At 43.4% G+C, this 144,179-nt stretch overlaps 1 protein-coding gene across 2 annotated transcripts; it reads right to left on the minus strand.

Moving 5' to 3' along the window:
* Positions 1-14,730: 14,730 nt before the first annotated feature.
* Positions 14,731-112,728, minus strand: TRANK1 (tetratricopeptide repeat and ankyrin repeat containing 1). 2 transcript variants are annotated; one of them, XM_058554827.1, is made up of 25 exons: positions 112,463-112,728; positions 86,704-86,835; positions 82,131-82,257; positions 78,081-78,231; positions 77,079-77,171; positions 76,644-76,762; positions 74,371-74,454; positions 73,996-74,134; positions 71,999-72,130; positions 63,769-63,939; positions 55,822-55,983; positions 52,657-52,911; positions 50,869-51,045; positions 47,274-50,186; positions 42,078-42,277; positions 41,638-41,775; positions 37,119-37,265; positions 35,775-35,931; positions 33,094-33,182; positions 29,133-29,236; positions 28,889-29,021; positions 24,138-24,283; positions 18,381-21,424; positions 17,436-17,534; positions 14,731-16,278 (listed from the first exon to the last, which is right to left on the minus strand). In XM_058554827.1, exons 1-25 carry the CDS (start codon positions 112,546-112,548, stop codon positions 16,178-16,180), a joined length of 9,099 nt encoding a protein of 3,032 aa, XP_058410810.1. In that variant the 5' UTR covers positions 112,549-112,728; the 3' UTR covers positions 14,731-16,177. The 2 variants fall into 2 exon arrangements, with proteins under 2 accessions (XP_058410810.1, XP_058410818.1); XM_058554835.1 differs by lacking the exon at positions 77,079-77,171.
* Between the last annotated feature and the right edge of the window lie 31,451 nt (positions 112,729-144,179).

A 144,179-nucleotide genomic window follows, 5' to 3' on the forward strand; every position in this document is an offset into this window, starting at 1 on the left:
CCAAGAGGGGCAGTGTCAAGGTGTTTTAACCATATATCCTTGGATGAGGTATAGCGAGGCCAGAAGCAGATTAAGAGAGAGAAATTGGAAAGATTTTTCAGCTTTGTTAATCACAGTTCCTTGGGAGAACACAGGGACTCTCAGGACACCATGCAGGGCCACTCAGGGAGGCACCAGTGTTGGTCATGAGGCAGAGAGAGAATGGTGAACTGTGGGCAAGAGCCTTTACTGTGGTTTCCAAGGAAAGGAACAGGCAAAGCAGGGTGAGCATGTTTGAATAGGCTAGTTTGAATAATTTCTGGGGTATAGGAGCTGTCCTTACTTGTCTAGTACCTCGCCCTGGGGCATTAGGGCAGGTGTATAGTGGCCCTGAATGTGAAATCCTAATAGAGGAGGTAGGAATGTATGAACTTAATTGACTGCTCAACAAGTAGAATTTACCAAACTCTAGCCAGGACTTCAAAACTGGATCAAGACAGTATTTTAAAAAACTACAATGCACAAGGTCATAGTCCCTTGGTCTTATGGACTTTATCCTACATGGCATGTACTAAGCAGCAGCCAGAGGCAGGAGTCCTGAGGGGAGAAAATCAGAAAAGGGATGCATCCATTGTTATTAATTATCAGGACTGAAAGTCCATTGGGGGTGTTCCAGTTACTATGGCTGCATAACAAGCTACCCCAAAACATAGTGGCTTAAAACAACATTTGTTTTGCTTGCAGATCAGGAATTTGGGTAGTTCTCAGCGAGCATAGCCTGCTCTACTCCATTTGGCGTTATATGAGGCAGCTTGAGGGCTAGGAGCTAGACTCATCTGAAGGCTAGCTAGTGGTTGATGCTGGCTGAGACCGTAGCTGCGGCTGTCGGCTAAAATACCTACCCGGGACCTCTCCATATGGTTGCTTGGGCTGCCTTACAACATGGTGGCTGGATTCTCCAAGAGAGAGCCAGGCAGAAGCCATATCACTTTTTATGACCTAGCCTTGGAAAGAATGCAGTTTTCATTCTGCTATATTCTGTTCCTTAAGGTCCCACCTTAACTAACAAAGTCCCACCCAGTTCCGGGGCGGGGGAAATAGACTCTATCTCTTGAGAAGTCTCGAAGTGCTGGTAGAGCATATGGGATTAGAAATATTGCTGTGCCAATTTTTGGAAAACACAATCTGCCACAAGGGATGGGGGAAGAAAAGTTGAAGACAATAAGGGAGCTCAGGAGAGATGAGGTAGGAGGTGTCTCTTAGGGGAGACAGTGAGTAGAGGCATGATTAATCTTGGCTGCAAAGAGCCTGAGAGAAGAAGCGAGCAATCGATGCCCTGCCTGTGGTGGAGACCCAGCTGGGAGGCGGTGGTAGGCAAAGGAGCTTTCATGTCCCGCCTGACAGTTGTCATCTCTCCTTAGAGACATCTGTGCTGGGTGCTGCTTAGGGCTGATGATTCTGGGGTGTGGCGGGACAGGTTAAGGGTTTAACTGGAGTTGTGGGAGTCAGTGATACCTGATGCTGCATCAGGTCCCAGATGGGTGCACTGGCTCAGTCTTGGCTGGCAAGAGGGGCAAATCTGAGAGCACTCATGGATATGATGGGGGCAGCAAATAACACCCCTCATTTGTATACTGTGCTAGTGAGGGGTAGAGCAGTGCACCGAGAGGTGAAGGGGGAAAGGCACAGGCAGGCAGCTTAACCTCTTTGCACCTCAGTTTCTACATCTGTAAAATGGGCACTGCCTGCTTTTCAAGGTTACCAGGAACACTAAGAGCAATGATATCCGTGAGATACTTGGTTCCAAATGCTTGTTAGTGGGTGCCCCACACGGAGGCCATGATTGCTATGCTTGGATAACACACGAACATTCTTAAAGGAAAAAGAACTAAGTGCCAATTCTTTGACCAGGAATAGATTGAGTCCTGGGTGTCAAAATCACCTTGTGATATTAATACCTGGGAGCGTTTACGGGGAAGGCAACCGAGTTTAACAGGGAAGAAGATCCACTTCTTGATTTGAGCCTGACAGAGCTCAGAGCCTCCCACTCACAGCCGGAGGACCTGCAGACTGGGTTTCCCAGAGAAACCAGCTCGCTGTCGCTGCAAGGGAGGTGCCTCTGTTTGAAGCTAAAACTGACACACAGCCCCAGGTTCAGGCTGGAAAAAGGCCAGGAGGGTCGTTCTGCCCTCTCTGCACAGGCGTCCCCACATTTTCCTAATTTCCTCGTGTCCCCTCCCTGAAGCTCTGCTCAGGGTGGCCTGGCCCCTCGGCGAGCCCACCTGGCTGGCTGGCAGGGCAAGGCAGCGCAGTGGAACAGGGAACAAAGGAGGCAGCGCGCAAACATTCTGACAGTCTCAGCCGCACCCACTCAAGTGCACACTCTTGGCCCTGATTCTGTGTTACGCTGTAATCCAAAAATGTGTCTCATCTAGACGGGAAAATGTGTCTAGAATAGCAATTGTCTGCACCTCTACACACACCCTACCAGCCCCACCATATTTGGGGGCTATGCATTAGGTCTGCAAGTGGTAGATGTTCAGCTCCCGGACACTCTCTTCCTTTTTCCCGGTCCCTCTGCTCCTCAGGGGCAGCAGTCAGTTCACTTTGGACGACTGCAAAGCTGGTTCAAGGGCACCAAAGATTCTTTTTTTTTTTTTTTGTGATGGTCCTCTGGTTCTCTTACTCCCTCCAAAACACATGTCCAATTCAATTCAACAAACATTTATTGAGCGCCTACTATGGGCCAAGCCCCGCGCTTACTTGCAGGACAGGCATCCAGAAGCTCTCTATCAGAGAGCAGCACTGTCCAGTAGAACTTTTTGTGGCAGTGGAAATGTCCTATACCTGTGCTGTCCGATGCAGAACCACTAGCCACGCGTAGCTACAGAGCACTTAAAATGTGGCTGGTGTGACTAAGGAACTGAATTTTCAGTTATATTTAATTTTAACTAATTTTAATCTATATCACCATGAGGCCAGTGACTGCTATACTGGACCATGCAGACTAGAAGGAGACAGGCATGTGCACAAAAGCTCTACTCCACCTTCTGCTCTAAAGGGCTGTAATACGGGCATGAAGATCATACACTTGGGAGCAGAGTATCAGCCCCCACCTCAAAAACAGAGTCAATTTCCACGTGGGGATTAGGGAAGGCTTCCTGGAGGTGGTGGTCTGGGAGCAGAGAAATAAAGGAGAGAAAGGATTTCAACAGGTGAATCTGGATGGGAAAGGGACTTCCAGGCAGAACCTAGCACTGTGCAAAAGTGCAGAAGCTGGAAAGTGCAGTATACATTCAGGGGATAATTAGGTAAGAGGGAGGCTGGGACATCAGTTCCTTGGGGGCAGAGGAGGGGAAGTGGGATATAAGGCTGGACAAGTGGGCTGGTGGGAGCTTGATCGGCAGGCTAGGCGCCTGGGGTGTCCACATGCCTCTGAGCAACAGAACCACATCACCAACACGGGCTTTGAGAAGCAGACAGCCATGGCTAAAACACAAATGAGGGGAAAGTTGAGCAGCCCTGGGAGGTGGGTGCCATGGTCCAGATGAGGGGAAACGAAGACCTCAGTCAGGATAGAGGGAAGTGTCGGAGGGAAGGTGAGTGCGAGCTTGTCCTTGGATACCACTCTGGCATCTCCTATTGTCTTATATCCCTAAAACCCAGCTAAGTTTCAGTTGATAAAAGGGGGTCAAAGCACATAGTAGGTGCCCAGTAAATGCTTGCAGGAAGGATGGATGAAATTGAGCAGTCTCTCAGGCTTGGTGATTGATTAGAAATTAGCCATAGGGATAAAACTGGGTTAGAGATTCATTCCCTCCATCTCCAGGTAGCTATTGGGTGTCTGCTAAGGGCTGCACACGTAGGCATGGGGGACGCAGCAGTAAACCAACCCAAGTCCTGCCCTCGGGGAGATCACTGTCTCGTTGAGGAATGCAACCAGCTTCTTCTGAGGCTCGTGATTGAGGGATGATGGCCTTTGTGAAAATCGAAACATCGGGAAGGAAAGCTGGCCCAAGGAGCAGAGCATTTTGTTTGGGGCACACTGAGTTTAGTGTACCAGTGAGACATCAGGATGGAGAAGCCCAGTAGGCCCTGGGAAGAGGTATTGGGGCAGGAAGACTTGATTGTGAAGTCACGAGCACACCAGGGAAACTGAGGCTGCAGGAGTGATGGAGACGTCCAGCAAGTAGGATCAGAAAAGACAAGAGGGAGGCAGAAGACAGAGCTTAAAGAACAGTCTTACTCCCCTCCCACCCCCCAATAGCCAGCCAGTTGTCCAAACTCCACGAGTACCTGCAGCATTCTAGTCAACCAGATGACATAGATCCTTTGGTCCCCTTCGCTCAACCAAAACTTCACCACCACAGGCTCGCTCTCTGTGATTTGACAACTGGGACTAATGGATTTAACCAAATTCATTCTTCCTCAAGAGTTGCTCAGAAAAGCTGATGCCTTTACCTGTTATGGGCTGCGTGTGTCCTCCAAAAATTCATATGCTAAAGTCTTAACCACCCCCAACCTCAGATACCTCCTGTATTTGGGGGTAGGTCCTTTAAAGAGATAATTAAGTTAAAATGAGGTTATTAGAGTGGGCCCAAATCCAATATGACTGGTGTCCTTATAAGAAGAGGAAATTTGGGCACAGACACACACAGAGGGAAGACCATGGGAAGATACTGGGAGAAGGGGGCTTTCTACAAGCCAAGGAGACAGGCCTCAGGAAAAACCAACTCTGCTGACACCTTGGTCTTGGACTTCTAGCCTCCAGAATTGTGAGAAAATACATTTCTGTTATTTAAGCCCCCCAGTCTGCAGTACTTTGTTATGGCAGCCCTAGCTGACTAAGAGACCTGGTTATCGTTAGTAGATGACAGCCTAGTCAAGAGGCCTCTAGTTCTCCTCTCCTTAGGCCAAATAGGCAGCCCCCTCCCCACTGCACAGAGCTCTCCCTGCCCCTCCCTGCACAACCTACCCCCCCCACACACACACCTACTCCAATCAGTATGGGATGAGAAAATGATTTGTAGACTCTTTCAGATTGCCGGCTTCCATTTTATTTTTTAAAATATCTCCTGTAAAAAGGGTAGACAAAACAGTGCTCGTCCCTTGGCAAAGACTCCTTCTCAGATTTATTTGCAGATTGCAGTTCACTTGGACTAGACTGCGGTGGCTTAATTCCACCTGGACACCCCCGGGCAGCCTGTGCATTTTTTTCCTTTGAATTAAATGCAAAGAAGGAACAGAAGGGATGAGAAATTCAGCCACTCGCACCCTCTTCCTCCACGCCCCAGTCCCCCTACACACACACAAACACACACACACACACACACATGCATACATACCATTCCCTTCTCCAGGCAAGCGTCCTGCCTACTCACAAACTGTACCCTTGGGGCCCAGGCCACATTTCCCCTCCTCCAGCACAGGCAGCCTGACAGTCCAGTATCTCCAGAGTCTACTTGTATTCTAACAGGATGTCTGCCTCTAAAATTTTTATTTAAAACCTCGTGATAGGAGGAAGACTAGAGTTTTCCAGGAAAGTACCTCAGTTGCAAACCCAGGTCTCCCTAAAAACTCTAACCCAACTTGAGTTCTTAAGACCTAAGTTTTGATGAGCCAAGAGAATTGATGATCAAGGTCAGCAACACTGTGGTTGGTTCCAAGGACTCAGATGTTTGGCAGTAGGTAAAGTCCAGGACCAGTGTGACCAATTGCATCTTCTGCCTTTTGTCCAGTGGTTCCTACATCTCACAGCCCCAGTGGAAGGGATGAAGTGTTTTCTCCCATGCTCTGACCCAGAAGCTCTGAGTCGAGTTGAAAAGTCACCAACCTGGTCTGTTCTGTTTCCTCCCTTGTGAAAACAGGAACATGCCGTGTGAGAGACTCTTTTCCTTCCTTGGATGTGGCTGAGCCCTGTATTGTCCCAGGGGTCCCACTCCTAGGCTGACAAGACCAGCGACATGGTGGGAAAGAAACTCTGACGTTGGGTTCACCATTGTAGCTGTCACTCAGGAAGATGGACTTCATGAGCTGCAACAAAAAACAGATGCTCCCACCTCCTTCCCACTGCCAAATTAGCACCTGCGAAGTCAGCAGTCAAAATAGCCAAAGGACTCCAGAAAATTGGGAACATGCTGACATCTGCTTGAAGGAAAACTGAAGGGAGAAGGAAATTCATGGAGTAAAAGATGGAAAAAAAGTATTTTTATTCTCAAGAAAACTTCCACTCTCTCGCTATAGTTCAAATAATCTTCCTAGTGATCCTCATCTAGGCTGGAGGAAGCAGTTCTGAGGGACATGGCTAGATAGAGCCTCAGTTTCCATCTGTATAATGGGTGTAATCACTACATCTCTCTCACAGGGTTGTTGTGAGTATTCACTAGGGTAGTGCCTGTATGAGCCAGTACCGAAGTACTCATTCACTAAAAGATAGCTGCTGTTATTATTGTTGCTATGTGCATTGTCTCAAGCCCATAGCTAGATGAGTGTATCTTTATAGCTTAGGAAAGAAGCCAGGGAAGGTAGCAGGAGGATATCATCAGTGAGACTCAAGGGCAAGAATGCCCTCAGGGATTAAGATAGAAGATCTAGAGCCAAGACTACTAAGAACAGGATGTACAAGGATCAGGTGATAAAGTTCAATGTGTAACTGATGGACAAGCTTAGAAGCTGTGGTGCACTCTTATTTACTGCTGGCTGCAGATGCACACCAGTTGGATGGGGGTCTGTTGGATGAGAAGCACAGGACTGAGCTAGACCTGTGTGGGACCTCAGGGGGTGTCTAGAAGAGCATCTTTTCCTACTGGATTACCATGGCCATGAAACACACAACATTACGTCTTAATATCACTTTGTAAACACCTGAGTAGGTGGAGCACATTCTTTTCTGACCACCTCTTCAAGCAACAAATATTTGCCCACTTGCATCTCTCCATTTTTATTTCTAAACATATCTTTATTGTTTTTTGTGACCACAAATGTACTGCAATCTATTTTTAAACATCTGGCTCTCACAGAGTACTCAAAGTCACCACCAATAACAATTGAAATTCAATTTTTATTCATTTTTACAAAGGTGGATTGAACAACAGAGCCTCCTCTTTAGCTTGAGTTTCCAGTGAGCAATTGATCTTTGCCATATTTCTACGCCAGCACATTTCAATCTTTCTAAAAACTGAACCATATTCATGGTATTCAGCCATGCCCCTGCTAATACTTGAGTTGTCTCCAATTTTGCACTCTCCCAGACACTCCTGAAGTAAACGTTTATTTGGGCATCTGTAGGAATGTTTCTCTAACATAAATCCCTAAAAGTAGGAATGCTGAGACTATATATACAATGAAATATTATTCAGCCTTAAAAAGGAATGAAATTCTCACACATTCTACAACATGGATGAACCTTGAGGACATTATGCTAAGTGATATTAGCTAGTCACAAAAAGACAAATACCATATAAAGCCACTTATGTGAGGTACCTAGAGTAGTCAAATCATAGAGACAGAAAGCAGAATGGTGTTGGCCAGGAAATGGGGATTTGTTCAATGGGTAGAGTTTCAGTTTTCTAAGACAAAAAAGTTCTAGAGATTGGTTGCACAACAACATGAATGTACTTAAAACTACTGATCTGTATGAGTAAAAATGGTTAAGATGGTAAATTGTATGTTGTGTGTATTTTACCACTATTAAAAATAAGAATAATATAAAGTGGGATGCTGGGTCCAAAGGCGAGTCCATTTTTAATTTTAATAGATATTGCCGAAGCGCCCTCCAGAAAGGCTGCCCTGGTTTTGTTCCCCTTGCCATGTGAGAGTGCCTTTCTCCCACAGCCCCTCCAACGCAGGCATTGTCAATCTTTCTCCATCGCGATTTGGTGATGGCAAATGGGGACAGAAACAGGGCAGAAATTGACATTCAATTTGGAGCGTAACAAAAGAATGCTCATCAGCTCGGCCCCTCCAGACACTCAAGAGTGGCCCAAAGTAAATTTGGGTTGCAGTCTTCTGCAGGGTACTTGTAGATCTCTGTGGATGCCTCCAGAAACTCGTGTTATTCTAGTTCTCTTCCCCCATCCCACTCCTTAACCTTAAAATGATGACTCCAAATATCACAGACTGGCCTACATATTTCCCTGAAACAGCCGTCCTGCAGAATCACTAAAACTTGGGTTAAAAATAGCCTGTCTCTAAAAGAAGTTTGGGTCCCTGGGAACAAAGCCCTCTTAGAAATGTCCCCACCTCCGTAAAGGGCACACAAAAGCTGACCCAGCTTTGTCCCCAGAGTTCGTCATTGCTCGTGACCACCGCTCCCTGCCCTGGAACAGATCCCTGCCTGAAAGCTTTACACATTCTTGGTCCGTCTATGGAAGGGAGGCAGGGAAGGAGGGAGGATAATGCAATTACAACCAAGCTACAAGCTTGTGTCATTATTCCCATTTTATAAATGCCCAAATGGGCTGAGATTTTAAATAACATTTCTGAATTCTCACAGCCAGTATAAGAAGCCAAATTTCAGTCTTACGGCTCACTTCAAAGAAACTGTAGTGACGGTACTGTTTCCTCAACGCAACTCATCCCCCAAAAGTCCCATCAGATATTCAGGTCACATTACCACTGAGGAGGATAAGATGACGTGTCTTCAGCAGAGAACATCAAATTCTGAATAGAGTTAGAATTCTGCAGCAGCAGGAGACAGGTTTCTAAACAACAACCCACCTAAAGAACGCCTGGTACCTTGCTGACGGCTTTTCCCTCCCCCTTAGGAAGCAGAGAGACATGTTTTTCTGGGAAGGGGGTGGGAGTGAGGATCAGCTGCCCACTGTTGTAGTAATGCTGTGGTAAGAAACGCAGGTCTATCAAGTTAAACAGGAAGGCTTCCCATGAACTCTTAACCTTTGTGCTGTTGAGGGGTGTTGCTGGGTGGGGAGCTGTCTCCTCATGCCGCTCGCCTGGCCTTGTGTCCTACAGTCAGAATCTCCAAATCATATTTAGAGTGACAAGATCAAGTAAATCCAGTCTCAATTGCTTAGGAAAGATATTTGTGGCAGAAGAGAGTGCAGCTACCTGCTGCATTGATTTAACCATCCTCTGGATCATGATCTTAAGGATGACCCCAGGGACACAGATTTTCGGTAATTTGTGGTATTGATCTAGGAACATATTTAAGGCATCCCAGACACCAGATCAACCTGCTAGAGAAGGCCAGGGAGAAGTGTGTGTGTGTGTGTGTGTGTCTGTGACAGAGAGAGAGAGATTGAGATGTTAGGCATTGAGAAGATTAAGATGGTATCATGGAGAATCTGTGAATGCCGGCTTCCTGTCCTGCAGGGACCCTGAAGGAGGTGCATGAGGATAAAGTGACCAAGAAGAGTGGCAAAATGCTGTGTTATTAGCTAAATATTGTGCCCCAAACCTGCAAAAAGACTTCATATCCATGTCCCCTCGAGATCACATTCCAGTATTCAGGAGTGCCCTGCTCAAATAGCTCTGAGCCTTTCCCCACTGATGTGCAGGGTCCAAGGGGTGGCCAATGGTGACTATTTGGAGAGGAGGGGGTACAGATATGTAATGAGCTTGGGTGTGTGGCTGGAATGTTCACATACATGCAAGGGAGGCCCTTCATGGTGCAGGATGAAGCAAAGAGTGGAAAGAGAAGGGATGGGGGGAGAAGTCTCTCTTTGTATTCTAACCCCAGGCCCCAAAAATGTTAGGGGCAGGCCTGCCCTTATGTGCCAGCCAGCAGCGCTGGCTGCTAGTGTCCCAAGGGAACCAGAATCCAGGAGCTGATTGGAGAGAATCCTGTAACCTGGTCAGAGTAATTCCTCTTGCAGGTTGCCCTAGCAACCAAGTCTCAGCTACTGATGAAGCCCTGCACGGCTAGCTAGATGTCAGGGTCTGGAGGGGAGGTAGCTTAGATGACAAATGCTTAGTTCCAAGGATGCATTCTAGAATCTCTCAGGTTACTAGAATACTACATAATGGGGTACTAGGATCTCCACTAGGCTGGGGAAACAGGTGGATGAAGTCCTTTCCTTCCAATGGCAGACTGTAATAACATGGGATCCCATAGGGAGCTATGCTCACTGACCTCAGAAAAACTCCTCACTTTACACATAGTATATTAATTAGTAATTATCACTCTATATTTTGGAGAGTTATTGTAAGATTTAGAGATCACAGATGCAACGTGCCTAATAGTACCTGACACATAGTAGGCCCTCATTTCAGGTATCTATTGCTGCGTAACAAACTGCCCCAAAATTTAGTAGTTCAAAACAATACGTTTTACTAATTCTTATGATTCTGGGGCTCATAAATTCGGGCAGGTATCAGCTGGTGGTGGTTCTGCTTCCTGTGGCATCAGCTAGGGTCACTGACTTGGCCTCATTCAGTGGACACCTGGGCTGAAACATCCAAGAAGGCTTCACTCATATGAATGGTGCCTGGGTGCCCCTTCATGTGGCCTCTCCACCTAGCTAGCTTGGGCTTCTTCCCAGCATGGTGGTCTCAGGGTGGTCAAATTCTTGCAGCTAGATTACCCTGATGAAAAGCAGAAGCTGCCACGCCTCTTAAAGGCCAGACTCAGAATCAGAATCAGCACAATGTCACTTTTGCTGCATTCTGTTGGCCAAAGCAAGTTATAAAGGGAGTGGAAACAGATTCCACCTCTCCATATGTGGAGTGACACACACATACAGGGATGGGAAGGGATAGTGGCCATCTTTGAGGTGTACCTACCATAGCCCTCAACTCTTTATTGAGCTATGAATTTGTGATTTTCTTTTTCTATTTTCCTCTCCCTTTTCCAATGAAGTAGCTAGGACTTTAGGCTCCCTCAGTTCAGGGGTGAGGCAGGGACCAAGGGATGTCATGACCAATAAAGACCTGAACTCACCCTCACGGCAATGCAATGGGGAGGTAGGAAAACATCAAGGGCAATGGCTCAGTGGTTCATCTACAGAGGCTGGACCAGACGCCCCAGGGCTCCCAGCCTCGCCAAGCTCAGCTCAGGAGAAAAGCTGCTCATCTCCTCTAACACCCTGGCAGCTCGGACAAAGAATGTCAGTGGTGGCCATGATGAACTGAAGGAGAGAGGGCCTCCCTCATTTTACCCACACCACATAAGCCTCTTAAGACTTAAGAGACCCCAAGGAAGTAGAGGGTTCCCCAGTAATGACTTGGATTGAATTTTCCCACCTAAGAGAGCTCAGAGTAGGATTTGAATTAATTTAAATAAAATGTGACATTTCTTGTACAACTGAGATTCGTGTGTATTGCACTATTGTTAGACCATTAAACCCCAGGATTATCAAAGTCATACTGAAATCAGATGGAAACATAGGAAGCTCATGTTCAATGCTATTAACATTTAAAAATAAAAATGAAATACCTCATATGTGTATTGGGTAAAACCTGGAAGTTGCTTTGTTGGGATTTTAACATTGGGTGTTTATAGCCTTGGTCATTTTCCTGGACCAGGGGAGTGATTCCCCTATCTGGGCCTGGAGAGCCCCTTCTGTGAGCTCCAGAGGGTGGAGTACAAGCCTCATCCCTTTCCTGACCTCACCCTTCTCACATCCCCATGAGCCATGTGCCCACCCTGCAGCATGGATCACCCCTTGGGAGGAGCCTGGAAGAGCCCATTCCATGGCACTAGAGAAATTAAGAGCTGATGCACTCTGGCCAGCGGGAGACCTTGGTGACAGCCAGGAGCTTTGAGCACTAATATTCCCTTTCCATGCTGAGAGCAGGTGTAACATACACTGTAAGTTACACAGAGCTCCACGAGCAGGTGCTCTTGCGGTGGTCAGTGCTGAGCAGGATGCCCAGCACACCTGGGGCTCATTTTGAGCTGCAAGTGACCACTCTGGGGAAACTGAGGAAGGCTGGCTGGGAAAGGTGAATGCAATATCTCCAGCCCTAGATTTGGAGGTAGGGGAGCAGGGAATGGGATCCCTGTGTGTGAACCACAGTACTCAGGGTGGAGGGTGAGGGCACTAAGGAGAGAGCAATACCAGCAGTTTTGGGAGCTGCTGTGCTGTGCTGTGCTATCCACTGGAAATGACTTGGGGCAGCTACCTTGTCCTGTCCTTGGGGGTCAGAGGCTAGGCTGCCCCAAACGAGTGACAGGGGAACACAATTAGTTTCCTTGCCAGGCGTTCCACTTTCCTATAGGAGAACACTATTGCCAAAAAGCTGTGAGAAGTTGAAGGGGGTGAGCTCTGTAAATGCCCAGGGGCTGGTCAGCTCACTTTATGCACTGTTACTGGACAGGGGTGATGGGCTCCAAAAAGAATTGCTGGCATTTGCTGTTGACCTCGGTGTCTGAGTCCTCAGTGGAAAGAGTGCTGGCTGGCATCAGAAAACCCAGATCCAGGTCTCAGCCCTGCCCCAGACTGGCCCTGCAATCTAGAGTAAGAAAGAGCATCTAGACCTCAGTTTCCCCACCAGTGATTTGGTAAGGCACTGAGGTGCCAGCAGAGATCTGGGGATGCTGTGAGCTCCCATGTCAGTGTCCTTCCTTGCTTCAGTTGCTGGAAGACTGGACTCTTGTCCCCAGAGAGAATTTGAGGAGAACAAGGGCTCTTGGCCAAGAAGCTAAGAAAAGGCAGGCCAAGGCATGGGTGCGTTAGTGGGAGGAGGGGAGGAAACCGCCCCCATAGGCATCAGGCCCCTTCCCTTTCCCCAGCAGACCTCAAGGGACCCAAACAGCATTCTGAATGGTTAACACTGGCTGCAAAGAAGTGGAGTCAATGTCTGAGGCAGTTAGAAAAATAGTTGATTCTTCATGATGGGTTGTTTTTGTTTTTGTTTTTGTGAGGAAGATCGGCCCTGAGCTAACATCTGCCAATCCTCTTCTTTTTGCTGAGGAAGACTGGCCCTGGGCTAACATCCATGCCCATCTTCCTCCACTTTATATGGGACGCCGCCACAGCATGGCCTGACAAGCAGTGCATCGGTGCGCGCCCAGGATACGAACCGGGGAACCCCGGGCCGCCGCAGCAGAGCGCACACACAACCACTTGCACCACCGGGTCGGCCCCCATGATGGGTTTTCAGAAGATGAACTGTCCCTGAAAATTCATTCCCTTGACTGGGGAGATAGACAGTTGGTATGTACGTGCTCATCCAGCAGCTGGATACACAGGGGCGCCCAGAAGGCAAGCTAGCAGGATGATCAGGACAGAGCCCCAACTTGGGGGAACTCCCCTGTGCAGGAAAGAGTTAACACAGCAGGCCTGACTGCCATCTTTTGAAAGGTCTGCTTACGAGGTTGGCCCTTGGCTGGTGCCCGGAAACTTGGTTTTCAGGAAGGTTTCCACCATTCCCAGAAATTATAAGAGTGGCTCACAGTGCCTAAACTGTATAAACAATCTGGTTTATGCTGAATTCCTGTTTTCCTTCTGAAACTCTGGGACTTTGATATGTGCTAGGCAGAAGATGCCTACATGACCAGCCCCCAGTAAAAACCCTGAGCAGCGAATCTCTAATAAGCTACTCTGATTAACAACATTTCACACATTTGCCATAATTAATTGCTGGGGGAATTAAGCGTGTCCTGTGTGACTCCCCTGGGAAAGGACCCTTAGAAGCTCACACCTGGTACGCCCCAGACTCCACCCATGTGTCTTCTCCCTTTGCAGACAGTGCTTGGTATGCTTTTGCTGTAATAAGTCAAGAGCCATGGATACAACTACATGCTGAGTCCTGTGAGCCCCCCTAGTGAATTACTGAACCTGAGCGTGCTCTTGGGGACCCCTGCCAATACCCCCATCCTGGACTTCCAGGCAAGGCCTGGGACACCAAAGCCCCTGCTTCTGGACTGGGCCTCAGGATTCAGGTCAACAATGGGAATTACTGATTCTGCTGCTTAATTCCATTCTCCTCATCACAACCTCCACACCCACACTCTGAGGACTCTTACGAGTTGAGGTGGATTCTCGGGAGCAGTTCTCTAGACGTAGTTCTATTAGCCAGTGCTGATAGAGAAGGTAGCAGGATCGAACATCTATCCCAGTTCTGAGCCTCCTGGACCTTAAAGCATAGGATCGGAGGACACCTTGCTTTCTAAAACTCAGCGGTCCTGCTCACTCAATACAGGCAAACACCAAGATCACCGAATCCTGAGGGTGTTCAAACCCATGGCAACAGCCTACAGAACCATCTCTGTAAGGGCAGGAAAAAATCTTAGACCATTTAATTTCCCAAAAGGAGAAACTGAGGCCCAGCTGCGTTATGTTAATGCTGCTACCACCCCATGCGATACATATTTCTATCGCTGCTGTTTCTCCATCTCTCCATCTCTCTCCTACACCAGATCATGAATCCCCCAAGGGTGGTGCCACTCAGGGAGTACTGAACGGATCTAACTCACCCCAGGTTACACACCTCATTAGGGGAAGGATGAGGATTCAATGCCGGGTCTCCTGCCCCCAGGGTCATGTTCTTATTAGGGGGCAGTCCCAACAGACAGCACTGACAAAACCCCTTACAGTCCACACCCTGTGTGCTCAGGAGCATCCAAACGGTAAAGAACTGGTATAGGCAGGCCCTCGAGAGCCCCTGCAACCAGCTAGGCGGCCCTGGGCTGAGCTTCATTTCTCTGTCCCTGGATGTCTTCATTTCAGAAGGCACAGCAAGCTTCTACCCTGGGTCAGCATCACAAGCTGACCAGAAAGAAGCAGCTCCGAGATTGACCCCTTTACTCTCTGAGCATAAACTGGAAATAAACAAAAGGACAGCTTCATGTAAGAGAAATGATTTAACTTTATAAAAATGTGATAATACAGCAAGATTTGATTGGGATTTTTTTCCTTTTTTTCTCCTGGCAAGTGAAGTTTATTAAAAACACCTGGAATAAAAATTAGAAACATAACCTAATAAAAATTAGAAGCATAAACATTTCAAGGAAATAGAGTCATTTAGAAAGACAATAAAGAGGAAACAACAAGTAGCAAAAGCAGCGGCAACACGGGGAGAAGGTTGGTTCTGTTGTGATGACACGACAATGAAGGACCAATATGAACCTGACCTTTGGCACCAGGCTGAGCTGAGGGGCAGGGAAATGGTGGGCAATAATCATGAGAGGCATGAAGGCTTCCTGAATGGGACCAGTTGAGTAGGGGGAACAATGGCCTCCTCAAAACAGGCCCAAGTCCCCGCTCCTCTTACATGGCCTACCAGCCACGGGGCAGTGATTCACAGCCAAATCCCTATGGATTGGCACTGTAAGGCTGGCTTCCTCCTCTGTCCACTTGTCCCTAACCTGTAGCTCTGCAGGTCACTGTCCCACCCTGGTGAGCTCAGCAGGAGGAAACTCATCAGAATGTCAACCTAAGCTAAGATGGCAAACTTGCCAGGGAGAACGAAGAAAACTAGACATATAGGGCAACATACAAAACACTTTTTGGAATGTCTGCACCATAGCCAAGGCAGAGTTAGGACCACCTTGGAGAGGCTGGCTAGGAACCCCCAGCAATACTCCCCAGCCTTCCCTTCTTGGGGGAAGGTCCTGAGGCTGGACACTGGGGGAATTCTAGACTACATTCTGAGGTAGTCTAACCATGACTTGCACAGCTGGCTGAGAATGGTCACAAAAAAATGGTGGCAAGAAGCATAGAAAAGTTGCCACAAAGAGAAAAGGCTAAAATATATAATGGAAGGAACCACGCTACAAGTAGGCTCAGAGAGGGCCAGAGTGTGGCCTGGGGTCAGGGGTAGCCAGAGTAGGGCCCACATGGGCCCTGGGCACACACAGCTTTCGTACTACTCGAGGTCACAGCCACGGGCAAGGAGATGAGTGAATCAGCAGAGGGATTTCCCGGCCCAGGGCAGCAGCAACTCTGAGGTGAGGGGTGTCCCTGCTACTGACTCACGTCATGATGATGATGAGCCAGAGAACCAAAGGAGTCCTAAGGTTCCCTTCAGCCATGACTCCTCTCATCTGAACAAGTCTTAGGGGGAACTGTTGCTGCTAGACTTGAACTCGGAAAACACTTAAGAGGTCCCTGCAGTGAGGGAGCAAGGAGACCCTTAACCACCACTGAAAGAGAAATAGGAACAAAGAGCAAAGGATTGTAGACTCCTCCACTATTTTATGCTAACTGACATTCTTTTTCTCTTCTGCTCCAGCACACAGAATTCTAAGTCAGGATGGAATGTTCTGAAGGTTTAGAAGGCAGCAGCTATGTGGACATTAGTATCTTCTCCGCTTTCCACATTTCCACAGACGCCTTCTGGGACGGAGCTCAACAAAGTCTTCAACCTCATTTTCATAATCATCTTCCTGAACAACACCTGTTTAAAAAGCAAAAACCAGAAACAAAGTGCAGAATGGTGATTTTTTTCACTCCATTGCAAAATATAACATCCTAGTAAAACCTAATGTCTCTGTAATCATTGCTATCAATTAAAGAAAAAAAAAAGCCTTCCACCAGGGTGCCAGAGAGAAAGGATGTTTCCTTGAGTACTGATATTGTTTTATAGGCTGAGCCACAGCCAATGTAAACACTCTTCTCCAGAATTAAGTTCTTTTACAGGCTGGTTCCTCTGGCCTTATGTTAGAGACCCTTTAAGTGGCAAAGAAATCAAACAAGACCTAAACTCAACCATAGACTTGAGTTGGAATACCAGTTATCTTCCTTCTGAAACAATCACAAAAATCAAAGTCCCAGCAGGGACTATATTCTAAAGATTTTTTATTGGCATAGACATTTGTGCCAAGGCCCTTCAGGTTTTCCCCAGCTCCGGGGTCTGGATTTTCCAGTAGCATCCGGATCAGGAGGATTCACAGAAGGGCAATCTGGGGCAGGTGAAACAGTTGGAGCAAGAGGAAATGAGGTCCAGCCAAGAGGGGGCAGTAGTTGGAATGGGCAAGAGGGAGGACTTTCCAGATCATACAGAACTTGGCAAGGTAATTCTGACATCGGGAGAGAAACCTGACTCACTCTGCACAAGCCTTTAACCCTCTGGAGGAAGACGCATGCAAGTTTCCCCAGTGATTTTGTTTGTCCACAAATTTGTTTGTTTTATATCCCCAGGCCCAGAACAGTGCTGATACATACTAGACACTCAATAAATATTCAGACTTACATGAATGGTTGACACAGGCAAACATATTTATCAAGAGATGGCTTTGTAATACCTTGTCTATCCTTGGGAGTCACTGTATTGAGCGTGCGTAGTGACTGACTGTCATTGACAACAGCTCATGAGTGGCAAAGCGGTGTTTTGAAAGAGCAACTAACATGAGCCCAGATTGACGGCCCTCACAGTCAAATGGGGAAACTCAGATACCACGTTGCTAACAATTTGACTCACTGGGGGCAATGCTCCTAGACAGTGAATGGCCTCTACTGACATCATAGGCAGCCCCACTTCAAACTGACCTGGGAGTCAGCAGAACCAAGAACCACAAGACCCAGAGCATCACCCTGGGACAAAGGACTCCTTACCTTCCTCCTTTGAGTGGAGTTCTGCTTTCCTCAGCCACTCCCGCGCATCTCTGACTGACAGGGTCAGAACACTGACCAGCCGAGTCATGACCTCCTCCGCTACAGGAACCAAAGAACAAGCGCTCTGAGTGAAGGGGTCGCTGTAGGGACTTGGACACCTAGGACTAGAGCCAAAGCCCCCACCTCCCAAGAGCTTGTCTCTGTGCCTCCCCTGAGGAGAACAACACAGTAAGGACCCACAGCCACCTTCTGCCGCCACAAACATAAACTACAATGAAATGCTAGCCTGACGCCATTACTGCGTGTCTGTAGAGACTGCCAATAGCAAATCTTTCAAGGAAGCTTTTGTTCAAAATGTTATTAAACCTTAAACTAGAGTGTCTGAATCATAGAATTACCTTAAATTATGTAATTTTACACATAACATACTTCCACTCAGTGTTGCTAAGAAGTAGCTAATAAAGAAATTAAAGGAAATTTGATTCAAAGACTACATAAGAATTATTATTATTAAAGGCTCACACTGGGTATGGTTTAGGGACCCTCCTAAAAGGATGAGAACAGCTACACATCTCCAGATCTTAGTTAAGGGCTCAGCACAAAGTAGGTGCTCAAGAAATGATCACTGAATGACTGAATCAGAAGCTTAAAGAGTTTCCTCAAGATCCTCTCCATAGAATTAGCTAGAAAGCCCTTTTTTTGTCTGTAGTGCCAGAGGAAACCATCCCGGCCCAAGATAATCACAGTTTTAATTGGGGGAGGGGTGGTCCAAACAATGAGGTTTTGCTGTAACTTGAGGACACACAGTCCTCACTTGTATTTCTGCTAATGCCAAGTTCTATCATCCCCAGGTGAGACATCACCACAAAGGACTTGACTCTGACATGTGTTCTCAAAGTCCGGGTTCTAACATTACCTAGGCCCCCATTTCTGAGGGCCCCTTACCATCAGCCCAGGTCTTGCGTCTGTAGAGGTCCTCCACCGTATCCAAAACCTTCTTGATGTTCTCCTGGACCTTCCTCTGCAGCATGCGGCTGTGCTCTTTGGAGCCCGGGTGACTGGGGATCCACACGCTCTGCTCAATGTCCTGTACTACAAGCTTGCCTTCCTCAATGGCTGGGTCCACCTTCTCACAGAAAAATTCAGAGTATTTCCGGTAGGCCACTTGCTGCCTCTGGTGGCCTTCTAGGCGAATGTGCTGCTCATAAGACTCGCTGTTCCTCTCCCAACATTCCTTGTCTTCCAGCTCAGCCTTGGAAAGGGCCAGAGCCTCTAAATCCGCTCCCTCAAGTGCTTTGTCGGGGGTGAAATAGTTCTCAGGACAGTGGGTGAACTTCACTCCACACAGGTCACACTGGGTCCTGTCAACATCGGCCTTTTTGAAGTTCCCAGCCCTGGGCTCCCTGGTCTCCTCCCTGAAGCACTCCTTCTGGGCACTCACCCTTCTCCTCCAGCGGATGTACAAGAACACCACCAGGCACACTATTCTCAACTTCTGCTGCCTGGAAGCCTTCTGCTGCTTCTGGGAAAGGATGGCGGCAAGGAAGTAGTCTCGGTCTTCTGATGCCAGCTCATTCATCTCATCCTGACCAAACTCATACGGTGTTTCGGCAGAGTAGTCCACGGCGTCCACACAGAGCAGGCGGTTTAGTTTGACCTCCTCGTGATAGAGGCCACGGATCCCTTTGGTGTGCCCGCTGTCCCACCTCCAGTAGCAGTCCATCAAGTACTCTTCATCCCGCTCAAAGAGCAGGTCCTGCAGTGCCTCAGCCACCGACTTTTCATTGACCGCCATCAACACCCGGTTCACCACTTTCAGGAGCCTCTCGGGCACCAGGTGCCGGCAGTCCATGCTCATCTGCTGCAGCCTCTTGTCGATCTCCTGGAAGTGGTGGTACAAAAGAGGCTTGCAGTTTGGCTGCAGAACCTCCTTGGCATTCACCAGCATCACCAAGCACAGCACCAGGGTCCGCTCTGCCTCACCGGAAACTACATAGTCTATTTCACTGAAGGCATCGAGCAGAACGTTGAAGTTCTCATTCTCCTCACCGCATAGCACCTTGACAAGGTAGGAGAGGTGGTACCGGAAATTCTGAATGGCCCTTGTCACGTCCTTAGGTTTGTATTCCTGAATGATGGAGAACACGTGCCCGAGCTCCTTGTTCTTCTTGCTGAACAGGAACTCCCAGTAGTGCAAGAGCGCAATGTAGCTCTTGGGGAGGCACAGGATGGTCTTCTTCCCGAGGCAGGCCAGGACTGCCCCACAGTGAATGAACTGGAACTCCAACATGGCCACTGTGTTTCCAATGCTGGGGATGAGTGGTTCCTTGCACCTCTTGACAAGGACATTCATGAAACGGAAAAAGAGCCTCTTGCAGTTTTCTGGGTTCCTGTGAACGTAGAGCTGGTCGATGCAATTCTCCAGCAGCCGCATGAAGCACAGGTAGGTCTTCTCGGTATTTTCATCATCCTTGTCGGGCGCCAGCATGCCGAATTTCCCTTCTATTCCTTTCATCTTGCTGCCTCGCCCCCTGCCCCTTTCCTCTTTTTCAGACTCCAGAGCTTTGAGCTCCCTATTGTAGTTGTCCTCCTCCCGGTGGAGCTGCTTCTCAAACTCCTCAGGGTAGTTAGAAGAGAGAAGGAAAGCCTGCATGGCACTCAGCCACAGGTCTGTAGACTCCCGGCGGCTTCGTGCACTTGCATTTTGAAACAGAAAACGGATGTACTCTTCTAGAGCAAACTTGTAGAATCTGAAGAATTTGTAATTCGGTTTGAGGATTTCTTTGCATGCCATGAGGTTTTCTGACAACACTCTCTGATGGAAATGCTTAGGGAAGAGGACATTCAGGAAGGATTCGCAAAGGCCCTTCACATCTGTAGACAAAATACGATCGATTTTTTCAAGTTCTTGAGCTAAAATTTTAGGGAATACCTTTTTGGCTTCCAAAAGCAGTCCATTGATTGCCACCAGCTGCATTTTTGACTGAACCAAACACTTGGCCTCACAGCGCCGCAAAGGCCTGTGGAAATCTCCACAGTTTTCATTCTCACATTTTAAGCCTACAATAAACCACATGCAGACCCCGGGGTAGGTCTTCCCAAGCAGGCTCTGCGTGATCTGACACAGCCTGCTCAAAAGGTGTTTGTTTAGGGCTAATTTCACTTGGTCAGTCATTATCAAGAAATGGTCTTTTGTTTTCTTCTCTCTCAAGTTCAAATCTAGGTCAAAAATTATTTTTAATATGGGTCCAGGGTCATTCTGAGCTATCTGACAATACTCGGAATCCACCTGAGAAATCCCAAAAAACTCAAAACAAGACTTGACCATTTCCTTCTCAGCATTGTTGGTCACTTTTTTGAGAGCCCTGACCAGATTGAGGAGGACTTCCAAGCCCCCCGGAGCCAGGGCCAGGACCTTCTCGGGCTCGGCCTCACACAGGCTGGTGGCTTTGTAAAGCGCTTCCACCACTCCAGCCGAGTGGTTGAGTCTGTGAAACTTGAAGAAGGCATCCTTGAGCTTCTGAAAGTCTCTCAGGATTACCCCCTGCAGGAAGACGGCCTCAGCAATGCCGGACAACTGATGGGTTTGACGGCAGAGATCAAGGGCTTCTTTCAGAATGGCCTTGGTATGTTCTACATCTGAATCCCTGGCCACATTGAGGCGGGCAGCCTCCAGCAGACATGAGGCCTGGAAGTCCTTGTCAGCAGTGAGCCTGGCAGCCTCCAAGAGGGAGCCATGTTGCTTCATCAGCAAGGCAGCCTCTTCTCTCTGACCTTCCCTGTTGAGCAGGTCTGCAGCTTCTGCTAGCCGTTTCCGAGACTTCAGGAACACCAGCTGGTCTTCTGTGTCTAGCTTCGAGAGGACAGCCATCATCTCCTTGATCTTATTTGCACTCAGGTACTTTGCTGCAGCCTCCAAGTAAAACTGACTGGCAGAATAGGAGAGCTTGGATATTGGAAGGGTCTTGGCCCTTACCATTTCTTCATACCTGCAATGATAGACAACACAAATGTCAACTCATTATCACCCAATAGAAAACTTCTTCCAAAATACAGCACAGAGCAACTTAAATAAAATTCTCACATGTAGATATAAATTACAAAATAGGACCTCAACTTATCCAGCATCTTTACAAATGCTTCATTTTACACTGATAAAATTAATTCTTTATTCTCCAAAGAAACCAAGCATTAGTATGTTTAATTAATGAAATATAGTGGAGTTGCAATCTCAGCAAGTAAAAGTTAAATTTGAAAGTCAATCTGTAGGGCAAAAATTACGCATAGTCAAAATTATCCTTGAAAACAAAAATCCCTTAAACTCTCATAAAAGCATGACAATCATTTTGGGTATACAACACTGTTCAGTTTGCTATGTGATTAATGAGAAAGGATGAATATGGAGTCTGCACACACACCAGCGAGTGTATTAGTCTTCCCCCTCTTACCCAACCTGTGATTTTTCTCTTTTGCCAGGTATGCATGTGCTTGAGTCAGCGTGAATTAATGAAGCTCGGAAGGGCTCCTCTTTACTCTGCTGATCAAAGTCAGTATATTCCACACTACCAATTTTCAAGGCATTGGAACAATCCAATAAAACATGCTTACTTTTGAACTCTCACAGGACAAAATACATTTCCTCACAAACACAGAAGTGCCCAGGGCCCTTATGACGCCCCAGAGTTATCCTACAAACATCAGATTTCCTAGTATAACAGGCTCTCTGTGAAAAGGTGTAAATAAAGCTGAAGGAAGGGAATATACTTCTCATGTGAGTACTGGCTGATGGAGTGGGGAGTATTTTTAGCAAGTTTAAGGAACTAGTTACATATTTTCTTTTCAAATCTAAAATGTTCTCAATGCATTTTGAGTCAGGCCAGTTAGCAATTGAATTCTACATCCAGTATGCACAGCATTCAAAAGACACTCAGATACATCTAGTGTGAGGCTCCCGTTAATACTCAGACTACACTTAGATCTCAACTCAACACTTCACTAAAAACTCTCAGTTGTATGCCTCAATAAAGCTGAAAAAAATTAAAATAGTAAAGAAAGACCAAAAAAAATGTTTCTGGGAAGATCTATGATTATTCAATACTCTTCTGGCAAAGTGAGAACAGCAGGTTCAATAAATAATTGAAAGTATTAAAAAAACAACTCTCAGTCAGTTTTGTCATATGAACTCACGAGGGAATTGGCCTGGTCAATTACTCACAACACCACTACATAGCACCCAGCTGACTGGGTACCCAATAAATGTCACAGCTGGCACCCTGTATGGATTGACAGTTTGTGCCCCCTAAAATTCATATATTGAAGCCCTAAGGCCAAGTGTGGGTGTATTTGGAGATGGGGCCCCTAAGGAAGTAATTAAAGTTAAATGAGGTCATGAGGGTGGAGCCTTGATCCAATAGGATTAGTGTCTTTATAAGAAGAGACACCAGAGTGAGCACACGCTCTCTTACCAAATATAAGCACCCAGGAAAGGCCACATGAGGACATAGCGAGAAGGCAGCCATCTGCAAGCCAGGAAGAGAGCTCTCGCCAGTAACCCAGTTGGCCGGAGCCTTGATCTTGGACTTCTAGCCTCCAAAACTAAGAGAAAATAAATTTCTGTTGTTTAAGCCACCCAATCTGTGGCATTTGTTATGGCAGCCTGAGCTGACTAGCACACAGTCATTGTGTATATCATACACATGACGGTACCCAAGACCTGGATAAAAGAATATGCTCAATTACCAACCATGGTACTGGACATCCACTTTGCCATTTCCAAAAATAAAACTCAATTTCTTTATCTAGGTGCTGGTTACACAAGTGTATTTACTTTGTGAAAATTATGTGCACTTTTTTGAATAGATGTTATACTTTAATAAAAGCTAACTTCAAAATAAAAATCTCAAATTTGAACATGTAGGTCAATTACGTTCGTTTTGTCACATGTATTAGTTGGTAGAAAGCAAAGAAAATATAGAACCAACCCATAGCCTACTTTTCCAGGAGCTGAGAGCACACCCAAACCCCTGTTGAGTAGAAATGCAGACAGCAGACTCTGCCATTCTCGCTATCTCATACCACCAGGAAGATCTAGGGGCATCAACCACAGGCTGTTTCTAGATTCCTTGCCAACCATTAACTCCACCCATCTCCACTTCACCTGTGGAATATCAGCTGGGCTAAAAGTTCAAGGAGGCCTCCACAGGTCATGTATAAAACTTATGTGTCCTAGAACTGAGGGTATGTGTACATACATATCATAAATATACATATAAGTGTAGGGCTGAGCATCTGCCAGAAGATAATGATGAAGCAAAATCCTGACTGCCCACTAGTGCTCTTAGCTTCATCCATCCACACATCAGCGAGATTGTCAACTCAGCAGGTAAAGGTGGAGAGGACAGAACCGTCATTAAGCACAAAATTGCCATGCATGTTATATATACACTCGTAACACACCTTTCATCTTTTTCTGTCCCTTCCCTTCATGACATTGTGTCAAAGCTCATAGAGAGAGTGGAAAACACAGAGTCCTGCTCTCAAGGAGCTCTTGACCCAGCACCGAGGCCACCACTCAAGTGGAAGGTAGGTGACATGGTCAAGCAACTTCAGAAGAGCAGGATGACACCACCCAGGGCAGGTTGTCCCCATTGAGCAGAGGGAGGGATGGAGAGGAAGGGGAAGGGAGAGAATAAAATCACCTACTTTTCCATTGCAATAGCAGCTTCTTCGAAAAGCTCCTCTTGGCAGTACATTTTGAGTGCTAGATCAAATTCCTGAATCTGCTCAAAGCATCGGAAAGCATCTTTGTAGCACTGGCTTCGCTTATAGAAATAGGCGGCATCTTTTATCTAGGATGGAGTGTGAAAAACACTAAAATGTAGGTAATATTAGGAAAACTAATTCTTTATAGGAAGAAAATAAAGGTAAATCCCAACTTCACACTATACACAAAGGTAAGCTCCAGATGGATTAAAGATCTAAATGTGAAAGCTATTGGAGGAAAATGTATGAGAAAATCTTTGTGACCTTGAGGTAAAGAAAGTCTTCAACAAAACCCAAAACGCACAAACTTCAGGGGAGAAATTGATGGATTTGATTACATCAAATAGTTCAACAAAGGAGACATGAAATAAAGTTAACAGAGAGAAGACAAACATTAACATCTATACCAGCACTGTCAAAAAGACCTTTCTGTGAGGATGGAGATGTTCTATATCTATGCTATCCAATATGGTAGCCACTAGCCACATGTGAATACTGAGCACACGAAATGTGGGTAGCGCTACTGAGGAAATGAATTTCTAATTTAACTTAATTTTAATTTTAATTTCCACATATGGCTACTCGACTAGACTGGGCGGGTGTAGAACATAAAATGGATTCTTGCAACCACAAGAAAACTTTCCTGAAAATACAACAGAAACTAGGCAAAGGATATAAACTGGCAGTTTGCAGTGGGGGAAACTTGAATGACTAATAAATAAATAAAGATGCTCAATCTCACTAACAAACAGAGAAATGCAAATTAATATCACAGAGAGATACATCCATCAGTTTGCAAAAATTAGAAAATCAGATTCCACTGAACGTGGTCAAGAATGTAGAACATGGAACCCTCATGCACAAAGTGGTACAGCTGTTGTGAAAAGCAAAATGGCTTTCACTTTCACTTAGTAAGTACAAGCACACCCTGGGGCCAGCAAGCAATACACCTCCCAGATCTCACACAGGAAGGAGGGAGACGCATTGTACCACAGTACTGTGTGCGACAGCCAGGAGGTGGTGGCAACTTGGACGTTCACCACTAGGGAAATGGATAAGTCAAATGCAGTGGATGCCCACTCTGGAATACTACCAGCAGTCAGAAACCTGGCCAGACTGTAACACTACAGCAGGGGGTGGAAAAAGTGAAAAACAGAACAAGATGCTATTTAGATAAGCTTAAAATATATATGTACAGAAAATACTACTATCTATTCTTCTATTATGTATGCATAAGGGGACATATATTAAATGCATTGGAATGGCTGCCAGTGAGAAGAGAATGGGAATGGGGACTGGCCATGAAGAGGAAGAGAATGAATAAAATAAAACCAATGGTAGGTTTGCTATGAACCCAAGAGTGTATCCCACTCCTCTTCCTCTCACACTTTCCATCCAGCCCATCAGTTAATCCTGTCTGTTTGGCTCTCCCAACATTTCCGAGATATGACCCCTTGCCAGCACCTCCACCACCATCGTGGCAATCCAGGCCACCATCACCTCAGCCTAAGCCACTGCTAGGCTTTCCTGACTGGTCTTTCTGCTTTGACTCTTGCTGCCTACAGACCTCTCCACAGAGCATCCAAATAATTAGTTTCACATCACTCCTCCAATCAAAACCTTCCACTGGTTCCCCATCACACCGGAACAAAATCTAGTCCCTGCCATGGACAATGAGGCCCCACATGATTTTTTTCCCCCGCCATCTTCTATTGCTCACTTTATCATTTCCGCCCCACTCACTCTGCTCCAACCAAACTGGTTTCCTTGCTGTTCTTCAAACTTGCCCACACACTCCCACCTTGGGGTTTCTGCCTGCAAGTTTCCTCAGCCTGTGATGCCCTCCAGCAGCTGTTCTCAGAGTCTCTGCTCAAAAGTCAGCTCCCTGACACCCCCACCCCTGTCTAAAATAGCAACATCTGACACCCTCTCTCCCCTTACCTAGCCCTCATCACCGCTGACATCTTCTGTACCACTGGCTTGTCTAGCATCTCTCTCCCACACTAGAAAGGGAAGCTCAGCAGAGGCAGAGACCCCTGCTTTGTTGCCTGCTGTCACCGAGCACCCACAGTGCCTGACACACAGTAGGGGGTCCATCTATTTGTTGAATATTTAATCTCATAACTCTACTTGCTGCACTTGAGGTCTAAAGAGAAACCAGAAATAAAATCAAAATGAAACAAAACAAACTACATATGCCAGGCCCTCTAATAAATCTTAGCTGGGTTTTATTCAATGAGACAAGCTATACAAAATGCCAAAATATAAACAAGATTCAGGTGTGAGGTTCTTCTATATCCACAGACATCATAGACCAGGGAGCTACTAGACCCATCCTGCCACATCAATAAAACCCCATAAACAGAACATCTAACCACCCCGTCTCTTTTCCTCTCCTCGTCAATGCTGATTACTCAGAAGAAAAATCTCTCAGAGTGAATGCAGGTGCCAAGTGTGCGCCCAATTGGAGAGACAGAAGAGAGGGCTGGCTCTAAGCTGCAGCTCCCCACTCCAGCCTGCTCTGCTCCATGAGGAGGTCCCCACCTGCCATCCAGAGCAAGGGTTGAGAGGTTTCCAGGGAAACCAATCTTGTTCTCTGGAGAAGGCAGGAAGCAGGCAAGGCAGAGGAATCCCTGAAAGGCAATCGTACACTCCCACAGCCCTCTCATGAACATTTCTTCCCAGAGGTAGCACACATTTGGGGGCTGGGAACAGGGAAGTGATTTGACTTAAGGATTTTGACAAAGGCTACTGCCAAGCTGGTCAATTTGAACAATGCCGGTTAGTTTGGTGGAATGACCACAAGAGGTCTGAAGCTGGCTGAGGGTTAAACACCCTTCCAGGGAGGGACCTAAGCAAAGAAAAGGACCAGACTCTTCCCTGAGTGGGGCTTGGGACTGCTAGAAGGTACTGGTGAGAGAAAGTGGAAGAAGCTGCCACCAGTGGTCAAGCTTGTGGCAGCGGAAGAACAGAGGGGGGCTATACCTCCAGGAGCAGGGTGGCCTCCACATTTTGAAGGCACTAAAGTCTTGGAGAAGGGAACGCGGGCTGTACTTATGGCCTGCTGTCCCCCCACAACTTTCAGAGGCAGAGCTTGGTAGGCTGGGGGACGCAAGGCGAGCAGACAACGAAGGAGTCTCTGGCTCAGTCATGGCAGGCACTGGTAGGCAAAAAGGAAAGTGGTAGGCTCAGGCCTGTCCCCTGTAGTTGTCACTGTTTAGGTTCCAAGGTGGTGGCAGTGGAGATTGGAGGGTGGGGGGGCTAAGGAACATGGAGAGGTTGGAAACTATTCTAGTTCTTGGAATCTTAGGACCCAAACTCCCACCCTCTCTGAAATCTCTACTCCATCCTCATCTCCTACCATCCTAATAAGTCACATCCCATAACAAACATGAGGCAGGGCAGGCAGCATCCAGACGCCTTATTCTTTGACATTGACTTGGGGCCACACTTCAAACTTCCCAGTAGGTCCCACCCCCACCTTGCCCAACACCACGGGAGCTCTGAGGATCCAGGAGTTACTATATTTCACATACAGATGTGGAAACCCACCTTATTATTGGAGGGTCATAAAGCCTGATACAGGGGGAAATGCAAAAGCCACACCAGGGTGGGTGCTCTAGAGCACAGCTTCTCAAACTACCTGTGGTGAAGGACCAGATGGTTTTATATGTCCAATCTATCACAACTGGTACGTTAAAAATGAATCACGTTAACGTACAGCATGGTGACTACAGTCAATAATACTGTATTGTATATATGAAAGTTGCTAACAGAGTAGATCTTAAAAGTTCTCATCACAAGAAAAAAATTTTTTTGTAACTATGTGTGGTGATGGGTTAACTAAACTTACTGTGGTGATCATTTCTCAATACATATATATATGGAATCATTATGATGTATATCTAAAACTAATATAATGTTATATGCCAATTATATCTCAACTTTAAAAAAAGGAGAAAAATGAATCCCTAAGAAAATCCTCACCACTTGGAAGTTACAGCAATGCCAGATTGCTATAAAGACTCTAACTGCTGACTCTCATCTTCTGTGTCAATCTTGTCACAGACAAATAACTGTTTGTGGCCTGCCAGCAGCCTGCTGACCACTCTGTGAGTGGCTGTGTTCTAGACTAGCAGCTCTGTCCAATAGAGCTTTCTAGAATGATGGAAATGTTCTATAACAAGGAGCACTTGAAATGTGGCTAGTGAGACTGTGGAACTGAATTTTTAATTTTATTACATTTTAATTAACTTAAAATTTAAATTAAAAAGCCACATGTGGCTAGTGGCTGCCAGATTTGTTGGTGCAGATCTAGAGTAATTAACTGGGAACATAGAAAAATTGCCAGGCCATTCGCCCAGGCAGACTCCAGACTGAACATAGAGAAAGAGAAGGCAGGAATATTCTAAAACCCATCTTTCCTTTGATTCGAACATTTGGCCTCCCTGTGGTTAATATCAGGTCTCAAACATTCCCACAGACATGTACGCACACACGTTTTTGAAGCCATCTAAACGCTTGAGCAAGGGGAGAAAGAAGGGCCACCCTAGAGTCAACAGGGCCAATCTCTCCCTCTTCGGAGGACTGGGGCCCTTTTCTGACACAGCAGAGGCTGAGGGCCACCCCTCAATCTGCCCAAGTGAAGCCCAGTTCTCCCAGGAGCAGCCGCGGGCTGGGGCCGTACGTACCTTTCCCAGCCTCTCGCACAGCTGGGCGGAGAGCTGGAACTCCTTGGCGTAGCTCAGACACTTCAGGGACAGCTTTGGCTCCTTGCACTCCAAATAGGTCTTTGCCAGTTCCAAATACTCTACCTGCTTTTTCCTGGGAGGAGGGAAACAAAACAGAGCTTCCACGGAATGTTGATCTAACACCACTAGATTTAACCCGCTGCTCTCCTCAGAGCAAACCTAAAATGACCCCCGAGACTCTTACTTGGGGCTGACTTTCTTTGATTTCATGCTCAGGGCGGTGTGGTGGGCCAGCACCAGCTTCTCCTTCTCAAACGCACCGCCTTTTTGGTAACACTTGGCTGCAACCTGGAAGAAGCACAGGTTTCTATTCTCAGTAAAGTCACGGAGGTGACACCCAGACCAAGAGCTACAGTGTGCACTCCACGTCTGCACTGACAAAGCATGGAGTCTTACCCCTCTTAGCGGATCTGAGAGGGAGGAGCAGGAAGGTGCCGACAAGCTAAAGAAAATGGCCTCAAACAAAGCCCAGTCGTGTTACCAGCTAACACTTCACGCTCGAGGTTCCTTTTGGAAGTACCCAGAAGCCATGGAAAAGGCATACAATACATATTTTACAGGCCACCATAATAACACCCTCATTCAATCTTCAACAGCCCTGTGGGAGAAGTTTCATCCTTCTCATGGTATACAGCAGCACCCTCAGGTCAGAGACATGCGGCCACTGGCCCAAAGTCACCCAGTGGCTTCTCTGGGCTCAACACAGGTTCTCTCTAGTTGGTAACTACCAAGGCTAACTGGCGGTGTTGGTGGAACAGCCGCAGTACACCTACTGTGGGTAGAAATGGGGATAGAGATGGCGTCACGACACATCCCAAAAGATAACTGACCAGATCTTTGGGACATGCACATCTGTGTTAACCAAATAGAAGGTGGGCAGACAAGTGTCACAGGGGAGTCAGCCTGCATCCCGATCTCTGCCAGCAGAAAGCTGCTTTTCTAAAACAGGAATGCCAACACCATGTCTCAAAGCACAGGCTACAGGGCAGTGTGGGCAAGGGACGGATTAAGTGGCACTTGCTGATAAAGTGGATAGCATGGCATCTCTACCCCTCAGGCTCTTTGCCCCAGCCTCCCGGCCCCACGGGCCTCCTTTTATTCCCACGACCTGTGCCATGCTCCTTTCAGCCACAGGGCCTTTGCACACACTGTTCCCTCTGACTGCAATGCTCTTCCATCCCTCCTCTGCCTGGTTAACTTCATTCATCCTATAGGTCTCGGCTCTCTTACTCAGAGCAGGCTTCCCTGGCCTCCCTGTCTAGGAGAGGTGGTTCTGGGGGCAGCCGGTCTCTCATATATGACATCTGCATCAGCTGGAACTGTGCACTCTTCTGCAGGCCTGTCTTGCTCACCATCATGTCCCCACCTCCTTAAACACATGCTTGGCCCATGGCTCAACAGGAATCTGTTGAATGAATGAATCTCAAGTGGTTTCCATTCATATGGTGGTTCTGAAACATTCACTGACATGCAGCCAAAAAGTCAATAAACCACTTGAGTCCTGAAGTCCTTTAGTGGGGACAAAATGCAGTCAGGTGAGGAGAAGGCTTTTTATACCATTCTCATCTGTGCCAGCTCCCCTAAAAAGATTTTAGATTCAAACGTTCAAAAGGTATTTTTAAAGGGATAAAGAATTGGAAATCCATGGGCAACACGTCTAGGTGACACCAACAGTGTTCTGAAGGGAATCAAGGGAAGGACTTTATATAGTTTTCCAATCCACACCCGTACCTGCTGCCCATGTTACCCTCCCTTCCCTCTCACTCTCCAGAAAAAGAATTCTTGGTTTTATAATAACGGCCAAGTGCTCCATATTTCCTTCCAGTTATAAGAAGGATGGGCAGTGAATAAAGTTTTGGGACTCTGTCAACTTCTACAGCTAAATACTCCAAATTTATGGAAATACTTTCCAGACACACCCAAACACACAATAGTGCAAATTCTGTTTTCTGACCCTTATGATTGATTGCAAGGGTGGCCACAGTCCTTCACTCCTCCTTGTACCCATCCACGTGCCTTTACAGTGTAACTCTGCAGCTTCTCCCATCAAGAGTACTGCCCATTTCCCCTCCCTTCAGATCTGGGCTGTGACTTGATTTGGCCAACAGAAGGCAGCAGAAGCAACAACGGCCCAGCTCCAGGGCCAGGCCTCAAGAGGCCTTGTGTGTTTCTGTTATTCTCTTTGAACCCTGCTCAGGCATCATGTGAACAAGCCCTGGCTAGCCTGCTGGAGGATGACGGGCACATGATCCAGGAACCCCATTCATACCCATCACCTGAGCCAAGAGCCAGCCAACCCCCAGAAGCAGACCTGCTTGCTTATTGGCAGCTGAGTTCAGATGTATGTCACCCAGCTGAGACTAGAAGAACTACTCAGCTGAACTCAGCTTTGCCAACCCACAGAACTGTGAGCTACATTAGTGACTTGTTTTAAGCCACAAAATTTTGGGGTTGTTTGTTATGTAGCAAAAAGTAACAGATAAGCTCCAGATGTGAGTTACTTGCTGTAGACTTAAAACCATTTTCCCAGCCACAGCAGACAAAACTCTCCTAAGAAGTGGGAATAAGAAAACTCTGGGAATGCCTTTTCCCAGGCACGTCAGATGGAAGACTCCTCAAATGGCCGCTTCCATTAAGTTCTGACTTGCAGCTTCACTACACTCATCACTTTCCAGTACCTTCACTGGGGTCCAACTCTATGAAACGCCAATGAAAAGACAGATTATTAAAGCAGCATGACAAGCCCTTTGGAGAAATCACTGTCTCAAAACATTTGTTCAGAAGTGGCAAGAGAAACTGCAGACACTTTTCCTGTAATGTTTGAGGAGTTGGACCTATGTCTAACAAAACCTCGAAGTCTAACATGAGCTCTGGGGCATGGAAAGGAAAGAAAGTGATCTGCCCAAAACTCAGCTCCAGTTCTTCACTCAGGAAGCACTGCCTACAGCTGCAGGTGTGGAGCGCTTCAGGTGCGTGGGAGAATCAAAACGTGCATTTTTGTGTAGTCCTGCCGGCGGTGGCAGATACCGTTGGTTAGTTACCAACATTCCCTCCTCCCTTTCTCTCCTAATGGCAGAACCTGCCTCCCATGAAGGGCCATAATTGCTAGTGGGCTTGCTCTCCCAGACTCCCTTGCAGCCAGGAATGGGCACGTGACCTAGTAGTGACCAATAAGATGTAGGGAGAAACCCACAGGGGACTTCATGATAAAAAAAGAGACTGTGAGAAGAAAGTGCCTGCCCTTCATTCCTGCTTGGGATGCTGCTGAGGGGAATGGGCGCTTGACACTGCTGTTGTCATTATGCAACCACGAGGCCACATCTCTGATAAGCTGGAGATGACGCACGGAAGAGATGGAATGAGACTGGGCCCATGTTGACTGTTGAGCTGCAGAACCAACCCTGAGACCAGACTTCTTGTTACTGGATGAAAAACACCACCACCACTCTTTTCACAGGGTATTTGTGACCTGCAGGTGAAGACACCATTACCACTACATCATGGGAGACACACATGCCATGGTGCCCCACCTGAGACCATGGGACTCATAGGGATGCTGACTGTGGGGAAAGGGACGGGGCTCTTTAAGCTGGTTTCAATATTTCAAGAGGACTAACAGAGATAACATTTCCCAGAAGAAGACTGCTCAGGCTCACTAAGATGGCTTGTGGCTAGAAATCGGTCAGCTCGGTCTAGTGATAAAGCTTAACCTATGCCCACCAGACTCAGATTGGCAGTCAAGGCTATGTCTGATCAATTTAAAAAACAAATGAGGGGACCAATCCGTCATTGTTTTAAAATGCAGTATGATGACAGCAAAAGCTTTTAAGCATAGAGTACAGGAGGGAAAGAAAATAAACAGAGGGATTCTTTGGTGGGGCAGAGGCCATGAGCCTGCATTTGCCTATCTGCACATGCAGACACTTGGCCAAAATGAAGGTTGTCATGCCTGCATTGGGAAAGGAGCAGGACAGGGAGCTCTCCTCATCATGGGGTGACCTGATGTTTCAGAAGAAGTGGCATAAGCGCCATTACCCTCATGCTGTCTTGGTGACAAAAGCCATGGTGAGAAACCTGCCTGTGAGGCCTGATGGGGCCACTGGTCACAAAGACCTCACGCCCTAGATTCTGGTCCAGCCCCTTACCTTCCAGTACTGGTGTTTAGCATAGTAATCTCCTTGTGCGATCCACTCCGTACAGGTTGAGGTCTTAACAAACATGCTATTATCCAAGTCTAGAACGAAAAAGAAAAGTGGGTTTGCCTCTCTGGGCATTCATTCACTTAAACCTCTGTTATGGGCAGAATTTTGTCCCCCCACCCCAAAATTCATATGTTGAAGCCCTAACACCCACTACCTCAGAATGTGACTGTATTTGGAGATAAAGCCTTAAAGAGATGATTAAGTTAAAATGTGCTGTTATGGTTGGCCCTAACCCAATGTGACTGATGTCCTTACAAGAAAAGGATATTAACACACACAGAGAGACACCAGGGGCTTGCACCAAGGAAAGGCCATCTACAAACCAAGGAGAGAGGCCTCAGAAGAAACCAAACCTGCCAACAGCTTGATCTTGCACTTGTAGCCCTCAGGACTGTGAGACAATAAATTTCTGTTATGTAAGCCCACTGGTCTGTGGTATTTTGTTATGGCAGCTCTAGCAAATAAATACACCTGTGTTGTCTTTCTCGTATTTATTTAAGATATATTTTAGCTTACCAAGCCAGGTTGTTATGAGTTTTGGAAGGAGGAAGTGGGGGTGAGAAAGGATGTTGTTGAGTTTTTAAACTTTGGTCTACCTTGCTTTTCTACGGCTATGAAATAGAAGACAGAGAGTAATTTCTAATTCCTCCTTGAAAATCCAAAGCCATGTAGCTCTTAGCAAACTCCCATGCTGGCGCCTTAGCAAGGGACAAGATGACAGGATTTTACAGTATTTTCAAATGTGCAGACTTTGCCCTCATCATAGTAAGCAATCTGACACATTCCCACTGGTGGATACAGACTATTGCAATCACCTGCTGTCAGACCCGTCTGTTATCCTCACTAGTCTGCTGGCGACTGTATCACCACCCCGCTCAGTGGCCCCCTGAGCATCACCAGCAGTGGGCAACACTCCCTGCAGGTCTGAGCCACAGCTTCATCAAGCACACAAAAGACAGTGACTACCAGGACAATGCTGACAGCCAGATCTGAAAAGGTCAGAGATACTCAGGCCAATGGATATCAATCAGGGGAGCAGGGCAGATGTGCCAGCTTTGTTTAGAAGGTGCAAAAACACACGTTGACCCCTCCCTGCTGGCCCTCTGTCATGCCCTCCAGCACTGTGTGCAAAGATGACTTCGCAGTGTCTTGTCCTGACTCTGTGTGCACTATCAGTGCCCTGGTGACATTTTATTCTCATAGCAAAGTCCCACAGTATCTCCGCATAAGGCCAGTGAACTCTACCAGCACCACGTTGAAGAAACTCAAACTGCGTAGTCACTACACTCATCCCAAGCTCCCTTGCACAGCAGAAACAGATGTTCTCAAAGACTTTACCCATGAGCAACCTGTAACACAATTAAGACTATACTTTTCTTACACTTTTAATGCTACCAAAACATTAAATAAATTGTAATTATTTTTCATTTTGAATTTTTAAATTAAAAAAAATTGCCTGTCTTGATGATCTAAGAATATATTTTGAGAATAAAAGGAGTATGAGCTGCAGGAAAGATTAAGAACGACCACAGTAGGCCAACCCACGCGTTTTCCTTTTAGTTGAGAAAGTGAAGGCTCGGGAGAGAAAGTGGGACCTGAACAGGGTCATGTGGCTACACAGGTGGAAAGTTCTAATGAGAAGCTAGGTTAACTCCCAGCCTTGGACTTTTCCCATTACACCACAACAGTCAGGTAGCAGGAATAGAACATCTAATCCTGGTCCCCATTGGAGCAATTGGCTGTAACCAGAAATAGCCTCCATAAAACTGGCTGTGAAATGCCCAGGAAACCAGCAGACCTCTGTACAGCAGCCTGGCCCTGAGCTGTCCCTTGTCCTTACAGAAATTAACCATGGCCTGGAGGAGCCGACTCAACAGCTAACCCACAAGAAAGACAACAATTTTCTCCTTCATGAAGAGCTGATTATTTCTCTCCTAGTTATCCTATCAGGAGACCTCTACTCTATTTTTTAATTAACTAGTCTCATAAATTATGAAAACAATACATGATAATGGTTTTTCTTAAAACACTGCAAACAGCACAGAAGGGTCTAAAGGTGGAAAGTAAAAGGTGTCCATATCTACTCAACAGCCCCACGCCCACCAGTTCCAGCAGAGGAGCCACTATAAACAGTTTCCCATTGGTGGCTACTTAGGTCGTTTTTAGTTTCTTATAATTATAAACAGGGCTGTGAAGAACACTCTTATGCATGTATCTTTGAGATTTTATACAAGAATATTTCTAGGATAGATTTCTAGAAGTGGAATTACTGTGTCAAAAGGTCTGAGCATTCTTTATTTTGACAGATATTGCCAATCAGCTGTCCAAAAGCCCACAGCAATTTGTATCCTCCCAACAGAGCCTATTTCCTCTAACTCTTGCCCATGACCACCACTTTTAAAGGACAAATAAAAGATCTTGCCTGAAGGAGTTAACTCTCCCAATCCCATTACAACCACTTTCCCACACACCTTAGCAATAAATACGAACTCGCATCTCTCAGAAGAATGCGGAAAGGAAAGAAAGTGCTTTCAAAAAACTATACCATTTGTAACCGACCATAAGAACAGCTGAGGGTGACATGCTTCCTATCCAACAGCGAGAATATTTTAATGAGATCTTACCTTTATTTTCATCTGTCTTCACAACTTGCACAAAATTTCGTCTAATGAAATATTTGAAAGCAGGAGCCCGCTTCTCCGGGTTTTCGTCAAAGATCCAGAGGTTGACCCGAGCCCGTGTGATGGCAGTGTACAGCTGCTTCAGCTCTCCATTGAGGAGCTAAAGACAAGATTGAGGACAAGACGATGAGTCTTTTGTCTATACCTACAACGTGATATACTTCAACGGGCTTACTCTGATTTTGGAGAAATACAAAAAGTAAATTTTAGAGAAGTTATAGCACAGGTGTGAGCAGGACATGAGGAGCTCAGAGTGGCCACAGCACAGACAAGCAAATCTCTAACAAGGGAGCACACCATTAGTATAGGACCGCCCTTGAATCTGCTGTCATTTTATATTTTGAAATAATTATAGATTCATAGGAAGTTACAAACATAGTTCACAGAGGTCCCATGCACCTTTCACTCACTTTATCCTAATGGTTACATCTTACACAATTACTGTAACTTATTTTTAAAAATTCAACCACTCATACGCTTCTATTATAACTATCATTAGTACTGAATTACTCATGACCTCCTCCATGACTGAGGACTGTGGGTATAAGGGGATAGGACTTGGACATGGGGAGGACCTACTTGATTAAATAATGTACATTTCAAAATAACAACCAATTTGTGGCTACCTAGAGGTTGGCAATGATTTAACTTCTATATCTGTGGAACCTTCTAGGCATTTACAGAAATAACCTGATAACTGCTATTCTGTTTATTTGTTTTATACTTTGTATGAGACATAAAACTAGGACAGTAGTTTCTCCCAAAGTCTTTGGTTTTGCTGGTTCAATTTCCCATGATGTTGCCCTCACCTCTTGAGGCCCCCATCAACCTCCCTCAGTTAAGAACTCTGCAGAACTTCTTAGCTTTGGCCTCCTTCTTAGTGACGTAGCTGGGATACGAAAGGAAAGGGAAACCAGGTCCCTCAATGGTCAAGGCTGGTATACAACAGTCTCCACTAACTGTAGTCCTGGACTTCACTTGTGAGTTCCTCGTCAGCAATGTCAAAATTTCTGAATAGAGCTGAGTTCCAGAGGTGAATAGAAGGTACAACCCTCCCGCTTCTACTTTCAGGCAGTGGCTCACCCATCAAGCCTAGCTCTCTGCTGAGAAAAGGGAGCTGGCCAACACTGAGATTTCTGCCACTCCCTTTCCCATCCTCCTCTCCAATGCTGATGCACAGGAAAACCAGCCAAGTACAAGGCTCCATCTTTAATCTCATCTTCTCGTCCAAGCCTTGTTTACTGGCACCCTGTCAAATAAGCCTGTGGACAAACAGCGGGAAATCACCTTGTGCATTTCTGGATTCACTGCAAGAGGCCGACCCTCCGAGGAGCTGGGGTTTTCCAGGGGCACTTCAATCAGTGGCTGGTTTTCCTTTCTGGAGTCAGATGATGAAGGTGTAAATGAGGAAATGATCTTCCATTCCTTGTAGGCCTGAACAACAATGACAAATTAAAGACCAACAGAATACACTTTTGAACTGTACACACAGCCTCCCTGGGCCTCATGGAGAATTGAGCCCCCCTTTTCCTGGCCTGGGGGTCAGGCCTTCAGCCCCAGCTGTGAGGATGGGGCCATCCCATGGCCTCAGAGTTGGGGGTGGGGGCTCAGGTTGCGCAGGCAAGGATCAGGGAAACTACCACGAAAACTCCCCCGGACATGTGGCCAAGACAGCTGAGAAGCCTGGCACATGTGCGCTCACTTCCAGGAGGAAGGTGAAGGGCCCAGAAGCTCTTCTGCTTGAAAGACTTGCGACAAGCAGTACGGAGAAGGGAATTCAGCGTTCTCACCCCGTTTCATAACGTGTTTAAGAAATGCCACTTAGGGCTAGCCATTAAGACACATGTGACAAATCTTTCTAACTAAATTATTCAACCAAGGATGGAAAATTTAGGAGGTGTGGGGTACACTGTGCAAGGTAAACCAAGGTCAGACAGAACAAATTTACATCTTAGTTCTTCCACTTATTAGCTATGTGACCTTGGACAAATTGTTTGTCTCTTCTAGGTCTCATTTTCCTGCACTGTAAAATGGGGATGATAGAACTACCCAAGTTTGTGGGGAAAATAAAAGGAGATAATCAATGTCAAGTGTCTAATGCAATGCTTGATAAATAGTTGATATTTTAACCATTTTTCTCTTTACCCGAACTCAAACCACAAAACCATGGTGCCTGTGTACATCAGGGGTCAGCAAATTTCTTCTCTAAAGGGGCAGAAAATAAGTATTTTTGGCTTTGTGGGCTATGCAGTCTCTCTCACAACTACTCAACTCTGCTATTATAGAGCAAAAGCAGCCATAATCAATATGTAAATGAATGGGCAGTGTGTGTTCCAATAAAACATTATTTTTTGACACTGAAATTGAATTTCATATAATTTTCATGTGCCATGGAATATTATTTTCCTTTTGATTGTTTTTAACCATTTAAAAACATAAAAACCATTCTTAACCCACGGGCCATACAAAAGTAGGCAATGAGCTGGATTTGGCCCCCAGGTCATGGTTTGCACACCCCAGTGAAGCCAAAGTGCCCAGATACAAGCACTATTTAGAGCCCAGAATTCCTATGAAATTTCAGATTTCAGACGCACTGTGTCTTGAGAGTGGGCATTCAACTCTCCTAGCCTTTACCTTTTGATTTATAAAATAGGCTACTTGCCACTTATGTATCTTTTCAAGGATGATGAAAACATGGAGTGAATACAGTCATGACCTCCTTGAAGTTACTCCATAACTTAAACCATATAAATATTAGGTTAAATGCTTTAAACACTATCTAGTAAATAAAAATGGTTATGCTACTAACCAATTATGGAATTAATCATCATGTTCTGAAAAGAGATGTGAATCATGTAAACATTTAAGTAACTGGAAGTTAAAACAAATCTTCAGGACATATTTATGACTGTCCTCTTTCTAAAGCTGTTTACGCAGCTGAATTGTTTGCCAAGGAAAGCAGGCAAAGACACAAGTGTTTGACATATGAGAGGCTCTCCTGGCAGACGGCAGAGGTGCAGACCGGCTGGCCTTGGAAGGGCTAGGGAAGTACAATGTATTTCAAAACTGCTGAATGAGAAGCAAAAGCTGCTCATATGGCACACACATGACTAACATGTTTCCATGAACAAAACACATTTTACTTTCAAGACAGAGACTTTTAGGAGTGAGAACATGTATTTGTGGCAAGAATATAGGCCTGCAGTACTTTGGGCAATAAAGGAAGACGTATTTAAAAGTTCTCCAGCGTCTTCTACTGGAATTAATAATTGTGAAGGAAAAGGGCTTGGATTCTGCTAGGAAGCCTACCTTTGTGGGGCGTGTTATCTAAGTTAGAGCAACCCATAAAAACCCAGGAGGGTTTTCAAAGTCCCTCCTGTACTATTCACAAACGATGTGAAGGAAAGGACTCCCCACTGGGGCAGGAGAGTCCCCAGAGGAGGAGAGTTTAGGGGTGACTGGGAGAATGACTGCCCCTCTCTCCAAAAGGAGGCAAAATCCTATAAGAGAAGGACTTGGTATAACCATTTCTTGGCTCCTTCCCCATCTCAGAAGATGGCCCTGGTGACCATGTGGTTGAACAGGTAACAATAAATCCTCCGGAGAAAAGAATCACAAACCAAAGCAACGAGAACTCCCCTACACACACACACACACACACACACACGCATGCACGCACACAGGCGCACACACACGCACACAAAGAGAGTACCTGCTAGAACATAAATGGGGTGGAAGAAGAGGCAAGAGATGGAGAGAGGAGCTCGCCACAGTTCCCCCACGTCAAACAGCAATTACTATTGAGCAGCCTTCTGCCAGTCACCCTGAAAGAAACCCCACATGAGCAGCCAGACCACAGGTGACTGGGGACTTATGTGATCTGTGTCTTTCCTCTCTGATTAAAGCATTTCCTCTCACTTGCTGACACTTTTTGGTCTTGTGGTTGTAAATGATAAAACGAGGGTATACTTTGTCCCAGTGAATGCATAATTACATTCCCTGGTAATTGGGAAGCACAACATCATAAGTCTTTTTAGAAGTCTTATTGTGTACATAGGATGAAGTGAATGTTACCAAAAGATTCAATTTGTGATTGTTTTAATTTTGTGCAACTCACTGAGTCATTGGAGAGGGCATAGGGTCAAAATATCCACACCTTTGTCATTTCCAGGGTCAAGGTTAGACAGAATAACTGGGTTTTTCTTTCACAGAGTCAACCACAAGTTATGATCCATAAGTCCAGAGCTCCTTGAGCTTCTTACTAGCACAAGCATACAACTGGCACTTAATAAAGGACAGGAATAACAAAGTCTTACCCTTTCCTCTTTTAGGAGAGTCTCAGTCCAACCATGACCAATGGATGTATTATGAGAAAAAAAAGTTAGTCCTCAGAGATTAAAAATGGTTCCAGGGTTACTGAGAGTACATCTGATTTTACCAGCAAAAGTCAATAGAAAAGGAATGCACTTAAGGTGTGGCAATGAAATACTCATTGTGGAAGCTTCTGGAAGTCAATTTGCATGCGGGGCTTTAAAAGGAAGAGCGTACAGTGGAAAGTTTATGAGATTTAGAACTCAGAGCATCAGAGTTCATCTCTGGGCTCTGCCACCTATATTAGCACTGTGGGCAATATACTCAATTTCCATGACCCTTGGCTTTATCTATAGAATGAGGGTAATCAAAATACACACAACCCAAGAGGGCTGGTGGATTATGCGGTGAGACAATACATTCAAAAAGTACTTTATAAACTATAAAGCACCCATAGTAGTATTAGTCATAGGTATTATCAAGGCAAATGTGACATTTAAAAATAAAAAAAAAATAAAAAAGACCAGAAAGAAAAAATAAGGACTCCATTTAAAGGGTCAGTTCTGGGGCAGATTTTAAGGTGTTAACGCTAACAGTGCTCCTGACTTGGGTATGAAAAACAGCTCCTTCAAGCATGCACCATTTACAGTGGGAAGTCTGCAACAGGGATCAGGACACAGCCAGCTAAGTCCCCAAAGGAGACCCCACAATGCAGTCAGCAGCCAGTCTGAGCCCCCACCAAAAGACGGTGGTGAAGAGAAACCAGTGGCTAGAAAACCAAGGTCAATGGCCTTGAATTGGTAGCTCTATCCATAATGCACTGAGCTTGGGAAGAAAGACCATCACAAGGACTCAGGGGCCAAGTCAAAGCAATGGGCTGGCACAGAGGTCACTGGGGGTCAATCTGGGGACTCTTTTACCGCCACCAGCTGCAAGAGCGGCAAGCAGTGGTGGTGAAGCTATGCCAGAAGGGAGCTCCCAGGCAGGGCAGCTGTTCTCGTCCCCCGCATTACCTGATCCAGTGGGCAGGAACCAAGCCTCATTTGTCTTCCTGGAGTTGTCTCTTTCTATGAATGACCTTGCCCAGTTCTGTGCTCATAGGGTGGACACTGCTAACCTTGCCTTCATTTGTAAGGATCTCCTTAGAGCTTGCTCCAACTTGAGCATCCTTGGGAGTCAAGGATAACAGCAGCTAGTGAAACCCGGAAGCTGGCACTCAGGTACCAAGCATTGAGAAGAGATGAATACAAGAGAGCATGGAAGGGTGGGGCACAGGGAGAACCAGCCCATGACATACTATGAAACAATCCACAGCCATTGCCAAAACCCACATCCAAACACGCAAAGCCCCACACCAAATGGATGATACTCCAAAACAGAAACAGGCACCAGTGACAAACTCTTCTCTACTCAACCCCAAATTTTCTCTCCTGGAGTGGAAGTGTAGCTCATACGTAATACATGTGTTGTGTGAAAAGAATTCAGTATGACATACCTCAGAATCAGTAAAAAAGTTGTAAAGGAGGACATCATCAAATTCTAAGCCTTTTGCTTCATAAACTGTTAGCACAAGTGCTAACCCCAGCTCTTCTGGAATTTTCTCCTTTGCCGTTTCATTGGCTACAAGGATTACCTGGAAAAAAAAAAAAAAGGAGAGAGACAGAGAAAAAAACATCAAATTCCACAAAGAGAAATCTGGTAAACTCAGTCTATTTCTATGGGAGGCATATAACGTCTTTAAAGAGAAGCAGTCAGCAGAGACTTGGTCAGCCAGGCTAGTGGAAATACTAACAACAATCACTCACTCACCCATCTCTGAAACTTACCCATTCTGGGATAGGGGCTATTGACTTCTACCTTGTGGAATAATTCAGCATCTCAAACCTTTTTTCAATTGCAAACTGCCTTCAAAACACACAATCCCAAGAAGCTCACCTGGTGGGCTCCAAATTCAATGGGCTGGGTTTTCCTTTTGTTCCCTCGAAGCAAAATTGCCAAGTCGCTTACACTACAAGACTCCAGGACAGTTGGTTTGGGACCACCAAAGAGGCCAGAATCTCTTGGAAGGCGGTCAAAAGATTCTGGGAAATAGAACTGAAGTAAATCTACCACTCCAGATGCCAGACTGAGGATTCCTGGGATAAAACAGAAAACACATCAGATATTGCACAGCATGACAACATGCCTGGGTTTTGGGGGTTTGTTTTTTTATTTTGGTTGTTTTTTTCCTGAGAAGTAGTATTGGCCCTGATAGTACATACAATTGCAAGCCAATTTCCAGTTCCCATTGGATTACCACTTGGGCTCTGAGCCATATTACTCTGGGTCCAGTGGATGAAGGCAGAGATGTGTTGTTGTGCTAAGGTTTTTGTAGGATCTCATTCCCAACCTATACTTATATTAGAGAAAATTACCTCCTAGAGTCAAGGCAGAAATATAATCCAAACAATTAGAGCTGTTATAATGCTAATAGAAGGGGCTAGTATAGATGGTAACGAAATAAGAATTATCCTCTCCCCTCTCACTGAGATTAGAGCACTGGAGACAGTGTTACCATGGTAACATGGTAACAGCAGTGCTGGATGTTAGCTGGGGGCAGCAACCACAGCCTCCATTGCCCTTTTCCATCAGGTTTATACCCAGCTGAGAGAGGACTATACTAAGAAAAATTGTTAGAGCCAGAGAAATGATTTTCCAAAGAGCTTTCTCCCTGAGTCCCATTTTTGTCTCAGCTCTGAAGTAACACTGACAGTGATGCTGACTGAATACTACCATATAACAGGGATCTGCATAAAAATCATCCCATTTAATCCTCACAACAGCCCAGTGAGACAGACCAGACAATCTCGCTTTTACAAACAGGGACGCTGAGGTCCGAAAAGTTAGTAAACACCTCCAAGTGACAGGATTTGAAGTTGGATTGAACACAGTTGGATTCTCCACTATTCTTAGGGGCCACCTGCCCTTTGCCTAAGACCAGAGAGAATACTATCTTCTTGGTAGAACCCCATGAAATTGGCATACGTGTCCCCATTGCTCTTACCAAATAGTAAAGGGAAATCTTACTATCCAATACTACTATTATTAAAAGTATACAATATAAATCACGAGCACAGGTGGAAACTGCTGAATCTAAGCAAATCAGCTGCTGCTGTGGTTCCCTCCCCATTAAGAGCTGACAAGGGCCAGAGATTTACGTTAATGGGAGAATCAGAAAAGGGCACAAAAGTGTTGATTGCAGTGAAAAACTGGAATCCACTTAATGTCCTTCTAGGGAACAAGGTAAATAATTTTTATATGAACATACTCAAAGAATAAAAGACAGTTGTGCCATTATAAGGAATGAAGTACTGATACACGCTACAACATGGATGAGCCTTGAAAACATTAAGCTAAATGAAAGAAGCCAGATACAAAAGGCCACATATTGTAGGATTCTATTTACATGAAATGTCCAGAATAGGCAAATCCACAGAGACAGAAAGATTAGTAGTTCCCAGTGGGGAGAGGGAGAGAGGATGAGGAGCGACTGCTAATGGTTATGAGGTTTCTTTTTGGGGTGATGAAAATGTTCTGCAATTAGATAATGGTAATGGTTGCATAACCTTGTGAAAATATTAAAAAAACCACTAAATTGCACATTTTAAACAGATGAATGTTTAAAATGTTAATATAAAAATGTTAAAAAATTAAACAGATGAATCTCAATTTAAAAAAAGATTAAAAGATAGGGGAAAATGTTCACTAAGCATAGTATATATTCACTACATAATCAATAAATACATATGTATGATAAACACATATAATGTATATAAAGAAAAAAGATCATAAGGAAACGAAACAAAATGCTAGTAGTGAGCAGCTTTATGCTTGTAAGTTTGTAATTTTTTTTATGTGTTTTCTAAAGTCTCTAAAATCTAGTACATATTCTAAAGTTTCTAAAATCTAGTACATATTATTTGGGTTTTTTCTGGTTATATATACAGAAACATATACACACAGTTTTCCCTCTATCTCAAGAGAGGAGGTGGGAGATGGGATTTATGTAGTAACCATCTGAATGGGTTACTTAGCGAAAAACATAATAATCTGTTCACAGGAATAACTCCCTTTGCCATGTTCTGTCTTGCTGATCAAAAAGGCTGCTGGCCCCAGATCAGTGGTGCTAAACCAGGGGTATACATCAGAATGAGGGGCTCATTCAACTCCTCATGCCAAATCCTCTGTACTGGATCCAACAATGGAAGAAAAGGGAGTGCCATGAGAGCCACTCTCTGAGGACAGAGAAACGTGAGCTATGTATCTGGGTCACCCAGCCCCCACATAGTGCCAGGCAGCGTAGAAGCTCTAAATGTCTCCTGAATGGATGAAGGAAGAGATGGGCTAATATTTCCTTTTAAGAGTATAAATTACTTTGCACCAGTTCTTCTCACAAAGCACAAGTCCCAGGTATAAGACCATGGAAGAACAAGAAGTTGAGCTGCTTAGAACCAGCAAGATCTTCTGATTCACAGGCAGCATTAGTGAGGACTTCGAGAGCCCCAGAAAGCTGGGCTGAGTTGTTTGGTGTAATGCTACATTCTGGGAGCCCATTTGGCTTCTAATCATTTTCTGATTCCTTGGCTAAACAATTCAGAACTTTAATCTAATTTTATGTGTGTGTGTGTAAGTGTATGAGTGTGTATGTGTATGTATCTGTATAAATGTGCGTGTGTGCATGTGTATGAGTGTGTATGTATACGTATCTGTATAAATGTGTATGTGTTCATATGAGTGTATGAATATATATGTATGTATATGTGTGTGTGGTATGTATGTGTTTTCTCGTTCCACCAAACCATATCCTGCCTGAAATGCATCTTAAAAAAGAGCATCAATTAAAAACCTACAATAAACATCAGACTTAAATGGTAAAATGTTAGAAATATTCACATTAATTTCAGAAATAACACACAGATGCCTGTTATCACTTCTATTTAAGGTCATAACCAATGAAATATGACAGGAAAAAGAAATGAAAAGTATAGGAAAGAAGATTAAAAACTGCCCTTATCTGCAGAAAAATGCCAAAATCTAAAAGTTAGAATGTTCAGCAAGATTGTTAGATACCAGATCAACATACAAGAACCAACAGCATTCCTCCACACCAGTAATAACTGATTAGAAGATGTAAAAAAAGAAAAAAAGGGCAGCCATGATGCTAACAAAAAGTATAAGGTCCCTAGGACAAATCTAACAGCTGAATAAAATGTCTGGGGAAAATTAGAAAACAGTATTGAAGGCAGTAAAAGAAGACCTGAATAAAGAAACATACCAACGTCACAGTTCAGAAATCCCAATAATGTAAAGATGTGAATTCTTCCCAAAGAGCGACAAATTCAATGGAATTCCAACTGAGATTTCAAAGAGTTCTTGTTGAAGTTTGATAACTATCATAAATACGTGAATATAGCACAAGAAGAGACAAATAAGACAAATCAAATAAAATAGTGAGCCCAAAAAGAGACTTACAGATTTATGAAAAAAGCAGCTTTACAAATCAGAGGAAAGGATGGACTATGAGTAAATGGCGGCAGCACAACTGATTATCCACAGGGAAAAAAGTAAAATTAGATCACAGAAGGGTTATTCCAATAAAGACATGTCACACCACATATATATTTTAGACAGATTAAATTTAATTAATTAAATTTACCCAAATTTAAATATGTGCCTAAATAGAAAAAGCAAAATTTAAAACCATCAGAAGACTATATAGGAGAATATCTTAATAACTCCAGATCGGAAGAATTTCTTAAGACACGAGAAAGCAAATCTTAAAAGAAAAGATTCATAAGTTAAAATTTAAAGTATCCACCTACTAAAGAGCACCCTTAATTGTATACCTTTAAAAGACAATCCACATAATTGGGAAAATACACATAATCAACAAAGGATGTGAAGGCAAAATCCATAGAGAATTCTCAACAAATCAATGAGAAAAACAACTCATTAAAAAAGGAGGCAAAGAAGAGCAGGCAATTCACAGAATACAGAACGGCCAGGAAACACGTGAAAAGATGCCACACTGCAGAAAAATGGAAATTCAAATCACAGCAGATGCCATTTCACACCCACCAGGAGAGCAAAGCAAGAGGATATAACAGATAACAGAGACCCAAAGAGATTTGCTCAGGAAGGTTCAGTCCAGGATTGCATGCCACAGTAAAAAACTGACAGGAACCTAATGTCCATCGCTGGAAAGTGGATAAGAGATTGTGGTATAGTCATAAAATGGAAAACTAACAGTAGTTAGAAATGCATGGACTAGAGCTCCACATTATCAACACGCAGAAATCCCAAAACATAACATTAAGTAAAAATACGTAGTTGTTGAAAGATATGTCTGGCATGATCCCATTAAGTAAAGTTTCTAAACGTGTAAAATAATCGTCTATATTGTTCATGGACACACGTAGGACACAGAAGGTGAATTTGTGAGCATTCTATAAACCATAAAGGAAATATTCTGGCATTGGTGTCCTGTTATTTAAACCCTCTGTGCCTCACTTTCCTCCTTTGTAAAATGGGAACAATGCCTATCTCGTGGTGGTGCTGTGAGGATTAAGCACAGGTACTATACGTAAACTGCTTAGCATCATGCCGGGCATAGGGAAGGGGCACAACTGAGGTACACAGTAAAAGCACTTGAGTGTATGTAATCTCCCACCATCTCCCACCCCTCACTTTTTTGCTTCTCCTTGGGACAAAAGCTGCTTTAAGGATTAACGACTTGTAACTGGCGTATTACTTTACATTGCACAAGCAGGTGCTTCCAAAGTGCTTTAACAAAAGTTTTCACGCAGTTTAAATGTTCCCCTGAAATGTTCTCATGTCGTGGCAAACTTCCTAAGATGTAATTACTTAAAGGTCCACTTCCACTCAACCACAGCTTGAATTATCAACCTAAGAATGAGTAGTGGCAGAAATCACAAGACCTCATGTTCATGAGTGTTATTTACTAACAAACTCTGAAATACTATCCTTACTTCAGCTACAAAAGCCTGACAAAAGGGAGGCCGCAGCTTCAAAAGTAGCTCAAGGTCAGGGTCCAACCACCTCCCTGTATGCGAGCCCAAGACCCAGACGTACCCGAATGGGACCTGTAATTCTGGTACAGCTGGTGGATCTTCTTGGGCTTCCGGACGGCACACTGCTTGTCTAGGGTGTTTTTGCTGGCATAGTGGAACAGAGAGCGCAGATCACTGAAGCGGAAGGCCACGCCCTTCATGATGCTCTGGGCTGTGTCCCCAGTGAGGAACATGGCATTGGGGTCATTGATGCATTTCATCAGCAGCGCTAGCTCGGCTTGAGTGAAGTCCTGAATCTCATCGCCATAGAGCTCATGGATGGACCACGGGAGCACCTTGAGCTTTGAGAGCCTCCGGGACAGGTTGTACAGAACATCCTCTTCGTCAAAATAACCTTTCTGAGACCTGATCTGCTGATACAGGCAAAAGAGACTGTAGATCTCACTTCGGTCTTCTTTGAAATTGGGGGACCGCTTCCTCCCTAATTTCTTATACCCTTCTTCCGTGAGTATTCCCTGGGGGGAGCTGAGGGCCTCAAAAGATCCCTTCAGAAAAGATTTTATTTCTTTCCAAATCAGTGCAGGGTTGTAGGAGGTTTTCCCTTTGATCATTTTGGGCCATATTTCATTAGCGAACACCTCAAATGTCACATACACCCGGGGGTCACTCTCACTCACATGCGTTTCCGCAGCTTTATCCTCCTCACTGTAGTCCCCGTCCACCTCAGCCTCCTCCTCATCCTCCTGCCAGTTGAAGATGGTTAACTCTTCCTGCGTGGACCATCCTATGATGGTTCTTTTCAAGCTGCCATCTTCATTTCTCAGAAAAAATGGATTGGGCATAGAAGCATCAAGCAAGAGGAGCAGCTGCTTGGAAGTGACAAACAGAGGAAAGTTCTCGTCCCTCAAGTCCTGGAGTTTGTGAACATTAGGTTCCAATGGTTTGTAGTGACTGGTGGCCTTGGTAGACTTGGAAAGCTCAATGAAATTCCTCTGCACCTCCTGGCACAGGACATGGTTCTTGGTCACGAAGACCTGATGTAAATGCTCCAGCTGGTGAGGATGTTCCGGGGCACATACTTCTGCTGTTTGGCCAGGCCCCTCTGGCTCCCCAGTGGCCCCCCCTGCACAGGCTTCACTCTCCTGCTCCTCATCGCCATCTATGCTGTCCCCTGTTTCCACTTCAATGGAACTTTCCTCTTCCTCCTCCTCCTCCTCCTCCTCCTCCTCTTCCTCCTCACCTGGACCCTCCTTTCCAGCTTCCACTTCCAGTCTTCTCTTCCGCCAGATCTGCTTGGCCAGCAGTGGGCTTCCCGCTTGCTTGGCTTTTTCCCAGTAAACGTGGAATTTCTTCCACAGCCTGTACAAGCAACAAGTTGTCTTCCCGGTTCCACTCCGACCAATGAGGATGATGGGCTCCAGCGGCCTGGGGTTAAGATTGATCACGGCGTACTCGAGCTCGCCCACCCGGAAGGGGTACTCCACCGTTGCTGTCATTTCATTGAGGATGTTGAAGGCCATGTTGGTGCTGAAGCTGTGGAACTTCATGATGTTATATTCTGTCTCCAGCGCGCTGGCCGGGGGGAAGTACTCGGGATCCACGTGCTCCCTGCTTTTCTCAGCCTCTGTGTCCTCCACATAGCAGCGGGGTATCCGATTTTGGATTTTCATGTTGGCTGACACCTGGCCTTTGTTGATACCCTTCAGTTTCTTCCGCAGGACGCAGGACAAGCCTCGGTTGTAGGCGCTGCAGATGGCCCTGATGGAGTCCGACAGTTTGCTGTGATCTAAGACAATGTCCCAGATCCGGATGATTTCCGTGTAGACCTGCCCTGACTTCTCCATGGAGTGTGAGTTCCGCTCTGTGGCGATGATCTTCTCTGGGTTCTCGCTGCATCGAGGGGAAAAGTCGATGGCAAGCTCCCACAGCATCCGGGCTCCTTTGTCCAGCTTGGCCTCGAAGAGCTGGATGCTTCCTTTCAGGTGCTTCAGCCGCTTCTGCAGGCCCTGGGTCCACTCGCCATTCCCCAGCTGCTGGATGGCTAGGATGATTTTCTTCTTCATGACCTTAGACATTACCTTACTGGACAGCTTCTTCAGCATTTCCGAAGTGCACTCGATCTCCCATGTCATGTTCTCGAAGTCCTGGATGCAGGCCTCGACCTCCTGCACACTCCAGTTGTCCTGATCTTCGCTGCCCTCTTTCCCTCTGTGACCAGCAGGAATGAGCTGCGAGGCCCCAAGGCCTGTCTGAGCATGTCCTTCCCCTGCCTCATGGATGGCAGGGTTGTCCCCAATATAGTCAGAGCCCCCCGCCCCTAGGGCTCGCTGGACCTCATCTTTCTTCACTTCTGTGCCAGCTCCTGTCTCCTGAGTCTTGGAGTCCTGAGGACAGTCCTCTTGGAGGGACGTATCCAATTCAACCTGCTGAATCAAAACTGTGAGGTCCTGCACAAGGCGGTCTCTCAGAGAGCAAGGCCTGACAGCTCCAGGCTCCTGCCTTGTCACCTGGGCATCCATAGGAGTCTCCAAGCTGTCAGGGACCCCGGCTCCTTTGGGCAGAGTTCTGGCAGTGATGCTGCCTGGCACCAACTTGGATGAAGCCTGGGACTTCAGGTTAGACGTTTGAGCAGGGACAACGGCCTTCGGGAGCTTTGGGTGAGCAGCAGGGTCCTGCCGGTTCCTCCGCTTGCTCTCTGTTAGAGCTTTTTTCCAGGCCAAGAGCAGAGGATCGTTCTTCTTAATCCGGTGCCGTGCATCTTTGCCTTCTTTGTTCTTCAGGTTCAAGTTGATGTCAAACTTCACGAGCAGATCTATCAGCTTCTTCACACGCTTCATCATGCCCTTCTGGAAGAGGATGTGCATCAGTGTGTTCCCATTGCTGTCCTGGGCGTTGGGATTGAGGTAGGAAAATTCACGGCAGTTGGATGAGAACAGATCCAACAGGTGGCTAAGGAAGTTAAAACCAACGTCAGCTGAAAGACACAAACAAAACCCCATGAGTGCTGAGCCACTCTTCTCAGGGAACAGAGACCCCTGGATCTAAGAGAAATGCCAGCCAGGGGCATCTCAGAACACTGAACTTCCCCAAGTATTTGATAACCTAGTGATTCTCAACCAGGGACGATTTTCTCCCCAGGGGACATCTGGCAATGTCTGCAAACATTTTTGATTGTTACAATTTGGGAGGTGCTATTGGCTTCTAGTGGGTGGAGGCCAGGGATGCTGCTAAACATCCTACAATGCACAAGACAGCCCACCCCAGCAAAGAATTATCCAGGCCAAACGTCAGTAGTGCCAAGGTTAAGAAACCCTGAAATAACCTTATAATATTCCGATAAGATCCTTTATGTCAGGACCCTTGAAAATGGTGTAAATAAATGTAAAGTATTTGTCAGGTATGGATGGCCAACTTTGAAACTTAAGTATCCTCTTCAATCAACTCACCCTGACCATTCACACCGTGATGGTCACTCCTTCCCATCAGCTACGGGTGAAGGGCCAGATATGGGCAGGCCTGGCCAAGAAATGTGACTTTTGGTTTTCCAAAACCAGACTGTTGGTTTTCCCAGTAGGAAAGACCAAAAAGCATAGCATCAGTTCTAATATCCAGCTTCCTCCTCAAGGAAAAGACTGCTTAAAAAAATAAAGGCTTACTTTTGGTATCTAAAAAGATGTGGAGCGCTGCATGCAAAGGAGTATCGCCTTCTGTGAGAGAAATATCACGGGGGTCTGCACCCTTGGTCAAGAGAAGAAAAGCCAATTCGAAGTCCTCATGTTTCAGGCACACGACCAGCGGCTTCTCCCGGCTGTCCTGGAGACCCTCGGGCAAGGCTGGAGGAGGCAGAGGAGAACAGCACTGTGAGTTGCAGCCCTGTCACAGGGTACAGACTGGCTCACCTAAGGAGGATGGGACTGCTTCTGCCATTTATTCCAAGGGAAGAGCTGATGCTGACTGACTTCCGAGGCCCTCCTACCACTACCCTTTCTGGGAGGCAGAGCTTCCCAGTGCCCTCTGAGTGGAAGCCCAACTCCTTCAAGTGTCCAAGGACCTTGCCTCTCCTGCCTCTCCAGCTCCCCGTCTCGTCCCAGCACAGGACAACAGCCCCACCATTAGCACCGCCCTGGAATGAGGACAGGGCCGGCAAACAGAAGAAAACCCAGTGCTTGCCAAACACCGAACCTGATACGTAGTCGGTGATCAGACATGAGCACTGCTTCCTACAGCCTTTGCTTCTGTGAAGCTTCTTCCCGAGATGCCTGTCTACCCTCAACTGCCATCTTCCCTGACACCCCTCACCCCACATCATCTTCCTTTTAGCTCCACCCATGCCTCCCCTCTGTACTGCAGGCTCCCTGACCTCCACCCACTGCAGATCGGCAGCCACCCTGCACATGCCTCCAGCAGTCAGGCATTCACTCTCTGTCCTTAGTCTCTCACACCTGATTCCAGGGAGGTGCTCCATAAGTGCTTGTTGAATCAGGAATAAAACAGGAATTCCATGACAGCCATAGTTTCTGGGCAAAAGTAATAACACTTGATGCAAGGAATGGGTTTGAAGAAATAAACTAGAGGAGGCATTCCATCTGCCTCCTGAAACCCATGGGTAGAGCCAACACCTGAAGGCTTTGTACGGCACTGAGAGCTGAAGATCAATGTGTTATCACTCCTTCTGAAGGGCATTTCCCCTTAAACGGCAACACAAGCAGAAACCCACAGAGCCAAGGTGTTCTTCCAAGAGCAGGCATACATGAACTCACTTAACATTCAAAACACCCTAAGAAAGAGGGGCTATTATCATTCTCATTTTATAAACGAGGAGATGAAGGCATAAATAGCCTGCGCAAGGCCACACAGGTAGTAAGCGGCATTAGTAGGGGTGGGAGGTAGGGGCAGGAGGAGCATGGTGTTTCTAAACTAGTTTTAAAATAAAACCCAGCAATCCAGGAGGACGTCTGCACACTCCAGACACAGAGCCAGCCAAGTGTGACTGTGCTGATGAAAGTGGCAGATGTCTCCACCCACCAATTATTCAGCTGTTTCTTTAAAAATAAGCACCTGAAATCCCAATCCGTTGATGACAAAAGAATGCCACAGAGCCGACAAGGACGCATGCAGCATACTGAGTGCAGGGGAGAGTCCAGCAGGGGGTCAGGAGGAAATGACTGCTGTGGGCTACACCAGGCCCAAGAAGCCTTCCACATACAAGACAGAAAGAGAAGACAACAGAGGAATTGGAATTCACAAAAATGCAGAGTTCCTACAGGGCAACATCCACTGACAGGGCATAACCCCATCACTGTTTCAAAATGAGAAGATATGGAGGCAGAGAACGAGGCAGAATTTAAAGGAATCTCCACAATCAAGTGAAAGACCCCGTGTCAGGCAGTGGCCTGGACTCCCATCAGACCACTCTCCAGTGCTTATCATCCAGGCAATCTCACCTCCACCGTCTATCAGGCAGCCCAGGAGCTGTGTTCTCCGCTGGTCCCAGGCGCGGAGCTGGGGGATGATGGCACAGAGGTTGAGGTCGGAGAAGTCGCAGTCTTTGATGAAGGAGTCTCCGAGCAGTGGCTCCCCGCTGACTTTGCGGGTCAGCAGCAGAAGCACTTCTGGCCATTTCTGTTTTTCTAGTAAAAACTTGATGAAGGTGTTGGCACAGTCGCGATGAATGTCACAGACCACGTCAGGAGGAATTTCTTTCAAAAATAAAAACATACCACACTCCAAAAAAGGTTCAGATGATTTCTGTCCCCAACTACAACCCAACACATATATACATAATTAACATGGGTTACTGATCACTATTTTTAAGCAGTGGGGAAACCATAAACAAGGAATTAATTACTTTGGGCACCCTGCGTAACCACTCACGACTGTCAGGGTAAGCACCGATCGTGTGAGCTTCTTGGGAAAGTCAGAAATACCCTAAGGAGAGTAGAGCCTGGCCCAGGAGGAGAAGTGAATGATGACTGTGTCTTAAGGAAGAAGACTTGAGTTAGGGCACTCTATTGAGATCAAAGGGCAAGAGCCTGGCTTAAATTCTGCATAACACTACTTAAGTATGATAAGCATTAAATATAAGCATTATAAGTATTAAATACTACTTAAGTATAATACATCCTGCTTAAGTAATACTGAAATACAGGGAGATATTATAGAATAATTTACAAGTCCAGAGTTGTAGGGTAATTATGAGAGAATGGTTTAACCTCCAATTCTTAATTTTGTATAATGATACATAAGTGTTTCCATTTGATCTCTAACGTCTGGAGACAAGATAATTGTTATCCCAGTTCATACTGCTGAGGGGGAAAACTTTTAAAATAGATCCTCAGTAAGTATGCAGATTGACAGATTTGGCAAATAAAAATAGAGGATGCCAGTTAAATCTGAATTTCAGGTAAACAAATAAATTTTTAGTATAAGTATGTCTTCATGCAATATTTGGGACATACTTGTACTAAAAAAATATTGATTCTTTATCTGAAATTCAAAGTCAACCAGCATTCTGTATTTTGTCTGGCAACCCTACCAGTAAGAAAGCAGTGAGGAAGAGAAGAAGGGAAGAAGTCAAGGGTTACCTAATTAAGAGAAATTTGATTTGTATTTGCTAGTTTTTGCTTCTCCTCTTTTTCTAAGTTTTCTAAAATGAATGTTCATTTTAACACGTAAAATATTCATTTGAAAGCAAGAAAAAAAATTCAGCATAGGCTACCCTATCATCTTAACAGGAATCAGCAAAATAAAAGTATAAAATGCAAACTTCTGTAATAGACATTTGCAATTTTTGTGCCCCAGAATCTATTTGCTTGTCTTCTGGTAACAGTGCTCTCTCACCCACCAGCACTCTCCATTCCACATTGTAGGGGTCAGGACAGCATAAGGTTTGGGCCTAAGCCAATAAGGACTCTCCATCCCCTTGACCACGGTTTTGGTTTGGAGGTTCACACTGTGACGAAAAGTTAAGGACTTTTGTTCAAACCACTGAGAGAGAGATGGGTCAACAGGTTCAGAAACACTGGACAAAGTCAGAGGTTAGAGACCTAGATCTTGTCTCTAAAGAGAGTCTGAGATGGAAACCAACCAGAGGACAGGTGAGTTGAAAGATGGGAGATACCAGGGCCTGCTGACATTGGTTAGATCCCTGAAGCCAGCTGTAGCTGAAGCCAGTCTGGCATTCCTATTATGAGAGTCAAAAATGTCACTTTTTTGCCAGTTTAAGCCAATTTGAGCCTGTCCGTTACTTCCAACAGAAACACTTCTAAATGTCCTATTCTATGGACAACAGAGGAGACAAAGGAGAGAAAAGGTTTAAGTAAAGAGAGGAAAAAAATTCAAAAGAGTTGGGTGGGTTAGAGACGCTAGAAGAGAGTCAAGAGAAAACGTTCAGGAATGACACAGAGTGAGGGATGGAGAGGAACAGAGAAAGTAACCTAGCCAAAGTAAAAGAGAGAGGAACCACCCCAACACACACAGTACCCACAGAGAAACAGAGAAAACACGGGAGCACAGACCACAAGACACAAGGAACAGTCAAGAAGTAGTATTCCTGTCTTGTGGCCTTTTATGAGATTTTTACCAAACACCAATACGTCATATTTTATTTTCACAACTCTAAGTATAAACGAGGATAGTCTTCGTGGGTCGGAAGACATCACGTCCAAAAGCCAAAGGCTCCCTAGAAGTGGTCTGCACAGAACGGCCTACATCTACTAGATCCCACACAAGGTGGCCCCATCCCACAGTGTTGGATGTGCCCTTTATCTCTGACCCAACCACATCCAAGAAAGAAAGATCGCTCTGGCAACCTTGCCCCACCTCAACGTACCCTAACAGCTAATGGGTATTAGCATTTTAAGTGCAGGACACCGAAGGGACTAAGTGCTCTACATCCATCATCTCATGAGGTTAGTTCCCCAGCCAAGGCAGGGATGAAGAAACTGAATCTTAAAGAGGTTAAGTAATTGGCTCAAGGTCACAGATCTGCTAAGTGGTAGAGTTAAGATTCAAATGCAAAATTCCATACCTAAAGAGAGCATTTTTGGTTCCTCTGGCCATGCCTTCCTGTATTCTCCATAACATTGAGAAATCTCAGCCCTATGAATGGGTCCAAGTGAATGCTTTACAGCCCATACTGACTGCTGATTTTAAAAATACAAAATTTCACCTACTTGGCATTTCTAGAATCTTTCCTAATTATCTAAAATTTATCATCTAAAGTTCTTTTCTGGAACTTTCCTGATTTCCCCATAATGAAAAAAATTAACATTCAATTCTACAACTTTATACACCAACATTATTAGGCAATACCTGTAGAAGAGAGAAACATTTGTGGTACTGAAAAAATGATAGTATACACAGAGAGATATTCTAGGAGGATAAATGAAAAACTAGTAGCAGAGGTTGCCTCTTGGGATGGGATTTAGGGACCGAAGTCCAGGGGTGGATGGTAGACTTTTCACTGAAGAATGTTCTGTGCTATTTGAATGTTTCACATGTAGATCATTACATTTATTTTTTTACTTAATTTCGAAAGAGATATTAGAAAAGAGTTTTCATGAGCATAAATCATCTTTACCACAGTTGAATGTTGTAAGAAACCTTACCTTGCAGAGAAGAAAGGAGGCGCAAGAACCTCTGAACTACTTCTTGCTTCAGAAGATTTTTATGCAATAACCAGTTTCCCGAGTTCACGTACTTCACCAGCTGCTCACAGGTCTTCTGGAAAATGTCACTCTCACTAGTGGATCCATCACCGTTGCTCAGTCCTGCAAAACAACACCAGGCAATACTTCTGAATACAGAGGTCACAGCTGCGGTAGATTGCAAAAATGACCACAATTCTCCACCCCTCGTCTCCACATGCTTTGCCATGTGACTTTGCAGCTCCTTCTGTGGGAGGTGGAGCTTATTCCCCACCCCCACCCTAGATTCTGGCCTGGCTTCATGACTGGCTATGACCAACAGAATGCAGTGGATGTGATTTTTGTGCCAGCTCTGAGCCTGGGCCTCAAGAGGCCTTGTTGAGTTCTATTTGCTCTCTTGGGACCTTGGCCTCTGTCATGTGAACAGGTCCAAGCTAGTCTTCTGGGGAATAAGAGACAGCATAGAACAAAGAGGAATCAGCCCATCTGTCCAAACTGAGGCCCCACAGACATGAAAGAACCTGGCCAAACTCAGCAAGACTGCAGACACTGAAGGAGTTCAGTAAAGGCTACGGGAGGAGCCCAGTCTAAACCGCTGACCTGCAGGATCATGAGCTAAATAAATGTTTGTTGTTTTCAGCCACCAAGTTTTGGGGAAGTTTGTTATGCAGCAATAGATAACTGATATAACAGTTCAGGGAAGTGACAGCAGGATGGCTTAGAGCAACACCAACATCCAACTACATGCCTGCCCCCCACACATCTTACTGGCAAGTGGAAAAAGCCAAGAGTAAGGAGCCATCTCTCTGGCCAAAGAAGGGAAGACAATATCCCCTTGGTTCAATTTATTTGATAAAGCAGTCACGATCAGAAATGCCCACTGATGGGATGTTGAAAAAGGGCAAATGTTTTATTTGGTATTAGATTACACACTCAAAAAGCACTCTTGGTTAAAATGGAATCTTACTAAACAGGGAGGGGAGCAAAACTGGTCAACTGTTTTCATACCCAATGAGAAGGGCCTGGCCTAAGTGCTATCATGTTGTGAAGAGGTGAACTAATGCTCACCGTCATGTTCTAATAGAGTCGGAACACTTTAAAAGAGATGGACTATTTAAAAATGAGAGAAAAATAAAAAGCATCCTATCTTCAGTTATGTTCCCCAGCAGCAGACTCTGAGTCAAGGATTTGTGTCCAAGTTGTTACTAAGGAGGAGACCAGTGAGAGATTCGGGGGAGCAGGTAGGGAGCGAGGAGGAAGCCAGCCAGGGTGTGAGCTCAGGGCAAGTTCCACAGAGGGTGGCCGCACTTGATCCCACCGGAGAGCTCTGGAGTGTCACACCTCAGAGCTGTCCCCATCCAAGGCAAGGGAAATGGGCTTTCAAATTCTCACACCTATCTGTCACTGGCTACAGACTGCCTTGGAAGGATGTAAATTCCCAGGCACTTCTGGTTGGAAGGAGCATGAGCAACACATACGCCCAAAGACTGTTCTTAAGAAGAGCCTGACTTTTCAAAGCAAAGGGCCACCCACATCAGGGAACACATAACAATGGTAAAAGGGACCCAAGGGATCCAAGAAGAGCTCCCACATTATCTGCTGTGCCCTCAGATACACACCGGGGTCACCTTTCAACAAATCAAGTCAGCACACCAGACACACACGCGCGCACACACACACACACATGCACACCAACTTCTGGGGCAAACGCCACTGCCCTCTAGTCAAGAGACCTTCAGGTGCCAGCAGAAGCAAGACCCACTCTAGCACTATCTTCTAGAGAAAAAGAAATGGAAACCATTTGGTAAAGGAAGACCCAAATCACCTCGGCTGGAAGCCCACTCTGAGCCAGAAAACGTGTGTGTGGCATAACAACGGCTGACTAGCATTCCTGGACCTGGCATCCCACCTTCATCCTAAAACGCCTATGAAGACACAGAAAACAGTGAAAACTCACAATACCGAAAAATAGAACCCTGGGTAAAGGAGGATCTTCCTTCACTATCAGGCAGATGGAAACCTGCTGTTTGTCTCCCTGCCTCATGCCTTTAAAAGCTTTTCAGGAACATCATTTTTCCACCAGGGAAATTAGTGGAGTATAAAAGTCACTTGAAACTGAACAGAAACGTACCAAGCTTGACAGTAGAGACAATGAGATGCAGTTGTATAATAAATGCATGGTTGTGTGGTTCAGACTGGTAAGAAGGCAGTTATAGATCAAGGAAAGCTCCAAACATCAGGAAAGGAACCAGAGAATATCAACAACGTAAAAACACATAAAAGGAGAGGTGCTAAAATACTGACAATGGTATCCCTGGTAGGTATGGGCGACTTGTTTATTACTCTGAACTTGCCTGTTTTTTTCTGAATTTTCTATAAGCTTAATAAGAGACAAAAGAAACATCAGGATATAAAATTGCTTATACAATATAATCACAGATTTTTTAAAAAAATAACTAAGTACCAAACAACAACAACAAAATGACTGGATAATAATATGCCCAAGTGTAACTATAATAAATTTTTGTTTTTATATAAAACTGTATTTTTACAAATTTTCTACAATAATCATATTTAAAACATATATACAAGCAGATTTGAAATTAAAAATTAAAACTAAAAGAGATCTCTGGTTATCCACCCAACGAACCTGAAATCAACAAGCCAAAGAGGCTTACGCACCCCTATGTTCATCGCAGCATTATTCACCATAGCCAAGACATGGAAGCAACCCAAGTGTCCCTCGACTGATGACTGGATAAAGAAGATGTGGTATATATATACCATGGAATACTACTCAGCCATAAAAAAAAGACAAAATCATCCCATTTGCAACAACATGGATGGACCTGGAGGGTATTATGTTAAGTGAAATAAGCCAGAAAGAGAAAGACAAACAGTGCATGATCTCACTCATATGTGGAAGATAAACCAACACATGGACAGAGAGAACTGTTTGGTGGTTACCAGGGGTTGAGGGGGGGGGTGGGCACAAGGAGTGGAGGGATGCATTTATATGGTGACTGACAAACAATAAAGTACAACAAAAATTTCACAATAAAAAGAAAAAACTAAAAGATCTTCTGAAGTTGCAATAGTGCTCAGAAGTGTTAGAAAACAGAAATAAATCACTTCAAAAAAGAGATTTTGTTTTTTCCCAAAATCTTTCTTTCAAGCTAAAAAAGGCAAAACAGGTAAGTTTTATTACACACATTTTATCGATTTAAATTTATGTACCCATCTCATTTTTAGAAAGGAAAATAAAAATGTACAAGGCATGGAATAAAACTAAATGACCAAATCACAAACATATTAATTTGGGGGGGGGGGCAGGTGGGTTTATGGAGAATTAATATTCTCTTGTTTTCCATTCCTTTATTTTGTAAATTTTTCTTTTAAAAAGAATATATTCCTTTTACAACAAGGAAAAAGTATCATGGACATCCTTTAAGTCAATACCGCACACCTTCATTTAATGAAAACAGGACAGTGTCTTCGTGCTGAGGGATGCAGAGGTGACAAATCATAGCCTCTGAGTCACAGGCTCCTTCTGTGGGGGAAACCAACACAAAGAGAAGGTTCTAGTATCCTGAGAGCTGTGCTAGGGGTACCTGCACGAGCACAGAGCAGAAAGTAGCTAGCTCCCCACTGGAGGACCAGAGAGAAACGCTTCAGAGGCCTGGATTTGTTCTCCCTCTAAAAGGCCCTGCACCAGTGGATCAGAGATCACTAATAACTGAGAGGAAAACAAAGGCTCCAATCTTGCTGTTCTTGGCCCAGAGGGAAGAGCTGAGCAATGGCTGCCAGAGAAGGTGGACATGCTGCCATCTGGTGGTGGCCGTGAGAGGCCGGGAAAGACAGTTGATAACAATCCTGACGACTTACCAGTCAAGCCTTGCTCCTTAAAGTGGGCTCTGGCTTCCCCTGGCAGCTTGCTAGAAATGCAGAATCTCAGGTCCTGCCCTGGACCTGCTGCATCAAAATCTGCATTTTCACAGGTTCCCAAAAGATTTGTGTGAAGCTCTGATTTGGAGAACAGCCGAAATCTTCAGCAAGATCCTTTATTTCTCACCTAGATGCAAAAGCCACCCTATCCAAAGAGACCATCACCACCATTATCATCAAAATGGGGCACAGTGACCCCCAGGAGGAGCCAAGGGCGAGAGCATCTTTTATCCTAGTCTGCAAGTTGGAATGTTCATTCATATGGGGACAAAAAGCTAGTGTCCTAATGGGGCTTTACTTAGGACCACAGATGCAGAAAACAAAACCCAACAAGTTGGACTCAGGTTAGGAACAAGGGTACCAACCTCCCAGTAGCAGCTCTTCCCAAAGCTAATAATGCTTCCATCTGGCCCATTAATGTGTGAGGAGGGGGAGGGATTAAAGTCCACAAAATCCTCATTTTTATGACTGGAAATCTACCTCTATTCCCATGGACGCAAGCCTCCTTTTGCTTCTCCGTCCCACTGTCTTCTCAACTACTACTCTGGACAGAAAAACCGTTCTGGGGCTGAAGTCTAAAACTACACTGTCCAGGACAGTGGCCACTAACTTAATTACATAAAATTACACCTAACTAAATAAAATTAAAATTTCAGTTCTTCAGTTGCATGAGACACACACATTTCCAGTGCTTGATAGCTGTATGTAACTAGGCTATCACATCAGACAGAGCAGATATAGAACATTTCTACCACTACGGAAAAGTATATTGCATGGTACTGGTCTAAAAAGCACCCCCAGCCCCACCTTAGGTTTTAAAGTTTGTGTAATTGGCAAAATCTTAGAAACAAAATGTATACATACAACTCTATATAGCCGTATGGATGTACAAAGGAACCGCGATATTCAGTACATAATTCTGTACGGAGATCACATTCCGAGATGGACTTCTACAAGGGTTCCGCTGCTAGGAGTACTTTGGGAAGTACTATATAGGAAGACTCCAACTTGCTAGCCCTTCCTGAACTGTCATCCTCCTCTTTTTTTATTTTTATCAGTTTCTTTTGCTTTTTTGACTTAGCATTTCCCTATAGTCTTTCAATATTCCTTTAGCGTGGCATGGAAACCTTTATGGTCAATGGTCTGGAAAGCTTTAAAGTAATCAAACATCCAACAAGTTTACCAAAGAGGCTTGGGGGCTTTAGGCTTGACTGCATCCACACCATCACAAACTACCCAGTGAGCCAAACAGCAGGCCTGGAACGAGGCACATTCCTCTTGCATGAGCTTTTCTGCCAAGCAAGTACAGCTGAATTCTAATAAGTAAAAAAGTGACCAGCTGTGATTTTACTGAGTCTCTTCTCTTGGTTCCAAACCTGGGCCACAGATTTAGTTGGTGAAGGAGGAGAGAGAAAGGGAGAGCAAGACTCTCTCGCAGAAGATGAGGTGTTTTTAGGATTAGTAGATATTCAAAGATATTCAAAAATCTATTATTTTTAAAATAATAGATTATACAAGGAAACTAAAAAAATCAAAACTTTGAAAAGTAAACAAAAATGAATGACTTATGCTAAAGTCTGTAACACACATACACATATACAGTATCCTAAGAATTAACATTCGAATTAATAAACAATAAATTTGCAAACAAATCAGCCGTTTTCTACCATTAATTGGTGGTCCTTTGTTGTTGTTATTTTAAAATGTGGAAATTCATTGGCAAAGAAATCTGTTTGGTTAGTTTCAATTTCTCAAACAGTAGAAACGATCCTGAAACTGAGATTACAGGCATAAGCTTACAGAAAGCATTTCACAATGATTTATTATACACTACCTCATAATTCCTTAAAATAGTGAACTGAAACTAAATATGATATGTCACAGCTTTAAAAGAATATCCATGAAAAACAAAGGACCCTGCAAATACATTTCTATCCCCTCAGTCCCATGGTCTCGTGGAAGCAACAGAAGATATTTCAAATAAATAAACGAAAATTAAAACATAGATGGGGGGGTGTTAAATGAAAAGCAGCTTCAATGTCCTCCTCGTAACACTTTCCTGACTCCAGCAATTGTGACGGTCGCCAGCCTGTCAGGCTGCCTCCCACTCCCACACCCACATATACTCCCTACAGGCTGCCTTCAGCTTGCCACTTACTCACTCATTCCAGGGAGGGAGTGTTTCCGGAGAAACACATCGAAATAACTTCAGTAAACGCACACTAACCATTTATTAAGTATTAACCAATCTAGTCCTTCATTCATAAATACAAACCATCCAAAGAGCAGAAGACAATTAGGGAAAAGCAATAGCACAAGAGAGAAGCAAAAAAATGAATCAACTAACCCCAAAAGAAACAAAAGTAATTCATAAAAGAGAGGAGGACATTCTTTCAAAAAAAAAAAATTTCACAATATTCTTAAATGCCCTTCAAAAAGAAGTAGTAACTATAAAACAAGCACCAGTTGCCACAGATAAGAAACAATCAGAGAACAACAAAGTTCTTAGAAATTAAAATTGATTTTCCAAATTAAAAAATGCAATGGGCAAGCCGGGGGGCCAGCCCCGTGGCTTAGTGGTTAAGTTCTGCAAGCTCTGCTTTGGCAGCCCAGGGTTCAGTTCCCGGGCACGGACCTACACCACTCGTCGGCGGCCATGCTGTGGCGGTGACCCACATACCAAATAGAGAAAGATTGGCAACAGATGTTAACTCAGGGCGAATCTTCCTCAGGAAAAAAACAAAAAAAGCAGCATCTATAGCAGATGAGGGTTAGAACACATACAGTGATTTCTTCAAAGTTGTGAGGATCAAAGTTTTATAGCGTAATTCATAAATATAAGACACTATGAGTTGTCAGGCATGCTAGAAAACTGCCATTAAACTGTGACATGTCACTGATTGTAAAACATATTCTAATTTCAAAGATGTTAAAATGTGGGGAAAAAGTACAACTTGGAATTGCTGAAATACGATGCTTATATTAAGACAAATCATCAATAAATATAAAGATATAAAAAAAAAAAACACTTTCAAATCCTCCATAAGTTTACTATCCATGTCTCCTCCATGAAAAACTTACCTGAGCAGGTACTCTGGCAGAGCCAGAGAGAAATCTAACCAGACACCCCGAGCCACAGAGTCATATATGAGTGCAAGAACAAGAAGCGTATATATATATATATATGCGCTAGGGCTAAAGTCTAAATAAAGTTTAAAAAGTATATATAGGTACATACGTACATATACACATAGATACAATAATATATATGTATACATTTCATTAAATTGGGATGCTTAAAGACTACTGCATTTAAAGAGCAAAGTTTTCAGGATATTTGGTGATTCTTGTCTCTGGGTCCAGCTATGCTACGAGTTGTAGAAAGCGTTAACATCTACATAATCATACTACCATGAAAATGCCATTTCCTGGTTGTCAGTTTTTAGATCAATCTATAGATGAAGCACAGAAAACTTAGAGATAAGAAATAGAATGTAAATGACATAAATAACATTACTAGACAAAATTCAACAAGTAGGGCTGACTTGTTGCACTTGATTTTATACAGCTGTCAGTCAACAGATGCTGTCCAAAATTGATAAATCAAGAAATAGAGATATAAGTGTATTTTAAATTGTTGGCTGTGGTTGTTTCTGAGGAGTAGGCTTGATTTTTGTTATCTTCTGTTCTGTCTGGGTTTTTTTCTTTTTTACTGTGTGCATGCATGAAAAAAAAAAACACCCATACTGCCCAAAAGTGGACCTGGTGAAGTTCCCAGAATGTCATAGATGCTCTCTAAATAAGAGTTGTCTCATTCTATCTGTCATAAAAAGCAAACAAGTTTTCCGAAGATTGGGGGTCTCACTTTCATCTTCACATACCACGAAAACACAACTGATTTGTACCTAATGTCACAGAACCACATTTACCCGTCAAAAAAAGTTAATTCGCTGGGAGCTATACCTGATAGGTCCTTAGAACATGCAGCCAGCTGTTTCAAGTGACTGTGGATTTTCTCAACGGCTTTGAAGTTCTTATTCCTCTTCAGAAGGTCCACTACGGACCGGGACTGTCGGTCCAGCAGGGTTGGGTCTGCCCCAAAGCTCAGGAGCAACTGCACATCCTCTGTTTGTCCTAGGGCAGGCCAGAAGGAGAAGGGGGCATTATCATGGTTCCTTCCATAAGGAGACATCCCCATGAGTGATCTTCCTCACAGTTCCCTGCCCGAGCAGCCCAGGGCAATGGGACCAATGTCCCTCCATTTATGGAACCTGAACTGCCAGCCTTGAGCAGTCCACCCAACTCCCCAAAGCAAGGAGTCCTGTGTGGAGCACAAAGGATGACAGCTTTTAAGAGGTTCAGAAGTGTGCTCCTCTCCATCTTCCTCCTCTCTCCTTGGCAACAACAAGGCAAGGGGGAATCGGGTTACTAGGCAACAGTTACAGCTGTAAGGATAACAGCAAGCTGTGACTTCAGATTTCTTTATTCCCTAGAAGAAACAGAATATTATTTCAGAAAAAAAGCCTGTCTGGGGACAAGAGAAGAAAGTGGCAATTGCTTTTGCATCAGGGTCTTTTTGTTGTCACTGTTTCCACCCTTCCAGCCCCAACACTCCGGCTGCCAGCTCCATTTGCTTCTTTGATGTATCTACTCGCCAAGCATCAAGGTGTTTCAGAACAGAACAGGGGTATCCCTGGGGGTACAAAGACTTATGTGGGCACTGGAGTTAAATGAATCAATGCCTGATCCCCCACTTCCATACCCTGGCTTTCCTAAAATTCACCACCTTGGCAAGGCACCTAAACTCCAGGTATCATCCTGCTCATAGTGTTCTCCTTTCCCATCACCCCAGTCACAACAGCCCCTCATCCACTTTACAAAAATAAGACAAAATGAAAAAATCATACTCCTGACCCATCCAGTATCTCACCGTGGTAGGCAGAATTCTAAGACAGCCCCCAAGATTTCCAACCCTTGGTGCACACACACCTTCTCCCAGTTATTCTATCAAATACTAATCTAGGTGCTGCTGTGATGAGACTTTCCAAATCTAATAAAGGTCCCAAAGCAGTTGACCTTAAGATAGGGGATTATCCAGGTGGGCCTGATGTAATCACATGAACCCTAAAGGTCAAAGGTCTAGAGGGCAGAGTTGGAAGAGGGCAGAGATTCAAAGTATGAGAGGGATTTGATGCACAAGAAATTCTCCCCTGCTGGCTTTGAAGATAGAGGGGGCCACATGGCAAGGAACGTGTGTGGCCTGTAGAAGCTGTGAGCAGCCTCTGGCTGACAGCCAGCAAGGAAACCAGGACCTCAGTCCTACAACCACAAGAAACTGGATTCTGCCACAACCATGTGAGCTTGAAAGAAGGTCTGGAACTCCAGATGAGAATGCAGCCTCAGCCAATACCTTCATTTCAGCCTCAAGGTATTGAGGCTACTGACCTATAGAACTATGAGCTAATAAATGGATATTGTATTAAGATCCATAAGACCCTAAGTTTATGGTGATTTATTATATGGCACAGAGAATGATTGCAATTACCATAGTGTATTGCCCCAAAGGAAGTGAAAACTCCTGACTTTCAGGGTATCAACGTAAGGGAAAATCAGGTGCCAGCCAAGCCCTTTTTAAAAGGCTCTACAATCCATCCTTTTGTCACCTCCTCCCTAAATTTTTATCTTTAATAATCATTTATAGAAATTTTTAATTTATTTTTGTTGTTTTGATGATCTCTTTAGTAATAGTAATTTTGTAATAATTAAATCCAGAAAAAAATTAACCCTTAGAGTCTTAAATCACAGAAATTTTTTAAAATTTAAAGCTACATAAGTACTTTCATTCCAGAAGAGTATCACTGGATGACCGGTAAGACTTTCAAGCATAAAATATATTAGGGCAAACTTCTTTCTGAAAAGTAAACTGGAAATATGATCCAAAAAAAGGAATGCACAATTCTATATTTTTGACTAGAGTTTGTCCATAATTTTTTAAATGGATGTTAGAAGACACCAAGTTGCTGTAGTATTTATGTTCTATTATACACAAGTCAAGGAGTGAGATAACAGTTTTATTTTAAAATGTCAACATCTACCAAATTCTGAAAATTACCTTTTCTTACAATTATTTAGACTCACAAACAAAAAATCCTCAGTGTTGACTTAAAAATGTGTAAAGAGGTACACAGGTTTTCAAAATTCTTTGAGGGGCTAAGAAAGCAAAATTTGAAGACCACTGACATACTAGATTTTTTTATTTTTTTCACTTGACTTGTGTCTATTCCCCCTTTTCCTGATAACAACATCCCCGTTTTCCTTTGAGAAAGCACCTCTCCCCCAGTCCCAGCCTACCTGATTTCATGGGAGTGAACACCAGACACACACACACACACACACACACACACACACACACACACATGTCACCACCACATCCTCCACCACTGCCCCAGCCCCAGCTCCAGGGGCAACACCTGAACAGAAAGAACCTGTCCAATCAGATCATTCCATCCTTCTGGCCCTGCCCCACCCCACCAGCTCCAGGAGGAACACCTGACCAGGCCCCAGCTAATCAGACCATTCCATCCTTCTGGCTCTAGAGATTGGTTCATGGAGGGCATGTGCCAAAATCAAGTCACTGAGACTCATTTCTAGGACTTTTACTGAAATATTGAGAAGAGGTATCCTCTTTGGCTGAGATTGACAAATTGGCAGAATATATAAGCCTGAAGGTTCTGGTGGCCTCAACTGAAAGAGAGCCTGCCTAAGAATGAAACTAACACAGAAGAAAGCAGAGCTGAGAGGTAAGACAGATTCTTGAAGACACTTTGGAGCACCTGGACGAAACTCTGGACCCTTCAGTCACATGAGCCAATAAATTCCTTTTCTTGTCTAAACCTGTTTCAGTGTCTGTAGCTTGTAACCAAGACAGATGCAACTAGTCCCAATCCATCTTCACTTCTTCAATTCTAGGAGATGACCATTTCTCGGATTTGGGTCCCGCTGCTGCCTGGCTCTGGTGATTCCCTGGGACCACAGCCCTGGGCCTCTCGAACTACTCTGCTCCAGAGCCAGTAGGACCATCAAAACAACCAGCCCCCACCAAAATGCCAACAGAACTGAAGATTTCTAAAGCCCTATGTGCTGCAATTATTTCAAATGGTGGATTTGAAATTCAGGCCACATCAAAGAATCCAGAGAGTTCTTGACTCTCCACGTACTAAAAAATATTCAAGAGGTAGAAAATCTCATACACTGTTGGGGCAACCTTCCTGGGGTTCAGGTTAACAACAGCTTTCAAAATCTAAATACATAGCAATATGCTAACATCTTAAAATTGTATATATGTTTTTAATTGTACACTTATAAAATATTTGTGGAAGAAAACATAAGATATTGGTAACATCGGTTCCTGAGTGGTTGGAGGACAGAGGTAGGACAGAGACTCCCAAGGTATACCTTTTGTACCTTTTGATTTTTTAATATAATCTATTTAAAATTGAAATAAAATTTGAGTCTATCCAAATAAATAGAGTGTACAAATTATTTGAACAAGCAATTTCTCAACTAGGAAATCATCCTATAGATACATTCCCACCAGTTCACAAAGATAGATATAGAAAAATGTTCTCTGAGCACTGTTTTCAGTAGCAAAATAACTGAAAACCATTTAAATATCCATCAGTAGGGTATAGTCATGTGAGAGAAACTGTGAGCTGTTAAAAAAAAAAAAGAAAGAATTGTGCAGGTACTATTAGGGAAAGATGGCCAAGATACATTGTTCAGGGAAAAAGCAAGTTGTTGAACAGAATGTAGAGTATGCCCACATTCATATTTGAAAGAGGAAAAAAAAGACATTTGGCTTTAAATGTATACTGGCAAGACACACAAAAAAATGTTTTGGTAGTTAACTTTGAGGAAGAAAATTTATTTTTTATTACACATCTTTTTGAAGTGCTTTGTTGTTGTTCTTGTTTGGGGGTTTTATTTTGTTTTGTTTTTACCAAGAGCATGTATTTTCAATTTTTTTTAACCTTTAAAATGTTTTTTTGGTTGCGATATACAGAAACTAATCTTTTTAAAATGTACATTTCAGTGGATCTTAGTACATTTACGAAGTTGTGCAATCATCACCACCATCCATTTCCAGAACATTTTCATCACCCCAAAAAGGAATCTTATATGCATTAGCAATCACTTCCCATTCCCCCCTTCCCCAGCCCCTGACAACCACTATTCTACTTTCTGTCTCTAGAGATTTCCTTACTCTGGACATTTCATATAAACAGAATCATGCAATTTGTGGCCTTTTGTCTCTGGCTTCCTTCACTCAGCATAATGTTTTCAAGGTTCATCCTTGCTGTAGCATGTATCACTATATCATTCCTTTTTATGGCTGAATAATATCCCATCATATGGATACATCACATTTTGTTTGTCCATTCATCTGTTGATGGAGATTTGGGTTGTTTCCACTTTTTTGGCTATTACAAATAATACTGCTATGAACATTCATGTACAAGTTTTTGTTTTGACATATGTTTTCATTTGTCTTATGTATATATCCAGGAGTAATACTGTTGGGTCATATGGTAACTCTGTTGACCTTTTTGAGTAACTGCTAGACTTTTTTCCCAAAGCAGATACACCATTTTTCACTCCCACCAGCCATGTATAAGGATTCCAATTTTTCCACATCCTTGTCAATACTTGTTATTGTCCATCTCTTTTTATTTCAGCCATCTTGGTGTGAAGTGTACTTTCAATTTTTAAACTAGTTTTTTAAAAGGTGCTTCAAAGAAGCCTGTAACACATGGATAGGCAAAGAGTCCAATAGAATAGAACAGGAAGTGCAGAATTAGTGGCATCTCAAATCCCTGAGGTCATGATAGACTTTTAAACAAATGGTGCTGAGACAAATGGATAACCATTTGAAAAAGATAAAAACTAGATCTTTACATTAAACTCCAATGAATCAGGGAGAGATGATTATATTTTGGAAAGATGGGTTAAATAAAATATATTATTAAAATTAATTTCATTTATCTTGTTTTAGTTTTTTCATATGATGACTAGAAAAGTTTTAACTGTATATGTGGCTCTCAATATACTTGTATTGGACAGTGTTGGTTAAAATCTGGGAAACAGAATGCTTGCCAAGTTATCAATACATCCAGTTAGCATCTAAAGCACAGCAGGTAGATAGAACACAAACACTGCTCAAGCCCCCTGGATTTCAGGAGACCTGGAGATGTGTTTCTTTCCAAATCAAACAGTCCTGTCTGGAATTTTCCTTGGGGATTTTGAGAACGGGGATGTGTAAGGAGAGCACAATGACGGGAGTCACGGACTTGAATCATAAATTTCTAGGCTAATGACAGCTTTATCACAGTGGTGTCTGGAGCCAGCTTATGCCGGTCCACAAGGACCAACTGTCGAATGTCCGGGAATGTTGTAAGCCAGTTGATAAGCAGAGCAATTATTAAAAACTAAATTATTTAAACTTAAATAAATTATATGAAAAACAAAACACCACTTCCTAATTATTTTACTACATTTTGCTACTATCTATGATGAGGTTTCTTTACATCTATCTTAATATGTATCTGTACAGTGAAAACACAATATAGTGGTGTGCACTGCACATTTCCCAGCTCCACGTTCAAGGACATCACCTTGGTAACTTGAAATCAACCGTGGCAGGAGTATTTATACCAAGGAAACTGGCGAACACTACAATTCAGGACTTTTCTTTTTAAGAGTCAGTTGTCAAACATTTGCCAGCATATCACTATCTTTAAGAAGGTACTAAAATACATGGGACATCAAAAAGACAGACAATCACAAGTGTCGGCAAGGACATAGAAAAATTGGACCCCTTGTGCATGGCTGGTGGGAATGTAAAATGGTGCAGCCACTTGGGAAAACAGTCTGGCAGTTCCTCAAAAGGCTAAACATAGAGTTACCATATAGTCTAGCAATACCACTCCTAGGTAACTATCTGAGAAAAATGGAAATACATCCTAACACAAAAACTTTATACACAAATTTTCATAGCAGCATTATTCATAATAGGCAAAAAGTGGAAATAACCCAAATGTCCATCAACTGATGAATGGATAAACAAAATTGACATATCCATACAATGGAATATAATTGGTAATAAAAAGGAATGAATGGGGCCAGCTCCATGGCTTAGCGGTTAAATGCGCGCGCTCCGCTACTGGCGGCCTGGGTTCAGATCCTGGGTGCCCACCGACGCACTGCTTCTCCGGCCGTGCTGAGGCAGTGTCCCACATACAGCAACTAGAAGGATGTGCAACTATGACAGACAACTATCTACTGGGGCTTTCGGGAGAAAAAATGGAAAAAAAGGAGGAGGATTGGCAATCGATGTTAGCGCAGGGCTTGTCTTTCTCAGCCAAAAGAGGAGGATTGACATGGATGTTAGCTCAGGGCTGATCTTGGTCACACACACAAAACAAAAAAAAGCAATGAAGTACTGATAGATGCTACAGCAAGGATGAACCTTAAAAACATTATGCTCAGTGAAAGAAGCCAGTCACAAAAGGCCGCATAACGTATAATTCCATTTATATGAGAGGTCCAGAATAGGTAAATCCATAGAGGTAGAAAGTAGATTAGTGGTTGTTTGGGGGTGAGGAGGTAGGAGGAAATGGGGAGTGACTGCTAAGGGATACAGAGTTTGTTTTGGGGATGATGAAAATGTCCTAAAATTGATTGTGACAATGGTTACATAACTCTGAATACACTAAAAAGCATTGACTAGTACACTTTAACTAGGTGAATTTTATGGTACATGAATAAAGCTCAAAAAAAAAATCCATTGGACACCCTTCCTCTGTTTCTCCCAGATGTGGATTCCTGGGACCCAGTTCAGTGGGGAAAGACATTAGAGAAGCAGATCTCACTGGGCTCCTCCTGGGACATGCTGAGGAGAGAAAACTGAAGTTTCCTAGGAGGACCCACCAGATCAGAGGTCCCTAACTCGAGACCTTCAGGCTGTTAGTCCACAGGCATCTTTAATTTTGAGCCAATATTTTTTTGTGTGTGTGTGAGGAAGATCAGCCCTGAGCTAACATCCATGCTAATCCTCCTCTTTTTGCTGAGGAAGACCAGCTCTGAGCTGACATCTATTGCCAATCATCCTCCTTTTTTTCCCCCAAAGCCCCAATAGATAGTTGTATGTCATAGTTGCACATCCTTCTAGTTGCTGTATGTGGGACGCAGCCTCAGCATGGCCGGAGAAGCAGTGCGTTGGTGCGCGCCCGGGATCCAAACCCAGGCCGCCAGTAGCAGAGCGCGCGCACTTAACCGCTAAGCCACGGGGCCGGCCCTGAGCCAACATTTTATAATCATGAGTTTTCATATTTTTAAAAAATCCAGCCTTTCAACATGTCTTGCCATCAGAAGAAGGCAGCACGACCTGGTTCCCCTCATCAGTACCAGGCTGCAGCCACATCACATCAGGCACAAGCCCCCATTGTTCCCTGTCACCTCCCTTCCTCTGGGGCTGAGAGGACATTACCATTTATCATTACAGTTACTCTTTGTTATAGAAAAAAATGTTTGTATCCATCCAAAATAGAAAACAGACTGAAAGGTCTGAGGGTTCCCAGAAAAATGAGAGACATCAGAGAGCCATGTGGGAGTATACAGTCTTCTGTTTCACAGGCTAACAAGGTATGTTTGCGTCAAAGAACCAGTTCTTCCTCGCATGGGCTAGCCTCACTTTTTCACATGGCCTGTCTGGCCCTGGCTGGTATGCGAGGATGCAATTCCAGTGTTAGATTCTAAGTGCCATGATGTGCCAGTCTGTTGTCTGGTTCACAATGTATCTCTGGTGACTAGCACAAATTTGGCGTAAAATAAAGCACTTAGTAACAGTGTGATGAGGGAGGGAACAAAAGCAGCCAGAAGCCCATGTCCTTGAGACATTCGACCCCAAAGAATCCATTTAAAGCCAAAAGACCACGCGGAGCCCAGCAATTCTTCCTTCTCTCACCCCACCTTCTTTCTGCATACAGCCTACCCTCCCTATCATGATTAATTCAAGGCAAAGTTCAGCCCTTTGAGCCTGTTACAGGATGGAACAGGTAAAACATAGTGGTCAGTTGTGTGGGTTCTCTAATCATCCAACCCACAGCACACCCTCCAGCGTGGTGTTGCTACTTACGCTTGATGGGGTATCCTGGGGACGGGGCTGCGACGATATGCAGGACAGTGCAGCCATCTGCATCCTTCTGGTTGATGCGGCCTTTCCACTCAGGCTTGTGGTCCATTAACCACATGAAAAGACGGTTTTCCTCTGAAGGGAATTAAAATGAGTTACTGATGTTATTTTCTACATACAGAAAATCAGCAAAGCAAATCAATGTGTATCACACTGAGGGAACCAAACGGGGAATCCAACATACACTGCCACTCACCACAAACAGCTGTGGGAGACACAGGAGTTTGAAAATTGAAAGGACGAGTTTTAGAAAGTTATTCATAATACTCTTAAGTCAGATTCCCTAGAAGTGGAGCCTGAGACAAGAATTCTCGCACATGTGATTTGTTGAAAGGGAGCTCAGGAGAAAGAGAGTGAGAGAAGCAGGGTGGGGCAGGGGAAGGAGGCAAGCAGAGATTCGGTCTCAGCTGAGCTGGCTTCAGCCTGATCCCATGGAGCTCTGGAGCATGAACCGCACCACAGCATTGACCCACCTTGAGGCAGGGGCTGACCTTTTGTACCCCCATGTCAGTCAGTCAAGAGCTACAGAATGTCCCCAGGGAGGGACGCAAGGTTGAGGGAGACCCTCCCTGTTGACAAAGAGCAATTCTCTGTTGGAAGCACCAACACTCACAGCAGCTGGGATGGGGACAGTGGTCATAAAGAGGATCTAGGTGCGGTACCAACACTGCCCATGTCAGTAATCAAGTCAGCATCTCCGATTAGATTATCCTACTCCATTACTATCCATAGGACATATATTTTAAATTCTTTTCCCAGACTCCTTCCTTGGAGCTCCTGAGATGGAGGAAAGCCCCACACTTCTGCCAACTCTGTGGACACCATTTGTCTCCATGTCAGAGTTTTCCTCTGAGAAACGAATCAGGGATAAACTTGAAGACTTGATCTGATCGATACCGGCCTGTAACCAGAGAAGCTAACTTAAAGAGCAGACACAAGAAGAATCATGACTCCCATAACCAGAGGCACACTTCTCTGGGTTCCAGATTTCTAATTTGAAACTGGGAGGACTGGATTAGATTGCTTCTAATCAGACTTTACTTTTAAATGTTTTACCCACCAATCTCTGTGTAATAATAAAATCTTTCATGGAGTCTCCAAAATATGAAATGGACAACAGCAGGGCCAACCTGACTAAAGCAAAGATGGGGGCCCAGGTCTTCAAGTCCCTGGCCACCCCCTCGCTCCCTCATTCCCGGGGAAATGACACAGCCTGGAAGAGGAAGCAATCTAGATAAGTTCTCTTGACCTCTTCTGGCTCTAAAATGGTCTGGATAAATGTCAAAAACAGTGATGCCACATACACCTGGAAAAGAAAAACAAGCTCCTATCTAGAGAGTATGTGTGTGTGTGTGTTTTAATGATCAAATAAAAATATTTTAAAATTTAAATCCTATAGCCAGGTGAAGACTAATTTTAAAAAAGAAGAAGAATTTTATGAATATAGGATTCCTTTAAAAGAACCACAAGCAAATTGTATCAGCTATATAGCCAGGGATCCACCCCTGCCACCTCCCCCCACCCTGCTCATAGAGGTTGGCCCTCTGGGCTAGAGAGAAAATGAACTGGGGAGACCATAGCTGCCTCTGCCGGCGGGAGGACACTCCACAGCTCTCCCAGGTGCTCTGCCCAGTAAAGGCTGTCTGTCCTAAGTCTTTTCCTTGGGTCCCAGGGCTCCAACCTGCTGCCAGGATCTGTCTAGGAACACAGAATCCTTTCAGTTTGGGCCTCCTGTAGCTACCAGGTCTCAGAAGAAATAAAAATGATGCTGTTTCCCTGCTGTCTCCACTCATTTTAATAATCAAATCATTTGAGTATTCTGCATTCAAGTGACCACATTCTGGTTTCGCTTGAGCTCAGCAGAGTCCCAGACCTCAGAGCTGGAAGGGCAGCTGGGAGAGGGTTTAATGGGGAGAGGGTATATCGGGGAGAGCACTCACTCGCTTGGATGCAGAGTCGCATGAGGGCATGAAGAGGGTACGGTCCTATAGTCTCAATACTTGCACCAAGAGAGATGAGCCACTGGACTAACGGGGGCACCTGTTCCATTTTCTCATAAGGTCCAACGAAGACATATTTCTGAAAAAAAACCACATACACACACACAGGAAGAATCATGGAAGTCACGACATCAATATGAATCTTCAAACCCCTTCCCCCATGAAGTTTAGAATCAGTAAAACCTGGATTAGCTGTGGCCCAGGCCTAAGATTACTATAAATAACAAATCTGCGGTGAGGCAGCTGAAGGGGAGGGTCCCAAACACAAGCCTGAAGTGGCCTGACTCGAAACCAGGTTTCAAGAAGTCACCTTACCTCAAAGAGACTTTTCAGTGATAACTCTGGGACATGGATATTTCTTGGAAGTCGGTCTTTTCTCACTGACAGAAGTAGAAATGACTGACAAGAGGAGAGAAAAAGGAAAAGGTGGGATAATAATGTTCTCCAAATAGGTTATTAGAGCAAGAGTTATCTTAAGCTTTAAAACCAACCAGCGAAAAAACAAAACAAAACACCCTCCAGTCCTGTGTCTTTTTTTAAGCTACTTGCCAAGCTTTACAGCCTGGGCCATGATCTTCAAAGTCTCTCTGTCTAGCCAACTTCCTGTTCTGGCTGAGAGCTAAGCTCCCTCCACATTTCTCCAAAGGCTGCTGAGGACAGGAGCCACTGATGGCAAGCAGCACTGTAGAGAGTCTAGTGGCAGCGGGGTAAACAAGTACTTCCCTGCAAAGCTCTTAAAGCTTAGCAAGCTGAAGAATCAAATGCTTTGGAAATAGCCCATCCCAATCAATTCTTGAGCACATTGTTGTTTCATAAACCTGAAGTATTTGAGGTCCATTACACCTAATCAAGCTGTGTGCTAGTCAGCTCCTATCAGCTAGTGAGAGCCAACTGTGCACATCTTTTCCCAACTCCAAGTCCTATAGTCATTTTAGGAGCTTGACATTGGCCATGGTGAGAGTATTTACACTACAGAAATTGGCAAATGCTACACATCAGGAATTTTTTTCTCAGAGAGCCAGCTGTTAAACCACTGACTCTATCTAAGTTGCTAAAGAAAATGAATCCCAGAGAGGCTAAGCAACTTTTCCTAGGTCGCACAGCACATCCTGAGAGGCTCCATCCTGAGAGGATCCTGTTGAGATCATCCAGGTATGCCAACAGGTGTAAGAGTTCCAGTTGGCCATGTATGGCCATGACTGAAGAACCAGCCTCAGAATCAACTCCCCTCGTGTATGCTCTTACCAGTGGATGTAGGACCATAGGAACTGGGCCTATGGCCACATCTTGCTTCCAGTATCTTTCAGTTTGATACCCACTCTTAACTGCTCACCCTAAACAGGCCCCATGGCCCATACTCAACCCTAGATGACATGTTCAGAGTTCTGACAGTCTTGACTGCTGGTTTGGCTTTTTTTTTCACAAGATGCCTCTGTCTCCAATATTTGAAAATGACCTGGTCCTCACTGCTGTTAGGATATTGGTCCTGCCACTTGGGCTGGATTCCTGGGCCTTCCCTTGGCTGTCTGCCTTCTCAAGACCTTTTAATATGGGGGTAAGCTTCAGGCTACCCATGGTTGGACTTTAGGGGATTTCCCATGTACCCGCTGAAACTATACCCATAATTGTGCATGTATGCAACAAGAGTCCCATTGATTTCATTAGATTTCCAATGGAATCCATGACCTTTTCAAAAATTTAAGAATTCTAGATGCTCAAGTCATTCGGCCTGCCTGGATCTAAAGTCCATATGGGTTGCCCTTGGTTTTCGTGACTTTTCTGAACTAGAAAGCCCACCAGACCCTTTATAACCAAACTCCCAGCCTTGGCCAGCCCATTCTCATGAGCACTTGCAGGCCATCGTCAATGACAGGTACTATTCACTGGCACTTAGCATATGCCAAGAACGTAAGCTCTCAATGAACACTAGCTGATATTAGTATTAGGTGCTCTTGGTCCACTATTGCTAATCCTCACCAAAACCCTGAGGGTATAGGTTTATATCCTGCAACCTACCAATGAGAAAAGGAGGCTCAGTGGGGAAGTAATTAGCCCAAAATAGAAAGTGGAAGATTAGGATTCAAGGAGATATTTGTGTAACACTGAAGCCAGGCTCTACAGTCCACTCTGCTCGTCCATTCTACAGATTCCTTGTCCTGGGTTAGGGTCCTACAGCCTCACTGCTACCTGTGGGTCCCTTAAAGCTATACAGAAACCCTCTGAACAGCACAGGCAGGTCATCTAGGCCCACACTAACAAATGCAGTATTACAAAGATTATGAAGGTGTTTATTTTCCTCGTTCCACATTACCATTAGCATGTGGACTTTATATTTCTTTGATGACAACGGACACACAGAGCAAGGAGTGAGGTTGTCACAAACTGAGTATTTTTGCTAACTTAAAAAAAATGGAAACTAGCTAATTAATATATCTCAGTGACTCCATTTTTAACGATCTTACAGTTAAAAAGTTATTTTGACATCAAGATAAACAAATAATAAATTACAATCCCCCAGTGCCAGCAGAAAGAAATCATTTAATCAAGAATATACTTTCCCCACAAGAAAGCCATCTCCTTTTACTTACATGCCATAATTCTTTCTTTGCCAACTTTTCTATTACAGATTGCCATACTTCTGTTGAGAATCCAGTAGTGAAAATACGATCAAAGTAGGGCAAGAAACTTTGCAAAAGAATGGGGTCATCTGAAAGAAAGTTCCATAGTTTAGAAATTTTAACTTGGGGAAAGTCTAGAACATTTGGGAAAAGATCCTCCAGTCAAGACCACATATAGACAAATTCGAAAAAAAAAAGACACAGAGAAGACAATAAGGAAGTGTAGAGAATAGCCCAAGTCATCAGGTTCAGAGAAAAGGAAAGTTGGCTTCCGTCACAGCAAAATGCTGTCTGGAGAGCTGCAACCCATCAGCACCCGTCTGGAGACCTTCTGCTTCTCTGCCTAAGGGACAGGCTGTACCCCACTCCAGCCCCTTCCCACGCTCTGCCTGATACTGCTCTTACCCCCTCTCTGTGCCAAACTTGCCAAAATCTGTAGGCTTCCATCCACAGGCCACAGAAGTTGCTTTCCCGCAATCACAATGGGAACAGTTGGATCTATAACAGTTGGATCTATTGTCAGTTGTGATTTCCCCACTTCTGAAAGCCAAAGACCATTTTTCAACAATTCTAACATGTGCCATTTTTCACATTCTAACATCTCTAGAATTGGGAGATGTGTTACAATCGATGTTGTCTCTCAAAGCAGGACAGAAATTAACAGCACATCTTAAATCAGTGCAATCTTAAATTTGATCAAACACAATAGCAGAGAACAATGGCCTGGTTAGTGGCGGAATTTTAGACTGTGCTAAGATAATCAGAGAAAGAGCCCCTTTGTCACTGGCAAGAAGTATATTATGTTGCCCTTTTTGTTTTTCTGTTTTTGCCTAATCCAGGCCACTGACAAAGCCATCTCATGGCCAGGTCATTAGAGTAATAACCTAATGGGCAATGCAAAAGGCCCCATGTGTCACTCCCAGACTGAGTGTGCGGGTCCTCTGCTGCCGTGAGCATCGCAGCCGCGTCACTGAGCACCCACCGTCAGCTTTCACAGGACTCCCCATCAGCCCTGCCAGGTTATGTTCATAGCAAACAAGAATATTTTCTCGATGTATTTGAGAAATACATGCAAAAAATCACAGGAAAGAGCAAAAAATCACATAAAACAAGTAGTATAAATAGGGAGAGCTCTATGAATAGCAACACAGAAAACAAGAAGTCTGAAACAAAATTGAGACAGCTTTAAGTGATTTGTGCAAAAAGACTTAGTTGTTTTTACAAAGGCACGTGCCACCAAAGCTTCCAAAATGCTTTCTAATGTGAAAATCAGTTTGATTCAAGCTACATAAATCAGCCACAAAGAAACACCCTGGAATTATCTCCCCAGGAGCCATCCAAATAAAATAATAAGACTTTATTAAAAAAAAAAGAAAGAAAAGAACGAGGCCCCCAGTTCCAACTTACTGTCCATAGTGTTGAGGACTCCCACGAGGAAATCAGCAATCTGGGTCTGGTCTTGGTTGTCCTGCAGAAGTTGCAGACCCTCAAAAAACATGCGAGCGGCTTCATAAGGCTGGAGCATCCGCAGCAAGGAATAACCAGCTCGGTAGTAGCCCTGGAACAGAAAAATAGCAAACCTGTAGAACACCTATCTCTTCTAACCTGCTGTTGAAAGGAAAGCAAAATTGATGACGTGGGGAAGTGGAATCGAGAATTCACTTCTTCTATGTAAACACAGATTTCTAACAAGCACTGGATGCAGGATTTCCACGTTATATTCTGTGCCACATTTTTCCTGTCATTTTTTAACTGCCAAGAAAATAATCACATTCAATCCACGACTTATACAGCATCTGACATATGACATGGAGAGAAGGAAGTGGGCCTGGTTCCAACTACATGTGTGGTTTATTTACTCATGTCTCAAATCACAGGCCAGGCAAGAAGAGAGGAATGAAAAAATCCTACAACTATAGCACTCTGGAAAAGAGTGAGATTGTCATGTAAACACAGAAGTTGTTCACTGCTCCTTTCAAAGTAAACACAATTTCCACTGGGTATATACGAGAAAAGAATTGTAAGGACAAGTATTGAGATTAACTGAGCTCCACATCATAGGCAATACACACCAGAGGCAAAAAATATATTTGATTTCTGTAGAGAGAGGAAAATTACAATGATTAATAGAGGAAAATGGTCTAGTTTTGCACGTAACAAACTGTACGAGTCTTGAGTAGAAACAAAATGATACTTACTGCTTTCTCTACTTTGATTATCTAAATAAATCAGCATCAGGATCTAACAAAATAATTTCTAAGACAAGAGGAGGTATTCACCAACAGGGTTCATAAAAAAACAAGCACTTAAAAATTCTGCTTCACTGCTGGTAGGAGTGCAAACTGGTGCAGCCACTACGGAAAACAGTATGGAGATCCCTCAAAAAATCAAGGATAGAACTACCATATGATCCAGCTATTCCACTGCTGGGTATTTATCCAAAGAACTTGAAAACACCAATGCGTAAAGATACATGGACCCCTGTGTTCATTGCAGCGTTATTCACAATAGCCAAGACTTGGAAGCAACCTAAGTGTCCATCAAGGGACGAATGGATAAAGAAGCTGTGGTATATATACACAATGGAATACTACTCAGCGATAAGAAACAATGAAATCCAGTCATTTGTGACAACCTGGATGGACATTGAGGGTATAATGCAAAGTGAAATAAGTCAGAGGGAGAAGGTCAAATACCATATGATCTCACTCATTAAGTAATAGATAATAACAACAACAAACAAACACATAGAGACAGAGACTGGATTGGTGGTTACCAGAGGGGAAGCGGGGAGGGAGGAGGGTAAGGGATAATTAGGCACATGCGTGTGGTGATGGATTGTAATTAGTATTTGGGTGGTGAACATAAGAACACGATGTAATCCACGCAGAAATAGAAGTATAATGATGTACACCTGAAATTTATACAGTTATAAACCAATGTTACTGCAATAAACAAAAAATAAATTTAAAAAATAAATAAAAATAATTTTTAAAAAATTCTGCTTCAAAAACAAAAAAAACAATGATACGTAGACAAACAAAACTTTAACGGATTTCAATTTTAAAAAATTCTGCTTAACATCAAATCTCTGATTATTTATTGATGTGGTTTGTTGTTTTTCTTTCTTTTTTTTTTGCTGAGGAAGATTTGCCCTGAGCTAACATCTGTTGCCAATCTTCCTCTATTTTGTATGTGGGATGCCACCACAGCACGGCCACCAGTGGTGTAGGTCCATGCCCAGGAACCAAACCCGGGCTGCTGAAGCACAGTGCGGTGAACTTAACTACTACACCACCGGGGCTGGCCCAATTTATTAACGTGCTTTAACCTTCATTTGAAAGTCTAAAACCTTAGACAACAATCAGAAAAAGGGAGTGAAATGTTTTTTTTTCCCCCCAATCAGGAAAGCTGATATAGAATTTCCCACTTCTTTGCCTTCTGAAGGGGGGGAAGGAGATCAGATTATGCCACCCCAAAATATTACACTTTGGCATAAGGATTATTTTGAGCTGAAGGAATTTGAGATTCAACTGATGTAGAAAGAAGCCTCCCCAGAGCTTCTCTTATCTGACTAAAAGCAGAAACTCTAAGAAATGAGAACTGCCATAAATCCTCTCTCCTGGGAAATTTTTACGGCCATGAAGAAGACAGAAAGTCAGCACTGAGATGGACCAGCACAAGCAAACTTTGCTAAGATAGCCCTTATCATCCCTTAGTTTCCCCATATATTTACCTTCCCACAATTTGTAGCCCCTAGAAGCCTAAAAACCCTTCCCTTTGTCTTGTCACATCTCCACAATTTATTGCTCTTTGTTAAAGATGATATATAAGCTCTCAGGCCTACCCACTTCTTTGGGGTCCTCGCTTCTTTTCTAGGAAGGCCCCTGCGTCAGATAAAAACTAACATCAGATAAAATTCGTATGCTTTCCTCTTGTTAATTTTTCTCTTGTCAGTCTCAGTTGCAGGGCCCTGGCCACTGCAACAAAAGAAGGTAGAGGAAAACATTTTTCTTCTCCTACAGAGGACATTTGGGGGAGGGACGAGCAGGGGGAAAGAATGGAGAAGGAGGGAGACCTTACCCAGGACCTCCGGGTAAGAATCGGGGAGTGGTCCTGGTTGCTGGGCTGTGAGGGGCCGCTGCAGGTTTGGCCACTCAAGGAAGAAGCTGGAAGCATCATCCAGGACACCCTGAGCCCCTGGAGCCACAGCCACAGCTGCCACCTCAGGGATGTGGGCAAACCCCAACTACTCCCTACCCTGCCCCAGTTAAGGGACGGGAAATCCTAAGATATCTTTTGAGGAGAATTCCTCAGAAATGCTTTCCCATTTTCAAAACTATTCAATCATTTCTAAAGTATCCATCCTCCAATAGAAGAGGTTTAATGTAAAATCCCTCCCTCGAGATTGTGGTAAATCTGTAGGTCAGACCTCCTCACCCACTTCCCACTGTGTCCTGTTTCTAGTAGTCACACACAAAATGTAGCTCACTGAGGATAAGGTACAAACTCCTATTTATTGAGTGCCAACAACTTTACTTAATGTCTCCTTACTCCTCTAAGACACAGGTTTTATCTCATTTTACCGTTGGGGAAATGAAGGCTAAGAGAGGGAAAAGTAACTCATCCAAGCTGCTGAAACCAGTACACAGCAGAGCACGAGGGAGAAAGGGCTGTGCTCTCCCCTCCTTTCGCAGAGCCTCTCTGTGGAGTGTCTACACCACTAATCTGACACTTAGTTGCATGTTGCCTCAGGTGGCTCCAGAACTGCAATTTAACTTAAGGCCTCTGACTTTGCACATGCTGTTCCTCTCCCCAGCTCGCCTGCGAATTACTCAAGGGCTGGGATGATATCCTCGACTCCTTTTGTCTGCCTTGAGGCACCAAGAACGTGAAGGTGCCTTGCAGAGTGGGTGCCAGAGCATGTTAGCCGAAAAAACAATCATATGATCATTCATTGACTTTTGTTCACAGCTTAAAGGGTTCTCCAACTTCCCTGATCCTGCCAAAGCGGCTGATTTCTACTGTAAGGAATGCTTTCTGAAGAATCAGTGTCATGTGGTCCACCTAGCTTGCATTTGAAATAAAGCTTTGCTAAAATGAAAGTTGCCAACAGCAAGGAACATGAACAGACTATGAGTTTTGGTGTAACTAGAGACCAAAAGCAGCTCCACAGTGATCTCCATTGTGACTCCACGTGACTCCACGGCACTCCCTCCACCACGAGGCCCAGCTCAGCTCTCCCCTACACGGGCATTTCAACACCTGGCCATCACTGGTTTTAACCTTCCCCAGATACCGCTCACATGCCCTGTGGGCATCTGTCTGAAGTGCAAAGAATTGAATGAGAAGCACTCCTAGCATTTCCATTTTAAAAAGAAGGAAAGGAAAGAGGCAGGTTAAGAGGAAGGAGGCAGCAGCCCACCCCCCCACCCCCCCACCCCCGTGTCACCATACCTTCACGTAGGTTGGATCACACTGGAGACATTCCTCGGCAGCTATGAATGACTCATGCCATTTCCCAAGGTTGTAAAATGCATTGGATTTGTTGCACAGCAGCACAGCCAACTCCCTGCGGGGAGCCCTGTGAGAAAGAACAAACTGCTGGTGGGTAAAGCTATCTTTCTGCAAATACAGAAAACCACCCCTGAAGGCCACCATTCCGGTGCTGGCTGCTGCCATCATGAAGGTGTTTAGCAGGAAATGTCCCAAGTATGCCTATCACATCTGACCCGTTACCCACCGAGAAAGCCTGGGGCTTGTGCAAAGTACAAATCTGCCCTTCCTCATTCCCAAATCCTCTGTTTCACCTCTTAATGACAAATGTTCTCAACACCATAGTTTCACCTTGGTGGAGATCTCTGATTCCACAGATCTTTTCATTTTTTTAAAGACTACTGGTGAAGATGCTGTGAAGATGGTGACTGGTCCTAAGGATGGAGAGGATGGGAGTTCCCACCGAGCCTTAGCAGAGTCCAAACACAGCGTGAGCCACTCCACATGCATGTTCACGCTGAATGGATGCAGACCTTACCACAGGAAGGGCCTTTCAGAACACATGACCACACCGTCCCCACGGACCTACCGTGACAGGTGCAGGACGATCACAGTCCTAGTATATAGGCAGGGCCACCCTAACATTTGCAGGACCCAGGGCCAGAGTGTAAATGGAGGCCCACACGCCATATGGCCAGTCTGCACTCTCCAATACAGTAGCCACTGGCCACATGCGGCTATTCAAATTTAAATTAATTAAAATTAAATAAAATTTAAAATTCAATGGCTGGCCCCATGGCGTAGTGGTTAAGTTTGCACGCTCCACTTTGGCAGCCTGGGGTTCGTGAGTTCAGATCCCAGGCGCGGACCTATCCACTGTTCGTCAAGCCATGCTGTGGCGCCATCCCATAGACAAAATAGAGGAAGATGGGCACAGATGTTAGCTCAGGGCTAATCTTCCTCAGCAAAAATAGAAGAAGCCTGGCAATGGATGTTAACTCAGGGCTAATCTTCCTCACCAAAAAAAATAAAATTAAAAAAAATTAAATTAAAAAAAAATTTAATTCAGTTCCTTATTTGTATTAGCCACATTCCAAGTACTCAATGGCCGCATTCTATATTATAGAATATTTTCATCATCACAGAAAGTACTATTGGACAGTGCTAGTCTCAGTATTTGAAGGTCATAAATCCAGCTTACAAAGTATTCAATAAATATGTTCTATCCTCCTACTTTATAGTAACTGGAAGGCAAGCTTCAAATTGAGAACCACAGGCACTCTGTCAGGGCAGGGTGAGCCAGGCCCGTGCCCCTGCCCACTCCTTCTTCTCTTTCCACCTCAGCCTTCCTCCTGCACTGCAGGAGGCACAATTTCGAGTTCTGCCCATGCCCAGCCCTCAGAAGAACGGGCTACGGGTAGGAGGTCTGTGCAGGGCAGGGCAGGGGTAGGAATTCCAGGGTCCTGGTACCCACAGTGTGGAACAAAGAGGAGGCAAGGGCTCTGGGTAAGCCAGGCTCCTGGGCCCACAGACTCCTGCCTGTGGAGAGGGGCACAGCTCGGGGGAGGAGAGGGGACCTCTAAAGCACGGCAGCAGGCAGGAGGCCTCTGCGAACACAACTCCAAGGTTAGTACCGAAACCAGGCCAGAAGAAGGAGGAAAACGCAAAATATACCACAATATGTCAGCAGAAGCCCAGGTGCCATTGAATTCAAGACACGTGAGAGGAAAAAGCAAGGCTTATGCTTCTTTTTTTATTGAATACTTTAATGGTGAAAAGAATACAAATCCCTACAGGAAAGTTAGGTGATGCAGAGAAGCACAAAAATAAAGCAAAGTAAAAATCACCTCTACTATTGTCCCCACCCTCAATGCTTTGTGTGTCTGGCTTCGCTCACCGCCCATCATTCCCTCCAGGTGAAGGGATGAGGCCCCAGAAGCACAGAAGGGGCCGTGGGGCAGTCAGAGGGTGATTGCCAAGGGAGCTGTGACAGCAAGTGTCCAACCCAGATAACCTGGCCAGGGCAGCCACCGCCAGCTCTGCTCTTCAGAGATTTAGCCTCAGCCTAAAAGGAGCTGCCCTCTCCCCAGGAAGTAATGTCCCTGCTATGGACTGAATTATGTCCCCCTAAATTCACAGGTTGAAGCCCTAGCCTCCAGTGTGACAGTATTGAGAGATGAGGCCTTAGGGGAAGTGATTAGGCTTAAATGAGATCAAGAGGGTGGGGCCTTCATGATGAAATTAATGCCCTTCTAAGAAGACAGAGAGTTTCCTCTCTCTCTCTCTCTACCATGTGAGGACACAGTGAGAAGGTGGTTATCTGCAAACCAGGAACAGGGCTCTCACCAGGAACTGAATTGGCCAACACTTTGATCTCAGACTTTCCAGCCTCTGGAACTGTGAGAAATAAATTCCTGTTATTTTTCCACTCAGTCTATGGTATTTTGGTATGGAGCCCAAGCTGACCAATTCAGCCCCACTCCCTAGGACAACTCCCAGGGCCAAACAGCCTACAACCAATGATTGACTGACATGGCAATCAAAAGGTCAGCCCCTTGCCCCAAAGTGGGACCAGCTCTGCAGCACAACTCATGCTCCAGAGCTCCCCAGGGCATCAGGCTGAAGGTGACTCCGTTGAGACACCCCCTGCTTGGAGCCTTCCCCTGCCCCATCCTGCTTCCCTCAGTCCCTTCTCCTGAGCACTTGCTCAGTAAACACATGCACCTAAACCCCTATTTCAGCTGGCAGTGGCAAGAAGGCAGGCAGCAGGTGATGGGCAAGGGAACAGTGTCAGGAAGGTCCGTGATAGGCAACATGTGAGAGTCCGGGCAGAAGTCCCATTAGTGGTCACACAGTTAGTAAGTGGCGGAGCTGAGATCGGAGCACTCAGTGTGGGGTCAGTCTATGGCCATAACCACTATACAACACTACCGCTTTAACAAAGTCGAATGTTTTGCCCTGAATGAGGAGTTCTAGGCCCAGCTCTGACACAGTTCTGATCTGAACCAGGAGGGGCAAAATTATAGACCCAAACCAATTACACTCAACTCAAGTCCAGCTAGAGTGTAGACACCAAAGTGATAGGAGGTAGGAGGTGGGAGCCATGGTTCAGTAATTTCACTCAGTGCCATTTCTCAGTACAAGTTTAGGCTGCATGCACCCCACAAATGCCAACCTCTGCTTCCTCTACTACAGCTGTTCCCAAAGTAAGATCTGGGAACCTCTGGGGGTCCCCAAGACCATTTCAAGTAGTCCACAAGGTCAAAATATTTTCACAACTGTAGTAGGCTGAATAATAGTCTCCAAATAATGTTACCTTTTATGGCAAAAGGGACTTTGCAGATGTGAATAATTTATGGATCTTGAGAAGAGATTCTCCTGGATTATGATATAATCACAAAGGTCCTTATGAGAGAGAGAGACAGAGGGAGACATGGCTACAGCAGAGGAGAAGGCGATGTGATGACAGAAGCAGACTGGAATGATGCACTTTGAAGATGGAGGAAGGGGCCACAAGCCAAGCAACACAGGCAGCCACTCAAAGCTGAAAAAGGCAAGGAAATGGATTCTCCTCTGCAAGGGACCAGCCCTGCAGGCACCTTGATTTTAGCCTCGTGAGATTTATTTCAGACTTCTGACCTCTAGAACTGTAAGATAATAAATTTGCATTGTTTTAAGCCACTAAGTTTGTGGTAATTTGTTAAAGCGGCAACAGGAAACTAATACAACAATAATACTAAGACATCATGCATGTTTTTCACACACATCTCTCACACACACCTCTCACATGTGTATGGAGAATTTTCCAGAGGCTACATGACGTGTGGTATCACAATGGATTGAATGCAGAAGCAGATGTGAGAAGCTAGATGTCTTCTATTGAGACAGACACTAAAGAGATTTGCAAAAATGTAAAATGTGCCACTCTTCCCACTAAATTTTTAGTTTCAGAAAATATAATTATTTTTCATAAAAATGTTACTTACGTTAACATGTAATGGGTTTATTATTGATATTTTAAATAGATGAATGAATACATATTTAAAATTTTTCTCAGTTTTAAGTTCTAATACAGACCATATTGATAGCTACAACCTACAGAAACAAAAGCCTGTTGGGGTCCTCCATAATTTGTCACTAGAAGGGGCAGGGGAAGAGGGGGCCTCAGTTCCCGAGCCTGTGTACTGTGGCCAGGGGGTAAATGGCATGAAAAATCAAGAAAATGAAACAAATGACAACTGAGAGGTTCAGGGACTCTGGTCCTCCCAGGAACTCTGATCCAGTAACCAGACACAAGGGGAAGTTTTGCAATGTTTATGAACAGTTCCCTGTGTTTCACTTTCCATTTCTCTGATTACTCTAGTATTCGCTGTTCAGGCTCTGAGCTGACAAGGCAGAGAAGCCAAACAGGAAATGGGGGAGAAAGAAAACAGAAACTAAGTGGTATGATAAGAAATGAGAAGAAAACATAAGCAACAGAGGGAGTCCCCATTTACTTTAAAAAAAACAAAAGGTGGAGAGAAAATCCACTTACCCCCAGGGGCATAACTGCACCAGAACCTGGATGGCTTCTTCGTACTTTCTGATGGCCAAAGAGAAGTTCCCATGCTTAAAAGCCTGGTTGCCACCTTCTTTCAACAGCTCAGCATGAGCTGTCGGGTCCATCCTGTGAGGAGACGGAGAAAAGGCTCGCTGCCAGGGCTGCATGGGGCACGACGTTCTCCCTCACGTCTGCACTGCTGATAGCCTGGAGAGGAGGTTTGTTCATTCTGGCCCCACCCACGTGCAGAGGGCACACCCTGACAACCCTCCTTACCACCAGGGGACCAGACTGAGACCATTTCTTCCCCAGCTCTTTTCTGACCCCAGGGGAAGCAGCCAGAATGATTCCATTTATTCTGTGTTAATGATCAGCCAGGCACTGAGCATAGAGGCTGCTTCCAGGCACAAGCCAATATAAACCTGGCAGGTAGCGTGCGCTCGAGAAGCGGCAGCTATTCCCATTAACTGGTACTGTTATTTCTCTCATTTACCCATCACTACAGCCCATAACGGCGCATTGTCCTCACTGTTCCGGTGAGGAAACTGAGGCTCAAGGAGCTTCAAGTCACATGCCTAAGGATCTGCGAATGGCATTCTCCGGTTCTGACCCCAATTCCAGGTTTCTGCTCTTAACCACTGTATCACATCAACTACTGGCACAAGCAAAATTCAGTTGATGGTCCTTCCACTCTCTTTGAAGGTGGGAAAGGGGAGGAGAGGTGCAGTTCTAAAGGCCTCAATAATACAAGAGGCTAGGACACAGGGCCACGACCACTGCCTCTCCCACCCTTCTCCCCTTCCTAAAACACTATCAAATAAGCCTCCGAGTATTTGTCCCTGACTCTGCCATTGCCTGCTGACTCGTCTGTACCCTCCAAGAAGCACCTGCCTCTTTCAGGTCATGATTCTGTTTTGGTCATTTTTGTAGCCCTACAGCCTAGCATATAATGGGTACTTAAATATTTGTGGTGTAACTGATTTGAATGCCAGACCCAGAGAAGTTGCCTGTTACTGATCCTCTCCGGTGTGGCCTGGGTAGTCGGAGAGAAGTGCCTGGAGCCCTGCCCACCTGGTGGGCCTCAGGAATGTTTGCTGAACAGAGGTGGAGAGAGGAGAGTGCCTTGGAGAGCTTCGAGAGGCAGCTGTCAAGGAGGCAGGGAAAAGGCAAGGGTCAGAAGAGAGGTCCTTTAGGATTTCCTCCTCCCAGAATGGTAAGGCAGTGGGAGGGGCTTAAATACGAGGACAGTTCAGGTGTTTGCACATGCCATGCACCTATGGGGTCATACAATCTATTGGGGGTCTTGCTAACACAATTTTTGGATAGATGATAATTGTTATTATTTTTATCATTTCAATCTTGGTGAGGGGTTTGGGGACAGGAGAAGCAGACCCAGCAGACATAAGTGGTGGCTTATTTTAAACCATATGAGCTTATTGGGAATGGGGTTTTTGAATTGCACTGCATTCCTCAGGCAGAGCGGTATCAGAATGAGGCACAGGATTCCTAAACAAGGCAGAGTATGAAGGTCCACCTATACTTGTCATTCAATAATCTCTCAATTCTATGGCTCACATTTATAGAGATGACTGAGGAGAACATGAAAAAAATTTCAAGAATTGATGACATAATAAAAACATGTTTCTCCTTTGAATATTGTCAGCCATACATCCAATGAATATTTTTTAAACTGGCCGTGATCAGACAACTAGAAAAAGGAAATGGCTGTAACAACTACCAAAGGGTTAATACTCCTCTTTTATAAATACCTTTCCATCACATGAAAAGACCAAATACCCTGACCAAAATGTGTAAGGTCCTAAACAGACCATTCACAAAAAAAATACAAGTAATTGCTAAATCTATGGAGAGTGGATAAACAGGATCACCCTCACTAGTGAGCAAAGAAAGGAAGAATTAAAACAACAAGGTATCACTGGAAAATACTTAAAAGAATGACCCCAAACGTTGGGGGCTGTCATATACTGCTTAAGGGAAATACAGTACATCATGGATAGACTCAGCTTCATGGATGGTCACCACAGCGAAAAACTGGAAATAACCCAAAATGTTTCACAATGCGTAATGGATTTGAATCAGTTATAAAATATCCATGTGGTAGAACACCACACAGTTATTTTAAAAACCATTTTGTAAAAGAACATTTAATGATAGGCTAAACCAGTAAATGAAAAATACAGGCTACATAAAAAGGCATATAATCCCAGGGGCCTGCCCGGTGGTGCAAGCGGTTAAGTGTGCGCGCTCCGCTGTGGCAGCCTGGGGTTCGCCGGTTCGGATCCTGGGTGCGCATGGACGCACTGCTTGTCAGGCCATGCTGTGGCGGCGTCCCATATAAAGTGGAGGAAGATGGGCATGGATGTTAGCCCAGGGCCTGTCTTCCTCAGCAAAAAGAGGAGGATTGGCAGATGTTAGCTCAGGGCCGATCTTCCTCACCAAAAAAAAAGGCATATAATCCCAAATTAAATTTTAAACACATATAATGTATTGAAAATACTGCAAAATAAAAGCTGCACCACTGGGATTAGGCAGGGTTTTAATTTTCCTCCTTGTGCTTTTCTGAATTTCCAATTGCTCTACAATGTACTGCCTTAATAATCAGGCCATAAATGTTATTAAAACAAGACTCTGTGAGAGCTTAATTGAAGAATTCAAACACAAAACGTTTCCACTGTATTTACAAATATAATAAAAACTATTCAGGTAAGAATTTTTGGTTTTTTTCATACTCCTCTAGAAACCAAGAGTGAGCCCTTAATGTTATGTGAGCAAACGTCAAGCGTGTTCATCACTTATGTTTCTGCCTTTTCTTAGTACAGTCACATCACAGGTAAAGGGGATCGCCAACCACATGGAAGGCTTTTTGCATCTTAATAGGATTTATTGACAGTTACATTCTCATTATAGGGAAGAGTGCTTTATCTCTCTGCCTTAGAACACAGAGGGCTCAGTTGCTGAGTCTTTTCTTTTTAACAACTAGGCAGTCTATTTATAGGATGAAATTGTTAAATACAAGTGGTAGTAATTTACCATAATGATGATACCCTTAATAGCTAATATGTACTGAGCACCTAAGATGTGCTTTACATCAATTGTGTCATTTCATTCTTACAAGAAGCCTCACGAGGTAGGCATGATTGTGTCCCCATTTGACATATAGGGAAACCAAGGCAAAGAGAGGTTAAGCTACTTGCCATAGTCACATGGACAGTGGTGGATTGGAATCCAAACCTAGGTGGACTGACTTTAGGAGGTCAACCACCTCGGAAGGGCCAAGCAGAGGCTAACAGGTCAGCACCCAGTTAAGTTGCTACCGTATGTGATATTCTGGCTGGCACCAGATACTCACCTCTCTGTACTTTCGGTTTCCTTAGTGGTGCGAAAGCTAAGAGATTAGAGACAGTTTCACAGCTGCAGTGCTGGCTTTCAGTCAGTTTCACTACTCCCAAGAGAATTCAAGGTCCAGTTGTTGGGAGGTGTCATGGGCTGCCTAGCTACACCCAAGGAAACGGAAGCAACAAAAATGCAAATGCACTGAGTAGATCTTGAAACAAGCAAGTCTGAAACAAAACAGATCCAGGTTGCTGTAGTTTTTATTACTTATTGTGTAAATACACAGGAAATTCTATAACTGACTTACAGGAATAGAGCAAAATCTGCAAATAGGTGAGCTCGGGGGCAGCTGAAATGGGTAGAGAGAGGCTTTACCTTCCTATGTTATTGGGTAATACCTAAAATCTTGACAGCAAATTCGTTTACTTTTCTGTTTTTTGGTAGTGTTGTTTTTATTTTTTATTAAAATCCTTTCAAAAGACCCCAAAAGCAGTCAATGATCCAAGATCAACTCCGGGATGCTGGGGGTAGAGAGGCCAGAAAGGACAGTTCTTAAAACTGACTCCTGCCCGCTCCCTACAGGAAGGCGGCCACAGACAGAATAAGAATCCAAAGTGAGGACTCATTCTGGGGACTCCAATTTGCTTTCTTTGCTTTGCTTTCCTTATTTCTTGGGGTAAGGGGTACAAATGCAGGAGGAGAAGAATAGGAATTTTCTTAAGAAACTCACTCAAAATTTTTCAAAAGGCTTCTGGAAAAGTATGAAGTGCTGAGCCCAAGCCCCTCCTCCCTGGGTGTTTAAATGGAACAAGACCAGATCACCTTGTCACCAACTCGGCTTTCTCACCAGCCTGCCCAGCCCACCAAAGCCCAGTTCAGTGGCCTGCCAGAAACCTAGGGCTGTCCCAGTCCAGCCCATCCCCTTTGTCCACCAAATTTAAAGTATTCCACCTTAATTTACAGTCTCATTTACCTCCAACTACATGTACACCAGAGTCAAGATGGTGATTCTAAAACCAGTTGACCAGTCCAACTCCAAACTGCCCTTGTAAAATTGACATCCTATAAGTCCTACTCCCAGCAAAAAGTAAATACTATAAATAACTATGTCCCTCCCTCCCTCCCTCCCTCAGGGTCTCTTAACTGTTTTTAAAACTATGCCTCTTTTGATGAAATTTTCTCACACTCACCCAACACATATGTGCCTCCCAAGAGGATCTATAACTTTCAGAATATACTCCAATTTTAATATTTATACAGCATTTACCCTGGGCTAGGCACTGTACTGGGCTTCAGGGGTTTGATGATGAAAGGACCATTATCCCCACCTTCAAGAAGCTCATTGCCTGTTAGGGAGATGGACATTAAATAAATAATTTCATGAATATTACAGCTACCAGATTTTTCTTCTTAAGAAGAAAAAGTAGAGGATATAAGAAAGTATACAAAAGGAGAATATAACTTTGTATTGTAGGGGGCAAAGCAGGTCTTAGAAGTAACATTTAAGCCAAGATCCAAAAAATGAGTAGTTTGCCCAGTGAAGAGTAGGGCAAGGGGAGCAAAATATGCAAAGGCTCTGGGCTTCACAGTTCAAGAACCACTAGGTGGGTAGGGGACAGAAGCGAGGCTAGAGGAGTAGGTAATGGCTGCAGTAGATGGATGACTTCAAATCTTGAAGGCCATCAGAGGGTTTGGGAATTCATCTTAAACGCAACTGGGAAAGCAGCACTGTCCATTACAACCTTCTGTGAGGATGGGAATGTTCTATTCTGTACTATCTGACAGCCACTAGCCACATGTGGCTATTATACTCTTGAAATATGGCTAATACATCTGAAGAAGTGAATTTTTAATTTTAACTAACTTTAATTTACATAGCCACATGTGACTAGTGGCTACCATATTGGACAGTACAGCACTAGAGGGTTTTAAGCTGGGGATTAATAAGAACTAATTGGATCATACTGGCTGCAGACAAGATGGAGAGACATGGGCCAACGTAAAACAAATTCAGGAGGCAGAGCCAATAAGAGTTGCTGATGGACTTCATGGGCGTAAAGGGCAGGAAAAATCAACTCCAAAGCTTTTAATCAAACTTTATTTTTCAGTACAGAAATAGGAGTTTTTGTTTCAAATATAAATGCATATAATATTGAATTTCTTTTACCCACATACAGCCTAGCTCCTGAGAATAACCATTCTGATGCCACTGAATCTAATGAGGCCAAGTATATGCTCTATGAAGCACACATTTGGAAAATACATTAAAGACTGAAAATGGATCACTTGTGACTGTCAAGGATGTACCAAGTAGAAATATATTGCATAGGAAAATTTACCCTGTGAGCCAAATATGGCATCATGAACCCATTATAGTGTTCCAGCAACAGCAGCCATAGGGGGGTGGGGCATGGCAACAGTCACAGAGCCATTCTCCACTCTAGAAGAGAGGAGATCATCCCTACACCAGGACTGGGAAAGAAACTTCTCTACCTCAACCAAACCAAAGTCAGGATTTGCCTTTTTCTTCTTGTTTGTTTGTTTGTTTAAGGGGGGCAGGCATGCACAGTGGGGAGGGCTGGAGAGTCAGTGGGATAAGAGAGAGCAGAGGTGTGTTTAAAATTTTCTCCAAGTGCCATTTCCTTCAGTACCAGGATATTTAGTAAATTTGGGGCTGCCTCTATGACTTTAGTCTGGAAGTGATTTTCCCTATAACATGCATTCTCAATGGGGCAATATCGCCTCCCAGAAGGGAAAAAAATGGTTCTTGAGGAGTGAAAATTTTTATTCTTTTTATGTACAAAGCACAGACACACATACAATACGCAAATATATATACAGTGTATCTGAGATATTAAAATTTCATGGGGGGCAGAAAGCTGTATAGGAAAAAAAATCTTAAAAGGTTGGGGAGGTGGCTATAACAAAAAAAAAAATTGTTAAGAAACATTACCCTAGAGGAAACTGAGGGATAAAAGAAGTGCTAAAAATAAATAAAAGATTCATCTACAGATGAATAGATAAATAAAACGTGTACAGACATACAATGGAATATCACTCTGCCTTAAAAAGGAAGGACATTCTGCCACATGCTACAACATGGATGAACCTTGAGGATATATGCTAAGTAAAATAAGGCAGTCACAAAAAGACAAATACCATGTGATTCCACTTATATGAGGTACCTAGAGTAGTCAAATTCATAAAGACAGAAAGTACAATGGTGGTTGCCAGGAGTTGGAGGGAGGGTGCAATGGGGAGTTATTATTTGATAGGTATAGAGTTTCAGTTTTGTATGATAAAAAAGTTCTGGGAATCTGTTGCTCAACGATGTGAATATACTTAACACTACTGAACTGTACACTTAAAGTGGTTAAGACAGTAACTTTTGCTATGTTTTTTGCCACAATTAAAATTTTTAAAAGTAAAAAGAAAACAAATCAAAAACCCAGAAAGAAAGAAAAAGAAACACTAACACATGAATGTAAAAGAATATTTTCCAGACTTGTATTTCTACTCCAAGTTTGACAGAAAAATTATTTATTTTCCTTATGTGTACTATGCTACACCAAGATACCCAAATGATGGCAGGGTATTAAAACCGCCCCTGTCTCATGGCAGTACTGATTTACATGCACACCCAGCAAAGGAAGGGCAGCCAGGAACTAATAACTTACAAAGCCATGCTAAGGTGCTGGCCCCACTGACAAGATGGCAATCAAAACCCATCGCCCAAATCCTTTCACAATGTACTATACGCATATCGAATCATCACACTGTACACTTACATTATCTTACAATTTCATTTGTCAATTATATCTCAGTAAAGCTGAAAAAAAAACCCATTATCCAGCAGGCATCATATGCATGTGTTTTTCAGTACTCAAAGGATAATTTCTATGACCATAAAAAAAAAACCTACGTTATGCAATTAATGTGTTTGGGGTTACAATCAAATAGACAACATACATCAACAATTACCATGCAATATTAATGAAAAGATATATAGTAGGGATCAGTCATAACCCATTACCTTGAGCAGGCCCAATTTTTTTCTCTTAACATTTTCATAGAGTTAAAACACAGTAATGTGTGTTACATGCTACAATCTTAGGTGCTCAGCTCAGTGAATTTTTACATCCATGTACTCCTATCCAGGTCAATACACAGAACATTTCCAGGCCCCCAGAAGGTTCCCTTTTGCCCTTTCCTGGTCTAAATCCACCTTCACCACTATTCTGATCTATGGTTTAGAAACCATAGATTTGTTTTGTCTGTTCTTGAACTTCATAATCACACAGTGGGAACTCTTGAGTCCGGTTTCCTTCCTTAAACATTAAGTGTGTGAGACTCAGCTATGTTATTGTGTGCATCAGTAGTTCATTTCTCTTATTACTGTGTAGAGTTTCATTGTATAAATATACCACAATGTACTTATCCATTCCATTGATACACATTTGGGTTGTTTCTAGTTTGAGATAATTATGAATAAAGTTGTTATAGACATTCTTGTACATGTCTTCCAGTGAGTATATGTCTGCATTTCCTTTGGGTACATAACCAAGAGGTGGAATCACTGGGTCACAGGGTAGATGGACTGTGTAGTTTAGTAGTAGATACAGCCAGTTTTTCAAGTGGGCCAATTTATACTCCCATTTTCAATGGGCCCATTTATACTTTCAATAGCAGTGTGTTGGGAGTATAAATTGCCAACATTTGTCAATACTGGGTATTATCAGTCTTTATCATTTTATCCAATGCAGTATTTCATTGAGGTTTTAATTAGCATTTTCCTGATAACTAATGATGTTGTGTGCCTTTTCATAAGGTTATTAGCCATATGAATATCCTCCCTCGTAAAGTGCCAGACTCAATTTAAAAGTAGAGGGTTGTTTGTTTTGTTTTTAATAAGTAACCACTAGAAGACAATATGGCAGACCCACTTCAGCTCATTTTCTTACCACTAATATCACCACTTGACAGCAGGGAGAGGAGTGGACTCTGACCTGGACACCCAACAACCATCATTCAACTAAACAGCACACCAACAACAATAAGCTCAGGAAATAAATTTTCTAAAGATGCTTTACCAATAAGTGCCTAAGGAGATTTCATGAGATTCTAGTGATAGCACGGTGCCAGAAAATGTTTTTGTAAAAAACTAAAAACAGGTTAAACTTCTATGGCAGAAACTTGAAAGCTGGCCTTGAATAACAATTAATGATATCTATAACTTAGGAAGTTTGGACACTGTACCCATTTGGCTACAATGAACCATGCCTGGGGCCTTTAAAGTGGCCACTCCTGCCTAACTGAACCCCAGTTTTCTTTCTGTTACCTACCCCTTCCCCTCAGAGCCCTAGCATTACAGGAAGCCAATCCCACTCCTATTTCCTGAGGAGGGTCTAATGAGCAAATCCTATCTCCCCACCAGGGACTGGTTCAATGGGTGTGGGGCTCAGTTCTGGCCCTTGAAACTTAAAGAGATGTTTGTTGGAGGCTTCTGGGAACATTTTTTCTCACTCTTCTTAATAAGCTTCCAGAAGCAAATCTCTCTGTCACTTGGGGCACTGTCCAGTGTAGGGGTGAGGCTGTGAATCTAGACACTGAAATGCGTAGGTGTGCAGCCCTGAACTTCAGCTGCATTTTGCTTCTAGCCTGAGGATGAAGCCAACACTGAAAGGAAGAGGACAGAGCTCAGGGAATCACAAGAAAATATGTGGGAGCCATCGGTTTGAGGGAATCTTGAGGTCTGCCCTATCTCCGGACTTCTATTTCTGTGAGTGCATCAGTTAGGATGCATTTGGCTGCAGGTAACAGAATAGGGAACTAACAGTGGCTTGAACCAGGAGGAGTAATTTTCTCAAATAATCAGAAGTCAGGGGTAAGAGCATAGCTCTTCATCTTTCTGCAACACCATCCTAAGTGCCCTCATGGAAGAAGATGGTTGCTAAAACTCCAGGCATTACATTTAAGGCAGGATGGAGGGGTGGAAGAGAACCATCTGGCTCCCTACTACCACTCATCACTTTTATAAAAGAGGAAAACTTTCCCAAGCCCCCGAGCAGACTTCTCCATGTGTTTCACTGGTCATAAACAGGAATCTGGGAAAACAAGCATCTGGCTCTATAATGGCAGGTGGCCAGGGAGGGGGTGGTTGGCAGGGGTTGCTGGGTTTGCGAAACAGGGTGTCCTAAAAAGAGCCAATAAATATCCTTATTGCTTATACTAGGTTTTCTGTTACTCAGAGCTAAAAGCACCACGATTTAGAACTTCACACTGTACTATTCTATCTGGAACACTTTGCCTAATAATGTAGCCACCAGCCACATGTGGCTATTTACATTTTAATTTAAACTAACTAAAATTAAATATAATTGAGAGCTTCAGTTCCTCAGTCACTGTAGCCACATTTCAAGTGTTCAGTGGTCACCTGTGGCTAGTGGCAGATATAGAATATCACCATCACTGAGAAAGGACAGTGTAGTTCTGTAAAGAATAGTAACCTGGGCGCAACATCTGAAATATTCTTTTTCTAACTCAGTGAGAAATTTAGCCTTTAATCCCTTGTGTGTGAGAGTGGTAGATGTATGAGGGTATTTCCCCAAATTTTGGTGTGCAGAGTCTATGCCCTGGGAGCTGGGTATTTCCATGCTCCTTGCACTATTCTATTCCCACCTCTGAGCATCGTGTCTTTCTATCCCATACAACATCTAATGCATAGAGATTAATAATATCTGCAATCAGGAACTAAGCTCTCTTGAAATTACTTCTGCACCATATTTTGCACAAAATGTGAGGTCACAGGTCGTGCTGAGTAAACCAGGCCACATCCCCTCCAAGCATCCTGTTTAGTGCCCACAGTACTACAACTAGAAACTAGTTCATTGCTCCATAGCTTCCCCAAAAATACAGAACCTTAAGTTTCTATCCTACTCTCTCCCTTAATAGAGCAAAGACTTGCAAAACCAAGGCACAACCCAATAAAACCACTATTGACCTTGCAAAGCAAGCGTGAAGAAAATTTTCTGACATTTCAGGAAGCAACTTGTTTTCTGTTTGAGAGGGGGACAGAATAGTTTTATTCTAGTATTCAAGGTTGATCCCTACTGACTGACGAGCTGTTCAGAATTTTCAGTACAGCCGTCTTTAAAGTCCTAAGTGTCCCCTGATACTCATATTAAGACCTGACTCACTCCTGTCCCTCAACTAACCACTACTTCAAAACATGCTTTTTGTTAAATTCTAGATTACAAATGGGACATTTCACTATGTGGAGAAAAGCAGAAGCCAGACTCCTGGGAAGGTTAATTATATTCACACTACCTTGCCCTTTGATGTTTACAGGCTTAAATTAACAGAGGAATAAAATAACTTGTATCTGTCGAACCTGAGGGAACAGACACAGATTTTCAAGGAAAAACCAGGGTAATAAGAAAATTTTTAATTAAAAAATATGTAAGTATAGACATATAAATCTCATAGGAGCTTTTTTTTTAAGTTCCTTATAAAATATCCGCTAACACTCATATGAATTGCAAGACTTATATGGAGAAAAAACAAAACTTTACTCAAAAAATTAGTCTTGATTTTCAAAAATACCCAACATGTTTCTGTTTGGGCAAATTCGCTATTATAAAATGTCAAATCCTCTCCATATTACTCAACTAATGTATATTTTCAACAAAATTTCAGTTAAAAAAGAAACAAGATGTTTAAATAAACTAATGAGAGAATTTTCGAGTTCATCTAAAAGAGAAAACAACCCAGAATAGCCAAGATATTTTTAACAAAAAGAGAAGTATCAACAGAAAATCTTCTCTAACATTTTAAAACACATTTATCAAACTTACCTAATTTTTAGTGTGATACTAACATGACAGTAAGCAGATCAATGGAACAAAACAGAATATACAGAAATAAATATATACTATAAAAGAATTCATGTATGATTAAGGTAGCTTTTTAAATAGATCGAGAAAGAATGAATTAGTTGGTACAACAGGCTAAATATCTGGAAAAGAAGTTAAATTTCTACTTCATATCATGTGCTAGACCAAATAATGGACACCTCCTCCCAAAATCTCCATGCTCCAATTCACAGAACCTGTGAATACATTACATTACATGGCAAAAGGGCTTTGTAGATGTAATTAAGATTACAGATCTTAAGACAAAGATATTACCCTGGATTATCTGGATGAGCCCAATCTAGTCACATGAATCCTTACAAGCAGAAAACTTTCCTGGTTGGAGTCAGAGAGATGCAGGGGAAGAGGAAGGCAGGAGAGACGCAGCAGAAGATGTGAAATATGAGAAAGACTCGACCCATTGCTGCAGGCCTTGAAGATGGAGGGGGGACAACAGGACGAGGAATGTAGGTGGCCTTAGAAACTGAGAGAGGCTCCTGGGTGACAGTCAGTGAGGAAACAGGGACCTCAATCCTACAGCTGCAGGGAACTGGATCCTGCGAACATGAACGAGCCTGCAAGAGAATTCTTTGCAGACTCTATAAGAGCCCCGCCAGCCAACATCTCGATTTCAGCTTTGTGAAACCTGCAAGCTAACCCCGACTTCTGACCTACAGACTGTGAAATAATTAATTTGTGGCATTTTAAGCCACTAAATTTGTGGTAATTTGTTATGGCAGCAATAGAAAACTAACACACATCATATACCAAAATTCGTTCCAAATGAATGAAAAAACATTTGTGTAAAAAAGACACCGTGGCAATAAAAAGGAACAAGCTGCAGACACACACAGCAACATAAAGAACCTCAAAAACACTATGCCAAGCAAAAGAAGCCAGACTCAAAAGAGTATAGACTGTGATTCCAATTAGATGAAGTTCTAGAACTGGCAAATCTAAGAAATCAGAAGAGCAGTTGCCTATGGGGGGAGGGCTATTGACTGGAAAGGGGCACAAGTGCACTTTCTAGGGGAATGTTCTATATTTTGATTGGGGTGGTGGCCACACAGGTGTATACATTTGTTAAGCTCATTGAACAGTACACTTAAAATCTATGCCTTTATTTACATGCAAATATTTCATTTTTTAAAAAAGCATTGGGGAAAAGAAACCATAAAAGCACTAAGAGAAAATATAGGTACAAATTTTAGATCAACTTCAACTGCTCTAGGAGGAAATTTGACAATATCTATCTAAGTGAAACACACATTTGGCCTTTGGCCCAGCAATTCCACTTCTGAGAATCAATCTTACAACCTGATTGCACACACAGGAAATGGCGGATGTACAAGATTATTCACTGTCAAAATGTTTGTAATAATAAAAGACTAGAACCAACTCTAATGCCCATCAACAGGGGAACTGGTTTAATAAATTATAGTGCAGCCTCCCCCCAATGGAGTATTACACAGTGTTTAAAAAGAAAGAAAGGGGGCCAGCTCAGTGGCGTAGTGGTTGAGTTCATGCGTTCCACTTCGGCGGCCTGGGGCTCACCAGTTTGGATCCTGGGCACAGACCTACACACTGCTCATCAAGCCATGCCTAGGCGGCATCCCACATAGAAGAGCTACAACTCTACAGCTATGATATACAACTATGTATTGGGGCTTTGAGGAGAAAAAAGAAAAAGAGGAAGATTGTCAACAGATGTTAGCACAGGGCCAATCTTCCTCAAAAAACAAAAAAGAAAGAAAGGAAAAAAAAAAGAATGAAGATGCTTTCTATGCACTGATCTGGGATAATCTCCAAAATATATTTTATAAAAGCAAATGCAAAACAGTGTGTACATTATGCTCCCCTTTGTGCAAAATCTTAAAAAACAGAGGGAAGAGCTGAATAATAATATATATTCGCATTTGCTTGTATATGCATAAAGAAATTCTGGAAGGATCCACTAGAAATAAAATTATTTAATCTTATTAGGGGTTGAGGGGGAGCTGAGGAGAGAGACCTACTCCCTCCTTTTCATTGTAATCTTTTTATATTTTTTGATTCTTGAATTACATAAATTCAAAAAAGTTTTAACGTAATGAAAAAAAATTGTATGTAATCTTCACACTTGAGAAAGCCATTCTGATGATACCAAAAGCAGAAACCACACAGTGATAGACATAAATTCATAAAAAATCTAAAACTTCTGTACATCAAAAAGCCCCCAAAATAGCTTAACACCCTAAATCAGCAAAATTATGCCATCACATACTGCTGACGGCAGAATTAAGCGGTGCAGCATCCGTCTGTAGATATGTTAATGCATAAACTTTTCACACAGCTCTTTAGCTGCTGGGAATTTACTCTACAAACGTATGTCATGTATTTCGAGTACATGAGGATGTTCACTGCCTTGTTCTTTATAAAAGCAAAAATTATACACATCCAAAAGTCCAACAACTGGAGACGTTTATATAAAGAATGGTACAGTTTAGTACAGAACACCATACAACTGTTAAAAACTATAAGGCAGATCTAGATAAAGTAAGAGGAAATGTCAAACTATGCAATTAAAAGAATGAAACTGGACCACTTTCTTACACCAAATACAAAAATAAACTCAAAATAGACTAAAGACTTAAATGTAAGACCTGAAACCATAAAATTTCTAGAAGAAAACATAGGTAGTAAACTCTTTGATATCAATCTTAGCAATATTTTTTTGGCTATGTTTCCTCAGGCAAGGGCAACAAAAGCAAAAATAAACATATGGGAATACATCAGACTAAAAAGCTTTTGCACAACGAAGCACACCATCAACAAAACAAAAAGGCAACCTACTGAATAGGAGAAGACATTTGCAAATTATATATCTCATAAGAGGTTAATATCCAAAATATATAAAGAACTCCTACAACTCAACAACAAAAAAACAAATAATCTGATTTAAAAACGGGCAGAGGGCAGTCGGCCTGGTGACGTAGTGGTTAAGTTTGCATGCCCCACTTTGGTGGCCCAGGATTCGTGGGTTCGGATCCCGGGCGTGGACCTACACATCACTCATTAAGGCATGTTGTGGTGGCATCCCACATACAAAATAGAGGAAGACTGACACAGATGTTAGCTCAGGGACAATCTTCCTCAAGCAAAAAGAGGAAGACTGGCAACAGATGTTAGCTCAGGGCCAATCTTCCTCGCCAAAAAAAAAAAAAAAATGGGCAGAGGACCTGAATAGACATTTTTCCAAAGAAGACATACAGATGGTCAACAGGTACATGAAAAGGTGCTCAATATTACTAATCATCAGGGAAATGCAAATCAAAACCACAATGAGATACCACCTCACACCTGTCAGAATGGCTGTTTATCAAAAAGACAATAAACAACAAGTGTTGGTGAGGATGTGGAGAAAAGGGAACCCTTGTGCACTGTTGGTGGGAATATAAATTGGCGCACCCGCTATGCGAAACAGTATGGAGGTTCCTCAAAAAATTGAAAATAGAACTATCATATGATTCAACCAAAACTCTTCTGGGTATTTATCTAAAGAAAACGAAAACGCTAATTTGAAAAGATATATGCATCCCTATTTTCATTGCAGCATTACTTATAATAGCCAAGATATGGAAGCAACCTAAGTGTCCATCGATAGATGAACAGATAAAGAAAATGTGGTATATATATATATACAATGAAATATTAGCCATAAAAAATATGAAATCTTCTCATTTGTGACAATATGGATGGATCTAGAGGGTATTATGCTAAGTGAAATAAGCCAGACAGAGAAAGAAGAATATCGTATGATTTCACTTATATGTGGAATTGAAGAAAAGACAAACAGGGGCCAGCCCGGGGGTATAGTGGTTAAGTTCACATGCTCCGCTTCGGCCATCCGGGGTTCACAGGTTCAGATCCTGGACATGAACATGCTCACGGCTCATGAGGCCATGCTGTGGCGGCATCCCACGTACAAAATAGAGGAGGATAGGCACAGATGTTAGCTCAGGGCTAATTTTCCTCAGCAAAAAAAGAGGAGGATGGGCAATGGCTTACCTTAGAGCTAGTCTTCCTCACACACACAAAAAAAGACAAACAAAAAAAAAGCAAATGAACCAACAAAACAAAACAGAAACAGACTCATAGATACAGAGAACAAATCGGTGGTTGCCAGACGGGAGAGGGGGTGGGAGGAATGGGCAAAATGGGTGAAGGGGATTAAGAGGTACAAACTTCCAGTCATAAAATAAATGTCATGGGGATGTAATGCACAGCATAGGGAATATAGTCAACAATATTGTAATAACTTCGTATGGTGACAGATGGTAATTAGTCTTATTAGGGTGATCATTTTGTAATGTAAATAAATGTTGAATCACTATGTTGTACACCCGAAACTAATACAATATTGTATGTCAACTATACTTCAATTAAAAAAATCAAAATCAAAAAAAAAGTTAAATGCACAAACTTTCCACACAGCTCTTTAGCTGCTGGGAATTTATTCTACAAACATATTTCCTTCAAGTACATCAGGATGTTCACTAGCTTGTTCTTTGTAAAAGTAAAAACTATACACATCCAAAAGTCCAACAACCAGAGACGTTTATATAAAGAATGGTACGGCTTAATACAGAATGCCATACAATTGTTAAAAACGTTCAGGCAGATCTACATACAGTAAGAGGCAGAGATGTCAAAATATGCAATTAAGTTGCATAAAACAAATTGGAGAACAATTTGTAGAGCAACGTGGAGAGCTTAAGGATATATTTGTGTGTGTGTGTACACTTGATCTATTAGGAGAATTTCTGGAAGGACACTTAAGGAACTAATAAGAGCAGTGATCTTTGGGGAGTAGATATGGGAATGGGGAGAATGCTCCTGAACTATAAGAGCATAAATTTCTGTTGTTTCAGGTCACCCAGTTTGTAGTAATTTGTTATTGCAGCCCTAGGAAACTAATACAACACCTCTCTCAGAGAATCATATAAATAGAAAGGACTTAATAAAGTGAGATGGGTGGACTAAAATTTCCAGAGCAAGGAACTCAAGGCTCAGAGATTCGAGGGCCTGACCAAGGTCACACAGCAGTGAGCAGGAGCAGCGCGACACCTCGGCTTGCCTCCTGGCCACCACCCTGGCGCCCTGGTCCACATCACCTGTGGGTGGACAGGAAAGCCAGGACCAGAACCCGGGTCTTGCCCCTGGCCCACGATGGTGCAGGTTATGGTATGGGCCGAGACGATCCCTGCATGTAATCCAAGTGTAATCCCAGCAACATTTACAGAACCTTTGCTTTGTTTACCCAGCAAAGAGAAAATATTTGGTAAAAAAACATAGCCCTAGCATTTGCCTGTTTTCAAAGGGGTTCCCTGAAATTGCCAGTCAGTTAAGCCGCTACAGCTGAGAAAATCTGTGAGCCTCAAGGCCTTGGATGAAGGGTGGGAGGGGTCAGCGCTGTAACGTCTGAAAACGGCCCCACATCATTCTCTCCTGTGATTGTTCCTTTGGGATGAAGGGCCCAGCATCTGCTCTCAGGCCCTAATAAACCCTCTGCAGCTGGAGTGCCCATAGGAAGCACACTCTGGGATGGCTGCTCAGCTCCCCACCGAGGCCTTCTCAGGGGAGAGCTGGGAGTGCGAAGCACCCTTGCGAGTGCTCTGTGTGCCAGACCTGCAGGCCGGGGCCCTTCCCCAGGAATTTTTGAACTGGAACTTTGAGAGGAGTTGCTCTGGTGGTGGATGCTAGGGTAGGAGGCTCCAGAGAGGTGTGGCCTTACCCCCAACCCTGAGAAGAAGCCAGTCTGGGGTAACAGAATATGATACCTACACCCAGAGAAGAGAGGAGAAAGAGGGGCTTCTGGGCCCCACAATTACACATTCCAGTGCCTCTCAGGCCTAGCTGCTCCCCTGCCCCTCCCCTAATTACCAAAGACATCAGCTGCCTTCCAAAACTTTCTTCTTTTTGCCTACATAGTTTGTTTCCTCTTTCATTCACTGGAAAGGAAGGAACGAAGCGAGAGTGGCTTGCCCATTTCACCCCCTCTACAACTTCACATTAAACAAGAGTCTGTATCAGGGGTGTCCTGCCCCCACCCCTGTGCTAGGTCTCAAAGCTCCATGCTCCACACTTTGTTTTCTTCCTTCCCCAGCAGACTGAGCTCTTGAAGCAGAAACTAAGTCTTACTAAGTCTTATTATTTCTGCAATCCAAGGGCTCAGAGTTGTTGCATGAATAAACAATTTTCTGGCTGTTTCTTTACTTATATGAGGAATGGGAAAAAAAGAAAGGTTTGGGGGGTTTAATTCAAACTAGATGATTTCACTGGTGGTTCTGGATTTCTGACTATCTCCTGGAAAGCCAAGATGTTGAACTGTCAGCTGTGCCCTTGGAGGACACATTTAATAAATGCCAACCACACAAAGTACAAACTAGAAACAACCAGATAAGTCCAACCAAAATAAAACTGCGAAAGCTGTTGGCTACTTGGGGAAAACAAAGGCGAAAGATGTTTACAGATTTATAAGCACCTGTTGAGAATTCAATATGTGGCCAGCAAACAGGGCCACATATCCCGGTGTGAAATTATAGTCCTGGAGATTCAGAAATGCTAAAAGCAAAGAATAATCCTGTAAATCAGTGGCTCCTAGACTTTTGGAACTGGCAAACAGTAACATTCACACACACAGAAAAGAAACTGAAGGGAACCTAAATACGGTTGACAACTCTTATTTTGCCAAATAAGAACATTAAAAAAAAGTGTACTATCTGCTGTCCCCATAATTTCACAAAGGAAGGAATATTTTAACTCCAATAAAAAGGAAGAAGAAGGTAAACTCAGACTAAAGAAAGCCATTCTCAAGGAAGGACGAGCTAAGAACCTTACAGCACACCTTAGTCTTAGATAGTGTGCAGATGGTACAGACCGTGAAAGGCAGACGTTCTAAGTCCCTAAAACCATGCCAGGCCCCTGGAAGATGCTCAAGAAATACCGCTAAAGGGCAAAGAGGGATCCATTTCAACTCCTGGTTCTGAAGTGGAGTCCCGATCACTCGACCTCCAAAGTGGAAGGCCATAAGGAGGCCTCCCTCCCAGTTGGTAGCCAGTGGTAGGCACCATTTCTCCTCAGTATGTGCCACAGCCTGGCATTTTTCCATTTCGCTATTTAAACAAGAGTGGTCCGGCAGCTGTGTGATAACAGGTAGAATTCATTGAGCACTTCCAGACCCTATGCTAAGCCTTTCTCCTGAATTTTCTCCCTGAATGTCCCTAACAATGCTGATGAGGGAGGCATCATTATTACCCCAATCTTACAGGTCAGGAGACAGGTTTAATCAAGGTGAAGGGACTTCTCCAAGCAAGGCCCAAACCCAAGTCTGTTGCCAAAATCTGCATCCACAAAGCCCAGGGGAGATGAGGTAAACAAAGGGTGAGGGTGACTGGGGAAAACAGGAAGGACGGCCTTTAAAATTAAAATCAAATCCCAGCAAAAGAAAACCCAGAAAGTTGGCATTCCACACTCTGCCTCAACACAAATGAAGAAGTTAAGCATCGGCACCACAGGCTGCTCCTAAATCTTGACTCAGGTCTCTGTGCTAAGTCCAGGCGGCCCAACATCTGCCGTATTCCCCTCCTTGAGGTTCCCCGCCCTCCCTCAGACTACCTGGGAGCTGTAGGTGGTAGTGATTGGGAGCAGCCCCAAGGAGGACACAAGACCCTCCCGGGATGGCCCTTGAACAAAGGTGCTTTCTCATTCAAAGCAGAACTTGAGCTGAATAATAGCAGCCCAGTCCTCCTCTCTTCCAGATCCCTCCCTGAGCTCCACTGTAATACTTGAAATGCTGATTAATGCCCTCCATTCCACCTCCCACCCCCAAGACCACAGCAATCTGCTTCCCCCTCAATCTGAAAGGCAAGACAAACCCAATGGAGAGGCTAAAACAGCATCCGCAGTGGTATGGGGAGGGTGTGGAGTGCCCAGGAGCTCCCCATAAACAGAGTCTCCCCCAGAGAGGGATCCCGGAAGGGCACATGCCTGAAGGGAGGCCCCTTAGCCGTGCCGAGAGTAGAGGACGTGAGGTCTAGCATGAGTTCTAACACCAGCTGACAGTTTCCTGAGACAGGGCCTTGAACTTGGCCTTGAAAAAAGTATGGATTTTGGCCAGGCTGAAAAAATGTATTCACCCACACTCCCAGCCTTCTAAATAAAATACAGAGCTGTTAAAACACACACACACACACACACACACACACACACACACACACACATCCTTCAACTTACCTTTCCAGCGTTCTCCAACATTACGTACCCCCATGTTGCAGCTACACAATCCCAAATTCACCTGGCTCCCTCCCTCTCACATGCCTTTGCACAGCAACGTAACAAGGCTGGGGCTAGCACCAGGAGGATATGAGTGTGTCCTCCTCATAGAAGGGAAATTCCAAAACCTGAGATCAAGTCCTACTTCACCTCTTCCAGGCCTGGTGTCAGGTAGACAGACAATTCACTTAACCCTAGGCCTCAGTTTCCTTGCTGGAAAACAGGAACAGTATCCCCTACATGACTGGACTCCCTGTTTCCTTAGTCAGTCAAAAAATACTAATTGAGTGCCTACTGTGTGCCAGGCACTCTGCTGGACGCTTGGGATATGTGAATGAGCAAGACTGACCAAAAACACTGTGCCCTCATGAAGCTTACATTCTGGTGCAGGGAGATCTGTAAAATGGGGATTGCTCATAATATTTCTGTGAGAATTAAATAAAATAATATATGAAACACACTTTACATACAGGCTGGCACAGGGTCAACTATTCTTATTATTACATTGATGTTTATAGTATAAGCCCTTTTGCTCACCATTATTCTTTTTTTGTGTGTGTGTGAGGAAGATCAGCCCTGAGCTAACATGTGCCAATCCTCCTCTTTTTTTTGCTGAGGAAGACTGGCCCTGGACTAACATCCATGCCCATCTTCCTCTACTTTATATGGGATGCCGCCACAGCATGGCTCGACAAGCGGTACGTCGGTGCACGCCCGGGATCCGAACCAGCGAACCCTCGGCTGCCGCAGTGAAGCGCACACACTTAACCGCTTGCGCCACCGGGCCGGCCCCTCACCATTATTCTTTTTTTTTTTTGTTTTTGTGAGGAAGATCAGCCCTGAGCTAACATCCGTGCTAATCCTCCTCTTTTTGCTGAGGGAAACTGGCTCTGAGCTAACATCTATTGCCAATCCTCCTCCTCTTTTCCCCCAAAGCCCCAGTAGATAGCTGTATGTCATAGTTGCACATCCTTCTAGTTGCCGTATGTGGGACACGGCCTCAGCATGGCCGGAGAAGCGGTGCATCGGTGCGCGTCCGGGATCTGAACCCGGGCCGCCAGTAGCGGAGCGCGCGCACTTAACCGCTAAGCCACAGGGCGGCCCCACCATTATTCTTAATAAGAAGCTGCTCCTTTTACCTAGACTGTCCCTCCCTCCCTCCTGGCAGCCCTCAATCTGCCTGCTAGAAGTTCTCTGCATCTGTCTATGCTCAAAACTGACCTCCCATACTTCCTCCTGGGAAGGATGCAGGAGGTTGGAACTCTTTTGGAGTGTTTGTCTGCATCTCCACTAATCCTTTCTCATGGGTCTGCCCATTAACTCTCTTCTACCCCCATTAGCAGCACCTATGTCTAATATGTCTACATCCTCCATAGGCCAATACAGGGCCCTCCGACACATGAAGAGTGGAAATGACCTGAAAAACAAAAAGCAAAAAGAGCTGGGAAGAGGTCAGACATTGAGGGGAGGAGAAAGTGCATATTAGAGAGAAAGTCTGAGAGAGCCAGATAATGGAGAGCCTCAGTACCTGGCCAGTGAGTTCAGACTTGAGTGAGCCCTCAAAGTCACCCATTTTTGAGCACCCAGGTAGAGTGGAGCCTGATGGGCAGAGGATGAGCTGGCTCAAGGATGACCAAAGGAAAGTCCCTTGGAAGCCACAGCTGGACATGAAGCTCGTCCCAGTTCAAGGCTGTGATCCGAGTATTCTCGTCACAGTGAATCAAACTGCCCAATAGAGCACTGTAATACTTTATATTTTCTGTGTTCTGCAGTTTCCTCCAAAATGGCCTGGTTTCCTGTGAAGGGGAGCAAAATATGCCACCCTAAAATATGCCACTTTGGTATATTGATTATTTTGAATTAAAGGTACTGAGAAACAGCTGGTACAAGAAGGAAACACTGACCCTTCTTTGTCTCCCTGAAAGCAGGAGATAAATCTCCCAGGTGAAAGGTTCCCTCCCTGTACCAGGAGGGTAGAAGGTATCCTTATAACTAGAGATAGGGAATTTAGGGGCAAGAAGGCTACGTAAACAAATCCTGGTACTTCTTCACTAATTTACTACCCTAAGCCCAAACTCCTTTGTCCTGTCAATTCCTCACAAATTTACTGTTTGTCTATAAGGTGTAAAAGCTTCCTGCTTTGGTCACTTCTTTGAGTCTCATTTTTTATGGGGCTCCTGTACATACAAAATTAAATTTGCTTTTCTCCTGTTAATCTGTCTTATGTCAATTTAATTAATAGACCAGCCAAAGAACCTAGAAGGGAAGAAGGAAAATTTTTCTGCCCCTATACCTCCAAAATGTCATCACCATTTTCTAGGGCTAGCAAGCCTGTCCCCTTTCCAAGTGCTGCCCCACTGACAGAGAGACCCAGTGCCTAAAAAAATAAAAACATCTCAATCTAAATGTCATCAGAACTTCAAACACAGGCATAGCTCAACTCAGACTTGGCTTGGCTCCAACAGACACACAGCAGTCCCACCAGCTCACCGGGCTCATAGGAGCTCAGACAAATGTGCCATGGTGAGTACAGGTGGGTACTGATACTGAGGTTCAACACCCAGACAAAAGATGGAGTCAATTCAGGTAAACTGAGTCAAGGTATCATAGATAAAGCTCATTCATGCTTCCATATTTTCCACAAAAACAAGGAAACAAGGCAATCATTACTTACGAAATTAGAGACCAAGAAAAATGTCTGATCAGGCAAAATGAATAATCTCCCAGGAGCACTGTGGGCATTTTGGGGGTTTCAGAGATGCCTGTTTACCTGGTTCAATACTTTTTTTTAGTTTAAACCTGAATGTTGTCCCTGCCACTGCCACTGTCCCCACCATCAATCTCTGCTGTAACTTAAAGTGTCATCTTTGCTATAGAGACTGTCCATCTCCCCCAAATTCTTCTTTCTTGTCAAGATTCCTTATTAAGAAGGATTTATTGGCCTTAAAATCTCAGGCTGCACTCCAAAGAAATTTGTTAGAAAGCCATGAGCCTGTGGTCAGCCGTGTCACTGACTGGAAGCTGGAGGCAAGGCACTGACCTGTCACCTCCACTTCCCCATCTGGAAAGGCAGAGGAGAGCTTGTTCCTCAAGGTCAGTAAAAACAATGCCACATTCTTGACAATGGCCAGAGGCCCACACCCTAACCTCCACTTCAGTTCTTAAAAATATCCTCAGGATTACTTTACCTTCCTGACCCAAACAAGGGGCCTGCAGGCTCTATTCTGGCTGCTAAAAGAATCTTCATCCTCAAAGCAAAAATAAAATAATAAGAGGGTAGATACCATAGAAATGGGCCTTTGGTAGAAAGCACAGGAAAACAGAACTAATCAGCAAAAAGAAGTTTAAGAACTCCACAAGGGCAAAGTCTCTATTTGGTCCCTGAGAGCCATGGGCTGGGAAGTCACGAGAGCTGGTGTCTAGTCCCAGATCTACCACTAATTAGCTGTAACGACTAACAGGTGATGGGCCTCAGTTTCTTCATCTATAAAATGATGATGGCCTCACTCCTGACACTGCAGTTATAAAATTCTGAGTAGAGACTTAAAGAATCCCCTTTCAAATGTATAAAGTCAGAGTTTGTGACAGCCTTGCAGCACCCTTTCTTCTCTCAAAAAAGAAAGAAAAAAGGCATAATAGCAAGGAACCATTTTTCCCTACCTCCCCAGCACTCACACAAGTCCCCACGGGCCCTATGTCAGGTGGCCAGCTAGGTGTGGAGAGACACCGAACCAGAGTAACTAGAAGCATCCCCCAGCCTGCCTTTGCCAATGCTACTCGTGTGAACCACGCAGCCCTGTCCTATGGTATTTGCACCACTCACTATCAATTTCAGCCTCCTTCATCTCTCCCACACCAGGCCCTCCCTTCCAAAGTCAGTTTCCCAGGGATGTTCTCCTCAGCCTCTCTGGGGATGCCCCAAAGAAAGCTTGCAGTTGCCACCTAAAACTGGTTAGTTGGTCATAAAATCAAGTTAATGGATTATAATTAACTTTTTTTTAAAAAAAAAGGAAAACAGAAAATATCATTATACCTCACCCTGCAGAGAGAATAATATATGGTGAAGCTCTTGTTGCAGTTCTAGACTTACATATGTACGTGGGTGGGTGGGGTCTCTACTGTGGGTCTTGGTCAAAAAAAGACTAAGAAACCTTATAGGCCTGAGGCAGTGGAATCTGACTTTGGGGGTGAATGCCACACACACCCATCGCACCTCCATCCCCTGTAGAGGATGCAGGAGCCAGCAAAAAGTACTTAGAACTCAAGCACCCATCCTGCAATTCTACGAAACAGTGCTGACTGGAAACAGTTGAAAAACACTTCTGACTCTCCTACAAGGTAGTACTTTCTATAAGGCACAAAACAGGTTGCTCAACAAAAGACCAAGCCATCCGGGTAACAGCCTTGCCACAAAAAGGTGCCTGGCACTCGGAAAGCTCAGCTTGAGGCATCGGGATCGGGGTGGGGAGAACCTTGATGCTGGAACGCAAGAACCTTTGCTCCCTGCTCTTTCTCCCCAGCGTTAAGCGTTGACTGGGCCAACAGCACCTGGGCTCGGGACTAGAGACCTCAGAGCCCCTTTCTCTCCCCTTGTTTCAAAATTTTTTTATTTTTCATATTGCACATGTCCCTGAAAATTTTCCCTAGGAAGCACCAAGCACCTGGCAGCCGCCCAGTACCGCCCCAGGCTGGGAGTGGAGCTGGCCCGCCCTGCACGCCGCAAAATAGGTGCTATTTCAGCCGGGTTGCAAACACGCAGGGCTCCCAGCGGGCGCGCGGCTAAAGGGGGCGGAGTGCGCCTCCCGCGCTGTGGGCTCCGAGCCCACGTTTGAAACGCTCGGAAGCAGAACCCTGGGCTTCTGGGGACTCCGCTTCTCAGCCTTGGGCTCCTGCTGCTACCCCCGTCCCCAGACTCCTAGAGCCGAGGACGGTGGACCGTGCAGCCCCTTTGCGGCAAGCCCAGCTCACGATCGGGCGGGCTGGGGAAGAGGCCCGCCCGGGGCTGGAATCGCGAACCTCCTCCAGCCAGGAAGCGGTCAGCGCTAAATTCCCGGCAAATCCCGCCCCGCGCCCCGGCGCCGGCCAGCCCGAGTGCGCGCCCCGGGGCGCGTCCGCTGGTCCTTTCATCAGAACGTGCTAGCGGCCCCGGCGTCCCCCGGAGGATGTGAGAGGGGGGCCCGGGAGCGGCAGGTTCGGTGCCCAAGTGGGGACGAGGCAGGCCGCGCGCCGCCGCAGTCCTGCAGCAGCCCGTGACCTCGTCCCCCAGGGCCAGGAAGGCTAGAGCCGCCCCCAGCGCCCGACCCCGCGCGACAGGCCCTGGTCTGCACCTGGAGGAGCGCGGGGCCCACGGGGATGGCCCGCTCGGCCGCCGCCTTGGAGGTCGCCAGCCCCCGCGCGCGGCCGCTTCCGGCCGGGAAGAGGCGCGGGGCCCGGAAGGCTGGAGGAGCTCCCCGCACTTTCCGCGCCGCTACGCACCTCATTGCCCGCGGGCCCCACATGGCCGGGGCCGGAGGGCCCGCGCCGGGACCGCCGCCGTCGCCGCCTCGGGAGCCGCTTCCCAGTGAACAGGGCGCGGCGGGCGGTGCGGAAGCCCGAAAGCCGCGGCCCTGGGCAGAGGCGGCGCGGGGCCCCCTGCTCCCGGTGGCTCGGCTCCTGGGCCGTGACGCGCAGGGGCTGGGGCGCGGGGACCCCGGCGTCCCGGCTGTGTACAGCCGCAGACCTATTCCAAGTTTCCACGTAGTTGCGAGAGCCCGAAAACTGTCACGTGCACGTCGCCGCTGGGTGGGAGGGGGTGTTTGTCACTGTGTTCAAAAGAGGCGTTTCGTTGTCTCCCATTATGCGTGAGTGCTCCAATGGGGTGGCTCTCGGCCACCTTTGAAAAACGAGTGCTTCGAGCCGGTGACCTCGAGGGACTGAGCGCACACACACAGACACACCCCTCCGACATGTTCCGGTCATCGGTGAATTTGGCTTTCGTTAGCTAGGGCCCGCCGCGATTGTCGGGGAAACTGAGAAAATGGTCAGCTAACGGCCTTGGCTCGCCTCTTCTCCTTCCCTCCCGTCCCCTCCGGCAAAGAAACTAGGGAGACAAGCCCGCGGGTCAAGGAACGCCGTGCCCATTAGCTCCCGCTTCCTGGCTGCCTCAGTCAGTCATTCGTTGGATAGCGACTACTTACTGTGTGCTCGGTCCTCCATTGTGGGAAGGTTGGGGATTCAGGTGGGAAGGGGCCCCCGACTTCTTGATGCTCACAGCTGTGTTCATGGCGCTTGCGGAGGAGTGAACCACTCACCGAAGGCAGGAATTAACAAGGAACCTCCTGGAAAGGCAGTGATGACCCAAAGAGTTGGGGGACGGTTAGGACAACCTCAGGCTGCCATTTCCTCTTTGGTTGTCGCCGCAACAAGCGGCAAACCCTCTCACTCACTGCTGCTGTTTGGACCTCAACTTCTCTGGGACGGGGATTACATTCCTACACGCCAGAGATTTGGCCCAATCAGAGAGCGAAGCCTGCAAGCCTCTTTGGGGGCAAGGCTTTGGCCTACACTGCCTCCTGGTGGTTCTTGCGTTCACCTGGGGGACCACCACACCAAGCGGGCCCAGTGGCGGCGAGAAGGACACTACAGTGCTTTAGCGAGAGAACAGTACAGTTTCCAATGAGGCAGCGAGGATTTGGTGACAGATGGAGACACCTAATGCACATAGCCCGTGTACTTCTCTATGCTGCTTACTCTTGAGTCAAGAACTAGCCTATCAGTCTAGCTAATGGTCTCCTTGCTTCTGCAGTCTCACCTCCTCCCATTTCTTCTGTGCAGTAGTCTTTCCCAAATATCATATTGCATCACTTCCATTTTAAAAGCCTTCAATGGCACCCGCATTGCCTACTAGAGACCAGATTAGGTAGCTAGGCATTTGCGACTCTGCACAGTTTTACCCTACCTTCCAGTCTTAGCCTCCTCACACAAACACTGTCCTCCAGTGGTTCCCAAACTTGGCTGCACACTAGAATCACCCCAGGGTCTTTAAAAAATACTGCTGTCTGGCTCCTACTCCCAGATAGTCTGATTTAATTGTTATGGGGTATGACATGGGCATCAGGATTTTTAAAACCTCCCCAGGTGATTATGACATGAAACAAAGTTTGGGAAACACTGCTAGTCTCAAAATAGTTGGAGCTACTTGCATTTCCCAGACATCATTGGTCCTTCCACTTTTAAGAGACTTTATGTATTCTTTCTCCAATGCTTTCCCAACATCTCCCAGTTCGATATTTAGGAAAGGCCCGTGCCACCTCTTCTAGCATGCCTCTTCTTTTTGTCCAACTGCAAGGATTCTCTGCTTCCAGAAGGCCTAGCCAGGTTCTTACATCAAGGAGAGCAAGCCACAAGATTGGTGAGGGCACAGAAGGTTAAAAAGGTGCCTCTAAACTTGGACTACCCTTTGATCAGTTTTCATAAGCATCTCAGAATCTTTTTGTCATACTTCTTCCTCTGATATCTTTCATCATAGTCCTCAAAACAGTCACATAGACTCAAAACAGTCAAGTCTTTCTTTTTAAAACTATTTTTTCTCTTTCCACTATTTTTATATTTTTATCAAAATTATACATTCTCACAGTTAAAAGAGCAGTCCCCCCTGCCCCATCTAACTTCTTTTCCAGAGGCAACCACTTGACCTCTGTTAGCTGATCATTTTGATGGCCATTTGTGTCTCTAAATAACACTGCTACTTCTTCCTGTTGGGTTTTTTTTCCTCCACTTTTATGCATCATCAGGTAAATTCTTTTTAGATTCTGCTTGTCTGAAACCCTTCACCTTTGGTATAGTTTGGCTGGGTGTAAAATTCTAGGTTGGAAATCATTTTCCTTCAGGATTTTAAACCTATTACTCCAGTGACCACTGGCTTCCAGTACTGCTATTGAAAATTCTGAAAACATCCAATTACTCATTTTATGTGACCTCTGTTTCTTTTTTCTGGAAGCCTGAAAAATCTTTTGCTCCCCAGTGTTTTGAAATTACACAGTAATGTGCTTTGATATGGGTTCTTTCTGTCTTGAAAAACTCAAGCTCTTTAGCTCTGGGAACTGATCTTGAATAATTTTATTGATTATTTCCTCTCCTCCATTTTCCCTATTCTGTCTTTTTGGAAATCCTATTATTCAAATATTAGACTTCCAAGATTGGTCCCTGTGATATAGTCCCCTGATTTTCAAATCACTTCTCTCCTGTTCTCCATCATTTTTGTCTTTTTTGTTCTCGTTTCTGGGAGATTTTTTCAACTTTATCTTATAATTCTTCTTAATGAGCTTTTTATTTCTGATATCATACTTTGATTTTTCCAAGAGCTCTTTCTTATTTTGTGAGCATCCCTTTGTTGGAGTACCCCACTCTCTTTTCCATGGTTACGTACATTTTCTTATCTCCCTGCAGATATTAATAGTGGTTTTTGTTTTCTCTGCATAGGCTCTATTCTCCAGCTTCCTTTTTCTGTTTGTTCTTTGTTTTGCTCCCCTTGTTATGGATTTTCCTCAGATGGTTATCTGCTCAGGATTAAGACTGAGGAAACAAGATGCCCATCAATAGAGAACTGATTGAATAAACCATAATATACCCACACCATGGAGAACTATGCAGCTGTACTGGTAAAAGAGGAAGATCACTATATAACACTACGAGCTGAAGGGCAGGAAATATTGTAAAGTGGGAAAAAGCCAGGTGAGAAGAGTGTTTATAGTATGCTACCTCTAGAGTAAGAAGGAGAGGTGAATATTTTTATGCATTTGCTTATATTTTCTGAAAGAATGGAAGGAAAACAAAAACTAAGACAAATGGTTACTTACAAGGAGGAATAGAGTAGAGGGGAAAGATAGGGAAGCAAAGCTTCTTTAAATACATCTTTTTTTATAGTTTTAACTTTGGAACCATGTGAATATTTAACATAATTAAAAAATTAACTCTAATTTCTAAATTAGTAGTTCTAATTCTAAAAAGTAGTTCCTAAAATTGAAATGAACTTAACTGTATATCAAGTGAATAGCATAACCACACAAAAAATTATTTCAAGTGACTTTAAAACACAATTTTTTGACTAAAGGTATATACCCTAAGGGAACAAAAAGAACCAACAAAAAAATCTTTAATAGTCTTATTGTTGTTAAGTAATACTGATATGTTTTTAAAACATTCTTAAAAACATTTATTTAAAAACGTTGCTTGGGTCAGGTCCAGTGGCCTAGTAGGTAAGCTCAGCTCACTCCTGTTCAGCAGCCTGGGTTTGGTTCCCAGGCGTGGACCTACACCATTCGTCTCTCAGTGGCTCTGCTGGGGCAGTGGCTCACATACAAAAAGAGGAAGATGGGAAGCGGATGTTACCTCAGGGCAAATCTTCCTCAGCAAAAAAATTAAAAATAAAAATATTACTTGGCAATATTTTTATTACTCAGTAATGTGTATAGATTAGAATAAGCAAATAATCAATTATGATAATGTCATTTAGAACCAAGATTTTCAGTGTAAAAGAAGAGAAATACAAATATAAAATCAAAGAAGTTAGGAAAAATTCTGTACTCTGAAAACTGAATTGGAGATATCATTATGAACTTGCAGTTTATTGTCTAACTCTGTCCATTCTGTCCATCCTTGATGTGATGCAGTATTTCTGGGTTCAATAATCGTGTGCACCCCTGACACCCAGGAGGTGATCTCTAAACACCATTCCTCTCTACAGGAACCAGGACTCTTTAAAGAAAATCAGTACTTCCATGTTGGGGGCAGAAATGCATAAGTTGAGCCTGGGACATTTTGTTGCTCCAGACAACAAAAAAGCTACCAAAGAGGAATGGGTTGTGTCAAAGGATCCAGAAGCCAAGTTAAAGGGGCTTCCACTGTTCAAACATGGGAAATTTAAACATTTAAAAAAATCATTTTTCTAATTCTATCATTCTTTCTGAATTTATTAGCTGAAATTCTTCAATAAAGAAGAACATTCCACCTGTAATCATTTGGTTGCCCTAAAAAACAGTTCATGTAGAAAAGGCAGGATAAATGCTTGTTTCCCCTCCTTTATTTACCAGTTTTCAGAGTAATGAGTTGGTACCCTAGTAACCAATGAACTTTTTTTTAATGAACTCATGAATTTTTAAAAAATATTTCATATACTTTTAATCATTGCAATCATTCTTCTTCTTAATGCCCTAATTTCCTATATTTGACCAGTGGGAGCCCATCCATCAGTGATCATCAGTGGTAGTAAAACCACTAGGAGCAAGAATGGATTTGACTTTTTCTTTTTATCCCACTTATCAGTCCTAACATCATTAAAACTGGGACAGCAAGACACTATGTACCTCCTGCTGTGATGTAAAAGAAAGGACACAGCAACTCAAATGAAAAATTCTTATTCCCCAAAATTGAATCTGAATCTAAGCTAGCCTGTAAACTAGAGGTTCTTAACCAAGGATCCATGGATAGAATTCAGGAAGTCTGTGAACTTGAACAAGAACATAATCATCATCTTGATTTTCACTAAACTTTAACTGAACTTTAACATTGTCTTCAATTATGTGTGTAGGCAAATGCAAACAAAAAATAAAACTGTGATAAAAACAGTACCTAAAGTTTTGTCAACAATGAGATCATGGATTCTTTCATATCCCATTACCGTTGTTGTGGATACCTCAAAATATTGTTTTTGCTCATACCTGCTTCACAATTATAAGTGTTAGACATGCTGCTAGGTCTTATTATTTAATGTGTTAATAAACAAGATATATTATTATATCACAAAATTTTTAAAATATTTTGAGAATCATAGTTCAATGTAAATAGTTTTTGTTGTAATCCTACCCATTTTATTTTATGCATTTACTAATATTATCCTGAAAAGGGGGTCTTTGAACATTGTCAGATTGCCCAAGGGGTCCATGACATGTAAAAGGTTAAGAATCCCTGCTCTAGATCTATCTATCAGTTCATAGGAGGCACAGAGGATAGAGAAATACATGTTAAACGGACACACTGAGGATGCAATAAACCAAATCCATGATGTGGAAAACTCTACATGGCTGGATCTCATCAACAAAAAAACAGCAATAAAAAATGGAGAGGGAATGGGGGGGGAGGGTAACTATAATAGAGCATAAGAGATTGAAGAGGCATATCAACCAAATGCAGTATATTAACCTTGTTTGAGTCTTGATTCTGACAAAACAACTGTAAAAGTAAATTTTTGAGACAATCTGGGAAATCAGAACACAGACTGGGTATTATAATGATATTAAGGAATTATTGTCAATATTGTTGGGTATGATAATGGTGTTGTGGTTATGTTGTTTTAGAAGTCTTTTTCTATTAGAGATACACGCTGTGTATCTCTTTCTCTCTTTTTTTAACCAATGAAATGATATGGTGTCTGGTATATGCTTTAAAATACTGAAGCAAAACAAAAAAAAAAGTGGAGGTATAGATGAAACAAGATTAGCAAAATATTGATAATTGCTGAAGCCGGGTAATAGGTCTTATGGGGGGTTGTTATACTATTTTCTCTACTTGCATGAAATTGGAAATTTTTCCAGGCAGAAAAGGTTTTTAAGAAGAGGGAGAGGTGGATTAAAAGCTAATTGGAAATTTAGAACATCTGAGTGAGATTATTAGCTTGCAAGCGGTCAGTGAGCCACTGAGTAAGGAATCTCTGACACCAGGGTCTTTGGGTCTGCCTCTGGACCTGGTCAGACCAGGCAGTCTCCTGTCTGGAGGCTGCCCACATTATGGGCACTATGGAGATGTAGAGGACTTAGGGGCCTCAGCATCCAGTATACACATGTTGACTGCTTGCAATATGGTACCTTTATCCTCAATTCTCCCTGGCATCCCCCAATCCTGAGACCTTCCTTTTTACCTCCTCCAGGGAACAAAGCCCCTTTTGCCAGGTGAGGAAATGGCAGTGGGCAGCTATGCTGAGTTAGGGTAGGATCTAGGGATCTTGCACAACTTAAGTAGACTTTCAACCAAACTTCCTTATTTTTAGACCCTTTCATTACCCCTACTTCCTGGCACCAATAGTTCCTGAGACTTTTGGTGATTCTGCTATGTAAAATGAGCTGGCCCTTGGCTTTCCCCTCTGCCAGCTTACCATCATTTCTCCTGTGTCTACTAAGTCATTTCTCATTCTTCTAATAGTTTTCCAGCTTCCAAGGTTTTGTTGCTGTTGTATTCTCTCCTGTTCTCCCTCTCCATATGCCTTTTTAAAATCCCTTTACTATAGTTTTGCGGGCCTTCACATTTCTGTGTTCTACCCACTATTATCCTCTAATATTCTTTTAAATGGTTGAAAGTTCTGCTTTTGGGAGAATGTGCGCGATAACACTGCTTCTCCCATTCCATGCCCCTGCTCCCACGCCTGGCTATGCTTTTGATCTATGGCTCTGAGTATCCCTCCCTTATGGCCTGAGATTGCAGAGTCAGATCAAGGGGTGGTTCATCTGGGAAACTGCCCATGTTACTCACCTCTAAGAAGCCCCCAAAACATTCAAGTCCTAAAGATGGAGAAGGTTGTATCTACCCAGACTCTGGGGAGAGTTTGATATGGGATTTTAAAGAGTATTTGGAAACACTATTTGGTTTGGGGAGTGGGGGCGGGAGGGGTAGAGAACCACCCCAAGGACAAGTTCACTAACAATAGATATCGTTCAACTGCTTTCCAAGGAGGGTGGATCCTGTTAAGTGTAGGGCTCTGCTTATGCTGCAAGTAGTATGTAAAGAGTCAGATCAGAGAGGAGATTCTTTGGACCTCAGGGTAGGGGCTGACATTCCAGTAGTATCTTCTTCCTTTGCCTTTGCCCACGCACTGTTAGTTTGTCTTCTGTGGACAGGTTGAACATGGATTTAAAAAATATTAATTTGAGGAGTGACGTCAGCAAGATGGCAGAGTAAGTGTTTTCTACCATCTTCTCCCCCAAAGAATACCAATTTTGACAATCATCCAAGGATGAGAGTGCCTTTGTGGAAGTCTGGGAGTCCAATGGAGAAGTTCCAGCACACCATTGGAACAAAAAAATCCAAGACTGGAAGCACTGAAGAAGGTAAGGGGAACAATTTTACTTTACCTGAATCACTCCTCCCCCAAGGCAGCACAGCTCAGTGCCAAGAGAGACCCTCTCAGCCTGTGATTTCTCCCAGAGGAGAAAATGAAAGCATGTGAGTGAGCGCCCAGCTCCCCCACCTGTATAGGATGCTACCAAAGAGGCCCACTTCTTTCTTGCCCCATCCAGAATACTGAGTCTTAAGCTGCATGACTTAGGGGTGGTGAGTGGCTGAGACGACAGCAGCAGGGCTCGGAAGCATCAATGGAATGCAGATTCTACTAACCATGGACTCCTTCAGGAAGCCCGCCCATGAACCACTGAGGATGCCTCACTTGTGGATCCCCTCAACCAGCCCACCGGCACCCCCAATGCTCCATGTACCTCAGCAACACACACTCTCACCCTGTGGCCAGTTTTCTGTGTACATCCCCAAGGGGGGTGAGTGTGAGCCTTTTTAGACAGCTAGTGAGCATGTGCAGAAAGCTGGCCCAACTTTGCAGGATTGGGAGAAAGCATACAAGCTTGAACATTCAGCACCGCTCTAGGGAAAGCAGACAGGAGGCTGACATCTCTCAGCCTGGCTTAGCAGGATTGAAAGAAGGCACACAATCATAAGAATTACCCCAAAAGGAGAACAAGAAGTGTGGAGCAGACATATACATAGACAATATTTGAGAAAGCCTCAGAATACCTAGCAGGGCTGACAGAAGGTATTTCTCTCCCGAAGCCAGTCACTATAAACTGAAGGAGATGACTCCTTCTAATGCGACAACGGCAATGAAAGACTTCAAGGAATATGAAAAAAAAATCAAAGAAACATGAATACAATAAAAGGAACACAATAATTTCCCATCAACCAACCCTAAAAAATTGGAGGTCTGTGACTTACCCAATAAAGAATTCACGGGCCGGCTCAGTGGTGTAGTGGTTAAGTATGCATGCTCCACTTTGGTGGCTCAGAGTTCATGGGTTCAGATCCTGGGTGCAGACCTATGCACCACTTATCAAGCCATGCTGTGGCAGCAGTCTCACATATAAAGTCGAGGAACATGGGCATGGATGTTAGCCCAGGGCCAATCTTCCTCAGCAAAAAGAGGAGGATTGGCAATGGATATTACGTCAGGGCTAATCTTCCTCACCAAAAAAATAAATAAATAAAAATAAAGAACTCAGAAGAGTTGATTTAAGGAAGCTCAGTGAGCTACAAGAAAACACAGAAAGACAATTCAATAAAATCAGGAAAACAATATATGAACAAAACAAGAAGGTTAAGACAGAAATAGAAATCATGAAAAACGAATCAAACAGAAATTCTGGAGCAGAAGAATACGATGAATGAAATGGAAAATGTAATAGACAACATCAAAATCAGAGTGATCAAGCAGAAGAAAGAATTGATGATATCGTTCTGCTTCTCGTATTTAGTTGGTTGGTTGAAAGAATGACAAGTTCTTCTCCCTTGAATGTCCAAGAACCCATTTCAATGACCTTGAGTAACTGAAAATTGACAGATGATCTTAAGGACTTAGTCAGGCCAGAATCATCACTATCAAAAACATCAATGAGGGGCCCGCCCAGTGATGTAGTAGTTAAGTGCATGTGCTCCCCTTCGGCGGCCCAGGGTTTGCAGGTTCAGATCCTGGGCGCGCATGGGTGCACCGCTTGTCAGGCCATGCTGTGGCAGCATCCCATATAAAGTAGAGGAAGATGGGCATGGATGTTAGCCCAGGGCCAGTCTTCCTCGACAAAAAGAGGAGGATTGGCATCGGATGTTAGCTCAGGGCTGATCTTCCTCACCAAAAAGAAAAATTCAGTGAAAATAAATGACTATTTAGTCACAAGTGGCCACAATGGCCACTATATCAAGCAAAGTTACAGACCCAACCCTACGTACCCAAAGAGCTAACCAAGTAAGAAAAACAATATCTATGTAGATGACCAGGAACATAGAGTACATAAATAAATATCAGCTTATTTTTTTAAAGGGAAGATCTTAGATAATACCAATTAGAGGAGGAAGTACAATTTATTTTTGATCAACATTTATGTAACACTATTTTTTCAGGTCCTTATGACAATGTAAGTTGTTCTCAAAAGAGTCCTCTATACATTCCACCAAGAAGACATAACACTTTTAAATACATATGCACCCAACAGGGGAGCACCAAAGTGCATACAGCAACTACTAACAGACCTAAAAGGAGATACTAACAACAACACAACAATAGTAGGGGACCTTAACACCCCACTTACATCAACGGATAGATCATCCAGACAGAAAGTCAACAAGGAAATAGTAGAATTAAACAAAAAACTAGACCAGTGGGATTAATAGATATATAGAGAACGCTCCATCCAAAAAACAGCAGAATATACAGTCTTCTCAAGTGCGCATGGAACATTCTCAAGGATAGACAATATGTTGGGAAACAAGGCAAGCCTCAATAAATTTAAGAAGACTGAAATCATATCAAGCGTGTTTTCTGACCATAATGCTATGAAACTAGAAACCAACCACAAGAAAAAAGCTGAGAAAGTGACAAATATGTGGAGACTAAACAACATGCTACTGAACAACCAATTGATCATTGAAGAAATTAAAGGAGAAATCAAAAAATATCTGGAGACAAATGAAAATGAAAATACAACATACCAACTGCAGCAAAAGCAGTCCTAAGAGGGAAATTCATAGCAACACAGGCCCATCTTAACGAACAAGAAAAATCTCAAATAAGCAATCTTAAACTACACCTAACAGAATTAGGAAAAGAAAAACAAACAAAGCCCAAAGTCAGCAGAAGGAGGGAAATAATAAAAATTAGAACAGAAATAAATGAAGCTGAAACCAAAAAAACATAGAAAAGATCAATGAAACTAAGAGCTGGTTCTTTGAGAAGATAAACAAAATTGACAAACCCTTAGCTAGACTTACTAAGGAAAAAAGAGAGAAGGCTCAAATAAATAAAATTAGAAATGAAAGAGTAGAAATTACAACGGATACCACAGAAATACAAAGGATTATAAGAGAATACTATGAAAAACTATATGCCAACAAATCGGACAATCTAGAAGAAATGGATAAATTCTTAGACTCCCAAAACTGAATCAAGGAGAAATAGAGGGCCAGCCCGGTGACATAGTGGCTAGGTTCACATGCTCCACTTTGGCAGCCTGGGTTTCGTGGGTTCAGATCCCTGGCATGGACCAACACACCGATCACCAAGCCATGCTGTGGTGGCATCCCATATGCAGGGTGGAGGAAGATGGGCACAGATGTTAGCTCAGGGCCAATCTTCCTCAGCAAAAAAAAAAGGAGAAGATCAGCAACGGATATTAGCTCATGGCCAAGCTTCCTCACAAAAAAAAAAGAAGAAGAAGAAATAGAGAATCTGAGTAGACCAATCACAAGTAAAGAGATTGAAATGGTAATTAGAAACCTCCCCAAAAGTAAAAGTCCAGGACCAGATGGTTTCTCTGGAGAATTCTACCAAACATTCAAAGAAGAGTTAATACCTGTCCTTCTCAAACTATTCCAAAAAGTTGAAGAAGATGCAACACTTCTTAACACATTTTATGAGGCCAGCATTACCTTGATCCCAAAGCCAGACAAGGACAACACAAAGAAGGAAAACTACAGGCCAATATCATTGATGAACATAGATGCAAAAATCCTCAACAAAATATTGGCAAACTGGATACAGCAATACATTAAAAGGATCATACACTATGATCAAGTGGGATTTATACCAGGGATGCAGGATGGTTCAACATCTGCAAATCAATCAATATGATACACCACATTAACAAAACAAGAAATAAAAACAACATGATCATCTCAATAGATGCAGGTAAAGCACTTGACAAGATCCAACATCCAGTTATGATAAAAAAAAAAAACTCTCAATAAAATGGTATAGAAGGAAAGTACCTCAACATAATAAAGGTCATACGTGACAAACTCACAGCCAACATCATACTCAATGGGGAAAAACTGAAAGCCATCCCTCTGAGAACATGAACAAGACAAGGATGCGCACTCTCACCACTCTTATTCAACATAGTACTGGAGGTTTTGCCCAGAGCAATTAGGCAAGAAAAATAAATGAAAGGTATCCAAAGAGGCAATGAAGAAGTGAAACTTGCACTGTTTGCAGATGACAAGATTTTATGTATAGAAAACTCTAAAGAATCCATTGGAAAACTATTAGAAATAATCAATAACTACAGGAAAGTTGCAGGGTACAAAATCAGCTTGCAAAAATCAGTTGCATTCCTATACTCTAATAATGAACTAACAGAAAGAGAACTCAAGAATACAATCCCATTTACAATCGCACCAAAAAGAATAAAATATCTAAGAATAAATTTAACCAAGGACGTGAAAGACCTATACAATAAAAACTGTAAGATATTATTGAAAGAAATTGATGACGACATAAAGAAATGGAAAGATATCCCATGCATGTGGATTGGAAGAATAAACATAGTTTAGTCCATACTACCTAAAGCAATCTACAGAGTCAATGCAATCCTGATCAGAATCCCAAAAACATTCTTCACGGAAATAGAACAAAGAATCCAAAAATTCATATGGGGCAAGAAAAGACCCCGAATAGCTAAAGCAATCCTGAGAAAAAAGAACAAAGCTGGAGGCATCACAATCCCTGACTTTAAAATATACTACAAAGTTATAGTAATCAAAAGAGCATTGTACTGGTACAAAAATAGACAAACAGATCAATAGAACAGAATTGAAAGCCTAGAAATAAAACCACACATCTATGGACAGCTATTCTTCAACAAAGGAGCTAAGAAAATACAATGGAGAAAGGAAAGTCTCTTCAATAAATGGTGTTGGGAAAACGTGCAAAAGAATGAAAGTAGACCATTATCTTTTGCCATACACAAAAATTAACTCAGAATGGATCAAAGACTTGAAGGTAAGACGTGAAACCACAAAACTCCTAAAAGAAAATACAGGTAGTACACTGTTTGACATCAGTCTTAGAAGGATCTTTTCAAATACCATGTCTATTCGGGCAGGGAAACGAGAAAAAATAAACAAGTAGGACTTCTTGAGACTAAAGAGCTTCTGCAAGGCAAAGGAAACTGAGAACAAAACGAAAAGACAACCCACCAGTTGGGAGAAAATATTTGCAAATCATATATCCCACAAGGGATTAATCTCCAAAATATATGAAGAATTCACACAACTCAACTACAAAAAAACAAACACCCGGGGCTGGCCCAGTGGCGCAAGTGCTTAAGTGTGCGCGCTCCACTGCAGCGGCCCAGGGTTCACCAGTTCGGATCCGGGGCACACACAAATGCACTGCTTGTCAGGCCATGCTGTGGCGGCATCCCTTGTAAAGTGGAGGAAGATGGACACGGATGTTAGCCCAGGGCCAATCTTCCTCAGCAAAAAAAGAGGAGGATTGGCATTGGATGTTAGCTCAGGGATGATCTTCCTCGGGGAAGAAAAAAAAAAAACAATCAAAAAATGGGCAGAAGAGGGAGCCAGCCCAGTGGCATAGTGGTTAAGTTCACACGCTCCACTTCAGCTGCCCAGGATTCACAGGTTCGAATCCCAGGTGCGGACCTACACACCACTCATCAAGCCATGTGTGGTGGTGTCCTATATACAAAACAGGGGAAGACGGGCACAGATGTTAGCTCAGGGCTAATCTTCATCAACAAAAAGAGGAGGATTGAAAACAAATGTTAGCTCAGAGCTAGTCTTCCTCACACACACACAAAAAATGGGCAGAGGATATGAACAGACATTGTTCTGAAGAAGATATCTATATGGCCAATAGGCACATGAAAAGATGTTCAACATCACTAATAATCAGGGAAATGCAAATCAAAGATACTACACTAAGATATCACCTTACACCCATTAGAATGGCTATAATTACCAAGACAAAAAATAACAAATGTTGGAGAGGTTGTGGAGAAAAGGGAATCCTCCTACACTGCTGGTGGGAATGCGAACTGGTACAGCCAGTATGGAAAACAGTATGGAGATTTCTCAAAAAATTAAAAATAGAAACACCATATGACCCAGCTATCCCACTACTGGGTATTTATCCAAAGAACTTGAAATCAACAATTCAAAGAGACTTATACATTCCTATGTTCATTTGCAGCATTATTTACTATAGCCAAGATGTGAAAGCAACCCAAGAGCCCATCAACTGATGATTGGATAAAGAAGATGCGATATATACATACACACACACACACACACACACACACACACACACAAAATGGAATACTACCCAGCCATAAAAAAAAACAAAATCATCCCATTCACAACAACATGGATGGATCTTGAAGGTATTATGTTAAGTGAAATAAGCCAGACAGAGATAGAGAAACACCATATGATTTCACTCATATATGGAAGATAAACTAACACGTGGACAAAGAGAACAGATTAGTGGTTACCAGAGGTGAAGGGGGTTGGAGTGTGGAAATAAGAGGTAAAGGGGCACATTTATATGGTGACTGAGAAACAATAATGTACAACTGAAATTTCATGATGTTATAAACTATTATGACCTCAATAAAATAAAATAAGAAAGAGAAAAATTAAAAAAAAAAAAAAGATGAGCCAAGAAAAAAGAGTCCTCTAAGGAGGATATTAATTATCCCCATTTTACAGAAAGGAAAACTAAAGAAATGAAAGGTTAGCAGTTTGTTGTACAGCTAGTTGGTCAAAGCCCTAAGACTAGAAAACTCAGATGAGCTCAAAATGGGCTTGGCTGTGCTTCTTGGATCTTGAGCTCCATCCATCATGGATTCTGGTGCTGAAGCATGATGTCATTGGAGACCACTGGGGGCATTACACATTCGTTATACATTACATATGCTTAGAGGTAGACAGGTCTACATAAAAGGAAAAAACACTCTGAAGCAAATTCTCTTTTTCATTTCAACTTCAGTAGAGCTGATTCTTACCCTGTGTAACATTCTGAGAATGCCAATCAAATGTGTCATATATGACACTAATCTTTCCTCATTACATAGGAGGTAGGGCAGTGTGGACTATGTACAGTTCAACCTCTAGACATACAGATATATATGCTCTCACACAGGTACCTACGCCCACACAGAGAATTGCATATTGTCAGAAATGTATACACAAAGAGTAAACCAATGAACACGCTCATTCAAATCTACACAGCTACAAAACACACACACACACACGATACTCTGCCTTGGTTTCCCCACTTTGATTGAGCACAGCTATTCACATCTGAACCCACCAATTCTCCATCCAACCCCCTCCCCACAGCAGGAGCTGCCCTTCTCAGCCTCTGAGCTAGTCCTCACAGAGGCGGATATATAAACAGTATCCTTCATACTCACTCTCCTGATATGACTACACCCACCTGGACTAATGCTGGAGCCTCCCATACCCTTAGAACAGTGGTTCTCAACCAGGTGTGATATTCCCCCCAGGAGAATTTGGCAATGTCTAAAGGCATTTTTGATTACCAGTACTTGGTGGGAGCGGGGGAGGTTGTGGGGGCACCTACTTGGTAGAAGATAGGGATGCTGTTAAATATCCTACAATGCACAGATCAGTTCCCCCACAGCAAAGAATTTTTCAGCCCAAAATGTCAATAGTGCCAAGATTGGGAAACCTTGCCTCTGAAGGAGCAGTGGGCAATTGTCCTGCCCTTAGCCACTTGCTAATAAACCACTTGGGGCTGCTTCCTCCATGATAACTGGCCATGGTTTGTACCACAAGACCCCAACCCTGGACACAGCTACTTGAACCAGCGTGGGCAGCCACCTACCCCAAGGGTAGCCAATGCAGACCAGCTAGTTCGCACTGAGGCTAACTGGTAAGAAAGCTGGTTTAACAGGGACCACAGCGATTTTCTGGACAAGACCATTTCTCAGCAATTTGAACTGCAGGTTAGAGTGGAGAGTCCCAGGGCAACTGGTAGTGGAAGCAAAAGATGAAAAATATTGAGAGAGCAGCTATATGGGTCATAAGGGCCAGAGTTACCAAAGGCATCAGGTAGAGAAAGACATGCATAGAGTAAAGGCAGTTTGTTCGGAAAGCAGCAGGAGTGATGAAAGCAGATGCAGAGAGACTGGGGCACCATGATATTAGATGATCAGCAAATTCTTGTTAGCAAGAGTCAGTGAGAACCAAACTATCCTGAGGAAATATCCACCTTGTTCCCCAACCGCAGGAGGCCCAGCTGGAAGGTGGTTTCTGCGAACCTGTGGGTCTTACCTCCCTTGTCACTGCCTGTGACCTGATGATAGACCCTGTTGTGGGTTGAATTGTGCCCCCCTCCAAAAATATGTAGAAGCGCTTACCCCAGTACCTCGGAATGTGACCTTATTTGGAAACAGGGTTGTTGCAGATGTAATTGGTTAGGATGAGGTCATACTGGAGTAGGGTGGGCCCTTACTCCAATATGACTGGTGTCCTTATAAGAAGATGGCCATATGAAGACACAGAAATGCAGGGAGAATGCCATATGAAGGTGAAGGCAGAGATTATAATGATGCATTTCAAGCCAAGGAATGCCAAGGATCACCAGCTGTCACTAGAAGTTAGGAGAGGGGCATGGAACAGATTCTCCTTTAGAGCCCTCGGAAGAAACCAACCGTGCTGATACGTTGATTTTGTTGGACATCTAGTCTCCAGAACTGTGAGAGAATAAGTTTCTCTTGTTTTAAGCCACTCAGTTTGTGGTACTTCGTTACAGCAGACCTAGCAGTGAATACAGACTCATTACCTAAGGTAACCCAAGTGCACTACTATTCTTAACACTTCAGCCCTGGTCATGGGCTTTAGAAGACACCGGGACGCTGGTTCTCCTCTGACCACGCCCCTCCCCAGGGGGTGAGACGTCCACTGGCCCAAAGGGATGTGCCCATCCAGAACCCACACCTTCCTTCTAGACCATGATATGGGCCATAATTCCCTGTCCAAATGGCTCTGAACTTGCTTTCAGCATCTGGCCAGGCCTGGGTCTTAAGTCTGTTCTTCTGAGAGTGGACCAAGTTTCTGGGGTGCACATCCCTAGGCCAAAGAGGTGGCCAGGGCGGGGCTGTTTGCCAGGAGCTTGGGGAGCCATGGACAAAACTTAACTTGTGGGCTGGGGTGTTCACGCATGTGCACCTCATGCTGTGGGACAGAGATTGGAATAGGAAGAGAAAGAAGGCAGGCTGTGGGCTGTAGAATTCCATTTTACTATTGCCCTGGCCCCTACAACAGTCAGCGGTGGACCTATCGCTCTCACCCTCACAGACAAGGATTAATGTCCAAGGGATGGACATGTTCACTCACTACTCTATTCTTCGCGTAGGTCCCAGCCACAGGACTGGACTGCTGCCTTATTTCTCCTCCTTTGCTCTGTCCCATCTCCTGCAGAGGGTGGGGTCTCTGGGTGGCCCTCTACACAACCAATCTCAGCGGCTGGGTCAGCTCTTGCTCCTCCTCCCTTCCTCCTCTTCCTCCCCTTCCCCCCAGGAAAGTGATCTGCACCAGGCTTCTTAAGAATCCTGGCCCACACGTGCAGCTGGGGTGGATGTCAAAGCAGAGGTCACAGATCCAGCTGCCTACAGAGACCAGGCAAGTATCACAGCTGAGCGTACCTGGCCAGGTGTAAGTACCAGGGAGAGGTACGGTCTGCAGCAAACTGGGACAGCCAGATTCCTTCTAAAGCGGCTCTAGCTGATTGTTGCCATAGAGAAGGTGGGCTTGCTGTCAAAAATCTTTTGATTTTTTCATAGAAACCAGAAATCTAGATTTTATTATGAGAAGTTCCTACTTAACTAATTCAAAATTTTAATACAGTGCACACCAAATAAAACCCAGCCACAGTCAGGCCAGTAGGTCAGCCAAGTTTATTGCCGCTAATAAAACTAAACATCTATATTAGATCCAGTTGGCAAGCTGAGGCAATCCGAGAGCTATGTTGTTTGCCCTGACCTCACTGAACTCCAGACAGTTTGAGGAGCTAATAGTATTTTCACGTGTTGTTATTTTTGCACCCATCAGGCCTTTCCACCCTCTTCCATCTGGTGAACTCCAAAAGTCCCTATATGACTCATCTCTATCATTACCTCCCATATGGAAGCCTGGAGTGACCCATCCACCTAGCCCAGCCTTCCCATTTCCCCACTTTCTGCTCACTGCCCCTTATTCATGTCTCTGTTACAGCCCTTATCACATTATTTTATAACTGTTTACTTGTCATCTACCACTAGACAGTGAGCACCTCATCGTCTAGGATTTTATCTTGTTCATTCTGTGTTCCCAGCTCCCTGGCACTTAGCTGACACAATGCTTGCGGAATAAAGGAATAAACAATACATATCAGTAACGAGACCGACATCAGGAAGCTGCTGCATATAGTTTCAAATTGGTATTTGTGACAATAAATTTATCATCATAAGAGCTTAGGAGTGGGGAAAAGAATGATCAGCAAGATGGCCAAGGAATTTACATTTGAACTGGAAAACTGATTCTCACAGAAGAGGGGGAGGAGCAAAAGAAGAACAATCTGGAAATGAAACTGAAGGTTCAAAGGACAGAAAGCGCTGGTGGGCTCTGATGGTGAGGATGGTAGGGGTGAGTAAGACAACAAATGAAATAAAGTGATTGTCATGGAGTGTTCTTAAAGGGGAACTGTGGGGTGAGGGCTGTGTAGGGACAACTGAGGTGGTGGGATGATAAGAATAAGAAAGTGTTGGGCCGGCCCTGTGGCTTGGCGGTTAAGTGCGCGCGCTCCACTGCTGGCGGCCAGTTGGATCCCGGGCGCGCAGCGGCCCGCCGCTTCTCCGGCCATGCTGGGGCCGTGTCCCACATACAGCAACTAGAAGGCTGTGCAACTATGACATACAGCTATCTACTGGGGTTTTGGGGGAAAAAAATAAATAAATAAAAATTAAAAAAAAAAAAGAATAAGACAGTGCCTCCAGCACCCTGCTGACAGCCGCCTGGAGCAATGCCACACTTGCAAAGGGTTTTGTTTCCTCTGGCAATATGATCATTTTTGTTTCTTTTCCCCAGCCTCAGTCCTAGAGGGACGTGCCAAGCCCGGAACTGCTCCTTTCCTTTCGGTATGCCGCCACCGTGAGGCAGCAGTGTGCAGTTACACCACTGGGCGACAGGCTCAGGTTTTTTACCTCCACGCATGTGAAAACTGTGCTCAAGCCCAGCATGTTTATAGCTCCAATATCAATGCCTTTTAAATATCATACAGGTTTCTCTTTACACTCAGCTGAGGTCAAGCAAAAGTAAGAACACATATCACTCGTTTCACAATCAATCATGCTCCTCCCTGATGCTTATACTTTGTCTCCTGTTTTCCTCCTGACTAGTCTGTATACCCTTGGGGATAGAGGTTTACTCATCTTTGCTTCCCCCACAGGGCCTTACACACTGTGAGTGTTTAAAAAATCGGCTTAGTGCATTTATATGAAGCTCCAGAAACAAATGAAATAAGCCAGACACAAAAGGACAAACACTGTATGATTCCACTTATGTGAGGAACCTAGAATACTCGGATTTATAAAGACAGAAAGTAGAATAGTAGTTACCAGGGGCTGTGGGGAAAGGGGGAGGGGCAGTTGTTTAGTGAGTATAGAGTTTCTGTTTGGAATGATAGAAAGTTCTGGAATGAAATAGTGGTGATTGTGAATGTACTTTATCCCACTGAATTGTACATTTTTAAAATAGCTAAAATGGAAAATTTTACATTATGTGTATTTAACCACAGTAAAAAAAAATGAAAGAAGGCTGGTCTAGCTCTATTAATATCAGACAAAACAGAATTTAGGTCAAAAAAGCATTCGAGAGGGCCACTTCACTATGATAAAAGGTTCAAGTCATCAGGAAGAATGAACAATTCTACATGTGTCTGTACCAAATAACTGCCTCCCTATGTGTAGAGCAAAAGTTGTCAGACCCACAAAGAGAAATTCACAACGGTAGTGGGAGTTTTTAACAGTGTTATATCAGTAACTGGTAAAACAAGCAGTCGAAAATTCTCCCACACATCAGCACCAGAAGACATGTATGAGGATGCTGACAGCAGCATTATTCACAATAGTCCCAAACTGGAAACAACCTAAATATCCGTCAACGGTAGAAGGGATAAATACATTGTGTTAGATTCATCCAACAGAATACTACACAGCAACGAAAATGAATGAACTAAAGGTACATGCAACAACATGGATGAATTTCAAAATATAATGTTGAGCAAATGAGGTCAGACATAAAATAATATACATACTGTGTTATCTTTTTGTACGTAAATCTCAAAAATAAGCAAAACTAGACTATGTGTTTAGGGATGCATGCTTATGTGATAACATTATTTTTTAAAAGCAAGAAAGTTATTTCTATAAAAGTCAGAATTGCGGGGTATCTGTCAGAGAGAAGGGCAGCATTGTGATCAGAAAGGGCCATATGAGCTGGGGGGTGGTGAGTGTTGGTGTAGACTTCTAGGGTTTTGATAAAATTTTATTTTATGGCCTGGATGGTGGTTATATGGGTACTATTTACTTTATAACAATTCATTAAGATACACATTTGTGTTTATGCACCTTCCTGTATATGTATTCTATTTCACAATTTTTTAAGTTTTTAATGAATTAGTGGAGCACACCTTCAAAGTTCTGTGGGAAAACAATTTTGAACCAAGGAATCTATACCTGACCAAGCTAGCTATCAAGATTGAGGGCAGACCGAAGCCTATTTTTACACCTATAAAGATTTGGAGTTTATCTACTATTTACCCTTTCTGAAGGAGATAATTGAAGATGTTGCCCAGGAAATCAAGTGTGAGGAGTATGTAGAAAACAAGAAATGATAGAACTAACCCTGTTAACCTAATGAAAACAAATCCCAGGATGATAACTTGCAGCGCGTTTTGAAAGAAATCTGTCCAAATAAAACAGGAGGTTACTGGGCTCCAAAAAGATGTCCTTAAGAAGAATTCTAGATTAGACTCTGAGTTATTTTAGAGTAAAAAAGAAACTACCACTGCTATGATGAAAAAGGCTTTCACTTTTCCCAAGTGGCAGGGACAGGGAGAGACCATACAAAATTCCAAGAAGACAGGAGAGTTATTATCCAAATTTGAAGCAAACTAAAGTGTGGTATGAATTTGAGCAACGTGGTAGTTTAAGGAAAGACAATCCTTTTGATGATTTGCTAGGAAAATTGTCCTTTGAGAGGTCCAGGGTTCTGACATTATAATTACAGGAGAAAATGTAATCATATGTTGTAACAATTGATTATTTATTATTTTAAAGCTTATAACATCCATCTAGAGACCAAATGTGGGGGACAGTTATGATTTCTGAACAGAACATAAAATTTTTCAACTTTGACAGTGTAAATACAGAAGCAGAGTCCCCTAACCCTACCCCAGACGGGATGGCCAGAGGTACTAGGAGGAAGAGGTGGGAGCAGGGACAGAGGCAAGTGCAAGGATAAAGCCGAGAAACAGTGGTGAAAATTGACAGAGGAAAAACAAATAGTTTAAGAATGGAATCTAAATTTGCAAAAGTAACCAGAAGAACGAAACCAATGATACAACTATGAAAAAGTGAAGCAATAAGAAGGAAAGGAGAAACGGGGTCGTATAAATTTTCTAAGTCCATATTTATCGTAGGCAATGAAGAGACAATGTCTAGAGTTGATAAATTGAGTTAGTGATATATAGAGATATATATGAAACCAAAAGAACTAATATAAGAAAAGGTTACAAGTGGTTATTACTAGAGCTTAGCAATGAGGGAGGAGAGAAGTGAGTGAGGGCACCAAAGCTTTTTATTATGGCGTTTTCTGATTTTTTTTCCAAACTATAGATAGACCTGAGTATGCAGACTAAAAGGGAGTATTTGGTGACGAGGCGTTCTTTCTTTATGTACCCTTGCTATGGACATGTTCATGCCTGCTGCCTGGCACCGTTCATTAAGTAGGGCCCTGTTGCCAGGGAAACCAGCTTTTCACTGATACCAAAGACAATGCTGAGAAATGCTGTTCACCAAGCAACCTTCCTCTTGAGCCATGCCACCTTCCTGAACTATCTCTTGCTCCTGGTCATGCTGGCCAGCTGTAGAAGCTTACACCTGCTATGCCTCACTTCCCTCTTTGTTGCCTGTGACACTGGCTAAGGGGGCTATGCATCACCAGTTGCCCTTGTTCTGTTATAAGCAAACCTGCTCGTGAGAAATGAGTAGCAGTCATTTTTTAAATGATAGACATCAAAGCACAGAGAATATAGTATAAAAACCAAATTACTTTTTCCATACTTGCTTCGTTGACTCCAGGGGCAGAGGGGGAGAACAGAGAGAGGACTTTTTTTTTTTTAATACTAATTATGTTGAGGTATAAATAACATATACTAAAATGCACAAATCTTAAGCATACGGTTCTATGGGTTTTGACAAATACATACACAACTGTAGAACCAAAACCCCAGTCAAGATATAGGATACTTCCATCAACCCAGAAAGTTCCTTCTTGGACCTTTTTAGGCAATAACACACACACACCCCCTACTCCCACCTCCCTGCCTTCCCTGTATCCCACCCTCCCTTCCCCTAGCCAACCACTACGCTGATTTTTATCACCATAGTATTATCATAGTTTGGATTCTTCTGTTCTTCACCTTTATATAAATGGTATGCTCCCTTTTGTGTCTGGTTTCTTTTGCTCAGGATAATGTTTTTGACATTCATCTATGTTGCTGTGTGTATCAGTAGTTTGTTCCAGATTAGTATTCCATTATACAAATAGAACACATTTGTTTATCCATCTCCTGTTGATGGACATTTGGTTTATTGTCAGTTATGAATAAAGCTACTATGAACATTCCTTAACAATAAACATTTTTTGTCATATATGTTTTCATATGTCTTAAGTAAATACCTAGGAGTGAAATTGCTGAGGCTTATGTTTAACTTTATAGGGTAGTTAAACTTGATTCTCTTTTTAAATTGTGGTAAAATACACATAACGTAAAATTTACCATCTTAACCATTTTTAAGGCCACAGTTTGGTGGTATTAAGTACCTTCACGTTGTTGTGCAACCATCACCACCACCCATCTCCAGAACTCTTTTCTTGCAAAACTGAAACTCTGTACCCATTAAATAATAACCCTCATTTCCCCCTCCCCCTAGCCTCTGGCAACCACCTTTCCACTTTCTGTCTCTATGAATTTGACACTCTAGTGGAATCAAACAATATTTGTCTTTTTATGACTGGCTTATTTCACTTAGCATAATGTCCTCAAGGTTCATCCACATTGGAGCATATGTCAGAATTTTCTTCCTTTTTAAAGCTGAATAATATTTCACTGTATGTATGTATCACATTTTGCTTATCCATTCATCCATTGATTCTACCTTTTGGCTATTGTGAATAATGCTGCTATGAACTTGCGTGTACAAATATCTCTTCAAGTCCCTGTTTTCACTTCTTTGGGGTATGTACCCAGAAATGTCTTTAATTTTTTGAAGAACTACCATACTGTTTCCCATAGAGACTGCACCATTTTCTTGCCCATCAAAAGTGCACAGGGTTCCAAGTTTCTCCATATCTTTGCCAACACTTATTTTCTGGGGTTTTTTTTTATGATAGCCATCCTAATTGGTATAAACTTGATTCACTTTTAAAAACCTTTTTCTTCTGGAATTTTCAAACATATACAAAAGATGAGAGACCTCCAGGTACCCACACACAGGCTTTAACAATTATTGACATTTGATAGCAGGTAGAGGACATACCTTCTCTATAGCGGCTATGAGAGCAGGGACAAACAAAGATCTATTTGGAACTGCCAACTAAGCATAGTGTTTTGCTGGCTGCCTGACCAATAAGGCCAGATCACTGGTGTCCAGTCTTTCTGCCTGTGTTCAAGAGATGGGATAGCAATCAAGCTTACTTGGTAGAGGAGCAGCAAATAAAGGTCAAGGGACCACAAAGGAACCCTCACCATCACTTATCCCTCAGACTGTACTCTTCATATTCCGACTGACAAATAATTTTCCTTTTATAGGATGCTGAGGCTCTGATTTGTCTTGGTGACCCATGTGATCCATCAGAGGGAAACTAAACCAGATGCTGTAGATAGTACTTAATCTGATACATTAGTGGGCTGGTAGGCTTTCCTAGTTACACGGAAACTTGAGGAACCTAAGCCAAGCACAAAAGCCAGAACTGAATTATCCATCAAGGCACTGGCTTGCCCTTAATTGACATGCCCACACTTGAAGAAAGAGCCAGTGTCTCTTTTAACAGGAAACTCCTGACATGACTCCCTCGAACATCTGCAAGGATAAGTCAGCTACCCCTGAGCTGGGTCTTGGCTTTTCCCTACCAGTAAACGTGGGCTCAGGAATGGCAGGTACCCCTGGTATTAACTATATTTTCTCATTTCTGTATTCTTGATGCTCTGGTATCTCAGGCCTTGCTGATCCAGGAGAGACTGCCCCTCCGGGGCTAGCTAATTCCTAGACATAGCAAACTACTCCCTTTCGAGCATGACTTTCATATGCGAACCAACTAACCCAGAGCCTCTACTCTGAACCACCTCCTCTGTCTGGCTCTTACACTCCAAGAGGCAATATTCCTCTGCCCTAATCATCCCATGGCTAGGTATTGGACATCTAGAGACAGCCTCTATATCCAGAACCCACTGAAATTATTCAAACTAGCCAATCCTAAGCCTATTTACCCTGTCTTGCCTGGCCTTTCCCATGGAAACCACAATAAAGGTCCGTGCCCATGCTTTCCCTTCACTTTTTATGACTCCTCAGGGACTCTGGTGCTTCTCTGTGTGGCCCTGCATGGCATGGAGTGCCCCCTCCCTCCTCTTTGGAAGTGTAATGATCTGTTGGCCTCACCACACCTGAATAATAATAAAACCTACATTTTAAAACATCCCTTCTTCACCACTAACTTCCCACCCAAAAGGCCAATGAACTGGACAAATAGTTCACTGCAAGTTAGCTCTTCCAAAGAAAAATATCAGTAAAAAGACTCATACCTAAATATATCCTAGAAAATTTTGTGAAGCATAGATTTCAAAATGTAGAGTTAAAAAACTGTACCATTTATGTTCACTTCTAGAAAAAGTTACTTGAAGATTTACCCCACATGAGAGAATAAACAAATTGAAGATCTTTTTTAAATTTTCAAGAATGTTTTTTAGTTTCCAGAATATTTACTTTTGTTAAATTTATTCCTAAGTATTTTATTCTTTTTGATGCTATTGTAAATGGAATTGTTTTCTTAATTTCATTTTTGGATTTCTCACTGCTACTTTATAGAAATACAATTGATTTTTGTATATTGATATTAGATCCTGCAACCATGCTGAGCTTTTTTATTAGTTGTAATAGTACTTAGTGAAATCCTTAGGATCTTCTATATATGCAATCATGTTATCTTGGAATACAGATAGTTCTACTTCTTCCTTTCCAATCTGATGATTGTACTTCTTTTTCTTGCCTAATTGCCCTGGCTAGAACCACCAGTATAATGTTTAATAGAAGTGAGATAATGGACATATTTGTCTGGTTCCTGATTTTAGGGGGAAAGCATCCGATCTTTTACTGTTATTTATGATGTTAGCTGTGGATTTTTCATAGATGCCCTTTATCGTGTTGAGTAAATTGGAGTGTTTTTATCATGAAAGGGTGCTGGATTTTGTCAAATGCTTTTTCTGTATCATGTGTCTTTTTTCAATCCTACCCATATGATATATTATGTTAAATGATTTTCAGATGACAAACCAACCTTGCATTCCGGGGACACATCTCACTTTTTCATAGTGTATAATTCCTCTTTTATGTTGCTGGATTCAGTTTGACAGTATTTAGTTGAGGATTTTTGCATCTATATTCACAAGAAATATTTGTCTGTGGTTCCCTTGTGATGTCTCTGGTTTTGGCATCAGAGTAATATTGGCCTCATAGAATGAGTTGGGAAGTACTTCCTCCTCTTTTATTTTTTGTTACAGTTTGTGAAGAATTGGTATCAAATTTTCCTTAAATGTTTGATAGAATTCAGTAGTGAAGCCATCTGGGCCTGGGCTTTTCTTTGTGGTAGTTTTTTGGTTACTGATTTAATCTCTTCATTTGTTATAGGTCTATTCAGATCGTCTATCTCTTCTCAAGTCAATTTTGGTAATTTGTATCTTTTGAGGAATTTGTCCATTTCACCTAAGTTATCTAACTTATTGGCATACAGTTGTTATAGTATTCCTTTACAACACTTCTTATTTCTATAAGCAATGTCCCCTTCATCTCTGATTTTAGTAATTTGAATCTTCTCTTTTTTTCTTAGTTAATCTTGCTGGAGGTTTGTAAAAAAAAATCAACTTTCTCATGGAAAAAAAAACATAACTAAAATCAGAAAAAAATGACAACTGGCTAAGTATTTGGAACTGATATCACAAAGTACTGATATCCCTAATATACAAAAAGCTCCTAAAAATTTTAAAAGGCCAACAGCCCAATAGAGAAATGGGCAAAAGATTTGAACAGACAGTTCATAGAAAAAAAATACAAATGATCCTTAAACATATAAAAAATGTTCACTCTCGTTGGTAATAAGAGAAACATAAAGTTACACTGAAATACCATTACTAAACCACCAGATTGGCAAATCTCCAAAAGTTTTACAACTTTTGTCTGTGGGGAAACAGACACACATACATTGCTGGTGAGAATGCAAAATGGAGCAATCAAAGAGGAGGAAAATTTGGCAATATCTAGGAAAATCATGAATGCATTTATGCTTTAATCTAGAAGTTCCACTTCTAGCAATCTATCTCAAACTTTCACCAGCAAAACTATGAAATGATCTATGAGTAAAGTAATTCATGAGTATATTATTTATAAAAATGAAAGACTGGAAACAATCTACAAGACTAGTTGAATAAACTAGGTACATTCACACAAAGGAATACCATGCAGCATTAAAAAGAATGAGAAAGATGTCTTTGTATCAATTTGGAGTGATCTTCAGGATATGTTGTTTGTTTGTATTGTTCAGTTAACAAAGCGCCAAAGAGAGTTTATATAATGCTACTTTATATGTCAGGTCCCTTTGGGGCTGCCATTTTTTGTATAAGGGGTTCAGATAAAGTCTATACCCATCACAGAATGTGGGTAAGGAATTGGCTTTCCTGGGGAAAACTCAAAAGACCAGAGTCAGCAAAACAGAGATGTACACAATCGCCCAGTCTCTCCATTACCCCCATGGACAGGTGTGTCAGGGCCAGGGCATCTGCTGGACACAGCATGTGTTCAATCCACTGGAGGAACTCTTCCTCACTGTGGGTCTCCTTTCTTATAGGACAAGTGATAAAGTGATCTCATCAGTGGGGTAAAAAAATAGGCTGTCCTATTTTGGGGAGTGGAGGTGCCAGTTATTCACAAGAGTTTTCTGGGAAAGTCAGTTATCCTGTAACTAGGGACACTGGAGCCTGTGGGATTCTACAAATTCTTTATGCAAGAGGGAAACTACTGATACGATGAGAAACTGAGCTTAGGTGCTGTGTAGTAAAGAATTTAACCCATATCAAAGAATGAAATCTTGCCATTTGCGACAACATGGATGGACCTAGAGGGTATTATATTAAGTGAAATAAGTCAGACAGAGAAAGACAAATACCATTTGATTTAACTTATATGTGGAATCTAAAAAACAAAATATACAAACGAACAAACAAAACAAAACAGAAACAAACTCATAGATACAAAGAGCAAACTGGTGGCTGCCGGAGGGGAGTGGAGTGGGGGAATGGGTGAAATAGGTAAAGGGGATTAAGAGGTACAAACTTCCAGTTATAAAATAAATAAGTCATGAGGATGTAACATATAGCATAGAGAATATAGTTAATAGTATTGTAACAACTTTGTATGGTGACAGATGGTTACTAGACTTGTCATGGTGATCAGTTTATAGCGTACATAAATGTCAAAGCACTATGTCGTATACTTGAAACTACTATAATATCATATATCAACTATACTTCAATAAAAAAATGAAGAATTAAGGACTGACCTTTGCCCTCAGCTTCTGGGAGGTGATCTCTAAACCCTTGGAATACCATGCCTGACAGGAGTGTCTTGTTTATCTGGAGGCCTTTGGTCATGGCCGGTAGTTTAACAGTGTGATTTAGGATGGGGACTGACCTACACCAGAAAGATCAACAATGTGATTTAGGTTGGGGGTTTTGAGTCACACCTGGAGTGACTAGAGACTGGAGAGTGAGATCAGCCACATGGACAATCAATCACGCTTATGTAATGGAGCCCTGATAAAAACTCTGGACATTGAGGCTCAAGTGAGCTTCCCTGGGTAACAGTAGTCTGCCTACAGTCACACATCAATGCCAAGAAAGTAATGCATCCTGACTTCATGAGGAGAGGACAAGGGAAGCTCCATGTTTGGTACTTTCTTTGACTCGGCTCCATTTGCGTCTTTCTTTGACTGATTTTAATGTGCATCCTTTCCCTGTAATAAACCATAATCACGAGTACAACAGCTTTCAGTGAGTCCTACAAGTCCTTCTAGTGTGTTATTGAACTCGAGGGTGGTTTTGGGAGCCCCCCTGAACTTGCATTTTTGTCAGCAGTGAGAGCAGTCTTGTGTGGATGGTATTCTCTCTCATTTTGCAGTTGGCCCTAACTCTTCACAGGTGCTATCATCCAATTAAGGAAAAGGATGAGAGCCCAGCTAGTTGATTTTCTAGACAATTCATGGTGAGAACCCAGGGTTATTTCCCTTGTTATTTGGGTTATTTCCCAAGGGAGAGGATGAAAATGAGATGTAGTTTTATCTTCAGAAGTAGTACTTCCTTTATATATACAAAACATCAAATTAAATAAAAAATAAAAAACCAATCTAAAACTTGCCCCAAACTGCAACAAATAAACCTAAATGAATATCAAGTTGGTGACATAACCATACACACAAAAATAATTATTTCAATGGAATTTAGAGCACAGTATTTTCACTGTACATTCTTAGCAGAATATATTGTAAAGACAACTAGAATTGCACAGAAATCTCAACTTCATTTGGTAATCTTACTGTTAGTAATATTACTAAATCATTTTAGATGTTATTTTGAAAGTGTTTTTTGTATATTGTAGATAAAGCAAATAAGTTGTCATGCTAATATTTTAGAAACAAATATTTTCAGTATAAAACAAAAGAAATCAAAGGAGTTAAATAAAAACTGCAATGTTAAATTTGAATTGGAAATATCAATATGGCTTTAAAATATGTATTTCTTGGGGCCGGCCTGGTGGCGCAGCAGTTAAGTGCGCATGCTCCTCTTCGGCAGCGCGGGGTTCGCAGGTTCGGAGCCTAGGCGCGTACCAACACACCACTTGTCAAGCCATGCTGTGGCGGCGTCCATATAAAGTAGAAGAAGATGGGCACAGATGTTAGCCCAGGGCCAGTCTTCTCCAGCAAAAAAGAGGAGGATTGGCAACAGATGTTAGCTCAGGGCTGATCTTCCCCACAAAAAAGAAAAAAAATGTATTTCTTAGCTCTCTGCATTGGAAAGGCATAGAAGCAATGACAGCCAATGAACAACAAGCAACACCAACATCCTAATGGTGATCTCTAATTACTATTCTCTATTTCAAGGAACTGAACTGCTAACCAAGTTTAGGGTAGGACTATTTACCTTTACAGAAGAATTCCAGCTAATAAATGTAGTAGGAAAGATAGAGTTAAAAAATAACTATATTGCAAGCCCTGATGAAATAATAGATTCAGGCAACAATGATCAAGGGACCAAAACCATTAGCCGAAAGAATGATGGGGAATCTGACAAAGGCAGGATCAGGCTGTAACCACGTGAACCCACTGGCCAATTTTAGCATTACTAAAACTGGAAAGATTAGTCTGTGATCCTGATGTGAGGCAATGAGAAGTACACAGTACCATCTTTTCAGGATTCTAGCCACAATAGTTAAACCTGAATCTAATCGAACCTTTAGAACTAACTTCAAGACTACAGGAAATAAAGAGGATAGAGGAACAAATTAAACAACACAGCAAGGAAGAAAATAGATAAATCTAGCATGTGGGACATTCTACACAACAACTGACATAGTTTCTTTAACAAGACAAAGGCATGAAAAAAATGGAGAGCAGGCAGAGAGACTCCTCTAGATTAAATGATGTTTAAGAGACACAACAACCAAATACAGTGTGTGGACCTTGCTTGGATCCTGATGTGAAGAAACCAACTGTAAAAAGTCATTTTTGAGAACAATTGGGGAAAACTGAATATGGACTAGGCATTTGTTTTTGTCAAATAATTATTATTAGGTGTGACAATAGCACTGTAATTATATAAGAAAATGTTGTTTTTTATAGATGAAATAAGAACTTCAGAGCTAAAGGAGGTTCTTGGTGGTGCAGGACAGCATCCACATCAGTCAAACAAGAATTCAAGTCAATAAAAGGCATAATATTGGCCTAGAAATTTACTTTATATCGATAATAGGTTTGATGTACAATTAAGATAGGTTAATTATTAAACAAAGTGTAAAAATATTCAACTCAAGCATATGGAAAAAATAATCTAAGGGAAAAAATAATAAGAAAATAGGAACAATAAATGAAAGAAAATAAAAGCAAAAAACAATGAATTAGAAAATATTATCAAATATAAATGCAGGAGCAAATTCTTTGAAACGGACAAAAAAAAAAAAAATCTTGGGGCCGGCCCAATGGCATAGCGAACCCCAGGCTGCTGCATTCCACTTCAGCAGCCTGGGGTTCGCAGCTTCAGATCCCAGGCGCAGACCTACGCACCCCTCATTAAGCCATGCTGTGGCAGCATCCCACATAGAAAATAGAGGAGGATGGGCACAGATGTTAGCTCAGGGCCACTCTTCCTCAGCAAAAAGAGGAAAGATTGGCAATACTTGTTAGCTCAGGGCCAATCTTCCTCACCAAAAAACTAAAAAAATTTAAACAAGTCAAAATCTGTAGTGAGGCTGATTAAGAAAAACAGAAAGCCCAAACATTAAGAATGAGATAGGGAATATAACCAGACACAGAGGAGATAAAATAAAAATGCTATGAACAACTCAATAAATTTGAAAAGCTTAATTTAATGGAAACTTTCCCAGGAAAATCCAAAAAATTGAAATTAATTTAATATGCAAGAGACATAAGAAATTGAAAAATTGTCAAAGAACCACCTAAAGTGGCATCAATCTCATTCTTTTCAGATATATTTTTCAAACCCTCTAGAGAGAGGTAATATGTACACTATTTAAACTGTTTCAGAATACACATCAAAATATGAAAACTTTAGGCCGGCCCCATGGCTTAGCGGTTACGTGTGCGTGCTCCGCTACTGGCGGCCCAGGTTCGGATCCCGGGTGCGCACCGACGCACTGCTTCTCCGGCCATGCTGAGGCCACGTCCCACATACAGCAACTAGAAGGATGTGCAACTATGACATACAACTATCTACTGGGGCTTTGGGGAAAAAAAAGGAGGAGGATTGGCAATAGATGTTAGGTCAGAGCCGGTCTTCCTCGGCAACAAGAGGAGGATTAGCATGGATGTTAGCTCAGGGCTGATCTTCCTCACACAAAAAAAAATAAAAATAAAAAAATAAAATAAATTAAAAAATATATGAAAACTTTATAATTTTTATTATATATCTAAAGTAAAAATAAATCAAAGAATTCTAGATTCCTAAAGGATTTCCGGGTAAGCACGAAGGGATATGCTAACTGAATCAGACATTGTTGGCCAGAACCAAAGGGTAAGACTGTGAGGATTCTGGGGTCTTCCACCTGGCAAACAGGTAGTTACTTAAAAGGAATGGAGGCATGGGGCCAACCCAGTAATGACAGCAATGGCAGAGTGAGAAAAGCACTGCAACAGGAGTCAGGAAATAGCTTTTGTCGTGATTCTGCTGTGTAATTCAGATTTACCTTAGCCACCTCTCTGGAACCCAATTTCTTTACCTGTAAAGGAGTTGGAATACATAATCTTTCTATGGACTCTTTAACATTCAGTTTTATAAATTCTGATTAAGAAGGGTCAGTGAGAACCCTGATAACAGGAGGCAATAAACTCATTGGAATGGCTTTGAACATCAGTGGTTGATAACCACTGAGAGATGTGATAGACAACTTTTGGTGTGCCTGCCCAGCCCAAATCGTCCCATAGTCTCCCTCTTCAACCCACCCCAACTGCAGGACTCGGGGCCTGTAGCTGTATGTTATGGACCTCTTTGGAGAAAAGTATTTTTCCAGTCATAACAATGATGTTCTCCTATTTAAAAAAAATATACGAGCAGTGGAAGCTGGTGTTCAGAGAGAATAATGAAGCAGATGTGCAAAGAGGGCACAGACAAGATCCATGAGTAGGAAATTTATTTGACTTAGTAACCTACATCTCCAGCACCCAGACCAGTGCCTGGCACTAGCAGGCTTTCATTAAATAATTGTTGAATGACCACTGAATTTAATTCCCCCACATGGCTTCCATGAGATACTCCAGTATTTCTCTAATCATTCCATTGTTTCCACTTAAGATAGCGCAAGTTGGTTTCTTACAACCAGAAAGCTCTATCAAATACATTATGGGGCCCTTCCCTTCATAACCATCACTCACTTCACTACAGGTACACGTCAGGCCTCAGTACAGTACAGTACAGGCCTCAGTACAGGCCTCAGTACAGCCATGCTGTAATAGGTAATTGTAATAGAGTAACCAAGTTGATGAACTCTAACTCATAATCAGTAGAACTAAAAT

Source organism: Diceros bicornis, chromosome 2 (assembly GCF_020826845.1).
Source record: "Diceros bicornis minor isolate mBicDic1 chromosome 2, mDicBic1.mat.cur, whole genome shotgun sequence".
In the NCBI taxonomy this organism is placed as follows: domain Eukaryota; kingdom Metazoa; phylum Chordata; class Mammalia; order Perissodactyla; family Rhinocerotidae; genus Diceros; species Diceros bicornis.

Coding starts and splice junctions, on each gene's coding strand:
- TRANK1 (XM_058554827.1), bottom strand. CDS start 112,548: ATGAACACAGCTGTGAGCATCAAGAAGTCGGGGGCCCCTTCCCACCTG. Junction 72,131..73,995: donor GCGACTCTGCATCCAAGCGA/GTGAGTGCTCTC, acceptor AATTCCCTTCAG/AGGAAAACCGTCTTTTCATG. Junction 42,278..47,273: donor GAATTACAGGTCCCATTCGG/GTACGTCTGGGT, acceptor GTTTTATCCCAG/GAATCCTCAGTCTGGCATCT.